This window comes from Eriocheir sinensis, chromosome 37 (assembly GCF_024679095.1).
Source record: "Eriocheir sinensis breed Jianghai 21 chromosome 37, ASM2467909v1, whole genome shotgun sequence".
In the NCBI taxonomy this organism is placed as follows: Eukaryota; Metazoa; Arthropoda; class Malacostraca; order Decapoda; family Varunidae; genus Eriocheir; species Eriocheir sinensis.
This window is the reverse complement of record NC_066545.1, coordinates 5002597-5146775: the sequence shown is the minus strand read 5'-3', so window position 1 is coordinate 5146775 and position 144179 is coordinate 5002597. Positions and strand designations below refer to the sequence as shown.

Sequence of the window (144179 nt, the reverse complement as noted above, 5' to 3'; positions counted from 1 at the left end):
GGGAAGAGAAGGCAAAGAAAGAGCGGAATGGAAGAAAAGGAAAGGAATGAAAGGGAGAGAGGGGGAGATAAGAAAAGATCGGAAGGAGAGAAAAAGGGAAGAAGAAGGGTATGGTAAGTAGGAAACGAAGAAAGAGAAAATGGAAATAGGAAAACGGATGAAAGAAGTGAGACTGAAGGAAAGGGAAAAAAACAATGAGGAAAAGAGGAGGGAGGAAGGAGTGTGAAATGAAGGGAAGGAAAAGAACGGAAACGGAGGGAAATGAAGGAAAGGGTGAGAGCAAGGGAAGGCAAGGAAAAGGAATGGAAGGGGAGGAAAATGACGAAAATGGGTATGAAATGGAAGGAATGGAAGGATATGAAAACGGAAGGGAGAACGTGGGAGAACGGGCGTGCTTTAGGAGAGAAGGGAAGGAAAAGGAGTGGAAGGCGAGTAAACGGAAGGAGGTGTTTAGAAGTGGAAGGGAAGGTAAACAATGATTGAAAGTGGAGGAGAGGAAGGAAGGGGTGTGACAGGGAGAGAACAAAACGTCAAAAATGCGGAAAGGAAGGAAACTGAATGAAAAATGAGTGTTTGCGGGAAATGGGAAGGATATGAGGGAGTGCTGGGAAAGGAGAGGTGATGAAAAGGTTAGGGAATGAGCGAGAAGGGGAATGTTGATGAGAAAGAGGTTGGAGAAACGTTAGTTCGATAAAGGGGAGGGGGAAAAGAGGAGGGAGATGTTAGGAGGGGGAGAGGAAAATGGGAGATGGAAGGAGGAGGGGAAAAAAAAGGTATGGTAAGGGGAGTGTTGAGGGGGACGAGTTGGTGGAGAGATGACGTGTATGAAAAAGGGAGAGGGAGGTAAGGAAAGGAAGGAAAGGGTAGTAAGAGAGAAAAGGGAGACAAAAGGGGTATAAGGGGGAGAAAGGGACGGTAAGGGCACTGTTTATGGGGGTGGAAGAGGAAGGTAAGAGAAAGTAGATGAGGAAGAAAAGGAAGGTAAAGGCAGGGTCAGGGGGTGAAAGGGTAAGATAAGGGCAAATTTTAGGAGTGGAAGGTGAAAGAAAAATTAAGTATGAAAGGGTGGAAAGGTGGAAGTAAAGGAAGTAAGGGGTGGAAGGAAAGATTAGAGGAAGCAGTAAGGGAGGAAGGAAAGTGGTTTAAGGGAGGGAAAAGATAGGTAAGGGCAGTATTAAGGTGTAAAAAAGGTAAAAAAAATAGCTAAGGGAGGAGGAGAAGGTAAAAAGTGTTAAAGGGAGACAGGAATATAAAGATGTGAAAATGAAAAAGGGGAAGTGGAAAGGAAGGGAAGAATTATTTTTTTCTATCTTGGAAAGGGAAGTGAAAGTGAACGAAGGGGAGGAAAAGGACCGTAAAGGGAGGGGAAAAGGAAAGGAAAGGATGTAGAGGGGGAGAGGAAAGGGAGAATATATCAAGGACGGAAGGGGAGTAGAGGGAATGTTAATGGGGTGAGTGAAGAGAAGCGGCGAAGGGGTGAAGGGGAAACTAAGGGGAGAAAAGGGAATGTTAATGGGGTGAGTGAAGAGAAGCAGCGAAGGAGTGAAGGGGAAACTAAGGGGAGAAAAAGGGAATGTTAATGGGGTGAGTGAAGAGAAGGGGTGAAGGGGTGAAGGGGAAACTAATGGGAGAAAAGGGAATGTTAATGGGGTGAGTGAAGAGCAGGGGCGAAGGGGTGAAGGGGAAACTAAGGGAAGAAAAGGGAATGTTAATGGGGTGAGTGAAGAGAAGGGGTGAAGGGGAAACTAAGGGGAGAAAAGGGAATGTTAATGGGGTGAGTGAAGAGAAGGGGTGAAGGGGTGAAGGGGAAACTAAGGGAAGAAAAGGGAATGTTAATGGGGTGAGTGAAGAGCAGGGGCGAAGGGGTGAAGGGGAAACTAAGGGGAGAAAAGGGAATGTTAATGGGGTGAGTGAAGAGCAGGGGCGAAGGGGTGAAGGGGAAACTAAGGGAAGAAAAGGGAATGTTAATGGGGTGAGTGAAGAGAAGGGGTGAAGGGGTGAAGGGGAAACTAAGGGGAGAAAAGGGAATGTTAAGGGGGTGAGTGAAGGAAGGGGTGAAGGGGTGAAGGGGAGAGAAAGTACAGTAAATAAAAGGAAGAAGCTCCATGACGTATTATTTCACAGGCTCGTACAAGAAAAAATAACTCGAAACAACACTCTCCTCCTCCTCCTCCTCCTCCTCCTTTTCCCCGCGCCCCGCCCCTTCCATTTTTTCCAACCATTTTTTTCTCTCTCTCGGCATGATTCAGAAAGGCGCTTACATTTAAAATCTCGATCACTTTTTTCTTTCCTTTTTTTAATCCGGGTTTGAAGAAAAAACGGAGCGCATCCTTTGTTATTATTTCTCACGATGGAGGGAGGAGGAGGAGGAGGAGGAGGAGGAGAGAGGAGGAGAGAGGAGGGAGAAATGTAACCTTATTTGCTTGTTTGTTTTTCCACTTGTTTATTGGCGTGTAAAGTGTGTGTGTGTGTGTGTGTGTGTGTGTGTGTGTGTGTGTGTGTGTGTGTGTGTGTGTGTGTGTGTGTGTGTGTTGGGGGGAGGAGGGAGAGAAAATAAGGGGTAGGAGGTGGGAGAGTATGTAAATAGATGAAAAAATACACAAGAAGATAAATATGGCAAAGGAAAATAGGAAGAAGAGGTGTGAGAGACGAAATTGTTGTTGTTGTTGTTGGTGGTGGTGGTAGTGGTGGTGATGGTGGAACGCACAAAGAGTAAGCACATTATACACACACAAACACAAGCATGATACAGGCATTGGTTGGGGAGTAAGTCAGCACATCACCTTGCACTTCTTTTCACTCATTTCATTTCATCCATTCTTTCATATCCTCATCTCCTTCCTTTCCATTTTCTTTTTTTGTTTTTTTTTTCTCGCCCCGTCCCTGTCTTCCTTTCCCTTCTCTACTTCCTTCTTTCTTGTTTCTCTCTCACCTCCCAGTTCCCTTTGCTTACCTCCTTCCTTATCTTTCCTTCTCTCCCTTTCCCTCCACCCGACATTCCTTCCCCCACTTTCTACTTCATTACATTCTTCTTTCTACTCCTTCCTCTCCTCCACACCACGGTTTGATGTGTTTGCAGGTACCACACACACACACACACACACACACACACACACACACACACACACACACACACACAGATTCATCATTACAAGCATGACAAGCCATACAGAAAACAATGACGATGCTTGCTAGTGACTTAATGGCGAATGACGTCACGAGAGAGAGAGAGAGAGAGAGAGAGAGAGAGAGAGAGAGAGAGAGAGAGAGAGAGAGAGAGAGAGAGAGATGGGGGGACAGGTTAATTAAACAGTTCTCACCTGGATCAATAGTTTATTCTCTATACTATCCATGCTACCATCAGAGCTCCCCTAATTGTCTCTTGATGCACTAACTAGTAACTATATAACAACTTCTCTGGCTAGTTAAGTCTCGCGAAGAATCACTGATGCCAAGTCAATTCAAATTTCTTGCCAATCAGCATTTCCACGCTACAATGCTTATCCAAAAACTAAGAAATCCATTAATGTCATGAAACTAAATATCTGTAAGGCTGCGTATCAGTGACAGACATCAATTTTCAGTACCAAGCAAGATTTTCAAAAGCCAAGAAAGGCCATTGCTGTAAGTGAAAAGCTACAGTTGGCAACCCTTTACTTAACCCTAGACGGCGGGTGAACTCTATATAGACGGTCCAAAATTCAGTCAGTTTGCAGAAATATACCAACACTTCCAGACTGCGGTAGAATCCATACATAGACGATAGTTAAAACACCTCCTGTGTGGCGTAACTATATTTATGCTACGGTCCTAAGGTTGGCAGTGACTATATACAGATGATTCACTTTGGGAGAGCTACTCTTCAAACACGGCCGCCTTCTAAGGGTTAAGGAGTGCTCCCCCCCCCCCCCTCTCTCCCTCAGCAACCATCCACACCCACCCACACCTCGAAGGGTTCTGCAAATGAAAAATCACGTTCGTCAAGCACCAGCCCGGCACACCAACATTCCTTTTCTTAAGCGACCTGCACTTCCAGAATGATGATAAACATGTATAACCATCACACACACACACACACACACACACACACACACACACACACACACACACACACACACACACACTCCAAATTATAACAATGCACTGATTCCGTTGAAGGAGGAGCGACAAAACTTGGTAAGAAGCTTATTCAATCAAAACTAATGGAGCCATGAATTTCTTTTTTTCCTCCTCTCATTTGAATGTTCTTGTGCTTCTTGTTATTACTGTTGTTGCTAATCTTGTAAAAAAGTTGGTCGGTGTTGTAATTGTTCTTGCTTTTACTGTAATTGCTTATGTTGTCTTTTGTTTGTAGTTGTTTTTCGTTTTTGTTGTTGTTGTCCTTAATGCTGCGTCTGTGATGTTCAACAGTTTCGACGCGAAGAAATGACAGCTGGAGCGGCTTATGTGTTTATGGGAGTACAAGAGACGTGCGTGTGGCCACTGCAAGTGTTTAAAATGAAGCGGAAAATACAACCACGTAAGCAACAACAAGGTATACTTATTGCCACCCTCTGTATCAACACCATTATCATCATCACCATCACTATCCACACCTTGCATTATCAATGATGTCACCTGTCTCAGCATCCTCAGCATCACATAGAGCATGTCTCACCGCCCCCAACCTCTCCGTCTGGCTCCTCGCATAATGTATTAATTGTATTCAATATAAATGAAAAAAAAAAGCCAAATAGTTGCCAATTATATACTGTGACAATTTTGATTCTTGTAACTTTTTTTCCATCCACTCCAAAGTGCTTCAAATATTATATAGAGCACTTTACATTGACACTTCTTGTAATTTTATAAATAAATAATTTCCAGCAATTTCGAATATTGTTTTACCCTCCCTCTCAGACAAAGCACTATTACTTTTCAAAACATCACAAATTTAAGAAAAAAAATGTTAAAGTGATTAATGCAACAAAATATATTCCCTCCAGAGGCGCGTTCACGCCCGACTTGTTTTCCATGCAGTGTATTGCTTTCCAATTTTATCACATTCACTTTCCTCCATGAACGCTACAATCAACGCCCCCGTCAAGCCAACACGCTGTCAAGTTAAATTCTCCGAGAGCTCGCACATTTTTCTTTCCTCATTAGTTTATTTTCCGACGGGCACAGACAGCGTAGAGTAACACACACACACACACACACACACACACACACACACACACACACACACACACAGAGTAGGGGAGTAGGTGGCAGAATAAAACCTCTGCCACAGCCCGCTGGCCCAACACCGACAGAAGCGTGGAGGGCCAGGGGTCACCTGAGCCTCCAGAACCCCATCCGCGGCCCAGCTACAAAAGATTTTCTACTCAAGCTCATTCATTCCTATGCAGTTTCTAATTGAAGAGTTACCAGTATCTTCAGTCTTTCAACACTTTCACTGCTAAGCTCTGAAAGTGTTTATTCTACAGTATTTCCTCCTTCCTACTCTGAACCTAAAGCAAACACCTAACTTTCGGTAATTCCAGTTTGTAGGAACAATTTGCTGCAGCCTTTTCTTTATTTAGCCTTTGGTGTATGCTCCATTACGTTATCATACCGACCAATAAACGCGCACGCACGCACGTAAACACACACACACACACACACACACACACACACACACACACACACACTCCGTGGCGCAGCTGGTAGAGTGCTGCGGGGCCTGGCTTCACGGTCTGACAGGGCGGCGGTTCGAGCCCGCTCAGACCGGATTCTTTCCGTTGACTAGGAGTGGTTACTGTCCCCCCTTGAGCAAGGGGGATGGAGTGTATGGTGTGTAAGGTCCTGGCAGTACCCAGAGATCGACGATAAAGAGCACTTGCTCATGTCGGGAAGGTAACTGTTGGCGATTACGAGTCCAACACGTGATCAGGCCGTGGTGAATTACACACACACACACACACACACACACACACACACACACACACACACACACACACACACACACACACACACACACACACACACACACACACACAGGTACAATAATTAATCATTATTAACAAAATTATGTGGCAGCAAACAAAGCAACAAATTCACAATGTTTTGACAAAATTCGAACATGAAAGTATTTTTATATTTACATTAGCTTCATGGCGATTATAATCGCTTATTTATTTAAACACCTTTCAATGATCATAAAAACACAATTAACTTTGTGTGTATATATTTAAGCCTTATTTTAGAAGCGTGTGCTTGTGCGGGTTTATGCATATGTATGTATTCATGTACTATCTTGTATGTATGCGCGTGTATGTTCGTAATGTACAAAAATGTTAGCGTTATTATTATATTAGCAAGAGACACGGCTATTTATAATAATAATAATAGTTTTATTTCGCCCATCGGCATATATAAAGAACAGGACAAGTAAACGAACGAGAACAAAAATCGAGATATATATACACTTAAATAGATGACAACTTTATAATTATATATGCGTGTGCACGGCACACTTATGCACAGTCTACCCGTACAGAAGGCCCAGCCACTCCCGCCGCATAGATCTACATACATAGGCCGAGCTTTGTCTGACGGAGGTGATGGAGTTCCCAGATTGTTCCACTCTACTCCATATACTGTACATCGCGTGGCGACGCAGCACAGCCAGACAGTTCATCACGTGCCCGGTGAAGGCCAGGGATGAGCTAGTCCATCTAGGAAGCCCCAGAAGCCGCTTGAGGATGTCGTTATGACAGACCCTAAGACGGTTCATTGAGGCAGCCTTAAACCGCGACCACAGTGAGTTGCAGTAGAGAGAGTAGCAGTGGCTCCTGAATAACTCCAACTTCACCTCCGTGCTGCAGAAGGAGAATTTTCTAAGCAGCGTGTTGCCGATGACTGTGAGCTTGGTGGTCTGCTTCTTGATGTCATCATCATCGGTCCGTTCCCTGTTGATGACATGGCCCAGGATATGTGAATCTATCCACAAATGTAAGTGCACTCTCATTTAGCCACTTTGATATCTGGAGTGTAATGGCGGCACTACCATGCACTCTGTCTTGGTGGTGTTGTAGACAATATCGTGCATGGCAGCATACGCCTGACACACTCCAATAAGGTCCTGCAGAGCTTTCACTGTGGGCGCCATCAGTACCATGTCATCAGCATACCTCAGTGAGTTGATGCCCCTATCATATAAGTGGCAGCCTGTGCCTATGTCACGCAGAGCGACAGTGAGATCATCTGTGTAGACGTTGTACAGGTAGGGAGACAGGATCCCTCCCTGGCGAATACCATTGGCTGTCTTAAATGGCAGCGAAGTGGAAGCCCCCATTTTACATCAAATTCCTGGGTAGTGTACCAGTACATTAGGAGCTTGACAATGTACCCAGGAATTCCCCTTAACAAGCAGTTTATTAAACAGTTCCCAGTAGTTCACTCAGTCAAAGGCCTTGCTTTAGTAGCAAAGCGTAGTAGTGATAGAAGCAATAGCAGAACGCTGGGGTTCCTGAGGAGGAATTTACATAACTGCACACCTGACATTAAACACATAGCTTATGACACACTTGTGAGACCAACACTGGAATACTGCTCCACGGTGTGGGATCCTTACACACACAGAAACATTGATAGGTTAGAACAAATCAACACCAAGGCGGCTAGGTTCATTACAAACAATTACACTCGAACGCCTGGCATCACAACACGGATCAAACAACAGATAAACATGAAACCTCTTCACATACGCAGACAAGCACACAGACTTACACTTATGTACAAGATCACAAACACTCATATTGACATTGACCCACAAACATACCTACACAACGCAAACAGTCAACGTACTCGTAACACACACATCCATAAATACCAAACATATCACACTAACACTGACGCATACAAGCACTCATACTTTCCACGCACCATACGTGACTGGAACAACCTCCCTCATCAGATTTTAGACTGCAATACAATAGACTCATTCAGAAAACAAATACACAATCACTTGTCACCACAACACACCAACACTTAACAATTACACTTCATTCACTTCCCTCCCCTGCACACCCGGCTCCCCCATCCCCCCAACAGCCAACAAACATGCGTGTTATGCACCTGTACGGGTGCCTTGCGCATCATATATCCAGATCCAGATCCAGTGCCAATAATAGTAGTAGAAATAGTAAAAATAGTAGAAGTGGGTCCTCTGGACCCACCGAAAAGGTGATGCTTCTGGCATTTTGCTTCAGCTCGGTGAGACGACCTGAGGATGTACTTTTCCGATTTCCCGTGGAATGACTACTGCTTCCAGGAGACAGACCCCTCTGTGTGTGCCCAGCGCATCACAGACGTGATTGTCTCTGGAATGGAGGCACACATTCCACGTACTTTCTCTACTCCTCATGCTGAAAAGCCTTGGTTTAATCATGCTTGTTCTCGTGCAGTCAAAGATAGAGAGCCAGCTCGCAAAAGGTACCAGAGCCTTCGAACTCCCGCTAACCATGACCTCTACATTTCCGCCCGGAATCGTGCCAAATCTATTCTTCGACTTACCAAAACCTCTTTCATCCACAGCAAATGTCAAAACCTTGCTTTTTCTAATTCTTCTTGGGACTTCTGGCACCTAGCCAAAAATATCTCCTCCAATTTCACTTCTTCATCTTTCCCTCCTCTCCTTAACCCTGACGGCAGCACCGCCGTCTCATCTGTCTCTAAGGCTGAACTCTTCGCTCAAACTTTCTGTAACAACTCCACTCTGGACGACTCTGGGCATATTCCTCTGACTCCTTTATGCCTGTTATTAAGATTCTTCCGAATGATGTTTTCTATTTTTTTTTTTATATCAAAGGATGCGCCCCAAGGGCAACAAGAAGAGTACAAAAAAAAGCTCGCTACTCGCCGCTTCCACAAAAGTAAAAAGTAAAGAGTAGCAAAAAGCGAGGTCAATTTCCGGTGGAGAGGTGTCTTGATACACTCTTCTTGAAAAAGGTCAAGTCATTGGCATGAGGAAATACAGACGAAGGAAGACTGTTCCAGAGTTTACCAGTGAAGGGGATGAAAGAATGGAGATGCTGGTTAACTCTTGCATAAGGGGTTTGGAGAGTATAGGGATGAGCATGAGTAGAAAGTCGTGTGCAGCGGGGCCGTGGGAGGGGGGGGAGGCATGGAGTTAGCAAGTTCAGAAGAGCAGCCAGCATGAAAATATCGATAGAAGATAGAAAGAGAAGCAACATGGCAGCGGAATTTAAGAGGTAGAAGGCTGTCAGTAAGAGGAGGAGAGCTGATGAGACGAAGAGCCTTGCCCTCTCCGGCCTCAACTTTCAGAAGGCTTATGGACCTGATGGAGTGCCTCCTATTGTCCTTAAAAACTGTGCCTCCGTGCTGACACCCTGCCTGGTCAAACTCTTTCGCCTCTGCCTGTCAACATCTACCTTTCCTTCCTGCTGGAAGTATGCCTTCATACACCCTGTGCCCAAGAAGGGTGACCGCTCCAACCCCTAAAACTACCACCCTATAGCCTTACTTTCCTGCCTATCTAAAGCTTTTGAATCAATCCTTAACCGGAAGATTCAAAAGTACCTTTCAACTTCTGACCTTCTCTCTGATCGCCAGTATGGGTTCCGCAAGTGGCGTTCTACTGGCGATCTTCTTGCTCTCTTAAACTAATTCTTGGTCATCCTCTCTTAGCCGTTTCGGTGAAACTTTCTCAGTTGCGCTAGACATATCGAAAGCTTTCGATAGAGTCTGGCACAAGTCTTTGCTTTCTAAACTGCCCCCTTTCGGATTATATCCTTCTCTCTGTTCCTTTATATCCAGTTCTTTCCGGCCGTTCTATCTCTGCAGTGGTAGACGGTCACTGTTCTTCCACTAAACCTATCAACAGTGGTGTTCCACAGGGCTCTGTCCTATCACCCACTCTCTTCCTGTTATTCATCAATGATCTTCTTTCCATAACAAACTGTCCTATCCACTCATACGCTGACGACTCCACTCTGCATTATTCAACTTCTTTCAATAGAAGACCCTCTCAACAGGAATTACATGACTCTAGACTGGAGGCTGCAGAACGCTTAACCTCAGATCTCGCTGTCATTTCTGACTGGGGTAAAAGGAACCTTGTGTCCTTCAGTGCCTTAAAAACTCAATTTATCCACCTATCAACTCGACACAATCTTCCAAATATCTATCCCTTATTCTTTGACAACACTCAGCTGTCACCTTCTTCAACACTAAATATCCTCGGTCTATCCTTAACTCAAAATCTTAACTAGAAACTTCACATCTCCTCTCTCACTAAATCAGCTTCCTCGAGGTTGGGCGTTCTGTATCGTCTCCGCCAGTTCTTCTCCCCAGCACAGTTGGTATCCATATACAGGGGCATTGTCCGCCCTCTTTTGGAGTATGCATCTCACGTGTGGGGGGCTTCACTCACACAGCTCTTCTGGACAGAGTGGAGTCTAAGGCGCTTCGTCTCATCAGCTCTCCTCCTCTTACTGATAGTCTTCTACCTTTTAAATTCTATCTTCTTTCGGTATTTTCATGCTGACTGTTCTTCTGAACTTGCTAACTGCATGCCTCCCCCCCTCCCGCGGCCTCGCCACACAAGACTTTCTACTCAAGCTCATCCCTATATTGTCCAAACCACTTATGCAAGAGTTAACCAGCATCTTCACTCTTTCATCCCTTACGCTGGTAAATTCTGGAACAATCTTCCTTCATCTGTATTTCCTCCTGCCTACGGCTTGAACTCTTTCAAGAGGAGGGTATCAGGACCTCTTTCGGCCATTCCTCTCCGATCTTTTTAGGGGCAGTAAGTAGCGGACTTTTTTTTCATTATAGTTTTCTTTTTTAAGCCCTTGATCTGTCTTCTTTGCTGTAAAAAAAAAGTAATAACAGTAGTAGAAATAACAGTAGTAGTAGTAGTAGTAGTAGTAGTAGTAGTAGTAGTAGTAGTAGTAGTAGTAGTAGCCAGAAAAGAAGAATTAACAACTGCACACATACATTTAGTGCGACTGAAGGCAGGCGGCGTCCTTTTTACTCTTCTGGGGCAGCTTGACGGATGCCTGGAAACTGGTCCTTCAGCGGCCAGGAGGAGGAGCAAGGTTGACGGTGCCCTGGCGAAAGTAATACCACTTAGCTTTAACAGCACTTTGCGATCGTTATTGTTTTCTGTTTGGGTGTTTGTCTATCCATGTACACTCTCTCTCTCTCTCTCTCTCTCTCTCTCTCTCTCTCTCTCTCTCTCTCTCTCTCTCTCTCTCTCACACACACACACACACACACACACACACATGTGATCGTTGTTGTTTTTTGTTTGGGTGTTTGTCTATTCATGAACTCTCTCTTTCTCTCTCTCTCTCTCTCTCTCACACACACACACACACACACACACACACACACACACACACACATACACATTAGAATATACCAGTTCACATTGGAAATCAACAATTAAATCGCGCGATCATGACGATGATACAATTCTTGCGTTGATGTTACTCGAACTAACAATCGTGATAATAATGACGATGAAAATTAGTTATATTATTATTATTATTATTATTATTATTATTATTATTATTATTATTATTATTATTATGCCACTGTTGCAGCTAATAATAGTGATAATAATGATAATGCTAATAATAATAATAATAATAATAATAATAATAATAATAATAATAATAATAATATATAATGATAATACAACTAATCATTACCATTATCACACAACAATCATGCCAACAATACTCTCCTCCACCAGTCGCGGCCAATTGAAACTTGCTTTAATCGGCCAGTGCTATTAAAAACCGTTTTAATATCACCACGCAACACCCGACTCGCCGGTCTATTTCGCAAACACCAGAAATAAATTATTAATCATCACCACCCCTGCGCTGCGCGCACACACACACACACACACACACACACACACACACACACACACCAGGTAAGTGACACACCTGTCGACTTCTTTCCAAATCTATCTAGCTATCTACTTATGAATATATACAATTAAAATTCGATGTATCAACCCAACGGGTCTCATTTTATACCTACTACCCACACATAAGACACCAGGTAGTAAATATCACCTCAATACACACTTGCTCCAGCCAGGCCTGGTATAACCAAGGGACGACCTAACCAATCCTAGTCCATCCTAGTCTGACCTAAAATGGCATTATCAAATTTCATGATCTGATTTAATCTATTTTAATATGACACGCCTCCGCCGTGAAGTGGTCAGCGTGCCTAGCTATGAATCTGCGGGCCTGCGTTCGAATCCCGGCCCGGACAGTCGGCGCGCACACCACCCAGTTGTTCATCCTCCCTTTCGGGACTGTCGATAATTGAGTACCTGGGGAAAACTGGGGAAGGTAAACTGTGGCAACCCGCCCACTGTGTCCCGGGGTAATGGGGTTCTTACCCACCACAGACTCAAGGGTCAATATGACGGAGATGAGCACCGAGGCCACGCGCAGCTACAGAGTATTCTTCCAACTATAACTACCTAATATAATCTAGCCTAACCTTATGTATTTTGACCTAAACTGACCTACTAATAAGTAACGTTTACATTTATTCACCTTTCAATATAGGTAAACGAAGTGAACGCATGAAACAATTACACAGACACACCCGCCTTGAGAACACGCGAGTGAAGAGGCAAATTGACAGACACATTCACTCGACAGCAAGTGGGAAAAAATATACAACAGATGACCGTATTGCAATTATCCTTACAAAGTAAATTATGGAGAGAGAGAGAGAGAGAGAGAGAGAGAGAGAGAGAGAGAGAGAGAGAGAGAGAGAGAGAGAGAGAGAGAGAATACAATAACCAGTAGTTCACATTTAACTGCACTACGCTCTTTCTTCCTCTCCCTCTCACTACCACCCTCCTCCTCTCTCTCTCTCTCTCTCTCTCTCTCTCTCTCTCTCTCTCAAACTTGAATCCCCAACATATAAACATAATCATCAGAATAAGATAATCAAAAGGAGAGAGAGAGAGAGAGAGAGAGAGAGAGAGAGAGAGAGAGAGAGAGAGAACAACAGTATATGGTAAAGATTCGTTTTATAGATGTATACCTCCCATTTGGCATTACTCTCCCTCTCTTTCTCTCTTAAACCATAACCACCAATATATAAATCTAAAAGAACATCAGAATATAAGATAACAGGAACACCATCAGTCACCCTCCTCCACCACCACCATCACCACTCCTTTAAATCCCTTTTCTTCCCTTTAAACTCCCCCACTTACTTCCCAGAGCTGTAAACTGACCCTGGCTATTCTCCCTAAGCCCAACCTTCATCTGATACCCCACTACTTACCGAAAGAGGCCGCTGGAGGGGAATAATCGGTAAAATTCACAGAAACACACACTCACCACAGCACTCAAAACAAGAACTTAACCGCGTGCTGCTTGCTTCCTCTTAGTGTTCCCAGAGATGCGATAAAGCTTTTCAAAATACGATAATCAGATCAGCTTTAGGAACGTAGATATATGATTCCAGGTCCCCCAAAAACATCAGTAATTCATGGTTTTGTTAATATGTATAAGTGGATGTCGTTTTTTTGTGTGGTTGTGAAAGGTTTGGGGAATATATCGGGAAATGCAATGTGCTGAGTACGACAATTATTTGGTACCGTGACTCCTCCTCGGCCTGAGTGAGCTATTCCTGCATCTATAAGGCCGATTCTATTTTGCTCCTTTATTTTTTGCATATTCTTCACCGTCCCGGGCACTGAAACGAGAGGAAAATCAATCTATTCAGAAGATATAAATAGAAATGGTCGAGCGTAGATAAATGAAGCTTTGTTAAGAGATATTCATTGTTCTCATAAGCCTATAAGTGAGCTAATTCTGCCTATATAAAGCGTCGATTCTATTGCATCCATTTCTGCAACTTATACAACTTCCCAAAGCCTGAAAAGTGAGAGAAAATTGATCTATCCGGAAATATACATAAGACTGACCCTGTGTAGATAAATAATGCTTGTTAATTAAAGGACATAAATAGTGCTCACAGTGGCCATGACGAAGCTAATTCTGCCTATGGAGCGCCGAATCTATTTTATCACATTTTACACTCACTAAAACACTCAAATAAAGAAAAGTTACATAAAAATAACGCTGCGTGGATGAATGGAGCTTGGTTGAATGAGGATGAACATGCAAATAGCGCTCTGGGAGAAAGAAACAAACGCGAGCCTCCCCGCCAGCATACATACGATACCGGCTAAGTTAAGAGAGCCTATATTATGTCATCTGCGAGTTCGTTGTGGTCATTTATTCCCGAAGATAATGGCCAATAATGTCCCTATTCACCCGTATTATTCAATTCTGGCTGTACGACGCAAAAAGGAGGCGAGGATGAGGCTAGCGGGGTGTCTCGTACGCCGTGAGGGATTCATGTACTCTTGGCCTCCTCACCTTCCTCTTGCGTTCTCCCGCGTTACTTGATTCGTTTGTGATCTGTCTGCATATTATTTAGGGTGGGCGAGGCGACGCGCCCCGCTGCGTGTGCCACCATTGATTGATTGAGTGATTGATACATAGCTGTTTACCATACTGTGATATTAGTCTTCCCTTTTCCTAAGTTTTCCGTGTTGTATTAGGCTATTGAACGTTGATACGAGTGTCTTGTTGATGTATTGGGCTTGGTATTGGCATCTTAGAGATTAGTGCTAGAATGGGTACAATGGAATGGTCAGTGCTAGAATGGGTACAACTTTATGCTATGTCTAGGGAGGCGGTGGCTGAGTGGTTAGCGTGCGGGCGTCGCGTCTGGGAGGACGCGTTAAAAAAACTGCTAGAATGGATGCCTGCTTCCCCCATTGCCAAGACTTATGTAAACTTTCTTATTTTTTCCTTCTTGTGTTCAAGGCCTCCTCGTGTTTGCTTGCCGCTTAGTTCTTGTATTATTTGATGAACACTTTTTTTTTAAAGTTACGTTTAAGGTTATAAAATGGGTAATATTTCTAGTTGGCCAGTAAAAAATAATTATGACGTCTAAAAACTAATAATGACAATGAAACGTCAAATAAGAAATACAAGACAATAAATGGAATGAAATCGCAACGACTTTCTTGTCACTAATGTGTCAATGTATTTTGTCTATGAATTCTTCAACATTTTTTCTTTCTTTTCTGTTTCCAGTTTCCTTCACACACACATACACACACACACACCGCTCCGGTAGCTCAATACACCGCTCCGGTAGCTCAGTCGGTTAGAGAGCCGCGCTGCAAGGCTTCACGGCCAAACAGGCGGCGGTTCGAGCCCCGCTCAGGCTGGATTCTTTCCGCTGACTATGAGTGGTTACTGTCCTCCCTTGAGCAAGGGGGATGGGGTGTGTTAGGTCCTGGCAGTACCCAGAGGTCGACAATAATGAGCACTTGCTCACGTCGTGAGTCGTCGTGAGTCCAACTCGCGATCAGGCCGTGGTGAGTTACCCCCCCCCCCCTACACACACACACACACACACACACACCGCTCCGGTGGCTCAGTGGTTGAGCTCTGCGCTGCCAGGCTTCACGGTCTGGCAGGCGACGATTCGAGCCTTGCTCAGGCTCGGGATTTATCCACTGACAGACCTGTACCTGTCCCCCCTTGAGCAAGGGGGATGGGGTGTGTGGTGCGTGGAGGTCCCGGCAGTACCCAGAGATCGACTATAATGAGCTTGCTCGGGCCGGGAGGGTACTTGCTGGCGATGACGAGTCCAGCTCGTGATCAGTGGGTGAATTACATCGTGGGTGAATTAAAACATACACACAAACACTTGTATTTAGCTCCCCCTTTCATGTTTTTTTATTTTTATTCTCCCATTTATATTATTACTATTGTCACTTACCAATGCATATATATATTTTTTCACTAATAATGAATTCTTCTACGTTTTTTCATTCATTTTTGTATTCCATTTCCTTCCTTCCTACGCAACACACACTCACCTGTATTTCACTTCCCTTCACATATGTTTTCTTTTACCAATTATTTTTGACCCCACTTTTCATTTCCTCTCTCCTGCTCTTTTCCTCCCGCCTCGCAAGCGCCGATCTCAAACAAACAAACGAACACACAAACAAACGAGCAGAAACACAAATGAAAAACAAAAAGCGAGAAGTATACGCAACAGGCGGAATTGAGAGAGACAGAGAGGAGAGAAAAAGGAGAGAAAACATATTCAGAAAAGAGAGAACAAGGAGAGTAGGGCATAAATAACAGAAGTCGCTTAAGCATGAAAAAATAAACTATGAGATATGTATAAAGAAGTGTGACAAACAGACAGACAGACAGACAGAAAGACGGACAGACGAAGTATTTTGAAACGGAAACACGAAGAGAAGAGGAAGAAGTCGAGAGAGAGAGAGAGAGAGAGAGAGAGAGAGAGAGAGAGAGAATGCGCATGTGTGGGAACGTGCGCCATCCACCTCGTGTCTAATTCTATTGTCAAAGGAAGAATAATCTCTATCTCTCTCTCTCTCTGTCTGTCTGTCTGTCTGTCTGTCTGTCTGTCTGTCTCTCTCTCTCTCTCTCTCTCTCTCTCTCTCTCTCTCTCTCTCTCTCACACACACACACACACACACACACACACTTCCTGACAGGTGCTCACGTGGCCTGTGTTTGTGTGTGTGTGTGTGTGTGTGTGTGTGTGTGTGTGCATGCAGGGTAGGCCTTTGTGTGTACGTAAGGGTGACTTTGTGTAAGAGATCATCCTTCCATCTCCCTACCTCACGTTGAAGAAGGGGGGGCTGGGGGTGTAGGGCGCTTTACCCCCTCCCCTCCCCTCCTCCTCCCCTCCCCCCTCCAGGTAAAGGTATAGGGAGCAGGTGAAGGAAAGGGAAGGATAGAAGAGACGTAGGAAGGTGAGGGAGGGAGGGAGGAAGGGAGGTAGAAAAAAAAGAGCAAGGGAGGAAAGGAAGCAACGAGGGAGGAAAAGAGCGAAGGAGGAAGAGGGAAAAAAAACAAGGGAGGGATGAGGCGAAGGAGGAAGGGAGGAAAAAAACAAGGGAGGATGCAGGGAGGGAGAAATGGAGGGAAGGAGGTAAGGAGGGAAAAAAACAAGGGAGAGATGCAGTGAGGGAGGGAAGGAAGGAGGGAAGGAAGTTCAGAGGGATAGAAAAAGTATAAAAAATAAACATGAAGCAAAAAAAATGTGAGGTAGTATTCTCTCTCTCTCTCTCTCTCTCTCTCTCTCTCTCTCTCTCTCTCTCTCTCTCTCTCTCTCTCTCTCTCTCTCTCTCTCTCTCATAAATCATGATCTTGTTTTCCTTAGTGATTTATAGACGCATTGTTGTTGTTGTTGTTGTTGTTGTTGTTGTTGTTGTTGTTGTTGTTGTTGTTGTTGCCGCAGGAAATTCTACTTAGAATCTTTTTTTCTTTCCTGAACTTTTTTTTCTATTTCTTTGTCTTTCTCTCTCTCTCTCTCTCTCTCTCTCTCTCTCTCTCTCTCTCTCTCTCTCTCTCTCTCTCTCTCTCTCTCTCTCTCTCTCTCTCTCTCTCTCTCTCTCTCTCTCTTCGTTGTTTTCTTCATATTCCTGCACGTTCATTTTCCTATCATCGTCACCTTCTCTCTCTTCTAACTTTTCCTTCCCTGTTTCTCTCTCCTCCTCCTCCTCCTCCTCTTCCTCCTCCTCCTCCGTCATCCTTTCCTCATCAAACACATCAAGGGGAGGAGAACAGGGTTATCGAGTTGACCTTAATTCGTACTTACTGTTTTCTTCTCTTTCCTCTTCCTCTTCCTCCTCCTCCTACATCTCCTCCTCCTCTTCCTCCTCCTTATCGGACACACGAGTAAGATTTAGAATACGTAAAAAACATTGTGATTTAAATGGTCCTTTTTACCGCTCCTTTTTTTATCCATTGCTTTATCTTTTTTTTTTTTATTCCTTCTCCTGTTCCCCCTTTACCTCCCTCCTCCTCTTCCTCCTCCTCCTCCTCCTTCTCATCCTCCTTCTTCTTCTTGTCACTCGTATGGCGCTTCGTCCTTGAGAGACCCTTGGACCTCTGACGTTCTTATACCTCCACCTCCTCCTCCTCCTCCTCCTCCTCCTTACCTCGCTCCTCCACCTTTCTTTCTTTAAGGAGGCTCCACGTGCTCCTCAAACCCCTTTCCTGTGTCTTCCCTTGACTTACGTCTTCCATAAATTTATCTACCACTCGCGAAACACCAAATAGGGACGCCCACAAAGCTCGATACTGATGCCATGTATCTAATAACACAAACACACATCCTACTCACGACGCATATAAGAACACAAGAACATAAGAACATAGGGAGACTGCAAGAGGCCAAGTGGCTACCAACTTCTCCTCAAACTTCATTCATATTACTCTCATAACACCGAAAGGGACGCCCACAAACCTCGATGCAGGAGCCATGGACAAAATAGACGTAATCACACACATATATATACACACACACACACACGGCGATGCTCCAAGAATTCCTAACACACCTCAAACAGTCATTATATCTGAGCTGCGTCAATGACAAAAGAGTATAGAGTGTCGTTGGTTATTCCCGCTGACGCCTCATCTAACAAAGCAAGGGAGGGAGACGTCATGCATTCCCGCCCTTTTTGCATGTTAGATGAAGTTGGGTGCATATGCTGTAACTGCGCACGGCCTCGGTGCTAATCTCCGCCGCCTTGGCCCTAACTCTTTTTAGGAGCAGTGAATATATAGCGGGCTTTTTTTCACATTTGTTTCCTTTTTTTATGCCCTTGAACTGACTCCTCTGCTTGGGACCCCTTCAAGAACTATCGCTACTTCCAGGATGATTTGCGGAAGAATGTCTGTTCACTTGTTTTGGATGCTGGTATACAAGATTTGTCTTAAATACTAACCATCCCTGCGCTTGAAAAGAAGAACCTGGCAACCAATAAAGAGACATTATTTTACTGCCATTGTCTGGTTTGCTCCTTAAATTTGTTCTCCATCACGTACCGAAGCAACGATATGTGGACTTTTTTTCTACACTTTCTTTTTGTTACCCTTGAGCTGCTTCATTAACTGTAAAAAATAAATAAATAAATAAATAAATAATAATAATAATAATAATAATAATAATAATAATAATAATAATAATAATAATAATAATAATAATAATAATAATAATAATAATAATAATAATAATAATAATAATAATAATAATAATAATAATAATAATAATAATAATAATAATAATAAATAAATAAATAAATAAATAAAAACAAATAAAAACAGCAACCAGGGAAGCGACAAAAAAAATATAGCCTTCACTCCCGTCCTTTTCCTGTCGGCCCTGGTCACAAATTGTCGCTGTCTGCAGACGATTTGTGGGAAAATGTCTGTTATCTATTGCTGTTTCTTTTATTTAGTCAATCTGAATAATGTTATCAATCTCTCCCCTGCCCCTTAAAAATTAAACATTCCCAAGACACTTCCGTAACTCAATATATGACTTCTTTCGTCTCCTTTTTTTGTTGTTGTTGTTTTATCGTGGGAGTAATATCTTCAGTTTTTTTCTCTACACTAATTTTTTTCCCTTTTTTTCTTTCAAACCCGTAATCCACAAACCCTTCTCTCCTTTTTCTTTATTTTTTTCATATTCCTCCTCAATTTTCTCTCCACGTGATTTATTTCTCCCTCATTTCCTTTAACTCCCCTCTGATTCCCTCCACCTCGTCTCTTCCCCTCCCTCTCTTCCTTCCTCCTGCTATTCTTCCCACACTTCTCCTTAGTTTTCCTTCCATTTTTTATACTCCATGACTCCTTCCCTCCTCTTCGTCCTTAATTCTCTTTACCCCATCTATTCTTCTCTTATTTCCCTTCCACCCTCAGTTTCTCTATCATTTTCTCCATTCCATCTGTTTCTCTCTCTTTCTATTGTTTCCATTCACACTTTATATTTCTCCCTGATTCTCTCTACCCCTTTTTATTTTTTTTCCACCTTCAGCTTTTCTCGCACTGCCTCTGTCCAAATTATACATCCCTCATTCTCTTTTTCTTATACTCCTCCGTGGTGCATTGGTAAGCGTGCCTAGCTACGAATCCACGTGCGAGGGTTTGAATACCAGCCCGGGAAGTCGGCGTGCAGCTCACCCTGCTGTTCGTCCTTCCTCTCGCGCTGATCGATAAATGGACACCTGGGGAAACCTGGGGAACGTAATCTGCGGTAACCCGGATGAGGCACCGGCCCTGTGTCCCGAGAGTATGGGTTCTTATCCACCATAGGCTCAAGGGTCAATGCCGCGGAGATGAGCACCGAGGCCGCGCGCAGCTACAGCGTATGTTTTTCTTTCTTTCCCTTTACCTTTTTCTCCTCCTCTCTTTCTCTCCCTGATCTCTCCACTCCGTTCATTCCTCCCATGCTCCCTCCACCTAGCCCTCCACCGTCTATTCCACCGTGATCCCTGCGTGTCTCGCCCTCATCCGACAGGTAGACAGGTAAGGTTACTCGAAGGTGGCGGGGCGCGGAGACGACAAACCAGGTGAGCTGTGACAGGTGACTGGGTTAGGAGGGACTGGCGGTGGGTGTGAGGGGAGGGGAGGGAAAGGGAGGGGAGGGATGGAAGTGAGGAGTTGAGGATTTAAGGGAAAAGGAATAGGATAAGAAAGTGAGGAAGGAGGAGAAGAAGAGGAGAGAGGGACAGAAGGTAGGGAAGGATAGGGGATAAGGAAGTAAGGAAGGAGAAAAAAAATTGAGGAGTAGGAGGAGAGGAGACTAGAAGAAAGGAAAAGACAGAGGATATGGAAGTTAGGAAGGAGGAGGAGGAGGAGGAGGAGGAGAAGAGGAGAGGGAGGAGCCAGAAGGAAGGAAAAGTTTAGGATACGGAAGTAAAGAAGAAGGAGACGAAGAAAAGAAGAAGAGGGAGGAGGAGGAGGAGGAGGAAAGAATGGGCAGGGGAAATGTGAAAAATAGAGCAGGAAAGAATAAAAAAGGGAAAAGAGGGAAAGAGTTCATAAAGGGGTGGATAGAAGGGGAAGAGAAAGAGGAAGGGAGAGGAAAGATTGAAAGAAAGATGACGGGGGAAGAAAGGAAGAAAGGGAAGGATTTATCAGACGGAAAGATGGAGAGAGAGAGAGAGAGAGAGAGAGAGAGAGAGAGAGAGAGAGAGAGAGAGAGAGAGAGAGAGAGAGAGAGAGAGAGAGAGAGAGAGAGAGAGAGAGAGAGAGAGAGAGAGAGAGAGAGAGAGAGAGAGAGAGAGAGAGAGAGAGAGAGAGAGAGAGACACAGACAGACAGAGAGAGAGAGAGAGAGAGAGAGAGAGAGAGAGAGAGAGAGAGAGAGAGAGAGAGAGAGAGAGAGAGAGAGAGAGAGAGAGAGAGAGAGAGAGAGAGAGAGAGAGAGAGAGAGAGAGAGAGAGAGAGAGAGAGAGAGAGAGAAGAGGAACGAAGGAAAAAAGGAGTGAAGGAAGAAGAGTGGAAGGAAGAATAGGAGAAAGATAAGAATGGGATGGAGAAAGAAGGGAGGAAGGAAGGAAATGGATAGACGAAAAGGAGGAAAAGAGGGCAGAAGGGAGGGAAAGTTAGGACAATAAGTGAATGGAAAGAGAAATAGAGTTAAAAGGGAAAAGGATGGAGGAAGGGAAAGAGGAATCATGAGAGAGGGAAGAGGAAGAAGATAGGAGAGGAAAGGAGGAAGGGGAAGGAGGGAGAGAAAAGTCGGAAGAAAGGAGAAGGAGAGAAAAAAGAAGGATGAATACGAAAAAAAATAGGAAGAAAGGAAAGTCAAAGAGAGAGAAAGAGAGAAAAGGAAGAAGGGAATGAAGTAGGAAGAGAAGGGAGAGAAGAAGGAGGGGAGGAAGGAAGAGAAAAGAGGGAGGAAAAGGAAGGGAGGGAAGGAATAAGGAGCGAAGAGGAAGGAAAGAAGGGAGGGATGTCATAGCCTTGGCACACACACACACACACACACACACACACACACACAAGAACACACGCACAGATCAGGACAAATTTCAAGTTCCAGCTATTGTTTTGTGTTTGTGTGTGTGTGTGTGTGTGTGTGTGTGTGTGTGTGTGTGGCGGTAGCGGCGGTGGCGGGCCCGGACAGTGTTACATCAGGCCAAAGTGACACATTAATGGGGAAGAGGTGACGCGACGAGGGGCCGAAGAGTTACCTGAAGCGGGTCACCTTCTTCTGTCGTCATGGCGGTGGTGCGTTGTGATTGTTGGGGAAAGACATAGGAAAGGTAAATGTGGGATGCTGAGTGTGTGTGTGTGTGTGTGTGTGTGTGTGTGTGTGTGCTGTCGAGTGAGGTGTAATAATGGATGGGATGGGCGGAGTTATGCTAAACACACACACACACACACACACACACACACAGCATTATTACACGTGACAATAATAAACAAATTAAATTAGTGAAAAAGCATATATACAAAAGTCAGCCTAACCACAATATAAATAATTACTCATAATCACACATAAAACACCACACACACACACACACACACACACACACACACACACACACACACACACACGCAGACAACCGTATTCAAAGCAATATTAAATAGTAAAATTAATGTTGATTCATAACGATATAATGATTACCTACTGACAATAACTCACGCACTCACTCACTCACCCACACTCACTCACGCACGCACACACGCAATCACTAGCCGATACTTTTTTTTATGCTGGCGGTCAGTTAGTTAGGATGTTGTTGTTGTTTTTCGTTTTCGTTGATGCAATTGCTTTTGTTTTCATGTAATATCAAAATATGTTCCCGATACACGCTAGTCCTTGAACAGCCTACCGAGAGAGAGAGAGAGAGAGAGAGAGAGAGAGAGAGAGAGAGACTGTCATAAAATGTTAGACGCACAAAGAGAAACACTCGTAGGTTGAATCACAAGAATATTGAAACAAGGTATTATTCTCTCTCTCTCTCTCTCGGGAACACACACACACACACACACACACACACACACACACTACACAAACTCCACGTCGTGAAAATTCCTATTCATTTTTCAATTTCTTTGTATCCATTTTAGATTTGTTGGTGTTGGTTTTAATTTTTGTTGTATTAATTATTCATTCTTCTTTATAGAAAGTTATTACACTTTATTCAGTTTTATTCGCCTTCAATTCACTCTAAATTCATATATTTCTTTGGTCGTTATTCATTTTTACTCAATCCATTTATTTATATTCAATTTAATCTTGTTCACTTTCGCATCATTTATAGTTACTTACAATTTATTTTTACACGTTTTTATATTATTTTTACTATATATTCCTTCAATTACATTTTGCAAGAATAACAATTTACTTCTGCTTGAAATTAACATTCTCTCTTTCCTAGCTATCATTATTATTATTGCTATTATTATTATTGTTACTATTGTATGTAGTAGTAGTAATAGTATAACTTGTGCAGATGTTAGTGATGGAGGTGATGATGCTGGGGATAATGATGGTGACGCTGGTGGTGGTGATGGTGGTGGTGGTGGTGATGATGGTGATGACAATGGAGCTGGTGCTGGAGATGATAGTGGTGATAGTTGTGGTGATAGTAATGACGGTGGTGCTGATGGAGGTGGTGATGGTGATGGTGAGGTAGTGGTGATGATATTGATGATGACAGTGGTGATGATGGTGACGACAGTGGTGGTGGTGGTGGTGAGGTTGTGGTGATGATATTGATGATGACAGTGGTGATGATGGTGACGACGGTGGTGGTGGTGGTGGTGAGGTTGTGGTGATGATATTGATGATGACAGTGGTGATGATGGTGACGACTGTGGTGATGGTGGTGGTGAGGTAGTGGTGATGATATTGATGATGACAGTGGTGATAATGGTGACGATAGTGGTGATGGTGGTGGTGAGGTAGTGGTGATGATATTGATGATGACAGTGGTGATGATGGTGACGACGGTGGTGGTGGTGGTGGTGGTGAGGTAGTGGTGGAGGTTAAGCCGAAGTTACACGTGCCAAGGCCAGGTTAAAGCAGAGGAGGAGTAGGAGAAGAGGAGGAGGAGGAGGAGGAGGAGGAGGAGGAGGAGGAGGAGGAGTGTCTCATCTTCATCTCCTGCGGCGTCTTGATCTGTTAATCTGAACGCCTTTCTGTCTGTCTGTCTCTATATGTATGTATGTATGTATGTATGTATGTATGTAGGTATGTATGTATGTATGTTTATATGTATTTATTTTACGCATGTATGTATGTATGTATGTATGTATGTATGTAGGTATGTATGTATGTAAGTTTATATGTTTTACGCATGTATGTATGTATGTATGTATGTATGTATATTTTTTACAGTAATAGAAGCTGCTCTACGGCAAAAAAAAAAAAGAAAAAAACGCCTCTGTTAAATAGAATATAGATAAGTGGCCAAAAGAGAGGTCAATTTCGGGTGGAATGTATGTACGTATGTATGTATGTATGTATGTCAACACGTATTGCAAATGCAGAATATATTATCTCCAAACTATTTTAAGACTTGTGCTGCTATTTTCCGTCTCCTGGTCTGTCTGTCAGTGCGTCTGTGTGATATATGGACGCACTAACACAGACACGAACGAACAGACAGACAGACAGACAGACAGACTAACGGATCAAGACGCCAGAGGAAATGAAGATGAGACGGACTCCTCCTCCTCCTCCTCTTCCTCTTCGTCCTCCTCCTCCTCCTCCTACATCTCCTCTTCCTCTTCCTTCTCCTCATCTTCCTCCTCCTTCTACAATACACGTTATAATCTTAATCAATCCATTTATGTGTCTTCCTCCATTTGTTATTTTTTTTTAATTCTCCTCGTATATTAATCTATCTAACCTTTCTTCCTCCTCCTCTTCCTCTTCGTCATCCTCCTCCTCCTCCTCCTCCTACATCTCCTCTTCCTCTTCCTTCTCCTCATCTTCCTCCTCCTTCTACAATACACGTTATAATCTTAATCAGTCCATTTTTGTGTCCTCTTCCATTCCTGCTATTTTTTTTTAAGTCCCCTCGTATATTAATCTATCTAACCTTCTTCACAATTGCTATTTTCTCTCGCCGCGGGGGTTTCGCTTCTATCTGTCTGCCCTTATCTTGTCATCTTATCTGTTATCTCTTCACGTGGCTGTGCGGTATGTCTGCGTCTGCCGCTCCGTCTGCCCGCTGTCTGCCTTCCTGTCTGACTCCCTATCTATAGTGTCTCAGCTGTCCAGTTATTTTTGTCTGATTGCTTTTTTGTTTGTTTGTGCGTTTGTCTGTCTGTCTGCGCGTCAATATGTCTCTTTGTCTGTGTGATTGTCTGCTTCTTTGGTTTTCTGTCTTAATGATTGTTTTCCTCATCCACAAATGTTTTTTTTTTTTGTCAGTATATCAAGTTCTCTACCTGTAAATATGTCTAGCTGTCTACCTGAATTTATGTATGTTTTGTCTGTTAGTATGTCTAGCTGTCTACCTATAAGTATATCTGTATGTCTTCCAATAACTCTAGCTGTCTACCTATAAGTAAGTATGCCTGTATGTCTTCCAATAACTCTAGCTGTCTACCTATAAGTATATCTGTATGTCTTCCAAAAAGTCAAGCTGTATGTATATAAGTATGTCTGTTTTGTCAGCCTTTATGTTCACTAAGTCTTATATCTAGCTTTGCATGTCCGTCATTATGTCTGTATTTATCTACCTCTATCTTTCTATATATCTACCTACCTATTTGCCAACTTATCTCTCTATCTAACTGTCTATCTTTCTGTCTTTTGTTCTACCTGTGTATATATGGCAACATTTTTTTTTTTTCCTTTTTCATGCTTCTATTGTCATGTAACTACCTGCATGTCTGTCTGTATGCATGTAAGGTTGCTTGTCTGCCTGTCTGTTTGTTTGTCTGTCTGTCTGTCCTTCTTTGACGCAGTAAGGCAAGATATTCGTTTCCTTGCATCACCTTCTCCTCCTTCACCTTTTCATCCTCCTTCTTCTTCTTCTTCTCCTTTTCTACCTGCCGGAGGTGAAGGGATATAAAAGGGGAGAGGGAGGGAGCACCGGGGCGAGAAGTGAGGGAAAGAGGGCGAGAGAAACACCTTGAGCGGAGAGAAGAGAAAAGAGCCCCAGGTGAGAGAGAGAGAGAGAGAGAGAGAGAGAGAGAGAGAGAGAGAGAGAGAGAGAGAGAGAGAGAGAGAGAGAGAGAGAGAGAGATTCATTAGTATAGCTTACCGGTATTAATTTTCTTAGAACGTGAATATGTGCGAAGGAAAAGAACAGAAAGGTAAATAGAATATATAAATAAAAGAAAAAAAAAGGAAAATAGCAAGACGAAAAAGAATGAAAAGACGAGGAAACGAAAAAATAAAAGAGGGAATGGAAATAAAGGGAGGAAAGGATGAAAAGAAAGGAAATATAAACAGAAGAAATAAATTAAAGAAAAACAAAAATAGCAAGACAAAAGAAGAAAGAAAAACAAGGAAACGAAAAAAAGAGGGAGTGGGAATAAAGTGAAGAAAGGAAGAAAAGAACGGAAATGTACATACAACAAATAAATAAATGAAGAAAAAAAACAAAAATAGCAAGCCAAGAGAATGAAAACACGAAGAAACGTAAAAAAAATGGGTATCAAGGGAGGGAAGGAGGGATCGAGGGTGAGGGGAAGGGAAGTAGAGAGGGAAAGAGGGAAGAAAAAGTGAAGAAAAATGGCTATTGGAAGGACCGCTGGGTATTTGGAAAACGTTGAAAAAGCGACCTGTTATGGGAACGAAAGGCTTAGCGAAACAAAACGGTTCTTCGGTAACAAAAACGAAAGGAAAAAAATATATATAGGAAAAGAAACGGAAAAAATGCATCCCCCTATAGTCATGAATTCCGTTTTTTTATAAATATTAAAAAAAAAACTGTATATATTTTTTGCGATTGTTAGTTACTGATCCGCAGCAAACAGTCATATCCATCTTAACACACACACACACACACACACACACTAATTGTTTGTCGTAGAGTGGATGAGAAACAGGTAACATACAAGTATTAAACGAGGTATGGAAGTAAACGCAAAAACAGAGACTGGTAAAAACTGCAAAAAAAGTTAATCCTCTTCGTCGAAATATTTCCAGCGTTAAGTGGAGGGGAATGTTAACACACAGGAATGAAGAAGTGATGATTGTATTTGTTTGTTCGATGACTTGACGATGAGTGACGATGATGATGATGATGATGATGATGGTATGTGTGTGTGTGTGTGTGTGTGTGTGTGTGTGTGTGTGTGTGTGTGTGTGTGTGTTATGTAAATTGTTAGCTATTATTTAATGTTACTTTGATTTGGTATATTTAGCAGGTGCTTGTATGCATTTACCACGTGTATAAGCATGTATATACTCATTTATGTATGTATGCATGTATGTGTGAATGTACATGTATATATGAATGTATGTATTTATGTATGTTCTTAAGTAACTGCGTATATTCAAAACAGACAATACTTTATAACGATCACCACCTCCACCACCGTCACCACAGCCACCACCACCACCACCACCACCCCCAGCAGTGACTCAGACCAGACTCCAGCCTCGTCTAGCCTGGCACCCGCAGGTCACCTCCGCCAATCAAGGTCAGGTAAGTTCCCCCTCATACCTGTCTCTCCCTCCCCCCCCCTCTTCCTCACCCCTTAGTTGTCATCATTGATTTGTTTCACCTGAAGCGTCGAGGTGATGACGGTGGTGGTGCCGGTGGTGTTCTCTCTCTCTCTCTCTCTCTCTCTCTCTCTCTCTCTCTCTCTATCTATCTATCTATCTATCTAACTCTGTTCACGATGAAACTCGAGAAGATGAACGTGCGTGGATATAGACAGACAGAGAGAGAGAGAGAGAGAGAGAGAGAGAGAGAGAGAGAGAGAGAGAGAGAGAGAGAGAGAGAGAGAGAGAGAGAGAGAGAGAGAGAGACAGACAGACAGACAGACACAGAGAGAGAGAGAGAGAGAGAGAGAGAGAGAGAGAGAGAGAGAGAGAGAGAGAGAGAGAGAGAGAGAGAGAGAGAGAGAGAGAGAGAGCACAAACATCTGGGAATACATAAATATACAGTAGCAGCTCAAACCACTGCCTCCTGCTCTTTTTTATTTATTTTTTGCGTCAAGTTGAGAGCCCATCTTTTTTACCACTCCACACCCTGCCATCCAGACAACAAGGGAAGGAGGGAGGGAGGGAAGGGCGAGAGGGAGGGAGGGAGGGAAGGAAGGGCGAAAGGGAGAGAAGAGGGGTAAAGGGTAATAACTTACGTTCCGCTGAAGAAGAAAAGGTCAGAGGAGGTCAGTGTGTGTGTGTGTGTGTGTGTGTGTGTGTGTGTGTGTGTGTGTGTGTGTGTGTGTGTGTGTGTGTGTGTGTGAAGGGCGATAAATAGATTAAACAATAAGAGCAAGGACAAAGATATAAGACAAAGAAAATGCAAAAAAAGAAAGAGTAAAAAGAGATGGAGGAGGAGGAGGCTTGGATGAGGACAATAAAGACGAGAATGAGAAGGACGAAGACGATGACGACAAAAAAAGAAAAAAAAAGAAATCATGAAAACATTAAAGAGCAGGCAACAGAAAACATAGTCTTTTAAGTGACCTGTGGGACACTGTACAAAGGTGTGGGGGCTCGAGTTCACTCTGGAAGCAACAAAGCACCGGACAATGTGATTTTTGAAGGATGTAATCGGTTTAACATTAAGTACTTCTGAGGCAGATTGTTTGGCTAGCGAATGACTGAGTTTGAGAAAAAATCTGCCGATATCAGTATACTGCCTCGCCTCGCATGAAGTGCTTGACCGGTATGGCTAATTTTCGAGTTAATCTTAAGTGTCAAAAGCTTTGAGTGATCGATGGTTGCTCAGATACTTTGAGACGTGTAACAAATCGCCTAGCACTTGTCTCTTTTCCAAAGTAGAGAGGTTGTCACTTCAGTCGATCTTTGTAATTCTATGGTTGTACCCTCAAAGACGGAATGATTATTACAACGCGTCGCTGTACTCTCTCGAATAATTAAATGTCCTTATAATTAGAGGACCAGAACTGCAGTGTATTCTACGTGACGTCTTACCAACAAGTTATACAAAGAAAACGTTGCTCCCTGCGTCTTATACTCGTAGCTCCTTTCTATGAACCCAACCATGGTATTAGATTTTTTCAGGCAAACATACCGTGCATTGTGCGTCTCAAACCCCTACAGACCGTGACCCCAAGATCCGATTCCACATGTACGACGTAAAGGGGCTTTCCACTCACGTTGTATGTGTGCTTTCTATTTCTGGCCCAAAATGCATGACTTTACACGTGTCAAGACTGAAGGGCATTTGCCACTTTTCACACCATCGAACAATCATGTCCATCTTCTTTTGAATGATTTCGCAGATGGAGGAGGAGTAGTCGGAGGAGGAGGAGGAGGAAGAACAAGAGGGGGAGGGAGGGTGGAGGGGAGGAGAGAATATAATACACACCCGATAAGAAAGCTGAGCGCAAATAGACACGATAAAAATACTCGGAGGGACAACACCTGCGGCCCTCACGGTGCCTCCTTACCTGCCCACCTGCACCTCATTACCAGCCCGCCAGGTGGTGCCCCAGGTGGTTATTGCAAGGGAGGAGGAGGAGGAGGAGGAGGAGGAGGAGGAGGAGGAGGAGGAGGTAGAGATTAATTTAAGCAATCTCACTCCTGATAACCATAATATGAAAAGATAAACAATATAAGAAATAATAATAATAATAATAATAATAATAATAATAATAATAATAATAATAATAATAATAATAATAATAATAATAATAATAATAATAATAATAATAATAATAATAATAATAATAATAATAATAATAATATGTTACACGCTTTCAATGACTTGGAATCCCTTAATGAGCAAACATAAAATAAAATGACCAATCCCACTCAATAAACACTAAATAAATACTAAACCCAAAATCAAACACGCACCTACGCTACATTACAAATAAATAAACATTGTAAACTTAGTGATGGATGGAAGGCGCGGGTGTCCGTTGCGGTGGTGGTGGTGGTGGCGGCGGTGGTGGTGGTGGTATAGGTAATATCAGCCAGGTGAGTGTGTGAGTGACTACCTGTATAGGCAAATTACTGAGCACACAACATTGCATCACTTCTATATTTCATTCCCTTAGAGCGCCGCATACATGTAAAACTAGACACTATGTAGAATTTCGCTGAATAACTGTGCTTGTGTGTGTGTGTGTGTGTGTGTGTGTGTGTGTGTGTGTGTGTGTACCGGCCGACACCTTGATCACCTGCTGCAGCCTCCCTTTGCATACCTGAATCAATTAACAATATTCATTCCGTCACCAACCTTTGTATCTTCAAATCATTTTGATTCACTCGGTCAGTTTCCAGTTTCACCTGCAGGCAAGTGGCTCTGTTACAAAATGAAAAAAGGACAGAATCTAATATACTATCGACTCTCTCTCTCTCTCTCTCTCTCTCTCTCTCTCTCTCTCTCTCTCTCTCTCTCTCTCTCTCTCTCTCTCTCTCTCTCTGTAAACGTGTGTGTGTGTGTGTGTGTGTGTGTGTGTGTGTGTGTGTGTGTGTGTGTGTGTGTGCGGGCGCGCGCGGGAGGGAGTAAGCATGAAGGTGAAGAACCCTCTGGACGTGGACGGGGCGGGAAGGCCGCAAAAAGTGTCCCCTGAAGGCTTTTTCTTGGACTTTTTTTCTCCTTTCCTTTTTTTATGCTTTACTTCGTTTCTCTCTTGGCGTACGAATGCAATAAAGGTCCTTCCCATCCTCATCCTCCTCCTCCTCCTCCTATTCTCCTCCTCCTCCTCCTCCTCCTTTCCTTCCTCTCCTTGCGCCTTCTCCTCCAGGTGGCAAGGCCTGTCATAGGTGTGGCCGCGGAGGGCAATACGGACGGTGTCCTCCAGTGTCTCCTCCTCCTCCTCCTCCTTCACTTTTCCCGTTTTTTCTATATTTTGTTTCCAGCGCGGAGAACCGCCTAGAGTTCACACAGTCTTCTGTGTCACCTCTTGCTGTTTTAAGTTAATAATAATAATAATAATAATAATAATAATAATAATAATAATAATAATAATAAGAAGAAGAAGAAGAAGAGGAATCTTATTAATATTATTATTATTGATTATACCCCAGCCAGGGCTCGAGTCGCAGCAGCGGCGTATGCAGTCACCTCCGCTACACGGATAATCAACCTGTCTTTCTTTGGCCCATTGTTATTACTATTATTATTATTATTATTATTATTATTATTATTATTATTATTATTATTATTATTATCATTACTATTATTATTACTACTAATAATAGTAACACTGTTATATTTGAATTATTATACGAGAGCAACATAGGCTGAGGTTTAATCATTGATTATTAAGGTACCACTGCAGTTAAAAAGGATTCACTTTCAACTTAAGTGTTAAAATTGTCTGAAGCGCAGATTTCAAGAATGAAGGAGCCCCAGGCACGAACAGCCCTCGGGAAAAACACTTTCACAACTGGGTTGTACGACGTCTCACTGGTTGTAGCGATAACAACTGTTGTGCTACGGAATATCAAATATCTAAAATTCTAGATGCAAATATATTTGGAATGCTCCCATGAAGAAGATGAAATGCATTAAAATGAATTTTGTATAACATGCAAAGAGCACTGACAGCATGACGATGCCCTAGATGACATATCACATTTCCACCGACTAGAAAATGAGCTGTCCGTAAAACTCAATCGATCAGTGCCAAGTGACATCCAGCAGCAGTTGACCAGACTGGCAGCAAGACGCAGGGACAGGAGGCATGAAACATCGGTAACAACTGACAGAGATGGAGGAGTCTGCAAAACCTTTCAATGGCATACTAATTAGTCGAAACTCCTAAGCGGCAGATGATACATTTAATGCAAAATAGTCTAGAAATAGCTTCCCATGAACAGATATTAGGGATAATCATGCTGTAAATCTTCATTGGATTTAATACATGTCCTACTTTTGGCACCAACTAGAAACTGCAGAGGCAGACTGATGCAAACTAAGAAAAGGAGTAATGGACAAGATTAACATTATAAGTACGCCAAAACAAGTTATTTGTGTATGTAATGAACTGCGAAGGAGAAAATCTGAGGTACGACAGAATAATTAAGTACTAAACATTTAGGGTAAACTACCTTCTACATGGACACGATGAGAATTCCTCAAGAGTTAGATCATGACGGAAAAAGCACGCCTAGGCTGCGAAGTTTAAGCAGGAGACAAACATTGATGACACTGAAAGGCCCACTGGGCTGCCCGACTGCGCCTGAGGGAATAGTCGCGTCCGCACCGCGCGCAAGGAAAGGGTTAATACTCCCCACTCCTCGCCATCAACGTTATGATTTAAAGGAACGTGCTCTGCAGAACCCTTCCCACTCTTCGCCTGATAATTAACGCGATATTAGGAACAATTACCAAGCGTCAGCAGCAACGCCCCCCCCCCACCCCCCCACCGACTTGGTCGGCTAGATTTCGATCGCCGATAGAGTCGGTCTGTCGGCACCCCGTTACGGGCAGCCTTTGGCAAAGGCCCGCGCTCCCCCGTGCAGGGAGAGAGCAACCTTTTCCCTCTTAACGGGCCGTCTTCGGACAAGGGCCCGTTTCCCCTAGTGATACTAGGGGATAAATCTTTGAAGAAGAAGAAGGTTCCCTCCATGACATGATCTACGGCAAGACGAATGAAATTCGGCCATTTCAAAACACTAATATAATTTTTAAAAATCACATCCGGATCCCAAACAGGCACCACAAGTTGCTCAATATAGGATCAAGGCGCCGCGCCACGCCGTGATGCTCTCGTTTTTTCAACATTAGCGTGCGTCATCCTACACCAGCACAACAGACGGATTACTTCACAATATTGTCGTCCCTCAAATGACCGCCAGCAGAGGTCGCGGCCACTCCTCTCTGCGGGCGCCGCGGAGGGGCATGGTTGGCTGACTGGAGGCTGAGCGCGCGCTGTTGTGCCACAGTAGGCAGCCTCCGTCACGGAACGCGTATCTCGCCCACAAAAAACGCGGGGAGAGGGGCGAGGATGACGGGCTGGGCTGCTCATTCCAGGCCGCAGCAGCCGACCTTGCACGACGCCACACACGGCACGGGAGGAGTGCTTGACCGAGGAGGCAGCGACGCGTGGCGGAGGGACGGCGCGGAGGCTTAACTCGGATGCACGCAGCGATAAGGGACGTAAAGGGAAGACCTTGCATGGTGCCAGCTAAATGGGGCTCGCAGAGATTATAAATTTCTCCCTTCCCCTCCCACCTGCACGCGTGAAGGATGACCTACGCAAGGAGGGAAGAGACGCAGACTGGGAGACGCCGCCGACCAAGGACAGCTATGTATTTGCCGCAGGACAACTGGCGGGTCTTCGCCGACGCCTTCTCACTCGTCGCAAAGGAAGTATCGCTGTAAGACAAGGTGTTAGCGCGCTTTTGCAACTGAGGAAGACATCAATTAACAAAAAAGAATTGAAGACCACACTTGTAGTTATACAACTTTATAATAAAGAAAGTTCATAGATATCCACTTCGGGTCAAAAAAAAAATTACAGGGATGTCGACGCAGCGAGACTCGTTAGATGGATGCCAAAACGACTTTTTTTTCAGATCATGTCTAATTAACTTTGATTAAATGGGACTCCGCTTCCGAGTCACACCTAAGCGTACATTGGAAAGAAAACACAAAATCACGCAACATTTTCAAGAATAACTAGTGCATATCAGTGTGGGTGTTCATCTATTTCAAAACAAACAAGAAAAAATGTAACCGTTGTGATAAGTCTTTTTTACAGATCCTCACTCACACACGTTTTTCCTTTTTTTCCCTTTTTCTTGTCATCCCTTTCTTCACAGCACAGTTCAGCCACACTTTACCCTACGTTTCACCACAGCCTCCTCTTTTTTTATCTTGCCTTTCCCAGCACATGTTATGGTCCATTGAATAATAGTCTTTTGAAAGTTTTATAAAAACAATTTATGATATTTCCCCCAGAGTAGCTTCCTCTTGGTGATTGGGTCCTCTCTCTCTCTCTCTCTCTCGGTAATTTAGGGTCTTCAATTATCTTCTTTCCATCTTTCAGTCTTTATATTTTTCCCTTTGGTTTGATTTTTCCATTTATGAATCCATAAAACAATCTAGGTTCTTCCTTGCACTTTTCAGCAATATCCATTTCATATCCTTTCTCTTCTCTCCTTATTTTCATGTATTCATTTCTTGCTATCTTAAAATCTTCTTTATTCCTTTGATTGTCATTGCTTTTCAGTCTCTTCCACGCTTTGTCTCTTTTTTTCCTTTGCAACTGCACATCTTGCATTAAACCAATCCTTCTTTCCTCTTTCTTTCATGACTCCTGTTTCATACGCCTGCATAAAAATATACTTTTCCTGCACCTCGCTTGTTCTCTTCAACTTTTCCCAGCCTAGCTCTTCATAATATTCCTTAAGATTTTCTATGTCCTCCTTCCTATAGTTTCTCCTGTTTCTTTTATATGATTCGTCCTCCTCAGTGGCTACCTCCTCTGTTTCCAGCTCTATTATCATATGATCACTTTTTCCCAGGGAACACACATATCTTAATTCATTTAACAAGTGCATTCTCTTCGTCAGCACCAGGTTCAGTCTCGCTGGTTCGTCATCACTCCTATATCTTGTGTTCTCCGTCACCCACTGCATCATCAAGTTTTCCATAGTCAATCTTAGAAATCTTCCCCCATGCCGTCTCACTACGTCCACTTTCGAATGTTTCCCAATTTACCTCCTTGCAGTTGAAGTCTCCAACTAACAAGACTCTTTTGTTTACTTTGAATAACATACTCAAACTCTGAATGCTATCTTCAATCATCGTCTCATATTCTTCTCTTTTCCATGAGTTTGTTCTTGATGGTACATAGGTTGCTATTATCGTCATCATTTCTGTTTTTGTTCTCCAGATTAACACTCACTATTTCCGCCTTTCCTTCTCCATATACTACTGATTTCACTAATAACTCCTTCCTCGTCAGTATCACCACTCCTCCACCTACTTTACCCTTCCTATCCTTCCTCCATACATTGTAATTATTATTAAACACTATTTGCATGACCTCTTTTAGCTTTGTTTCCGTTAAACACACAATCTTGAGCTCTTTTTCCTTTAAGTAGTCTTGTAGTTCCAGTTTTCTAGATATTATCCCATCTACATTGGTATACATCACACTTAAACTCTTATTTGTTTCAATCTTGTCTAGTTTCTGTTCTCTTTCGGCTTTTCCCTTATATACCATTTCTTTATCCTGTTTCCCATAACTCTCCAAAATAAAAAATATTTTCTTCCTCCCCTGGTCTTGCGCTATTCTTCTCCTTTACCTCTACTTGTAATTCACTCCATTTTTTTCCTTTCTTCATTTCCATTTTTCTTTATATATATTTCCTTGCATCCATCTATTTCCCTTAGCTTAGTTGTTCTGTACAATATTTCCTGTTAACATAGCTGGGCGTTATCGCAATAAGTTATCGCGATACTTTATCGCTGATAACAAAATCGGGTTATCGGCCATCCGCTACTTATTTAAATGTATATCGGTATCTTCGTTACTTTTGTAACCAAACTAGCCATAATCGCTACTTTTTTCCGCCTCAGAAAAAAAAACCCCGTTGTCTCCTCCCTACTGCGCATGCGTGGCCCGGGCGCCCGGTGTTGTATGAAAAAACTTCGGGGTATGAAATATCTTCGGTGAAGAGATTTCATACTTAGATCATCAACATTAAAACACTAGGTTATTTTTTTATGTTAGACTCAAAAATCAATATATCAAAGAGAAAAATCATTTAACTTTGCCCCAAAAATGATTATTCACTGCCTCAAATTTGATATTCCATATTCGTTTGTGAGCATGCCATGGTATTGAAGGCACCCGGTGTAGTGATATTTGGTGTCCCATCGTCAAAAGCTGGCGCTTGTGTTAACAAACACTGGTATCTCGTGAACAGCGCATGTTCAGACCAGTAAGCGTAGCCCTGTACAGTCTCACAAAGCTTTTTAACACATTAAGAGTTGCTGGAAGGTTGAATCAGACATACAGTAACACCATCCTCGCCGTTTCTAGAACGACACTCTGTACATATAAATACAACTCGTACAGAGTGTCGTTCTAGAAACGGCGGGGATGGTGGTAGTGGTACTGTATGTCTGATTCAGCCTTCCAGCAACTCTTAATTACGGTTAAAATGCTTTGTGAGACTGTACAAGTCTACGCTTGCTGGTCTGAGCATGCGCAGTTCACGTGAGACCAGTGTTTGTAAAAAAAGCCAAAATAAACACAAAGCCAAATAACACCGGTTCAGGCGTTTCTAGTATTACCGTCCATATGTAGGCTACGTGTCAACGTGTGGTTTTCAGGTTTTGTAAGTTTTCTAAAATACATATAATGAAAATTTGAATTCATCTATGTTTTTTTTTTATTTGAAATATCAATATAGTATCGTTTTCGCCTATCGGACTTATCGCTAGCTAGTATCGGAATTGTGGATTTATATCGGGTATCGGTTATCGCCTATATTTGTGTCTCCAGTTAACGAATATCGGTTATCGACGATAAGGTTTTCCATTATCAGTTATCGGGAATAAGGTTTTCTGTTATCGGTTATCGGTTATCGTGCCCAGCTATGCCTGCTAATTGCTGTGATTTTAGTTTTATTTTAACTGGTCTCGTTTCACCTTCTATGTAGGGTCCCAACCTAACGATTTCTTCCACCTCCTCCTCCAGGTTTTGTATTTCTTCATCATTCAAGTTCTTAAGTAAGTCCTTTACTGATTTTAGTTCTTCCTTTTCCCGTTTCCTTTTTTTTTGGTGTGTGTTTGTGTGTGTGTGTGTGTGTGTGTGTGTGTTTAACCCGTCTTGTGAGAACAAAATAATTCTCCTAATTACTAGACAAGAATAACTAGCATACACACTTTGTAATATTCATATCCAGTGACATGCCAAGTAATGGCCGGCGGACTCTTTTGATTTTGCGGCGCCCTTGTCATTAAGCCGCGAATTTTGGAAAATCAACCGCTTTGGTGCGAATCGCCATAACTCCCTTATTTCTGGGGCTACAGAAATGTTTTTTGGTACCAATCGACGGCAAAATGAGAGGGCTATATTTTTTTAAAAAAGCGACCGGGCACAAAAACCGACTCGAAAGGGTAAAAAATCGAATAAATTCGTAAAAAACGATTCTGAAAAAAAATATTTTTGAGTTCCCAACCTTGAAACCCACTCATTTTTCGAGAATTTCAAAAAACTTATTTAACAATAATTTAGCCCTACCAATGTGCTTTCCAATATGATGCATAACATTTCTCTACTCAAAGTAGTTTCGTCGCTAGAGCTCGAAACGTAAACCCTTTTGAGAGCGATTTTGACGAACTCCAGACACTTTGCCGTTTTTGTCTAGTGTGGCATTGCTATTGCCTCTAGAAGGCTGTAATTTGGCATGTAGCCCTTCTTGAAAATGTAGTTTGACCAATTCGAAGGATGTTTTGATAGCTTGATTCCAAGTTTGTCGTCGAGCCGTCACATAATATCCTGTTTTTTGGCCCTTATGCCGCGATTAGGACACGTCCTAGTTTTTTGCTTATAACTTTTTTATTTATCTAGTGCTTTCCAATTGCTTTCTGATTATTAATCTGTATTAATAGAGCTTTCATTTGCCACCAAGCACGCCTTCCTAGCTTCAGAAGTTTTTTGCTCGAGCTTGACCAGAAGTCGCGATGAAAATTCGCCGAATCAGACTCATTTTTCGCGCCGCGACGAAAAACCTTCCTGACGCGACAAAAATTCATATATCTGCATAAAAATTCATATATGAACACTTCAATAAGTTGACTATCTAGTATTAAAATCATTTTAAGATATCTATATAAAAAGTTACTATTTTAATATAATCATTTCACTATATAAATCAACCAATATTAAGCGCCTTATTATACGTTATTTTTTTATTTAGTATTCAATCCTATTTCTTCCCATTTCTGAATAATACATTTAATTTGCTTTATTTTGATACCCCCCCCCCCCCCAAAAAAAAAAAAAAAAAAAATATATATATATATATATATATATATATATATATATATATATATATATATATATATATATATATATATATATATATATATATATATATATATATTTTTTTTTTTACGTCATTGCCTGTTGCGCCGGTAGGCATCTTCCTGGTGGGGCCTGATGGTCGGCCCAAGGCTTCTTCCAGGTGGGGCCTGATGGTCGGCCCAGCCCGTTCTGGCGCGGGCGAGTGTTTATAGTGGCGCCATCTTGCATTGGCTCATGCTGCCTCCCGGAACTCGTTCTTGATTCGCTTGGACGGCTTCCTCTAGAGTCCGGGTTGATGGGTGGTCTTCAGGACAGCATGTGGGTAGTTTTAAGCCACTCGGCGGTGACTGAAAAATCCGAGTGGTAGCGTGAGGATTCGAACCCGCGTCGTCCATCACGCAGTGAATGTGGGCCCAGTACGCTACCAGTTCGGCCACCGCCTACCCTTAAATTATATATATATAGCTCTATATATATATATATATATATATATATATATATATATATATATATATATATATATATATATATATATATATATATATATATATATATATATATATATATATATATATATATATATATATATATATATATTTGGTATCAAAATAAAGCAAATTAAATGTATTATTCAGAAATGGGAGGAAATAGGGTTGAATACTAAGTAAAAAAAAATAACATGTATAATAAGGCGCTTAATATAGGTTGATTTATATAGTGAGATGATTATATTAAAATAGTAACTTTTTTATATAGATATCTTAAAATGATTTTAATACAAAATAGTCAACATATTGAAGAGTTCATACATGAATTTTTATGCAGAAATATTAGTTTTTGTGGCGTCAGGAAAGTTTTTCGTCGCGGCGCGAAAAATGAGTCAGATTCGGCGAATTTTCATCGCGACTTCTGGTCAAGCTCGAGCAAAAAACTACTGAAAGCTCTATTAATACAGATTAATAATCAGAAAAAAAATTGGAAAGCACTCGATAAGTAAAAAAGTTATAAGCAAAAAACTAGGACGTGTCCAAATCGCGGCAAAAGAGCTGAAAAGCAGGCTACGTATTTTGTGACGGCTCGATGACAAACTTGGAATCAAGCTATCAAAAAATCCTTCGAGTAGGTCAAACATAGCCAAGAGGGGGCTACATGCCAAATTACAGCCTTCTAGAGGCAATAGCAAGGCCACACTAGAAAAAACGGCAGAGTGTCTGGAGTTCGTCAAAATTGCTCTCAAAAGGGTTTGTTTCGAGCTCTAGCGACGAAACTACTGGGGGTAGGGAAATGTTATGCATCATATTGGAAAGCACATTGGTAGGGCTAAATTATTGTTAAATAAGTTTTTTGAAATTATCAAAAAATGTGTTGGTGTCAAGGTTGGGAACTCAAAAAGTTTTTTTTCAGAGTCGCTTTTTGCAAATTTATTCGATTTTTTACCCTCTCGAGTCGGTTTTTGAGCCCAGTCGCTGATTAAAAATACAGCCCTTTCACTTAGCCGTCAATTGATACCATAAACATTTCTGTAGCCCAAGAAATAACAGAGTTATGGCGATTCGCATCAAAGCGGTTGATTTTCCAAAATTCGCAGCTTAATGACAGGGCTGGGGCATGTGTCCGGTCCATTGTGTAGGGTTCACTGCCATATCCCATTAACTGGAAGAGCATCAGGCCAACCTTCTTCAACTCACTGACTGACCACAACCTGAGCAACTGATCATTAACAGCTCACCTGTAAAAGAAAGAAAACTAAACCTTACAAGAGGCACAGGAGGTAAATCATGTGCGAGAAGAGTACAAACAAGATTTTTATTATTTGAGAACTTCTGAAATAACATCACTGAACAATGACACACACACACACACACACACACACACACAAATGCAAACCCTTGACCTTTGAATCATCACATTTACACAAAGCTGACCCTCACACAGGCAACCTTCAGTAATACAAAGAAGTACAAAATATAATCATGAATGACCACTCGATTTCACACGAGGAAAAAAAAATCAGGACATATACAGACAAGAGCTAATGTTGCTTTTGATTCATTGGGGTTTAAAGGACTAACAAGTGTACTGCATATATAACTAATTTCTCACACTTTACCAAATATATACTTTTCTTTTAATCAGATTTCATCACATGTAACAATGCCAACACACTATGCCCCCTCTACCACTCAGCAAACAATCCATAAACATTAACACTAAAAATAGTAAATGCCCTAAAAAATGACAAGATTGGGAGAGATTATATAATACTACAATGGTAAGTCCCTGAATGAAAATAACCACCACCACCAGTCAATATTTTCTTGTGTAAGCAGACCAAGCTTGCCTCCTCCTCCTGTCAGGACTTAGCACCTCAGGACTGATTGATACACTGCTGGGCTGGACCATGGCCACAGGAGGAGGAGGAGGAGGAGAAAAAAAAGGAGGAAGATTTGGAGGAGGAGGTTATTGTGGTGGTGGAGTAAAAGGAAGGGGAGGAGAAAAAAGAGGAAGAGCAGGAGGAGGAGGAGGAGGAGGAGGAGGAGGGGTGAGATCCTGAAGGTGGTTATTCCTTCAGAGGGTTATAATAAGATTTGAAGCAGGTCTAACTGCCCCGTGCACAGCGTGACCTCCAAAACCATTCATGTAAGCATTTGTTGTGTGTGTATACATTGTCTGGACTGAACTGCAAGTCAACACAAAAATATGTTTAATACAATTACAGTTTTTTTGACAATTAAATGCAATGCAGTGAACCTCACTGTTTTTTTGAGAGCCTTACATTATTTTTAAACATTTGAAAATGCATTTATGTTGTAGCTTTTTTTAAGTATTCTAATAAAGGATGATCATCACAGAACAAAAGAAATGAAAAAAATATTGTCTTAAAATTATATATATATAAATATATATTGATATCTATATATATATATATATATATAGATATATATATCTATATATATATATATATATATATATATATATATATATATATATATATATATATATATATATATATATATATATATATATATATATATATATATATATATAGGTAGGTAGGTAGGTAGGTAGTCAAAATTTCTAGCAGTAACTTCATGTGAATTCACAGTGCCTTACAATACAAATTAAGTTTCCAGCATACTCCCACAAGAGGATTAGCAAGTGGTGATCATTGTTGTCTTACTTAACGTTGCTGTAAAGTAGCAAAAAGACCAAACTACAATGCACTGGAAAGACTTAGGTACATATAGAGGTAATGAAAGAGTGAAAGCAAAATACACAACCTTGTCTTGGAACAAATGCATGGTCACACTGAACAAGATCAGTAAAATAAAATAAAAAAATGGTTGAAAAATTCAATCAACACAGTATACCTACTAAAAAAATTAATCAGCTCGTTGACATGATTATTCTCCTAGTATTTCATCACTAAAAGCTCACTTTTTCATATGTAGTCATGGTAGCTTACAAATGAGAACACTGTGATGCTAATCTTAGCTCTGTGACAGACTGAGAGAAGCTTTAACCCCCATGGCGTCGGAACATTTCCCACCCGTGACCCCCCCCCAGCGTCGGCACTTTTCAAAAAAAAATTTTCTCCCATTATGTCAGAAATGCTGAAAAAACAAAGGTTTAAGTCATGAAAAGTGTCAAAAATGACATCAGTCACCGGTGTGTAGTGTCAATTGTGTCGCAGTATATATGTACGACGCCGACGCTGTGAGGGTTAATGTGGATAATGCAGGTTCTAATAGCAAATACTATTTAAGTGTTGACTGAGTTGTACCTCGTGATTACTATCCACAGGTCTGCCAAGCAGCACCACAAAGAGTATCCTCCTTTCAAGACACAAGATATGCTCTGTTTTCTTTGAAAGCTGCAGTTTGTGCTTTAAATTTTGTGAACCTGAGAACATGACAGAAAACTAACCAGTGTCTAGTGCACTACCTTGCTACTCTACTCTCATAGTTCCTGAAGGAGGGATTGTCATACTGTACATAAGTCAAACCTTGTGAAGGTATAACTACAAGAAACTATGAAATAAATGAATTCTATAACCTAACACTAAAAGCTGTGACAACATGAGAGATGCTGTAAGTAGTAATAAGAGTCTACATAACCACACTAATATACTTTTGTATCAACCAGCTGTTAACAACTACCTCAGACAAAACATGCGATGATGAGAGAAGTGACTGATATGAGTCACAAGCCATTCGTTGCTTGAGAGCAATGACTAACGAGAATAAATCACAGGAGTGCCAAGAGGAATGAAAGGTGAGGTTGTCAGGGCCTTCTCCTACTCACATGTCATCACAGAAGACTGACTGCCCTTTGCACGATAATGGCTGCCAAGAGACTAATGGCATAATGTTTTACTACAGGCCAAAATTTATCATTAACTATACTTAAACACTCACCTTACAACAGCTCTAAAATGTTCCAGATGAGAATTTTTCAGGGCTTTAGCACTGGGGTACAAGGCACAGTAACAGAACTACTGTAGTACTCAACATTCTGAATAATACAATATATTCACTAGCCTGTCCTGTGTTTAGCAACAGATGATGACAACAAGAACTCCTGTAAAAGATTAAGTACTCCTAGAGATGGCACTATATACATAGTAACTGGCATGATTTTTTTTTCTTTACACAGAAATAAACGCTCTCACTTATTGCTGAGCTTGAGGTGATCTGCCTCTCTCTTCATTTATGTAGGTGGTTCTTAACCCCAAGATCATATTGATTCACTTCATTATTTTCTACCAATCAAATTAAACCAACACACACGCTTAGTGTTTTCTTTGTAAAGATGGAACAACTTCTTCACAGCTACAAAAACAAAAGCACGCACACACCCACACACATGAAGCCACCCTTCAACTGCTAGCTCATACTTGTTCACAAAAGCAAGGGACAGGATTTTATATATTTGACTTAATTCTATAAGATACACTTAATATCTTATATTTAATAAAATAATATCAATATCAATATTATCCATCTTATCTAAGATTTTGAGTTCAGCCAAAGCCAAAGTATGAAATAGGATAACAATTATTTCCCCCTAAAGCATTCCAAAATCTCAAAATACTGTGCAACTAGATGTAAAATTAATTATATCAAATTCTACATAAGTCTAAAGGATATATAGTAAATGTTCATAAGGCAAAAGCTTTAAAAGCTGTCTCTTAGATAGAAATAAAACATGTGATATCCATAAACAAAGCTAAACAAGGGGTCTTTGAGCCTGGCAGGACGCAAGAAGGAACAGCTGCTGGGACACTGGAAGGCAGGGGAGTGCCACTCTTTTCCAGGAGGATACACACACACACACACACACACACACACACACATACAGCAGTGTTCTACCACCACTGCCCTGAGTAATGCCTTATGACAGTGGCAAATTTTGGAATCAGTGCTGAGATATCCAATATTGTGTAAATTAATATAAATAATAACCTAGAAAAAAAGTGTAAATTACTAAACCAGCAGCACACCATCCAGATTTGATCCATTACATTAACATGGCTGGATATTTTGCATAAAGATTACTGACAATAATATACGTGGATGGAAATGGTGTGTTTTCATGATTCTACATGATAATTTGCATATAGGGAACATCTGTAGCTAACAATGTAATAACATTATGCTTATTAAAAATTGGTTATGATTTACATAAACCAAAACAGAAAATTAATACTGCAGACTCAGCCATGATGAATCAAGGAAACTCTGTGAGCTAGATTCATAGGCAGAAAGTTCTACTAAAAACTTCATAACACAAGAGTTTAGAGACTTGATATCTGAAAAAGTCTGACAAATAACAACAAACTTCATACACCCATTTACATGTACTACGCTACAAGACCCAGACTCGAATAAGGAAGTTGGGTACAATTGCACCTTAAGAGTATCTCTTATTGTATGAAAAATATTCAAGGGGATCATCTGCCACTAGTCAATGATGATTTTTTTAATGATAGTAAAAACCAGGTTCCTGCACCTTCCCTCAACCACAGTGAAAATTTTCAGCAACTACTGCTAAAATGAATCAAATAATAAGCCTTTTGATGAGCCTAGCTACCAGCATTTTATCTACGCTCAGCACCATACTTTGCATCACTATACACTATATAGTGTCCATGAACTTTTTATTTTTTTATAAAACTTAGAAATATACTCCCATATGATATTCACTTGTGTCTAGAGACTACTTGACAACTCTGGTGAGGCAATTATAAGTATTCAGGCTCTATGGAAGCCAATCATCATGAAGTTATTTAAAGTCCAGGAGGAAGAAACACTTATAGCAAAACTGAAACACAGAAGGAAGAGGAAGAGGAACATTCCTACAGTGAGCCGTGTAAGCTGACGGGTTTTCAAATGCTAAACACCCGGCAACAATGAAGTCTCCTGATACCTTCACCAGCAAGCAGCTAAAACACAATTTACAGGTTCTAAAATCTTATTCTTCAATCAAACAAAAAATAAACTCAAAGAATCTGTCTTGATGGTTCCATTGAGAACTGCATAAAGTTCTTTGCATCTGAGATTACTTTTCATTATTAGTACTACTACAAACACTCCAAATTATGTTAATAAATTGTCTTCATATAAAATAAACCACTCAGTGATTTGACAACTACTGCATGATATCTAATCTTCGTATAGCGCTTAAGACAACACTGCAGTTATAGCCATGTTACTGTCTGAGCAACAAAACTTCAAGGTAGTACATGAATGTGCTTGGTGACCCTTCCCACGGGGTGATCTGTCTTTCCATAACTTTAATAACTTGTTCCTTCGTGTGTATCTTGACCCTAACCCTCACCTTGCCTTTGCAGGATATGGAGTTTGCAATGGCAATTATAATGATAATGACAGTGATAACGATTGGTATAAGAATGACAAGTAGCATACCCTTAAAGGACAAATCACTAGCAACTTCAAACATACAAAGAGCAATTTGTAACATAGTAAACTATATCAAAGGACCTTCAACATACACAAAAATAATGTTCTATTTAACAATAGTTCAATTTCCATAACAAAACTATTGCTTTGTACAGATCAACAGAGAATCAATGTGCACGAGAAGCTCCTACCTGCCAGTCACCTGAGTCAGCAGGTAAACACATACCCTCAACATGAAACTGGCACCTCACTCTGCAGTAGTCCATCAGTACTCTAGAAATAACCATGGGCACAAATCTTGGGATCTTACTATAATTTGTAAGCAACACAAGTACATGTTATCCACTTGATATCACTGACTATTCATGTGCTGCTCCAAGTTCACATCCATTGCTTTTTCCTTTTATCTCCTATTGACATTTGGAATGCTTCCTACTTATTCCCATTTTTATTTTCTAAAAGGAGTAAAACCATATCCATACTGCAATGATTTGGAATTGCTTGGAAGTAAAAGCTCTGTACAATGGCCCCACAATCAACAAGGTGTGGCATGCAGACAAGGACATGCAGTGCTATTTATTAGAAAACTATTAGTTTTACCAATAGGTTCCACAACATTTCTGGTGTATGCTAATATACAGATCAAAACAGTAAGACCTCTTTATGTGTGAGAGATCCTATTTAGTAACCTGAATATGAAAATGCAGGGCCCTTACTTGTAGTGCAAGAAGTTAATATGAGGTGAACCTCAAATGGATGAGAATGGATGAGAATCCTCTTAAATTCTTAATTGCAATCTGATGACGTCACACCATGACTCAGGCTACCCCAATGGCTAGGGTTGGGTGCGAGATGGAAATGGGGTTGAGGACACCTCAGATGCACCACCAAATAATAAATATCGCTGAGGCAGCAGCAGTGCACCAGTGTCACCCAAGATCTTTCTTTTCAAGAAAAAAGGTTTATTGGATGAATTAATCAAACAATACCACTTGGACATTGTCAACTTTTGATTTCTCATGTTCTCACATGCCTTAGTCTTGTACTTGGAGGCCTCAGCTTAATAATTCTCTTTGTTCTTTTTAATGTGCGTCTTACTCCGTCCTCTTTCTTTGAACATAGTCTTATGTCTATTTTTTTTTTTAAATATGGGCCCAGTTGTATTCCTTAATTTATTTAGAGTACATATACCATAAAAATTCTTCAAAAAGTACTTTTTCCTTAACCTTAAAATATGCACAAAATGTATTTAAATTTCTATATAAAAAGCACCTTTTTACACACCTGCTGATTCTCACTTCTGACAATCAAAATGGAACAGTTCAACACAAACATACAAACATACATAATTATATATACATATACTAATTAAGATCCAGGGTATGAGTCCCAGGCAAAGTGGAGATGGAGTGGCAGTCTCCTTATACCTGTTCCTCTGTTGACCAAACACTGAATGGACACCAGGTATCACTCAGGGACTGTGTCCCACCCTCCCAGGAGGCTGGTCTGGTACTGCCAAAGATGAGTAACCCAAGGGTGAAACCCCAAGGCCTTCAAAACCAGGACACAAGTCATGAGCCTGCAGCTCAGTACAAGAAGATATAGGTGAGTGAATTATACACACACACACACACACACACACACACACACACACACACACACACACAAACAGAGGTGAAACAATTGCAGTGTTCAGGACAATAATGGGAGTAGACAACACTGACAGAGAAGATCTCTTTGTATGAGATGGAGTAGCAATATGAGGGCATGGAAGAAACTGATGATGGCAAAGGTACAAGGTGCTTGAAGGATATTAAGAAATATGTTTTCCATATGTGTAGATGCACTGAACTGGGAAATGGCCTGGACAGGAAGATCATTCAGTCAATAACCTTAAATAATTTAAAACTAAGTTTGACCAATTAGATATGAAAATGAGACCCCACGAGCATAGCTTGTTTCCTGTATATCACCAGGTAAATGGCAACTAAGATGGTACCGGAACTTAGGGATCGGACTTACGAGGAGAGACTCAATAGCATGGGGTTCACAACCCTGGAGAGAAAAAGAGAAAGAGGAGACCTGATAGCGGTGTACAGGGTGGCGAGTGGGGTGGAGAATCTGGACAGAGAGGACCTGTGTGTGTGGAGCGAGAGAGAAACAAGAGGACATGGAAAGAAGTTGAGGGCGACCACATGTAGGCGAGATGTGAAAAAGTTTAGCTTCCCAAACAGAAGCATTGAGCTGTGGAATGGACTGGAGGAGGAGGTGGTTTGTGCAAGAAACATTCATGATTTTAAGGAAAAGTTGGATAAGAGCGGATATGGAGACGGGACAGCGCAAGCGTAGCTCTTTTCCTGTATATCACAACTAAGTAAATACACACACACACACACACACACACACACACACAGTTTTGATAGCTTCACGCCAAAATCAGCAATGGAACCGGTACAGTGGAAAAGAATAAACAAAGTGGAGCAGGACTGTGATAAAATAGTGATAGAAATGAGGAAGATGAGAGCAGAGTTTGGGGAAGTGATTCAGGCACTGACCAAAGTAAAAAAAATAAGAGAGATGATGAGGCAAGGAGAAGAGACGAAGAGACAAAGAAAATGGTAGAGAACTTGAGAGAAGAAATAATTAAATTGACTAAGGAACAGTTGGAAAGCCAAAAAAAATAGGACAAATGAAGATGGAAAAATTTTAAAAAGACCATGATACAAATTTTGTAAATGGAAAGAGAGATTAGTGTGATAGGGATAAACAAAGACATGGAAAAGATGGAAAAAAATATAAAAAGAGAAGTAGCAAAGAAGATAGGAAATGATCAGCAGAGTGTGGATGTAAAGGTAGAGGAAAAGATTAAGGATGTGGTCAATGATGAATTGAAGGAGTGGAGAAGTGAAAAAGACAAGGAAAAAACGAGCTTTAGGGAAATTCTAGAACAGCAACAGGAAGAGGCAAGACATAGAAAAAGAAGTTGTGAATGTACTAAAAAAGAGAGAAACAATGGTGAGAGACATGGCAGAAAAGAAAGTGTGTTATAGTGTTTGGTGTTAAAAAAAAAAAAAAAAAAAAAAAAAAAAAAAAACAGTGAAGGCTCAGAGAGAGAGTTACAAGAAAAGTAAGGTGAAAAGTATATTGGGAAATATGAATACTGAAGGGGAGGAAAAGATAGAGGAAGAAGTAGATGAAATAACTAGATTGGGAAGATATGAGGAAGGAAAAAACTGACCACTAAAGATAAAGCTAAGGTCCCAAATAGCAATAGAAACTATACTAAACAAATCATGGACACTAAACAACTCTGAAGAATATAAGCAAATATAATATGTGAGAAGAAATATGTCAGAGGATGAAAGAATGAAAGCTAAGGAAATGATAAATGAAGTGAAAAAGAGAAATGATGAAAGATCAGAATAAGATTTTTTTTTTGAGAATGAAAAACGAAAAACTGAAAAAGTGGTGGATAGGAGGTGAAGGGAGGAAGTAAGGGGTGCTGATAGAAAGAGGGGAAAAATGAAGAAGGGAAAAGGGAAGAAAGGTTTAAAGATTGCGTACACAAACACAGATGGTCTTATATCAAACAAAATTAAACTAACTGATTATTTAAGGGAGAGCAATCGAGATATTATATGTATAGTTGAAACAAAGCTTGTAAAAGCACTGGAACTTAGAACTTGTACTGGAGGGAAAGAGTAAGTACAATGTTTGGAAAAAAGATAGGAAAGAAGAAAAGGGAGGATAATGACAAAACAAAACTTGAAGGTGACTGAAGAGAGATATGGAAATGAGAGTGCAGAGGTGATGGCTGTGCAGGTACTGGTAAAAGGTGGAGAGAAGAATAACATAATAAAAGCCTATGTCCCCACTAAAACCAAAAGTTGGAATGAAGTAAGATATAATGCTATGCTGGAAAATACAATACGGGCACTGACAGATGAAATAAAAGATAATAAAAAGGTAATATTAACAGAAGACTTCAATTGCAGTGTGAAATGGGAAGATTTTGTAATGGAGGGTGGTGAAACTACTTGGGGAAGTAAACTGTTGAAGCTGGTAACAGATAACCTGATGACACAGTGGGCGCAAGGAGAAACAAGGTTGAGAGGGGATGACGAACCATCAAGATTTAACCTAATTTTCACAAAAAATGGAGTTGGATGAAGGAGTCAGTCATGAGTGCCCCTCAGGAAAGAGTGACCATGAACTATTGGAGATGAAAACTTTGGAAGGATGTGAATATCAAGATGAGGCTTATAAGGAAAAAAGGAAAAACTACACTAAGGCAGATTACGTTGGACTCAAGACTTTCTTCGGTGGAGTAGACTGGACTGATATGAAGAGGAGTACTAATATTCAAGAGAAATATGACACTTTTATGAATATTTACAACTGAGGAATAGAGATATATGTTCCATTCTACAAAGTAAAAACTAAAGGAGAGAAAACATCGTTTGGATGGAGGTGTGAGACAGCAAGAAGAAATAAAAATAATGCATGAACGAATTTAAAGAAAACACCTAATAAGAACAAGAGGGACAAATATAAAAAAGCAAGAATGATTAGTTGAAAATAAGGAGGAGGAAGTTAAATTTGAAAGAAGAATAGTTTTTAAATGTAATGAAGAACCAAAAACATTTTATAAATTCATAAACAGGAAGTTAAAAAGAAATGAAGGAGTGGAAAGGCTAAAGGAAAAAAATGTGATCTACGAAAAGGACAAAGAAATTGCAGAAATATTAAATAAAAAAATTTATAAAGTGTTTACAGAAGAAACTGACTTTGACTGGGGTCTGGAAAATTGCAATGAAGGGAAACTGAATCATGTAAAGGTTGATAAAGGAGAACTGATACAGTTGATGAAAACCTTAGATGAAAGGAAAGCTATGGGACCAGATGGAACCTTGGGACAAGTGCTAATAGTGTAGAAATGAATTATTGGAGCCACTTTATGACATAATAAAATGTTCTATAAATACAGGAAAAGTGCCCTTAGAATGGAAGACAGCAAGCATTGTACCAATTTATAAAAGTGGAGATAAAACTGAACCACTAAATTATAGACCAGTTTCTTTGACAAGTGTAATGTGCAAGATTTGTGAAAGTATAATAAAAAAAACAATGGGTTGAACATATAGAAAAGGAAAACATGATAAATGAAGGACAGTTTGGATTTAGAAAAGGAAAATAGTGTGTCACTAAGTTACTATGTTTCTACTCAAGAGCAATAAACGTGGTGCATGAGAGAAAAGGATGGGCTGATTGTGTATGTCTCGATTTGAAAAAAGCTTTTGACAAGGTTCTGCACAAAAGGTAAATCTGGAAACTACAGCAGTGGGGAGGAATGGGTGGAAAGATTATCGAGTGGATGAAGGATTACTTAACGGGAGGAGAAATGAGAACAGTGATTAGAGAGGAGAAATCAAATTGGAGGAGAGTAGAGAGTGGAGTTTCTCAAGGCTCAGTTGTGGCACCAATAATGTTCATAATGTATATATAAATGATATGCCAAAGAGTATAAAAAGTTATATGAGCCTTTTGCAGATGATGCAAAGTTAACCCGTACAGTACCGGCCAATTTAAATATTTTTGGCTTGCCCAGTACCGGCCTTTTTTTTTTTTTTTTTTTTTTTTGAGGGGGGGCTTAAAAATGTTCCATGTGATGGGAAAAGTGGAGAAAAAAAAAAAAACATGTCATAGACCTACTTTTCGCAGAATTCCATGAAATGTTACCACGGTGTGGCTGGAAACGGCCCCAATACGTGATCAATGGTTTATGGAGGATTTGACAAGTGATAGAGGCCAGGTAGCCCACTTTTGTTGAACACAGGTGTAGAATACTCCAGAGAGCACCATTTCATGGTGTATAAGAGTGGGATTTTCAGAATTTTCAGGACAGTACAATCTCGCATTATAAAGGTGGCTCAATATAGCCTACATCCTCATCTGGCACATAATCCTTGTCCAAACCAGAGTCTGAGAGTGCTCCCACGTCTTCTTCAGATGAGGAAACCTCAAACTCATTGTCTATCGCCATATGGCAAAAGGAATTGGCCGCCGAGACATTGTTTACACTTGGTCTTGATCTTGATCTTAATGTCACAGGTGGCTTGTGATTCCTCCCCAGCTTGGGTAGTGTTGCCAATGCTACAAACGCACTCGCATAGTGTTGCCATTGTCTGCAGCAGTCTCTGTAGCAAAAATAAACCCACTACATTGACTGCAACAGTGTTTAGCAAGCCCGATGTGTATAAGCGTCGCTAGTATGTATTTCCTCCAATCATAGGCGCTGATGCGTATATGCGTCGTTAGTACTGTACGGGTTAATAAGAAAAGTGAGAACAGAGTAGGATTGTGAGGAGCTGCAAAAAGACATACAGGATGGGAGAAGAAAACTTAAAGGTGGTACATGAAGAAAAAGATTTGGGAATAACAATGCAACATATAAGGGTATCATTCCATTTTATGGACAAAGAAATGAAGAAAATAATAACAACATTGATAAGACCAAAGCTTGAATATGCTGTAGTTGTGTGGTCGCCTCACAAAATGAAGGATATCAGAAAGCTGGAAAGGATACAGAGAATTGCAACTAAAATAGTCCCAGAACTCTCGAATATGACGTATGAAGACAGATTGAAGGAGATGGACTTGATGACACTGGTACAAAGAAGAGAGGAGATCTGATCACGCTGTATAAGTTGGTAAATAAGTTCGATAAGGTGGATAGAGACAATCTCTTCTTAACTGCGAGAACGCAGGGGTTGAGAGGACATAGGAAGAAACCTGATAAAGTTACCTGTTTGAGTGACTTAAAAAAGTATAGTTTTCCACACAGAAGTGCTAACACATGGAACAGCTTGCGGGAAGAGGTGGTGGAGCTGAACAGTGTTCAACAAATGAAGGAAAGGCTGGATGAATGTAGATATGGAGACGGGACTATTAGAGCTTAGCTCAGACCCGGTAGACTACAAATAGGTAAATACACACACACACACACACACACACAAACATTTAGTTCCTCCAGCTTTTAAACATCAGAACAAGTTACAGTCATCCACAACTTATACAGTTTGTGGTGCACACATCACTTTAATTCAGGGGTTTTGATAGTTCCAGTTCCAAAGCGATGAAAAAAAGAGGTGGCTGCCTTCATTGCATTAACTTCTTGAAAGTTACATTGCCAAGTGGCCTAAGACTACCCACATGCTGCCCTGAAGACCACCTATCATCCCGGACTCTAGATTATCTCTCCAAAGAGAGGCTCAAAGATGAACTCCGGGGGGCAGCATGAACCAAAAAACAAGATGGCATCACTATAAACACTTACCTGTGCCAGATTGGGCTGAGCCAACTATCAGGCCCCACCAGGGAAAATGCCTAACAGTGCAATAGGCCGTGACGTAAAAAAAAAGAAAAAGAAAAAAAAGATGGTGGTGTTACAGCCATAAAATCAGAGACAAACCATATACAAAGGCAGAGCCTCATTCCCCATCACCACCTTTATAAAGACACAGCTGACCAACAGGTCTTGTTCCCTCAAAATTGAGCACAGAAGACAACTAAAAGGATTACTATAACCATAATCTATAATATTCAAAATAATGCATCAATGCAATTTCCACCATTAACAAAGTAAAGGTGAAGGAAATACTATTTAGTTAGCCTTGCAAAAGAATCTGCTCTGAAGTACACTAAACTATTTCTTCTTAGGAAACTCTTCCTCTTTGAGTTGTAAAGCTTTCAATAGCTTCAACAGACAAGATTCCAGATACAGGCAGTACCGCCCTCAGCCACCAAGAGAGCTTTCAAGATGGGTTCATTAGTCAATGCTAACTCTCCTGGTTTTGCTTTAATGCCAATTAATGTCAACCTCAAGTTGATATGAAGTCAAGCAAAATGAAACCAACTAATATGTTAGTGATTCATACCTATCACTGGTAGATATCTGTTGTAATTACTAATTATTTTTCTAATCCTCTTTAAGGAAGATTTCAGCAGTAAGCAATTTCATCTTCTGATTAGTTTTGGGTAGGCAACTGTATTTAATGCCTATCATAGATGTATCGTGCTGATGAAAAATCTTTATGAGCAACTTTTGCATATTTTCACATATATTGGGCAGTGTGATTAATTAACTGGATTAGTTAAAAAGTCATTTCATCAACTACTGTGTAGCCAAAATGAGTCTGTGCCAAAGGGCAACAGAGAAATTGACCAACCTCCAAACAACAAGTGCAGTGGTGTCAGACTTTCAGCAAATGTTCCTATGAAACATCAAGCTGTGCTAGCTGCTGCAACAACAACAGTAGACACCAAAAAAAGCAGGAAGACCTGTTTTTTTTGTGCCTTTCCAGTTATTCTTTACTTTACTTCATCACTATCTCTTTAACTGGACTACCATTATATTGCAAACAAGCTACTAGCCTCAGCAGAGATAGATTACTACTCATTATGTTAAGGTGAAGTACTGTTAGTTTTGAAATTATTCTTACCTAATCAAATGGCGTTGGGTTATTATTTTCATGGCGATCAATTATGGTCAGTTAGGTTGCACTAGTGGCATTTTTTAGCTTAACTATTAGTTTTTTAACCATTCGCACCTTTATATTAAAGTTAAGTGACATGTATTTTCATCCCTTAACTATGATATAAAGGAGTAAATAGTATTCTAATTTTTGGCACGAAGTAAACAATTGTCATAATCATTCTGATGGTGCCAGTCAGCACAGGTAATGTGCATGCATCCTGAGGGTGGCTGCTGAGGGCAAAGCAACCCTGCTGCTGCGGAGGGACATGTAAGAGCCCTTAAAGGCGATCAAGTGAAATGATGTGGAATGGGGTTTACTGAGCCAGCACATAATTTCCATTCAGATTCTTATTCATATTATATCTATAAATACCATCACCAATTATACTTTTGATCTAGTGCTGGAAACTTTTTACACTGCGTAAGTGGCAACCTCTCTAGCTGCTGACCAGTCAAATATGGCTTACAAGAAACTTCATAACACCAACAAAAATATATGTTAGCTTTCTTCATCTGAGCTGCTATGTAACAATTATTATGATTAAAATTTAAGGCAACCATTGTCAATCTCCACGACTTCATTTGCATACAAGAGCTGAAAACTAGCTGTGACAAGTGGAACAACTAAACCAACCAACCAATAAGACACTGGCTATCTGGTGGGACATCAAAAATCTATCCATTGCTCTCTCTAACATACATGTGTTTCCTGATGACAATAGAGTAGCCTAATTTTTCTTCACTTCTAAATCTAATAAGTTGCTAAAGTGACGGAGAACCTTTACATCTTGCTATCATGATGATTTGTCTTTCATTCCGATCAATTCACAACAAACTGAGAGCTAGTGTGAGGAACTACAGGAGGAAAAATAAAAATAGGAAATGAATCAAGTACAGTGTTCAAAAACAAATCTATGACTACTAAATTCACAGCTGTAATTCACTCTTCCTCATCACCCCCATCATCACACTCTTCACCACCCTCCTCCTCTTCCTCTTTCTCTTCATGCCCTTCATCCTCCTCCTTTTCATCACTACTATCCTTCTCCTCCTTTTCATCACTACTATCCTTCTCCTCCTTTTCATCACTACTCTCCTTCTCCTCCTCCTTTTCCTCACTACTCTCCTTCTCCTCCTTTTCATCACTACTCTCCTTCTCCTCCTCCTTTTCCTCACTACTCTCCTTCTCCTCCTTCTCCTCCTTGCCATGCTCCTCCTCCTTTTTTTCACTACTCTCCTTCTCCTTGTCATGCTCCTCCTTTTCCTCCTCACCACCACCACAGTGATCACCTGTTCTCTCCTCACGGTGGTGCTCCTCATCGCTGCTGCTGCTGCTGCTGCTGCTGCTGCTGCTGCTGCTTGAGGAGTGCTTGCGGTGGTTCTGGTGGTGGATTATGAGAGGATCCGACTCTGCTGGAATAGATGGTCTCTGTTAGTTACTTAGTATCTAGGCTCAAAACCCGACATATAAGGCCTCCATTACCTCCTTCAAGAGTTAAGAAGCACAAGAACAAGTAGAACATACATAATAATAGGTAACGATGAAGACCTGGATGATAACAGCAATAAAGAACAGGAACTAATGCTAAAAGAGTCAAGAATAAATCAAACGCTAAAAATAAAATGGTTAAGGTAAATTGAAAAAAAAAGGGTGGACAGTAATTCTGAGAAGGGAGAAAGAGTTGGATGTAGTGGTAGAGGGATTAGGCTGGCAAGATCTGCAAGGCAAGAGTGAGGGTGGAGGGAGGAATGAGAGGGCTACTGCTCTGTGCAGGTTGATTTGAACAGCTGTGCTATACAAGCACCACCTGAAGTGAGGTTATTTCATCTCCCTAGAAGTTTAACATTCACTTGATTAAAGTGACGCATTACGAAATAAATACCTAATTTCATCCTGTAAACAAATTCTTCATAAACAATGTCTCTTATCATTTTACTTCTTGAGTTCCAATGTCAAGTCTGTTCATAAAATCTGAGTACAGATATTTAATTACATTTAAATTAGATGAAATTTTGCCTGAAGAAAATTACTGTCATCAAATGACAAGCTTTCTTGATTACTTTAAAGTTAAAAATATATGCAATGGCTATCAAACCCAAAATATAATATGTCTATATGCATAAAGAAAACTGTTTAAATATACATAAATAAAACACTGATCATTGATGTACAATCATGACAAACCCATTTTCTACGCAGGGAGATAAATACCCTAAATATCCTTGAAGAAACACGATATAAATTTTAAATAAAATTTCACCCAGCTAAAATGTTTACACTACAGATTCAAACACCAAACAAGTACTAGACCCTGGTGCATAAATAAATAAAACTGAACTCTCCTGAGAGGAAAAAAATTATACAGAGGAATGTATTCCTATCAAGGACAAACAAATCCCAACCTACATAAAATGATAAAAGAAAGATAACAGGAATGGGAAAGTTCACTTCTGATGAACATAGCAATATCATGCAAAACAACCTGCCTCTTTCCTTTAGGAGAAATACGTGCAATCAGTGTATCCTGCCAGTCTTAACGTTTGCTTCAGAAACTCGGTGCCTCACAAAGATTTACAGAAAACGCTAAGAAATATGCGAAGAGGAATGGGGACAGAAATACTGGGTATAACTTAAAAGAATGGAGGTGAGCATAATGGATTAGGGAACAGATGAATTTGAAAATCTTCTCAGGACAATAAAAAATAAGGAATGGATGTGAGCAGATCATATGCATGTAAGTGAAAACAGATAAACAACTGAAGTAAGAGTGTCAACCCAGAAATTGAAGAAGTCAGGGCAGGTAGAGTCAGGTGAAGAGATGAAAATTGAGCATCTGCCAGAGCAGGCTGGAGTATACAAATATCAGAGGAGGAGAACACTGGGAAAGGGCCACTAATGACTGATGATGGTCATGATAATGGTGATGAACCTGCTCCTCTGTTTATTTATCTTTTCCCTGTTTCCTCCTCTTAAATTTAATTATACAATTTCCATGAAGATCAGTCAACAGCCACAATGAATGTTCTGACGACTTTGTATGCATCTTCCTCAGCAAGAATTCCAAGAGAGAGAGGAGCACATGGAAGGATATATGGAGAGATGGAGCTCTAACATATTTACAAACGGAGGGATAATTAGATAACTTTAAATCTGTTATTTTCAGCCAAGAACCCACAGCACCTACCTTGTCTGGCTTACTAGAGGAACCAGCTGCCACACAGAGGGGCAATGAAGGACCAGTCCCTACCCCTCCCAACTTGAACTTAGTGGGAAGACACGCAGACTACATAACAAACAGGTGAAAGAATAAAATGCACAGAGCCCCATTTAGCAGTACCCTTCCCCATGACATGTGGATCATCTCTTTGTATCCTCTGCTCAGCCACACCATCTAAGCAGCTCAGTAGTCAGCCAAGGTAAGCTTTTTTTTCTTCATTTTTAGGTGCTGCCAGTAGCACTGGCAGGGTTTCTTGAGGGGCCTCTTGGACAGTCCTAGCCCATTAATGGCACAGGCAAATTTAATTTATAGTGACTGCCATGATATATGACTCTTTGCTTGGCCCATGCTGCCCCCTAGTGCTCCACTTGAACGATGTCACTGAAGTTAGGGTTGATTGAAGATCCAGACAGCATGTGGGTAATCTTTCACAACTCGACGATAACTTGAAAAATCAGTGTTTTGGTGGGACTCATGGCCGTAGTGTTAGTCTTCCCTGTTCCCGTTCCCTTCCCTTCCCTTTCCCGTGGCCATAAACCGCAGTGTTAATTGTCCCCATGCAGTTGGGGTTGCTTTACGCTACCCTGTGAGGGACCAGATGGGGTCGGGAAAGTGTTGACTTGTCGGGGTAGAAAGCAGGACATTTTCAGATTTCCCTTTGTATATTTCATGAATAAATAGTGTTCTATGTTATTATAGGACATATATTGAAAAGTATCAGAATATTTTAATGACTGATAATATATCGCAAACTTTGCTAAAGTTAATATATTTTTTTTTAGTTTGTAAAGACTCTGGTGTTTCCATTTGATTGTAAACGTACAATTATTCCTGAAGATTCATATATAATTGTCCCCAAGAATGGCAAAAGATGGCAGATTGATGACTAAATATGACATTATTATGGGAATACTTAACATATACCATAAAACATAGCATTTCTTGGCGACCACCTTGATTTAAGACAAAAATGCCATAAATGACACGACCTGGCAACCTCTATGTGGCTGTCCTGGTGTGTGTGACCAGTCATGAATACCAACCTGTCTCATAGATTAACTTACCTGCGTTACTTGTTATTTACCTGTAAATCAACAACGCTATTGTTTTGTTTTATGATATACTATAATGTATATGAATACAATGGTGTGTGGAAAATGCATTATTTATTTCATTTTCTGTAATTATTGGTTTGAAATTGCTGGCAACATTATTATGCCATAGCACTAAAATTACTTGATGAATGAAAATTGTATTAAATTTTCTTCTGATAATCTTTAGTAACTCACTATTTCCCAAACTTTAGCAGGCTGGGTGCTGGACCATTGGGCTGCAAACCTGTGCAAATATAACCCATCCTGCCAGTGGCAATGACACAAAAGGTGTGCACTGTGTGACGTGCTACCACCACCACCACCACCATCACCAACCATCTTTACCACCACCACCTCTAACATCATCACCATGACTGCTACAACCACCACCACCATCACCAACCATCTTTACCACCACCACCTTTAACATCATCACCATGACTGCTACAACCACCACCACCATCACCAACCATCTTTACCACCACCACCTTTAACATCATCACCATGACTGCTACAACCACCACCACCATCACCAACCATCTTTACCACCACCACCTCTAACATCATCACTACCACCACTTCAATACCCAAAAAACATAGTTGCTAGCTCAGCAATTCACTGCTAGCAATACCAAAGCATATCAATAATTTATATGTTGATAATATCACATAAAATTTGATCTTATGTAAAGGCCAGGACCCCCGGGCCTGGTGTCATAAGGTGGGTGAGGCTACACACCCCCTGACGTATGCCCCCATTGACTGATTAATTATGTAAAGGTGACAGACAGACTGAAGAGGAGTAAGTGTACCAGAGCCTTCGCACTCCTGCTAACCATGATCTTTACATTTCTGCCCAGAATCGTGCCAAATCTATTCTTCAACTTACCAAAAGCTTTCATCCATAGTAAATGTCAAAACCTTGCTTTTTCTAATTCTTCCGGAGACTTCTGGCACCTAGCCAAAAATATCTCCTCCAATTTTACTCTTCATCTTTCCCTCCTCTCCTTAACCCTGACGGCAGCTCCGCCGTCTCATCTATCTCTAAGGCTGAACTCTTTTCTCAAACTTTTTGTAAAAACTCCACTCTGGATGATTCTGGGCATATTCCTCCCACTCATCCCCCCCTCTGACTCCTTTATGCCTGTTATTAAGATTCTTAAGAATGATGTTTTCTATGCCCTCTCTGGCCTCAACTCTCAGAAGGCTTATGGACCTGATGGAGTGTCTCCTATTGTCCATAAAAACTGTGCTTTCGTGCTGTCACCTTGCCTGGTCAAACTCTTTCGCCTCTGCCTATCAATATCTACCTTTCCTTCCTGCTGGAAGTATGCCTTCATACAGCCTTTGCCTAAGAAGGGTGACCATTCCAATCCCTCAAACTACTACCCTATAGCTTTACTTTCCTGCCTATCTAAAGCTTTTGAATCAATCCTTAACCAGAAAATTCAAAAGCACCTTTCCAATTCTGACCTTCTATCTGATCGCCAGTATGGGTTCCGCAAGGGGCGTTCTACTGGCGATCTTCTTGCTCTCTTAGCCGTTTTGGTGAAACTTTCTCAGTTGCGCAAAACATATCAAAAGCTTTCAAGAGAGTCTGGCACAACTCTTTGCATTCTAAACTGCCCTCTTTCAGATTCTATCCTTCTCTCTGTTCCTTTATCTCCAGTTTCCCTTCCGGCCATTCTATCTCTGATGTGGTAGACGGTCACTGTTCTTCCCCTAAACCTATCAACAGTGGTGTTCCAAAGGGTTCTGTCCTATCACCTACTCTCTTCTGTTATTCATCAATGATCTTTCCATAACAAACTGTCCTATCCACTGATACGCTGTCGACTCCACTCTGCATTATTCAACTTCTTTCAACAGAAGACCCTCTCAACAGGAATTACAAGACTCCAGACTGGAGGCTGCAGAACGCTTAACCTTGCTATCATTTCCGAATGGGGTAAAAGAAACCTTGTGTCCTTCAATGCCTTAAAAACCCAATTTTTCCACCTATCAAGTTGACACAATCTTCCAAACACCTATCCCCTATTCTTCAACAACACTCAGCTGTCACTTTCTTCAACACTAAACATCCTCAGTCTATCCTTAACTCAAAATCTTAACTGGAAACTTCACATATCTTCTCTCACTAAATCAGCTTCCTCGAGGTTGGGCGTTCTGTATCGTCTCTGCCAGTTCTTCTCCCCCGCACAGTTGCTATCCATATACAGGGGCCTTGTCCACCCTCCTATAGAGTATGCATTTCACATGTGGGGGGGGCTCCACTCACACAGCTCTCTTGGACAGAGTGGAGTCCAAGGCTCTTTGTCTCATCAGCTCTCCTCCTCTTACTGATAGTCTTCAACCTCTTAAATTCCGCCGCCATGTTGCCTCTCTTTCAGTCTTCTATCGATATTTTCATGCTGAATGCTCTTTTGAACTTGCTAACTGCATGCCTCCCCCCCTCCCGCGGCCTCACCGCACACGACTTTCTACTCAAGGTCATCCCTTTACTGTCCAAATCCTTTACGCATGAGTTAACCTTTCATCCCTCACACAGGTAAACTCTGGAACAATCTTCCTTCATCTGTATTTCTTCCTGCCTACGACTTGAACTCTTTCAAGAGGAGGGTATCAGGACACCTCTCCTCTTGAAACTGACCTGTCTTTTGGCCACTCCTCTGAACGCTTCTTATAGAAGCAGCGAGTAGCAGGCTTTTTTTTTCATTATTGTTTCCTTTCTTTTTGCCCTTGAGCCGTTTCCTCTGCTGTAAAAAAAAAAAAATAATAATAATAAATAATAATAACAATAACAATAATAATAATAATAATAATAATAATAATAATAATAATAATAATAATAATAATAATAATAATAATAATAATAATAATAAATCTGTACTTTTCAGTGACATAGTTGACCAATTCTCATGACTTGGTGGCATTCCCACTTTGAGACAAAGGTGTTCTTTAGACCCATCACAGGCTGCAGGCTCAATCAATGTGGGTGCATTAAAGGAGCCTGCAGCATGGTCAGGCCCCCCTAGCAGAACAGGGTCGCAATCACAGCATAAGCTCCAACCTCAACCTCCATTTCTTATTTTGTATTTGGTGGTTAACTTTTTTTACAGGGTTGTGGGCTCTACCCCAACCAACCCAGATCAGAGGTTGGTGTGACTGCTGGCAGTGGGCTGGAACACAGAACCCGAGAGGATAACTCCTGAAGCCACCAGAATAAAAAGCATAATGCCCATGAATTACTATCAGCTAAGCAGTGAGTGATATACTAGAGAGGCTCTGCCACATACTCTGTTTCTTAACAAAAAGGGGAAGATCTCACACTTTCTATGCACATTAAGATGTCTTGTGCTACTATCTTATAAGCACTATTTGACAAGCTCTTTTAATTCTGTATTATTTTTCCCCAATATGCATATATGTAGAGGGTACTGGGCTTGTGATTACTGTGATAACGACTTATGATTTTACTGTTAGATTACAAAGAAAAAGCAGCAGTAACTCAGGTAGCCCTATTCCTCATTCACACAAGGCATATACTGACCTTTTGTCCTTGCACACATTCTCTTTGAACACAAAGGTGCAAAGTTAGTGCACTACTATGACACATGCAACTATAAATAAGTGTTGTAGGTAGTCCTCCCAGCATTGCAGAACAAAGCTATGCAGAAAACTTTAAAACTCAATGAATTACCTAATCACTACGTTGCAGACATGTCATGCTGGACCAGTACTGCTGTGTCTTCAGTAGGAGAGAGTGGACCATTGTAAAAATGAGACAAATCATGGGCAGAAAAATCATTAACAAATATATAATATTGATAATGATAATACTAATAATGATAATGATAATGATAATAATAATAATAATAATAATAATAATAATAATAATAATAATAATAATAATATAATAAATGATAAAATTATCAGGTTGAGAATCCTTTATCTGAAATTCCAAAATCTGAAAACCTCCAAGATCCGTTTTTTTTATTTTTTTTTATAATGCTGACATCAGCGTTTATTTATTTATTTATTTATTTTTTGCCACGTCATGGGTGGGTACATGGGCTATATGGAGGCTGTCAGGGTCAAGCGTGTACGTCCCTCTGAGGAGGGACCACAGACCCTTGCCAGGTGACGGCTCATAAAAGGGAGGGAAGGATGCCGATAGACCGATTATTGGCCGACGTCAGCCTAGCCGATCAAGTCGGTCTTTCTTTGTACAGGTCGAAGACGTGAGCATGGGTTCCCTTTGTTTGCCACAAGATGAGAGTGCTTAAGGCTATTCACACTATAGGTACGGTCACGCTCAAGTCATAGTCCGCTCTCACTCAGCTCACGGTCCTGTCACATATTACTACATGCACTTCAATGAAAGCATGCACTTCAATGAAAGCATGCACTTCAATGAAAGTATGCACTTCAATGAAAGCATGCACTTCAATGAAAGTATGCACTTCAATGAAAGCATGCACTTCAATGAAAGCATGCACACTGGCGCTCACAGTCCGCTCTCACTCCGGTCACAATCCCTTCAAAACAAATCTTGACCGGAGTAAGAGCGGACCATGAGTACAGTGAACCACCAGTGGCAACAGTCCCGTCTCACTTCGAGCAGTTTATCTTCAATTTTCAACAGTATTTTCTCAAATGTCCCAATGCTCATTCTGAAGTACTCGCGGAATTTACTTTCATGATCAACCAATCCAGGAAACAGTGAATGGAATTCCCCTTCACTCATCCCGTCTTCCAGGATCGGATGAACCCACTCTCTCTTCCTTTTCCGACTTAGTTTTTCTGTTTCTTTTTCTTGCTCGTCCAGTGCAATGGCGACTATTGCCAACTCCTCATCTGAAAATTCCCACATCTTCACTCAACAATGGTGTGATCTCTACTGATGACGGGAGAAAGGATGACACGGGCCCGCAACCGCAGCGTGACCATCGCTACAGTGTGAATACACCAGGACCGTGAGCGGAGCAAGAGCGGACCATGACTTGAGCGTGACCGTACCTATAGCATGAATCGGACCTAAAGCGGAAAACAATGGGGATTAGAGTCTCAGTTAGGATTGCCAACTTAAGCTAAAAAAAAATAAGGAAGGCAACATCCCATTCTCCAATAAAGAATGAATCCATATTTTAAGGAACGGGTGGCAGCCCAGAAATTTCTCTAGCCTGCCATGACTGACAGCCGCTGCCCACTGTTGGTGAAGGCAAGAGGAAGGGGGGAGGGACGTTACGACGCGTATTTTGCACATATTTCAGGACGACCCTCAACAAAGTTTTATGGACTGGTTTTGTGGTTCACAAAATAATGCGCTCACTACAGTTTTAAAATATTGAATTTTATCTGCTTTGGTTAGTTTAAATTCACACAGCACATAGTGTGGGGCAGCGGAAATACTTAACGCAGCGCAGGACAGTCCACTATACGCGGGTCTGTGTTGCGAGAAATACCTCCTTGCAAAAATAAGTCGCTCTGCTGTTCAATACGCATGCACACTGGGGGAATACACAGCAGGAAAAACACTAATTTGCCTAGTTTTGTTCTAGTTTCTCCACTTGTGATATTTGTGAACGGTGAGCAAAATATAGAAACAGTAAGCAAGTTGAACCTTTCTGTGAGCTATTTTGAAGCCGTGGCGGCGGGCAGCTGCAGTTGCACAACAGGCAATTGAAAAGTCAATCATTTAGTGATCTCCGGAGAATACTATCTCCATAATAAACAGCATCATATTTTGCCCAGAAATAAGCAGTCATGATACATCTCGAAATTAGTAGGCTACCTTCTCGTGAATAATCCCCTATTTAAGTTTTCATATTATTTAGATTCAAATAAAAGTATTCTGGAATCCGAAAAATCCGAAATCCGCAACATTTTTGGTCCCAGGAATTTCAGATAAGGGATTTTCAACATGTAATAATAATAATGATAATAATAATAATAATAATAATAATAATAATAATAATAATATCATAGGATCTTTAAAGCACAAGAATCTGGTGATGCACAAATACTTGGCACAAGCTCTTATTTGAAAGGGATACAATAATATTGTGATTATAAAATTACTAAAAAGTTAACATACAAAATAAGAAATATTCTAAGAGTATTTTTATATTTACTGGGGATTTACAAGACCAATCTTGCTCCCTTCAAGCATTATTTTGTTTTCCACAGCCACCAGTCAGTACTTCATGGCCAATTTAGTGTCATTGCATTCCTCTTCATGAAAAATCTTGCTTTAAGTCCAGATTTCTTATACTTTCCTCGAGTGTCTGGCCCTTTCAGTGGTGTGTGGCACCCAACATTGAAAAGTAACTTTTCATGGGCAAGAAATTAAGAGTGACATTTGATATTGTTTTTATCCAATGAGGTCTATGTGATGAACACTTATGAAAGGGGATGACAAAAATGTGATATGTTTTATACAAATATACCCAGTAAATTATGCTTCAAGAATATTTCATAGCTATATCTATCTACTATAAAATCTAGCCTAAAAAAAAATACAAATTTATATATGAGGCCCCTAATGACATAGTGTACCAAGCGCCACCGATAAGGAAATCGAGTTAAGTGTAGCACTGTGTAGCCTAAACCCTCTTCCATCTGGAGAGCAACCACGAGGTACAAAATGCTAACTGCATTTGGGTCAAAACTCCCCTTTAGTAACATGATATAGTCGTCCGCTTCACCTCGGTGTTTCAGTGCACCTTCATGCTGGTAACAGAGTATACCAAGGGCCACCCAGCCACATGCTGTCTGAGTGTTTCCAGATAATAACAGTATTTCTTTTTTATCACAGTCTTGCACAGTCTTCTTTATGGCATTAATGATTTTAACGTTATTCTAGCTTCATGTAATATTTCAGCATGTGATTGTATGAGAGTAAATTAGGGAAAACATACAAAAAATGGGAAATGCAAACAATGGCAACTCTAGTCCGAGCGTTCCCTCCACCCCGCGTATGACTTCCCTGAGTGCTGTGCTCTTTAAAACATAGACTGGGTTTTAACACTGCTGTTTTCACTGCTGCACAAGGGGTTTTCTTTATCTTCTCGGCAATATGAGTGACTCTAGCAATGAACAAAAAGCTGCTGGTCCTACTCATAGCAGCAAAAAAGTGAGGAGGCCAGAGATGTGAGCACAAAACATTAGTAAAAAGCTCAGGAACACAGGCAAGGCGTATGTGAGCAGAGCTACGAAGCCTCAAGTTGCGGCACGTGCTGTTGGTGAGCCGTGTCATGATGGCTGTTTTATGAAAGTAACTAGGCCAGTGATTAATTTATTGTTCAAAGAATTTTGGGACACTGGAGATTTTGATTTGCAGAACTCTTACATTCAGAATCTTGTGCATAAGGCTGAAGTAAAATGCAGACGAAAGCCAAGAGACCCCGCTTTCCCTGGCCCCTTATGGAGTTACAGCTTGCAGTATACTATGGTGCACCAGAATACTGTGTATCAGGTGTGTCGGCATGGCTTTTGGTCATTTTTTGGATTGAGTAGGCGAAGAGTGGACAATGCCCTGAAAAAAGCAAGTGAGGCCTCTACACCAACTACTGACCTGCATGGTAAACATCCACAGTCACGGGCAATAACAGATCATCGGAAGGAACTTGTTCATGAACACATTATGTCACTGCTGACTGTCTCCAGTCATTATACTGGGGCAAAATCTCCACACAGGCATTACCTTGCATCTGACCTTAGTATAGAACATCTGTACAGCATATACCTAGTGTGGATTGAAAAGGAACACCCAGCAGACTGTAACAAAAGGGTGAAGGCAAGCTATTACCGTAAAGTGTTTACGGAAGAATTCAACCTTTCTTTCAAGCCCCCCATGACTGACACATGTAGTACATGTGATCAGCTGAAAGCATCAGCTGAGGGAGTACAGGAAGTGGGGAATGATGATCTGAAGAAGGAACTGAAGGAGAAGCTACAGCAACACACCACAAGAGCTGCAGCATGGCAGCAGGCAATGAAGGATTATGCAAGAAACAGTGATGATAATACGCGTTCCATTTGCATCGATTTACAGCAGACTTTGCATGTCCCAAGATTATCAACGAATGTGACTTACTATAAACGCAAAATGTGGGCATACATTTTGTGTATCCACAACCTGAAAACAAGAAAGTCAAAATTTTTTGTGTGGGATGAGGTGACGGGTGGCAGGGGTTCTGTGGAAATTGCATCATGCGTACTAAAACAGCTTGACAGTGAGTATGACGCTAATGACTTTGGACGCCTTATCGTGTTTAGTGACAACTGCGGAGGACAGAATAAGAATATTAATGTTATGTTAAACTATCTGAAGGAGCTACACAGTCATAGGCTGCAGGACATTGTACACATTTTCTTGATGCCGCGCCAGCTACATGGCCTGCGACCGTGCATTTGGCCACATTGAGAAGGCAATTCGAGTGCATGGGGATGTGCATGATGTTGATGATTACTGTGCAATTATTCAAGGTGCAGTGTATGATCACTATGAGGTAGTGAAAATGAAAAGGGAGAACTCTGTTCATTTTAATAAACAGAGAAAGTATGTGGTGCAGCGTAAGCCTCGTGACCCTTCTGTGAGATTCAAGGATGCCAGGAAATTTGCATTTCAGTTAAATTAAAGAAAAGGTTACTTTCTTAGTATGGATTACAGTGACAGTGCACTACTACATCCAGTGAGGTTGATGCCTGGGAAGAGTGCCTATGCCCCCTCAGAGTTTAATCTTAGTAGTGTTGATCTAGAACTAAAGTACCATCATCCCATTGCCTTGCAGAGGAGCAAGATTAACAATCTGAAATCATTGTGCACCTTTATGACAGAAACACAAGTGTTCTTTTTTGTGTGGAATTATCAGTGAACAAAAGGAGCTACAAGGAACACAAGGACAAGAGAGACTTGGAGAAGATGAAGAAATAGAACTTGACAACGATCTTCTTGACAATGATTTTTCATGCAGTAACTGTTAATGATTACAATGCAGGTTTTGTTTTATCCACTCTGATGCAAATCCTACCTTTGTTCTCCAATGATTTATAATATTACAGCTTTACAAACATACATCCCGTTCTTCTTGAAGCTTTGCGTTGTTTCCAAAGGAAGGCTTTTATTATGATGGTTTTTGTTTTCTTTTAAATGTAAGACATACATCGATTTTGATTTCCAGATTGTTACATTAATATCTTGGGTTGGTTTTATCAAAATAAATGTTTACTGAGAATACAGTCTCTCTCTCAATATCTATGCTGGAGGAAAATGCAGCTATTGTTATACCTTCCAAAACACACATATTTTTTTCAAAGCAAATTTAGTATGACATGAAAGAAGGAATGTTAAGCTAAACATTAAAAAAATGCATAAAAAAATATTCAATGGAAAGTAAGTTATAGCATTTTGAAAGCAGCACAACTTTAACTGTGTTTTTCTCCATTTTCTATATATAGCGTTTGGTACACTATGTTATTAAGTGCCTCATATATAAAGTACTCCTAGATGAAAAGACAATCTTGCCAGATTTGCAACTCTATGTATATTATTTAACTATCATTGTAATAATTGCATCAATGAAAATAGACAACTCATAATGTAATGCAAGTTCAAAGAAAGTTATTTTTAATCAAAATGCTGTTAAACAAAGCCTTTTCTATTATCAACTCTGAGAAAAGTAATGCAACTCAGTACTTAGCATTAGTAAATAAAAGAATGCACATTTAGTCAATCGATCACATCATGCTTCAAAAGGAACAGATGAACCTCATTTTCCTTGTTGTCAACATAAAGGAGGTTAGTCTTTACTTAGTTTCCTGCATAACAGTCATGGGAATAATAAAATGGAATACAAAAACTAGTTCTCTGAATTGGTAAAGTGAGGTTCTTCTGTACATGCAAGTTATGCTCATCTCGTACCAAATCTAAATTCAGGACGAAGACAGCTGAATGGAGTTTAACAATCATGCACCATCAGATGGGCTCAAATATGAGATGGTTATCTGATGACAATGACCATAACCAAGGAACTGCAGTGACCTTCACTTTGGCAGTCACTAACAGACTCATGATAACAACCATATCTTTAGCTAGTCTGAAGTAGGCAGTCAGACACCTGACGCAAAGAACATGAGCCATTCCCATTGAGATATATGCCAGGAGTGATGGAACGCTGCAAGCCTTTCAAACTGATAACAGATGGAGAACCTAAGTAATGAGTGGCTATCCATGAACTGTAGAAGTCAGGGCAGACAGAGGCCCATGTAGAGGGATAAAATTAGAGCATTTCCTGGAGCAGGATGGAGCACACTTAACATTATAAAGAGCATTGAGAACCCGGTCATAAGGAGTGTGAAAGTGGAACAGTCAAGCTAAGATTTGTAGTGGCTTCACACCCAGGCCTATAGATTCAGAGTTAGGCATGTGAACCACTATGCTAAAGGGATACTTGCAACTTTTCTTTTGAACAAAAATCCTTTCTATTGGCATCTTTCACTGCAAGCAAGTTCATCAAACAAGCAGTTGCAATCCATGGATTCTCAAATGCTCATCAAGGATCTCTCAGTTTTATCTAAGATTGTCTTCGATCACCTCCACTTTGTAATTATGAACGACATTGAGTGCATAACATTCTAATAAAAAATAAGCCACTTGCAGAAGAAGGTAGCTGCAGATAATTGGTTATGATCTCATAAAGCCAAGATACTTAATAATGCATACACTGAGGAACATAAGACTATGGTAACATTCATCCAATTTGGCATTAGAAAGGTGAGTAAAATTTTGACCTATAAATATGATCTGATGGCACTGCTGTCTTTAGTCCTTTGCAATCATTAAAGCTTTATAGCAAATAATAATGACACACACACACACACTGCCAACCTACCCACCTGATCCATTGCAGTATTCTGGGCTGGGGGCTCCAAGTAGGCCTGGGGCATTTTCCATACCTGCAGCTGCAACAGATTGAGAAAAATGAGCCTTCCAACTCTGATACCAAGCACTTTATATATCTGCCCAGAACCAAGCTAAATCTGTTCTTCAATTCACTAAAAATTCTTACATTAACAGAAGATTTCAAAATATTCAGAAATGTAATTCCTTCTGAGACCTTTGGTATCTATCCAAAAGTATCCACAACCATTTTACTTCCCAATCCAAAGTGAAATCTTCAGAAAAAGTCTGTGGAAAGAGTTCTACATCAGAGCTAGGTTTGACAGTTGTAGTGCAATCAGGATTGAGGGGAGCGTCCGCCATGTCTTTAATTATTAGCGTATGGTCCTGATTATATTCATGTGCAATGTATGCTTATGGTGAAGTAATATATTCTTACTTTCAGATCTTTAAGTCGATACATAATAGCAGGAAAAAATAAAATGAAATTTTTTAACAAAACTCAACTTAAAATTTCTCTCTCATCTAATGACCTACGCTGCTGAAAAAATACCAAAGAAACTTAAAACAAAATCCAAAAGATTCATCATGGAAATTTTTTCAATTTTGCTTTTGTTAAATGATGAGAATTTTTTTCAATTTTGTTGATGTATCTAACGATATTAATTTTTTCTGACAATTGTCCCTTAATTGAAAAGAAAACTCATGATGAAAAGCTTGCACTTCAGCTTCTCTTTCTAAAGATGTATTGTTTATTAAAATCGGCCAAATAGCGGCGAAGTTATTGCAGAAAAACTTAAACTAATCCCGTTTTCTAAAAAGGAGTGTTAAAGTCCGCGGATTTATAGAGTTCGCCCTATAAACCTAGATGCCTTCCCAGTTGGTATTCTTTACTGAATTCCATTTTTTTCTTTGTTTTGAAGGACTTTGTGTGTCTGATGGCGTCCTTTTCTTGGAAATCCTGGTCACCAGCCGACGTGCGAAACTTATCTGTGGCTCCTCCGGGGTGACTGATGTATGTGTCAGCTCTGTTGCCTCCAAGACCTTCACAGATGCTAGTTTGCCTCAAGATGCCATACAAATATTCTTTTAGGTTATTTTATATGCTGAAACGATGTATGCACATGTGTATAAATATAGCTTTTTTTCTTTTTTTTTTTTTTACGTGCCAGCCCATAGTGCCAGTAGAAGAGCCCCAGCCCGTTATGGTGCAAGCAAGTGTTTTATAGTGACGTAAGTGACGAGCAAAAGAGGGCAGGGAGGAATTCGGCCATAACTGTCATTTTTGCATATTTCTGCATAATATTTTGCCACAAGCTAGCCGAGGCGTGTACGAAGACATGTGAATTTTTAGAATTTTATCGATATTTTTGAAAAATCCACAGCGAACGCTCTCCTTAAGAAGAGGTGAGAAAGATACAGAGTAAAACTGTTGAAGATATTTTTGGCTTAATGCTAGAAGTCTCTGGGAGAGTTAAGTTAGAGTTAGCAAGGTTTTGATATTTTCTATTGATCCAAGTTTTTGGTGAGTTAAAGGAAAGATCAGACTTGACTATGGGCAGAAACAGGAAAGATTGAGGCTTGATCATCTCATTTACTATGCAAATAGTGATATTAATTAGCATTTTATATATTTTATTCAGTCACTCAGCCTTCTGAGTCATACCTGGAGGTCTTCTGGAGCCCAAAAGGGCGTAGGAGACGTAGAATGGAGCAAAGCCGTGTTCCTGATCCTCGTCATCACTGTCATGCTCGCTGAACTTGGTCATCCCAAACATGCATGGGTTATACTCAGGCAGGGCTGCAAGAGAAGGCAGTAAAGATACTAGCCTGTGCCCTAACTTTGAAAGATTAATTCAAGGCAATATCTGATATAAATGGATGGAATATAGTTGGAACATCAAATCTCTACCTTACGGTAAATAAAAAGTTGAGTGAGAATAGGAGTGTACAGATTAGATTGCAGATGGGAGCATCATCTCTTAACTTCATATCATCACCAAAACTAGCACCACCACTCACGCATGCCAGGGTACTGCTGGATGCCTGGGAAGGTTGGTGGAGCAGAGGGGGCCGGGGAACCTGGGTAAGGTGGAGGCATAAAGGCAGAGTTTTGTGGTGGTGAGTTGGGTACCACTCCACCAGCTGCAAACCCTACAGCAGGTGGGGCATTGGGGTTGTAGGCAGGCAGTTCAGGGTACCCTGGTGGAGGTGGATACCCTGGGGCACCAGGAGCAGGATACCCTGGGGCACCAGGAGCAGGATACTCTGGGGCACCAGGAGCAGGATACCCTGGGGCACCAGGAGCAGGATACCCTGGGGCACCAGGAGCAGGATACTCTGGGGCACCAGGAGCAGGATACCCTGGGGCACCAGCAGCAGGATAGCCAGGGGCACCAGGACTGGGATAGGCGGGGGGAGGCACAGCAGGCGCAAAGGAGGAGAAGTATTGCTGGAGAGGTATTGAGCCGATGATGACAGGCACAGCAAAGTCCAGGTCAGTGTGGCAGCCTGACGGCTCCATCTCAAACTGCAAAAAATGTCAGTTTCAAGGCCACACTCCATAGCATAGCTGGGCGTTATCGCGATAAGTTATCGCGATACTTTATCGCTGATAACAAAATCGGGTTATCGGCCATCCGCTACTTATTTAAATATATATCGGTATCTTCATTACTTTTGTAACCAAACTGGCGATAATCGCTACTTTTTTCCGACTCAGAAAAAAAAACGTTGTCCCCTCCCTACACATGGCCCGGGCGCCCGGTGTTGTATGAAAAAACTTCAGGGCATGAAATATCTTCGGTGAAGAGATTTCATGCTTTGATCATCACCATTAAAACACTAGGTTATTTTTTGTTTATGTAAGACTCAAAAATTAATATATCAAAAAGAAAAATCATTTAACTTTGCCCCCCAAAATTATTATTCACTGCCTCAAATTTGATATTCCATATTCGTTTGTGAGCACGCCATGATATTGAAGGCACCCAGTGTTGTGTTATTTGGTGTCCCATCGTCAAATGTTGGCGCTTTTGTTTACAAATACTGGTCTCTCGTGAACTACGCATGTTCAGACCAGTAAGTGTAGCCCTGTAGAGTCTCACAAAGCTTTTTAACACATTAAGACAAACAGTACCACCATCCTCGCCGTTTCTAAAACAGCACTCTGTACATATAAATACAACTCGCACAGAGTGTCGTTCTAGAAACAGCGGGGATGGTGGAAGTGGTACTGTATGTCTGATTCAGCCTTCCAGCAACTCTTAATTACGGTTAAAAAGCTTTGTGAGATTGTATAGGTCTACACTTGCTGGTCTGAGCATGCACAGTTCACGAGAGACCAGTGTTTGTAAACAAAAGCGCCAACATTTGACGGTGGGGACGCCAAATAACACAACACGGTTCAGGCGTTTCTAGTATTACCGTCCATAGGTACGTGTCAACTTGTGGTTTTCAGGTTTTGTAAGTTTTCTAAAATACAAGTAATGAAAATTTGAATTCATCTACGTTTTTTTATTGGAAATAATATAGTATCATTTTCGCCTATCGGACTTATCGCTATCGGAATTATGGATTAATATCGAGTATCGGTTATCGCCTATATTTGTGTTTCCAGTTAACGAATATCGGTTATCGCCGATAAGGTTTTCCATTATCAGTTATCGGTTATCAGGAATAAGGTTTTCTGTTATCGTGCCCAGCTATGCTCCATAGTACCAGAAAAACAACAATTTGACAATGAAAGGAACAAAGTAGATAAGCTCAACAGTATATAAAAAATAACCCTTGCTTTCTTTAGAAACTCTTCTAATTTTCTTTTGAGTACTGTTTCATAAACTTTTTTCCCTTTAGTATATTTTCCAATATATCATCTTATAATGCAATAATGCTGATGAAATATACATGCAAGGAAAAAAGAAGCAGCCCATTACTCACAAGTACACTAGAAAGGGAGGAGGAAAACCCTCATTTAACATAAAATTTAGCCACACATACAAAGAGACTATCAAAAAAAAGGACAGAAAAGCAGGCATCACCACCAACCTGAAATTCATAATCTATGTCAATGATGCGGCAGTACTCAAGGTTGGACGGTGGCAGAGGTGGAATGGTCATCTCTACGGCAGACCAGATGTCTTCTTTGCCTGGCTCGATGACGCCACGCTTTATCTCCGCTACCTTGCGCCTTTCCTTCTTGGTGCGTCCCTCTGCATAGTATGTGGTGATCTGGAATGGGACGACAAGGATGGAGTGTGGGAGGAGTTGGTGACAGATGGGAAACAGATGGGAGGATGAGTGGTGCAGCAGCGGTAGAGGAAAGGTGTTTGGGATATTATAAATCATTTGGTGGAAGAAATAATTAGTAAAGGCCTACACATGCAAGGGAAATGCAATGCCAAAAAATATATTTGCAAATCAACAACCAAGTCCTAGGCCTATCTTAGTCTATTCTTACAAGAATTTAAATCCATGAATACAGGTATGCACCAACTGTCTACATGTAAAGGTAAAGGTAAAGTTGGGGGCATACGCTGTAGCAGCGCGTGGCATCGATGCTCATCTCCGTAACATTGGCCCTTGAGCCTGTGGTGGGAGTGAGCCCATTATCCCGGGACACAGGGCCAGTGTGACATCCGGATGAACACAGTTTACCTTCCCCAGGTTTCCCCAGGTACCCATTTATCGACCAGCCCGAGAGGGAGGATGAACAGCTGGGTGAACTGCATGCCGACTGCCCGGGCCAGGATTCAAACCCGGGCCCGCGGAGTAGAGGCCAGGCATGCTGACCACTAGACCACGGAGGCGTGGTCTACATGTAGCTATATATATTTCCCTGGTGATCAAGTTCATCCCTTTCTAACCATGTTGTTGACTTAATATTCACATGATCTTGGGTTGTTGGTCATAACTTGATGAGATATGATCTGCTCTGCCAGAAGCCCACAGCTTCTCTCACATAAATCCAATAACATGCATGATGAAAACAGATGAACAAAATATTTCATACACTATAAGATTGTTACAATGTCTACAAAACATAGCATGATTAAAACAACAAAATAAAACTCAGACATGACCTGAGTTGAAGTAGGGTGCAGAGACATGGACATTAGGGTTTTGATAGCCTGTTGAGGTTCATGAGATGTCATGCCATGGCCCTCACAGAGTCCTTTTCACACATGCTTAAAATTTCGGTATTGAATATACTACATTTGGATAAATATTACTTGCAGAAATATATTTATTAAACAGCAGCTTAAATTATCAAGAGATTCAATTTGTTACTCTTACATGATCAATAATCAGTCCATTACATGAACCAGAGGAACAACTGGTGAAAACATATATATCACAAAGACAAAGGAAAGGATGGAGGGGAGGAGAGGTGATGATAGTGATCTGAGGCAGGAGAACAAAAGGAAGTGAAGGTGAAGGAGATGAGGAGGATAAAGATTAAGGGCCGCTTTCACAGTCACTTTGTTTGTTTTGATCGTTACCAATGGCAGCAATTGCCGCTTAATATTTCACATGAAACTGGACAATGGGGCAGTGGTGGCTGCAGACGAAGCGAGAGATGTTGAGAGTGTGAGTTAAGGTGCGGGGCTAGGCTAACCCCGCAGCCGCCACTACCCGATCGGCCAGTTTCACATGGAAATACTGTAGCTGCGACCACCACCATTGGTAACGATCAAAACAAACAAAATGACTGTGAAAGCAGCCCTAAATGACAGAATGCATAAACTAATGTTACAACAATGAAAGCCATCCTTGTCACACTCAATCAATCTTATCAATTCCACCTTCCCCAAGAAACCAAACTAATATGCCCCAACACAAACACAAACCCCATGTATCTAGTTAATCTCAGTCATGGCATGGTTGATTTCTCTCTGTCTTTCCTTATGAAGCCCATCCCATCCCTCACAACACCTAGTATATACACCTTCCATACCTGCTCAATTGTGACCTTGGTGTGGTTGATCTCATTTCTAGTCGTGTTAATGCACTCGGCATTGATGATCATCTTCTCACCAGGCACAAAGCCAGAGCGGTCAATGCGCAGGGCAACTGTCATGGGTCCACTGCGACACCACAAACAACAAGCATATTTTTCCTCGGTGAAGCTGATTGGCATCTGTGGGAGGGTTGACGAGTGAATGATGTATTAGAGGAAGTTGTTGCTATTGTCAGCTGTTGTGTTGTGTAATAGTGCTGGTACTTTGATGTTAGAGGAAGGACGATTTTAATCTTAATTTTGGAAAGCCTCATTATCACACAAAAACATAACTGCCATTACTTAAACTAAACATTATGGAGGATGTAGCATATCACCAGTAAATGTACAGTATTTCATAGTAATTAAATGGGAAAATGAACTGAAAGATATAGACAAAATTAATTAGTATTCAAGTCTCAAAGATTTATAATACAGGAGTGGAAGAGTACACAAGAAGTTCCCTTCGTTGATCACTAAAGTAGACCACAAAAACATAACGAAAAATGCTTTAAGGAAAACCAAAACAACATAGCTCATAAGAATATTACATAATAGTGTTTAATAAGGCTTTAACAGAGCTGCACGATCTATTTCAGAGAAAGACTATTCATTTCTGTGTAAATTATGATGTTTTTTCTAGTCAGCATAGTTTATTTTTGTCTTGGTTCAAGAGACACCCAATATGTTTGGTAGTGACTACAGCCATCCTGACCCCCAGATCTATTTATAAACTAAAAACAAAGGCTCTAATTTCAACATGAGTATGTTTAGGTAAACTCTGAGCCTTTAGCTCCAGCATAATGAGCCAGACTCAGTCCTGCAAAAGAGATGAGATAAGAACACCCACACACCGGGGCCTGGGGGTTGGTGTTGAGGTCCAGGAGGGTGTTGATGGAGTAGGGGCGGGTGCAAGTCTTGTCAGTCTTCCATGGAATGTCCATCTTGGCCTTGCACTGGTGCCGCACCTTTCCCACGTGTGACTCAAAGGATGAAGGGATTCCGTTTGGCACCAGGAAGTTGAAGCGAAAGACATGCTGGCCCGGGGGAAGCTCGTACGAGTCTGAGCCTGCAGGTTAAAGGTGCACGTCACACTTTGCTGCGCAGGATTATAAAAGTTAAGATGAATAATGTAGTACTAAGTTTCCATGTTTTTTTTAAGATGGACAGAGTTTGTCAAACACTGATAAGTAATTGTTCTATGGGACTCTGGCACAGTATATCATCAACTTCTAATGATCTACTTTGCATCCTCCAAACTGAGACTGTTAAAATAAGCACTTGAGATCTATCATGTCATGATAGGCAGTTTCTCACATACAGTGGACATGCAAAGAAAATTTTTAATCAGCTAATTACTCTGTGGAAAAGAATTATAATACAGAAATAGGAGTGCAATCAAAATCAGGTCCAGTTTAATGATTTATGCAAAGGTTATTAAAAAAAAAAATAGTGCAGAGGCATGTTTGAGTAACAATCTTAATAGAAAAAAAAATACAAACTCCAAAGAACAGAAAATTTAGTGTTAAAAATCAGGAAAGTTGATGCAACACTTCAAATCTTCAGGATGCAACAAGTGTGTTGAGTGTGCATGGCCAGCATGAAGCAAAGATGCCACCACCCTGGGTAGCAACACAGCATTAAAAGCTGAAGCAACCAGTAAAACTAGAATGATCTAATGTATGGGATAAATCACAGATCTTGTACACTAAAATGGTAACTATTGATTGATAGCCCAAGAAGTTTTAAGGTTTCTTGACCAATCCTTGAAAGCTGTTAAAAAAATCTTGCAAAGCATTATTGAAAAAATTCATTTGAAAAAATGGATGACCTGTTCTGATACTCCCCTTTGAAAAACACAATAACAGAGGACAGAAGAAAATGGAAGACATCACACCATTCCAGATTTTCTGAGTGGAGAGCACACGAAAGAACAGAAACGTTGCCACTGGTTGCTCCATCCTAACCACCCGCCATCCAGCCATCAAGACAGCCAGTCCTTTGGTAACCCACCATTGCCCCACACCCAGTAGTTCATTTCGTAGTACTTCTCCTGGCTGGTGTAGTGGCGGGTCTCGGTTTTGCGGTCATCTCCCGTGCCAGTGGTCGTCCTTTCAGTCCAGTGAACCTTTGCATAGCCTTTGAACTCCACCTCAATGCCTGGGGAGGAGAACAAGGAAGCATACGCACATTAGGGTTGAGTGGTATACATGAGGCAAATAAGAAGATAGAACAGCAATGGGCAGGCTACAGAGGATAGAGAGGATCATGTTACAAAAAGTGCTGTTAAGAGATGAAAAGGTACACCTGCAAAACCACTAAGTTGCTATTTTATTGCTACAATCTGCTCTTTGTGACTCTCTGCTTCAGAAGTTAAATGAACATTGAGAAAATGGCTAACTTACTTTAAATTATCATCAATATGAAGTTCTTATCATAATTACAAAAGAAGTCCTAAACACAAATCTGAAAAATATATCCAAAATAATACCCATATACGTATACTGAAATTCTAAAATACTGTTTACACTGCCAACTGAGTACTGGTTAGCTGTACTGCAACACAAGTCAAAACCTGCTGATACTAAAATGACCATCAGTGCCCAAATTATACCAGGACTGGACAGTCAACTGTATCATCAGTGCCCAAATTATACCAGGACTGGACAGTCAACTGTATCTCACAGTATCAACATGTAGACCACAACACTCACCTCTGCACTTCTTCGGCTTATCACATATTGCCTGGACATAGCCGGTGATGGTCTGGCCGGTAAAGTAGACTGCTGACGGGTTGTCGAACACCACAGCAATTGAAGTCGGCATCCTGAGTCCTGTTAGAACAAGTGCTCAGTGAACCAGTAGCAAATGTTGCCTCTATCTATCAATAGCTCTGATGGCCTGTACCCCTCAAGATCTTCCCTTCAGGCAATGGCCATGGTAGAAGTCTTCAGTTCTGCCTCTTTACACAAACTTTTTTAGCAACATTCACACCCCCTCCTACCTCTCTACATGTATGTATTCCTGGGTCGTATCAGTCTGCCTTTTTGTGTTCTCCCTGCCACCTATTTAACCTTCATTATACAGTCAACACAAAATTGTTATTCTGTATTCTTATAAAATATCCAAACTACATTCTATACCTTCTGCTCTCCCATGCAGAGTATATTACTTTTAGTACATTATTTTGTGTTTGGGTACTTTTACTGAAATAATATTTTCCCAGTGTAGGTTTTACTAAACTGTCATAGTCTAGAACTTTTCAGTTTTGGGAATGCAAGAATGCTGACTACATGCTTTGAGGTCATGAAAGCCTGTCCTTCCTCAGTAAAAGACTACATTAGCAGCAGGAGGTGACAACAAGACTGTGGCTATGATATAATATTAACTAAAGTCCTGAGATAGTTTATATTACTTTCAAAACACATGAAATTCATTTTTGTCAGTAAGGGAACCCAGACTGCAAGAATAACAGTCCTTCCTCGGCCAGGACCTGAGCCCATGCGCCAGGAGACCAAGAAGAACCAGAGGCTTCCCTTTCCCTTTTAGATCAATTTTTGTGTTCTTTGAATTTCATTCCTTATATAATTTTCTTTAGGTAACATAAAACATCCTTTCCAGGATGATCTTCAGACATCTTCCCACCACAGGAGCTACAGAGTACCACCATAATTAGAATATTCTACTTCAATGAAAACATGAAAAATTTATCCAGCCATACAGGGAAGGGAAGAAATAAACTTTTCTCTGCTGGAGATCAAACCTGAGACCAGAGACCAGGGAGATGCCACACTACCAGCCTACCATCAGCTATAGTGGTAACTCACTAACCAAGTGAGCTTTTGGTGGCTTTCCACATGTGCATGGTCCATTACAGTTATTGCAGATATATATATATATATATATATATATATATATATATATATATATATATATATATATATATATATATATATATATATATATATATATATATATATATATATATATATATATATATATATATATATATATATATATATATATATATATATATATATATATATATATATATATATATATATATATATATATATATATATATATATATATATATATATATATATATATATATATATATATATATATATATATATATATATATATATATAGTAAAGAGTCAAAGTGACATCACATACCCCTCTTGCTCAATGTACCATTTACTTGTAAACAGGCACCATCCACTGTATAAAAACAGCATAATGGAGGATAGCACAAATCTTTACAAGTGTTGCCTACATTCAAGTATAAACAAGTACATTGTATTTAATCAAAAGTTATATACTGTATATAGATTCTAGTGAACTCTGTGGTGATACTATTGGGTAAATACGTACATTGAGTATTATGATATTGTAGTTTAATATTATTATGTCTCATTAACTCTTAAATGCAAACAATATTTTTTGTGATGCATCTGCAAACAATGGGTGAATTTAACCCAATATTAAGAAAATGATGAAAAAATGTTACTTTCACTATTTATCAAATCCAAAATCAAAGTATGAAAATACAACTCTCACTTCATTTACAAGCAAAATATAAACACCGTACAAAGATAATAAGTTATTTTTATTTTGTTTTGAAAGAACAAAAATTAACATTATTTTATCAATGATTAAACCTTAAATTCCCTAACACAATAAATATTGGCTCGAAGGGCAATAGCTACAATAGCGATTGTTGTTGGTCCTTGGAGACTCACGCTGGTTGCCTCACTACCCTTACGATGAATTTCGCCTAATATTTGCAACTGTCACCTTCTCCTCGACTGAGTGTAAACATTGGGTGAAATTGACAGCAATCATAAATAAAATATGGGAGAAAGAAAATGCCCACTTCCTCTCACGGCAAGAGGCTATGGGGAACTGAAAATACGTGGAAGGGCAGCTGCGTACCCTTCCTTATCACTTGTCAACAGAGGGGAGACAAAAAGCTGTGGTGAATTTCACCCAATGTATGCATTCCAGGGTTAACGTGAATACGTACACAAAAACTACTAACTTTCATGCTTTACGAATCTTTGACAGGAACTTTTTTTATCACAAAGTACTTGTACTTAAGTACAATGGCATGTACTTGGACTTAAGTACATAGCAAAGTGACAGTACTTGTACTTGGACCCAACCCTGACTGATAGAGTGCCTAATACATGGTGGTGAGGTTGTATTTGGCATGTGCAAGAGGAGGATGGAATGTGATGGTGTGAGAGGCACACAGCACTGCAAGGGAATCCTTTACAAGCTCATGAGGAAAAGCACCAAGCAGCTAGTTGGCTGCTGGAGACACCGCTGGCTTTTGGTGCAACCTGCGACCCACAACTCCTGACTCATACATGCTCCATTTACATGTATATTAGGTTATGTGAGAGGAAGATATTGCCAACTTGTGGGCCAATGCTAAAAGGGGGGAGAGTGCTCTTTGGGGTGAGATTAGTGAGGTGATGTTGGACGGGTTTCAGTGTGGACCACAGCAAGATGAGATTCATCCTGCAATAGCTCCCTAGCAGTGAAATACTGGGGGGGTGTACTCTCTTTTGGCATCTTCAAGTCATCACCTTTCAGCCTGATCTCTTGGCTCTGCCTCTTTAACCCGGTAACAGCAACGGGCCAAATTTGTGGCTTTACTGTGTAGCAGCATCGGGCCAAATTTGTGCCATGATATAACCCCCCCAAAATAGATGATACATCATCTGATCACAAATGCTTTGATATATATTATGAAATGGTTTGTGTGAGGGGTGATTTTTTCTCATTTTTCTCACTTGGAGGGACCATTAAGAAACATGATCCCCGCTGCTACCGGGTTAACAGCCTGTATCTGTCACCAGTACATATCCTGTTTGGTCTTGGCAGTGGTACTCGTGCCTTTACTAAAGAGCAAGGTAAAGATCAGTGATAATGTTAGAAACTATAGGCCCATTGCCATAGTACCTGCCACGGTAAATCTTAGGAATAGCGGCTCCTAGCGGGTGCGCCTTTAGGGCACGGTGTGGTGGTAATTACAACATTTCTAGCACGTACGACGAGGTTTTGACAAGCGGACAGGCGTGTTTATGTCACAAGGGGTGTATTTTTTCCGCGCGGGCTCTTCCCTTTCTTCACCCCGGAGCTTGCAGTCTCATCGCCCATCGACTTGAAAGAAATCGTGAGGCCAGCGTGGAAAAATACACCCCTTGGGACATAAACACGCCTGTCCACTTGTCAAAACCCCGTTGTACGTGCTAGAAATGTTGTAATTACCACCATATCGAGCTTACACTTACTTACACTTAAGGGTTATGGGTTATTTTGTAGGCCTGGCCTAATAGTATAAACCCATGTCTTTAAGGTACTTGTCGAGTCTGGACTTAAACACATTCACCGAGCTTGCCTGTATGACGTGCTGTGGCAACTTGTTCCATTGGTTAACCACCCTCTGACTGAAAAAATTTTGGCGTAGCAGTAGTTTGGATCTTGATTTGAACAGCTTCATGGCATTTCCCCGAAGGTGTGTAGATGCTGCAGGCGTGAAGAACTGTGCACTTTCGATTGATTCCTTCCCTGTCAGTACCTTGTAGGTTTCTATGAGGTCTCCACCTCTCCAGAGACTGGATATCCAGTACAACTAGTCTTTCTTCATACGTCAGATGTTGCAGTCCTTTCACCAGTTTTGTATGAATTCTTTCAAGGTGGGTTATGTCTTTACGATAGTAAGGTGCCCAGGCTTGTACACAGTATTCAAGATCATAACACTTATACAGAATTTGAAAGCCGTCTTTTTCAATGCATACAAAGCTTCTTTTAAGAGAACGTAACACATTATTTGCCCTTTTTGCTGCTTTCAAACACTGCTTACTGGGTTTCAAGTCTCTACTGATCTGTACACCTAAATCCTTTTCCACCTCCACCTTTTCCAAACCATGTCTTGCACCACCAACACTCATGAAATAATCATGCTGGACATTATTACTTCCCATATGTAGAGTCTTACACTTTTCAGTATTAAAGTCTAGAAGCCACTTAGTTGACCAGTCTTGTAAAGTGTCCATGTCAGTTTGTAAATCCTTAACATCTTGATCTGTTCTAAGTACATTCCAAACTTTAGTGTCGTCTGCAAACATCTTGACTTGACATTTCACTTCGCTAGGTATGTCATTCACAAATATTAAGAATAATGTTGGGCCCAACACTGAGCCCTGAGGCACTCCACTATCAACTTTGCACCAGTCTGAATATTCACCATGGACTCCCACTCTCATTTCCCTACCCATCAGAAAGTCTTCAATCCACCGTATCAGCAAACCCTTTATCCCATATGCTTCCATTTTGTAGAGCAGACGCTTATGAGGTACTGTGTCAAATGCCTTTTTAACATCTAAATACACTGCATCAATATCATGTCCCATATCCAAAGCTTCAGTCCAATTTTCCAGTGTTTCTAACAAATTTGTTAAACAACTCCTGCCTTGTCTAAACCCATGTTGTTGTGCACTCAATAAGTTTTCAGACATCAAATGCTTCATGATAACATCCCTAACAATCCCTTCCATGATCTTAGCCACAATACTTGTTAAGGCTACAGGCCTGTAGTTGCCAGGGCTCACTCTAGACCCTTTCTTAAAAATTGGTACCAACCTCTTCCACTCATCTGGCAGCTTACTGTCGTATAAAGATTTGTTGAAAAGCATACACAGTGGCTTAGCTAGACCTGCAGCACATCCCTTCAACAATTTTGGATGAAACTTATCAGGACCAGGTGACTTGTCTTCCTTCAGTTTCTCAAGTCTGCTCTTCACATCCACCTCAGTAATGTTTACAGTATCAATTTTGGGGCCATCATACTGAAGGTCAAAATCTGGCAATGTGTTGTTTGCTTCTTTTACAAAAACGGACTTGAAAAATTTACAAAGAACCTCTGCTGCCTCCTTATCTGATGCCGTCATTGATCCACCTCCCTTATCAATTTGAGAAACTCCAACTTTAATCTTCTGTTTGTTTCTTACATATCCATAGAACTTTTTAGGGTTATCCTTAAATGACATGATCAGTTTCTTCTCATAGTCTAACTTAGCCTTTCTACACAAGTCTGTTGTTCTATTTCTCATATCAGTGTATTTTTCCCAATCAATAAGTCGTCTCGTTCTTTTATATACTCTGAACAGTTTATTTTTGTGTCTGCTAGCACGTTTTACCTCTTGTGTCACCCATCCGGGCATCTTCCTCTTCCTCGACCTCTTAACTAGTGGAATCCAAGTCTCGCATAATGTCCACACACATCTTGTAAACTTCCTCCACATTTCATTTATATCACAATCACCAAACAAGGTATCCCAGTTTATGCAGATTAGCCTCTCATTTAACTCCTTGTATTTCCCTTTCCAAAAATTTAGATCATCTCGGCTGTCTGTCCTTTCAGTAAAGTCTTCCACGTCAAGCCGATATGGTCACTTCTACCAAGGGGAGCCATTATATCCAATTCCTCAATGGAGTTCTCATCATCCGTAAATATCAGAGCTCTAAACACGCACCCGCTAGGAGCTGCTATTCCTAAGATTTACCAATGTTACACTGCCAAGAAGACTTTGTATGCACGGAACAATCAGTTCAGTTATAAGAAGGGGCACAGCACTGAGATGTGTGTGTGGTCATTGAAGCATATAATTTTGTACTGGATTTCAAGTTCATCTGTCTACCATTGCTTCCTGGATGCCAGCAAGGCCTATGACAGGGTGAACTACAAGAAATTGTTTAATAAACTTTTTGTTTGAATGTACTGATAGTTCCCAGAAATTCATTGCAAAAAATCATCAACTTTTTGTGTATTGCTTCCCTTTTTAGTCTTTCTCTGCCTAACTGTCACAATAGTACTACTCATAAGTAATAATTCTTACTTCCGTACTTGCCTAATTTATGTTACATATACACTTTTATTCAGGTAACAATATGTTCAGTTCTATATTCATACTTTGGTACTTTTTGCAGTCTAAGGGTTTATTCTATCATACAGAATACATATAACTCTCTTGTATACTAAAATATATATAATCATAAAATATAGTTATATCATATAAAACCTTACACTTAACCAGCTACAGTATGAAACAAAATTATGCCTCCTACATACATTTACCTTCTCAATACAGTTCTCTTAATATAAAATAAAAACACCATCTCCTTCAAATTGACAACACTGTCCCCATTAATGATTATCTTCCAATGACAATAGCTAATAAATGTACCAAACTAACCCTACTCAGGAGGAAATGGCAGCTTACCTTCGTGTTTCAAAAAGTAGTAAGGAAATGACTCCCCCGGCAATGCCTATTCATACATCAAGGTCGCTGCCAACACCCTCTTACATAACAGGGCTGGGCGGCCTGCCGCACCATGCTTCAGGCAGTGGCCTCCCTCACCTAATCTTTACATAACCATTGAGTAATTACAAATGACAGGAGTAACTCACTTCCTGCACGTGTCTGAGTGGCTCCAAGAGCAAGCAGTTGTGGTAAGTCTTGCCGGCTGCCGCACAACACACCCACACACACACTGAAATACTGCCCACACAGTCACACACACACACACACACCACGCCCCCTAATGAACGTATACACCACTGCCAAGGACACGATTCTTATGGTTGCCTGCTAATGTATTCTTTTTCTGTTGGTATAATTCAGTTGCCTGCTAATGTACTCTTTTAGTCTTGGAATAATTCAATAAGTCCAGAAAAGAACAAATACACTCTTACTCTTTCCTGCCTGCCTCGCCATGCCCTTGTAGAGTCAAAACATTAATAGAGAAAAGCTTTTAGTGTAATGAAACGGAACTAGCGGAAACGATGTGTGTGTGTGTGTGTGTGTGTGTGCAGGGCGACACATGCGAGGGGGAGGTGAGGAGCAGGCGGAGAAGAAAGCAAGACAAAAGAGATGAAATAAAAGGATGTGAGTGACAGAAAATAAGAGTAACAGGCCCGATAAGAGTGACATCAGCGGGCAGACCACCACCACCAGCCGCTTCCCGCCCCTCATGCCCTCCTTCCCGCCGAGCCCCGCACTAACACTTATCCCACACTGCCCGGCTCCCTGGTCACTCCATAGGCCGCGGGGAGGCTGCAGGGGACCGCCACGCTGCTCACACCACAGGGAAGGAAGACCAACAGCTGTGTGTCCTCCGTCTCTTCCTCCTCCAGGGTCCTCCACCTCACTGCAGCTTACCAAATTATCGTACTCAAAACCATATCCTCATCCTTGCTCAAAACATCGTATTTTTTGGTTTCTGACCCATAACTATAGCAAAGACACCAATGATTTATGGTTTTAACGATAATTTTAATTGGATATTGTTATTTGTGCGGTCACGACAGTTTTGGGCCTGAAACTGATAATAACTGCAATGTTTTGAGTATGATAATATCTGGCGGGGTGAGGGCACAGCTTTAGGCCAGAATTGTTTATTATTGATGTTTTTTGCAATAGTTATGGATAAGAAAAAGGAAAATACAATGTGCCAAGTGCGACAATCTGTTAACGCTCGGCGCCGTCGACTCAGAGGGAATAATTCTCGTATCTTATCTGATTCGCCCACTTTCAACGTTTACACAGTCCACTTTATGCGTTCAGCTAACTCGTGTTATTTTATCGATCTGCTCTTTTTCCACAGAGAGAGAGAGAGAGAGAGAGAGAGAGAGAGAGAGAGAGAGAGAGAGAGAGAGAGAGAGAGAGAGAGAGAGAGAGAGAGAGAGAGAGAGAGAGAGAGTATTAAAGAAATTTAGAACATAAGAACAACAAGAACGTAAGAGGTCTGCAAGAGGCCGGTTAGCCTGTACAAGGCAGCTCCTCTAAGCATAATCTCACCTTACCTCACTATCCATAAATTTATCCAACCTCTTCTTGAATGTGTAGGCACTCAATATGACTGCCAAGCCTGTTCCATTCATCCACCACTCAAGTGGTAAACCATTCTTGCCTATGTCTGTTGAATCTGAATTTATTTAACTTAAAACCGTTGCTACGTGTCCTAACTGGCTCTTTTACAACCAAAACTCTATTAATATCTCCTTTATTAAAGCCCTTCATCCATTTATAAACTTCCATCAAGTCTCCTCGTAGCCTTCGCCATTTTACAGAATGTAAATTTATATGCCTTAGTCCATCTTCATAAGGTAAGTTTCTCATCCCTTGAATCATTTGTGTTATCCTCCTCGGTACAGATTCTAACATCTTGATATCCATTCAGTAGAAGGTTGCCCAAATCTGAACTGCATAATCGAAATGAGATCTAACTATAAGTGCTAATTAAAGGCCCAGTCACACTGGCTGTGCGATCTACTGACGACCTCCAGCGACCTGCAGGTCGCGGGAGGTCTCACATGGTCGTGCGTGCGACCGTCATGTGTCTCCGTCCGCCGTGCGACCGAAAAGGTCGGTTTTAGGTGCTGTTCTAAAACCTCAAGCCAACCTTTCAGGTCGCTGCCGGTCGTAAAAAAGGTTGCCGTCCGGTGGCCGAATGGACTGCGTCTGGACGGCAAGCGGACTGCCACCGGTGGCCGACAGCTGACCATCAACTGTTGAACGGCGACCGGATGGCGAGCGGACGCCGTCTGGTTGCCGTCAGATAGTAGGAGGTCGCTGATGTTCGCCGTCCACTTTTCATCTGTCATTGGCCGTGGTCGACGTCCGGCCTTCCACCACACGGCGAGTTGTGCGGCGACCTGTGGTAGATCAAACCACCCTTGCCCGGAAATGAGGTACGTACATTCTTGAGCAGTGACGTCCCACGCCCCTCAACCCGTCCAAGCTCCGTCCCGACTCAACCTGCTCCACAGGTCAAGCACACGGGACAAATGTATATGGGTCACCTCTGCCTAACCAAAATAAATTATTGCAGAACATGATGTGCACAGCAGTAACAATGAGTCTGTAGAGCTAATGGCTTTTATCCATTTCAAAAAGAATTGTTAATTTCATCTTCTGCTCTGCCCAGGGTGATGGGAATGCTTTAGAACGAATATAATGTAACATACATATTACCAATAGGTTAAACCAAGATTGTTTGGAGCACTTTTTGCATGTCTGCGGCAGTTCCTACAGTCTGTTCAGAGCATGAAGGCGGTTCAAGATGTGGCAGATTCCTGAATTCCCATGGGTGCGGCTCTGCCAGTTCAACCGCCAATTATCAGATTAGCACCGTCTCCCTACCTACCCACCCACAACCCACCTGTTTATCTCTCTCTCTCCCTCTCGACCCGGGGGAGGGACCTAAGGGGACACGCCGACCACCACCACCACCACCAAAACGTGGCATCATGGGAAAAAAATCTCTGCCACATGTCATAGAATTTATACAAATCGTTGTTATAATCCTAAACATCGACACGCATTTTACTATGTAGCTTCCTTTACTATAAACAGAATATATAAAATATCACTTTCAAATAGCACATGGATGGGAAATAAGAGAGAGAGAGAGAGAGATGCATGTACGAAGGTTGATTTGGCAGCATTGCTAGAGGTAAACGACGATACCAGCTCCACCCTGAACCGCCTTCATGCTCTGAACAGACGATAGTCCAACTGGCGGCTCTGTTGGGAGCGAAAAAATGCGGGCGGCAGTGTAGGCCGAGAGTCGGAAGTCAGCGGACTTTGTAAAGTTGCTCCTCTTCTCGATTCCCACACACCTAACACAACGGAGACACGTTTACCAAAACCTTAAAGGACATGATCAAAGAGTTGTACTGCACGCTGATATGAGTGAAATGAGCGTGGGATGGAAGGAAATAAGGAATTTGGTGGCCGACATTTAGTGTGCATGCATCCTGTGGGCTCAATACGAGAGATGCGAGTATACCACGCGCGGCGGGATTTTTTGCCCGTTTACTTAACCTTAAAGATTATTATGGCCTAATTATTATTATGGTTATATGGTATATATGATAATGATATATGATTGTGATTATGTATTTGATTATTTCACGTGCTGACAGTGAATATTTGTTATAAAAAAAAAAAACCCGAATCCTTTGCCCTTTTTTTTCTCTTTTTTTTTTTGGTGACCTTTTCGATGTAAAAAAGAAAAAAAAAGAAAAGGGAAACTGATGCCCAAATTGGTTTGTAACCTTTTTAATGTTATAAATTTCAAAACGGGGACCTATGCTCCATGTTTTGTTTTTTGGGGGGGTCTGAAAATTAATAAAATTGAATAATATATAATTGATATACAGGAATATAATACGATATAAGTAGATAAATAAATACAAACAAAAAATAAAATGGGTAACAACAAATAAGTAAATAAGACCAAATAAAATTAAAAGAACTCAGAAATCTAATAAAGTGGTTTCTGACGTTTAATTACAGGCACTCAAGACATTTAATAAAAGTGATTCAGTCATTAAATTACGGGTAAATTTAGACGAACTCAGACATTTAAAGGAACTCCTGACATATAATTATAGGGATTCAGGCATTTAATAAAAGAAGCTCAGTAATTTCATTAAAGGTACCAAGGCAGAAGTCTCCAGGCCCACCAGGAGCTCCCTTGCTTCACATATCTCCCTACCGAAGTGGGGGCAGAGGGCATCAATCACAACTTCCGCTGAGAGGCAGGACACACCGTCCACCACATGCCCCACTACGTCCCCATGTCAGAAGGGAGATATCCACCTGTTCACGTAGATACGTTACCTGCCGTCACGCTTTTGTCTATCAGACACAGGGAACTACATGGCTCCACTCCACCAGCAGACCCCACCAAGTGCCCAGTAATGGATGTCCATCTTTCCAAGTGGATGTGAGACGCCTGACACGTCTATTGCTAATTTTTTTCTATACATGTTATAATAAATGATAAAAAAACAAGGACTTTTATCATGTGCCTGCACAACAGCCTATATAATTATAGTAGTTCACTATGCATTTAGTATAGTTTATGAGGAAAATTTACTTCTCTGACAAACAATTCCTATAAATGTTATAGAAAAGTATTTACAATCAGCGAAAATTTTATAGTAATGAAAATTATTGAAGAAAAATATTTTACCAAAACGGGCAAAATAGCCCAGACGGGATGTCTAGGGTTGTTGACGATTACCCGCAAATCGGGCCACTATAGCCCGTGCGGTCTACTTCATTGTTGCAGCTTTGCAATGGATGGGGGCATTAAACCGAAAAATGTTCACGAGTAAAAATGTTTAAGAAACATTTTAATAATGTTTAAGAAACATTTAAAAAATGTTTAAGAAACATGCTAAAAGGGTTTTCTGATATTTTCAGTATTTTTATGAATTATGAACAGCAAATGACACACTGATTAGGGTAAGGCGGATATATTTTTTATATATTTTAGGGGACAAAATATATCAGAACATTTTGCTCTTGGGAAATATTTGTGATGGGGCGTAGTCATATCTCTTACAAAACTACAAAAAGCTGGAGTATTCCCACGTTACTTAATCACAATCTATCAAATTTCCTACCCAACACACAGTATCCAGCATATTTCCTACGCAAACAAGAAGCACCCAGCTTATCTCCTAATGTGGCCTCCGGCGTAACTCCTACTAATAAATTATGCTGTCACGTGGAGTGTACAAAAGTAAAGTGCAAACGAATGCGATTTTTTTGCAGAGGAAACACAACTGCATTATAAAAGCAGGAGTACAAACGCTGGAGAATATTAAGAGAGACTTTTTCTCTTAACAACATGCGTTTATGAAATGAAACTGTAAAACAAGTCAAAAGTCGATTTCGTGAGCACACGGATTTCAAAGGAACTCTTTAAATGAATACCTCAAGCCTGTCATGAATGACATTACAACAAGAGGGAGATTTTACAGGGTAATAATATGCTGCTGCCAAAATAGTAGCTATACAATCTGTACAGGAGGCAGCGTGTCGGCAGGGCAGAAGAACCACTGTCCTGCCCAGGATGACCGCAGTGGAGCAAAGGGTCCCAAAACGCCATCGCTCCGTAGCTGGGGGAAAAGTTAATGTAGTCCTTCCTTGCCTTTCTTTCTTTCGTGTCAAACACGACTCGACGCGAGTTCGCTACCTTTCTTGGTGTAGGAAATGTGGCTGGAACCGTGTAGAAATTGTGACTGAATAGATTTTTGTGTGTACGAGATAGGCTGTAACTCAGTACGAAATGTGTCACTATTCTAAAAACTGATAAAGTTGTAGTTGTAGGACGTGTAGGAAGTGTGGCGCACCCCCTCTGTGATATCCGAGTTCGCTATAAAAAAAGGAGAGTGCAACCAGAGCCATAGAATTGGAGTGTTGGCCAACTTCATCACAGGCGCCATATTGTTACCAAAAGATTCGTGCGAAATTCAAGTTGATGCTGATACATTTTTTTTTTTTTTTGTGCTTCAGGTACTTCTTGGAGACCCTGACGATACCAACAGCACACACACACACAAAAAAAAAAAAAAAAAAAAAATCAGCATCAATCTGAATTGCGCGCGAATCTTTTGGTAACAACATGGCGCCTGTGATCAAGTTGGTCAAACTCTCCCGTTCTGTGGCTCTGAGATTAACTACAGACCCTCCACTCTCCCTCTTCGAAGTGGCGAGAATGGAAGTCTCTTCATGTCAAGCGACGTAAGTAATTTCTTCCAAAATGTCCGTCACCTTCACTCAGCGTCCACGAGGCGCCGTGCACCGCTCAGGGGAACAGTCCAGCCTCCATCATGTCATCGAACATTGATAAAAATCTCTGGCGAATCAATGGGTCTTTTACCTGTGCCTCCAGCGACTTGGTCTGTGAGTCCTGCAACATTTCATCGACGCCGTCGTCAGTACATGCATTAATGTCCAGCGCATTCTCGGGTTCCACGATCACCAAGGGTATAAAAACCATGGCGAAGATCGCCCCAGCCCCGCTCATGTCTCTAAACTCTTGAAGAAGCTGCGCCTGCGTGAAGGGAGGCTCAAGATCACCCTGCTTCAGGACCTTGACAAGAGTGTCGTAGTAGGTGGATAGGAAGGCGTCCAGGTTGGGCTGCCTGACCTCCCCTGTGGTGCTGGTGTACAAGAGGAAGTTGAGGTCGAAAGCCGGGGAGGAGTGGTTGCTGAGTTGATGGTCGAGCAGCATGACCTCCACGGGGCGGCCGCCCTCATCGTACCTGCGAGGGAGACGGAAAAGCCGGAGAATCAGTGGCAGTGACAACGTATCCTTTGTCCCTTAGACTCGTCAAAACGTACCAGCTAATATAGAATTTTCTTTTATGGTAAACAGTATATGTCTATCTTTCCATCATCATTATATATATATATATATATATATATTATATATATATATATATATATATATTATATATATATATATATATATATATATATATATATATATAATATATATATATATATATATATATAAGGATAGTATACACGAGAAGGTAGCCACCTTTGGCGAAGTTAATACTTACAACATGGATTCTTTTTACTCCCTGAATGCAGTGTAGTAACAAGTGACTTCTGGGAAATAGAAGGGGGTCGAGGGGGGCGAAGCACCATATATGAAATATTTTGTGTTCATACAACACACTGCCGTATTGCTTTCTGTCGCAAATGGAAGGGGGGTCGAGGAGGGCGAAGCCCACCCGTTAGGTAGATACGTAAAGTTAGGTTTGGATAGTTTAAATTTATTCGGCACGCACGCAGTGTGGGGCGGCGGAAATATGCAGAGCAGCAGGACGGGACATGGCGGCAGCGGTCCACTAGGCGGGCCGGTGTGGCGAGAAATACCTCCTCGCAGAAATAAATTGCTCTGCTGTTCAATACGCATGCATTAATTTGCCTAGTTTTGTTCCAGTTTGTCCACTCGTGATCTTTGTGAGCGGTGAGTGAAATATAGACACAGTAAGCAAGGTGAATCTCTCTGCGAGTTATTTTGCGGCTGCGGTGGCGGGTGCACAACAGACATTGAAAGCCAATCATTTAGTGATTTCCGGAAAAAAAAAACTATCTCCATAATAGACAGCATCATATTATGTCCAGAAATAAGCAGCCAGCATCTTGAAATTAGTAGTTTAACCTCTCGTGAATAATCCCCATATATATATATATATATATATATATATATATATATATATATATATATATATATATATATATATATATATATATATATATATATATATATATATATATATATATATATATATATATATATATATATATATATATATATATATATATATATATATATATATATATATATATATATATATATATATATATATATATATATATATATATATATATATATATTTTTTACATTGTGCCTATTGTGCTGGTAGGCTTCTTCCCAGTGGATCCTGATGGTCGGTCCAAGGCTTCTTTCCGGTAGGTCCTGATGGTCCCAGCCTGTTCTGGCGCAGGCGAGTGTTTATAGTGGCGCCATCTTGCATTGGCTCATGCTGCCTCCCAGAGCTCATCTTTGGTCCTAGAATCTAGAGTCCGGTTGAGAGGTGGTCTTCTGGACAGCATGTGGGTAGTTTTAAGCCACTCGGCGGCGGCTGAAAATTCCAGCTTGGTGGCACCGGGCGGGGATTGAACTCGCGTCCTCCTGAACACGAGGCCGTTACTTTGACGACTCAGCCACCGCCTGATATATATATATATATATATATATATATATATATATATATATATATATATATATATATATATATATATATATATATATATATATATATATATATATATATATATATATATATATATATATATATATATATATATATATATATATATATATATACACGAGAAGGTAGCCACCTTTGCCGAAGTTAATACTTACAACATGGATTCTTTTTACTCCCTGAATGCAGTGTAGTAACAAGTGACTTCTGGGAAATAGAAGGGGGTCGAGGGGGGCGAAGCACCATATATGAAATATTTTGTGTTCATACAACACACTGCCGTATTGCTTTCTGTCCAAAGGGGTCGAGGAAAGCCCACCGTTAGGTAGATACGTAAAGTTAGGTTTGGATAGTTTAAATTTATTCGGCACGCACGCAGTGTGGGGCGGCGGAAATATGCAGAGCAGCAGGACGGGACATGGCGGCAGCGGTCCACTAGGCATGGCGGTGTGGCGAGAAATACCTCCTCGCAGAAATAAATTGCTCTGCTGTTCAATACGCATGCATTAATTTGCCTAGTTTTGTTCCAGTTTGTCCACTCGTGATCTTTGTGAGCGGTGAGTGAAATATAGACACAGTAGGTGAATCTCTCTGCGAGTTATTTTGCTGCGGTGGCGGGTGCACAACAGACATTGAAAGCCAATCATTTAGTGATTTCCGACAAAAAAAAAACGATCTCCATAATAGACAGCAACATATTATGTCCAGAAATAACCAGCCAGCATCTTGAAATTAGTAGGTTAACCTCTCGAGAAAACTCCCCAAATATATATATATATATATATATATATATATATATATATATATATATATATATATATATATATATATATATATATATATATATATATATAGAGAGAGAGAGAGAGAGAGAGAGAGAGAGAGAGAGAGAGAGAGAGAGAGAGAGAGAGAGAGAGAGAGAGAGAGAGAGAGAGAGAGAGAGAGAGAGTGTAGAAGCCTCTTCGTCTCATAAGCTCTCCTCCTTCTACTGATAGTCTTCTACCTCTTAAATTCCGCCGCGATGTTGCCTCTCTTTCTATATTCTATTGATATTTCCACGCTGACTGCTCTTCTGAACTTGCTAACTGCATACCTCCCCCCTCCCGCGGCCCCGCTGCACACGACTTTTTATTCATGCTCATCCCTATACTGTCCAAACCCCTCATGCAAGAGTTAACCAGCATCTTCACTCTTTCATCCCTCACGCTGGTAAACTCTGGAACAGTCTTCCTTCATCTATATTTCCTCCTGCCTACGACTTGAACTCTTTCAAAAGGAGGGTATCAGGACACCACTCCTCCCGAAATTGACCTTTCTTTCGGCCACCTCTTTTGATTCTTTTTTGGAAGCAGCGAGCAGCGGGCTTTTTTTTATTATTATTTGTTTTCTTTTTTTGTGTGCCCTTGAGCTGTCTCCTTTGTTGTAAAAAAAGAAGAAAAAAAAAAATATATATATATATATATATATATATATATATATATATATATATATATATATATATATATATATATATATATATATATATATATATATATATATATATATATATATATATATATATATATATATATATATATATATATATATATATATATATATATATATATATATATATATATATATATATATATATATATATATATATATATATATATATATATATATATATATATATATATATATATATATATATATATATATATATATATATATATATATATTGATACTCACGTGAGGATAATTTAAACAGTGTTACTCCTTCATGTGTGTGTGTGTGTGTGTGTGTGTGTGTGTGTGTGTGTGTGTGTGTGTGTGTGTGTGTGTGTGTGTGTGTGTCTGCAAAACTGTAATTTTTGTCAGATGGAATCACGCCCCCCCTTTATCCAGCTCACGCCCCCCAGTTTTGGAACCACTGCTCTAGAGGAACAAAAGCGAAAGGTGGAGAAGACATTGCAAAACGCCTCAGGCTCTGTTAGCCAGTGAATCTGCCGCTCTGAAGTTCTACAACTACTTGTTAGGATAAACTCTATTAAAGAGGCCTCCTCACCTGAACAACGTGTTGTTGCTCCAGACGTCTCCGTGACACACCACCTTGAACCTGCCCCTCTTCGTCTGCTCATCAATGACATCTATCAAGGAAGGAATGACGCTATCAATCCATTTTATTGCTCTTTCGTAGCCCCCAACTTTGAGGAGTAACTCTCTGCAGTACTTCAGGTTACCCTTGAACAATGTCAGGGCTAGGGAATTGTTCTTTAATATGTATGGCCAGCACCTCTGCAGGAATGGGTACCTAAAGGCAAGGTCCTCTCCGGGGGCCTTGGCCTGCATGAGGAAAGAGGCGGAGTGGAACTTGGCTAACTCCTCCAGGACAAGCCGGACGTGGGCCTCGTCCAGGCCCTGTCTTCTGTCAGCCATCTTGAATCCCTGTACTCGAAGATCTTCCAGAAATATGATCTCTTTATATTTTTCCAAATCTACGTGAAAACATTTTGGGACTTTGAGTTCGTTAAATCCAATGTCACTCAAGATGGAGTTCATGTCAGTGACGATATCGAGGTAAAAGCTTGATTCATTGTGAAAGAATATTGTGTCATATTCTTTCGAGGACTCAGAGTTCCTGCATGGGTTGAGCTTCACTATGTAGCTCACCTCCTGGCTCTGACCGTCCAACTCGTACGTGACCTCGACGCTGCTCACAGCAGAAACGTAGTTGTCCCCCTTCTTGCTGAAGTCCACGACCTTCCAGGCTGTGAGGCGCACGGCGACCCCTTTGTCGGCAGCGAGGGCCGCCCGCACATGGGCCTCCTTCAAGAGACTGGATGCCATCGCCTCCTCTTCCTCTGTGGGTGAGTTGACGTCATCCTCCTGTTTTGTCACTGCTGAGGAAGATAAAAAGCGATAAATAAAGGCTCGTTCACATGTGTCCTCGACCACACGCTGGCACTATGTTATGCAATAAACCAAGCCGTAGCACAGCTCTTTGGCACATATGTGTAGCAATGGTTTTTGTGGAGCTCCGGGGAGCAGAATGAGCCAAGCAAGAATGGCGTTTAATAATATGCCAGCCCGCGCCACTTGTGGGCTGGGGAACCGTGTGGACGAGGTTCATGCTGATGGAGTGGACCCCAGATGAGCACAGAGGCGAATACAAGACAGAGGAGGCCTGGCCATGGAAGTGACGCCGAGATGATACTCCTGTTTGTCTTCTGTCCTTCACTCCACATGTTACGGGAGGAGTAAAGTAAGCAAGGATTTTTAGAATATTGTGGGAATGTTGTACTCTTGGCTTTTTAATGAATGAACAAATCAATATATATATATATATATATATATATATATATATATATATATATATATATATATATATATATATATATATATATATATATATATATATATATATATATATATATATATATATATATATATATATATATATATATATATATATATATATATATATATATATATATATATATATATATATATATATATATATATATATATATATATATATATATATATATATATATATATATATATATATAACACACACACACACACACACACACACACACAGATAAACTAAAATAAAGACAAACATGCAGAGAGTCAGTGTGCCAGGCTCTCAGCCTTCCTACATGCCCGTCTGGCGGCCACTAGCTGTGGTGCACGTAAGGCCGACTGCACCTACCATCTTTCGGCATGGTGAGGGAGAGCCACACTGACCGTGCTGGTGACGGTGCTGCTTGCCGGAGGGTCTGAGGGAGACTGGCAGCGCGGCGCTGCTACGGCAAGGCATTTTCTCATCGCCTCCGCCCCCCGAGCGACACACCTCCAGCCTCAAGGACTCGCTCTGGCCACTCACGGTGCCGCGGCAATAATTTTTTTTCATCCTCGTTATCATAGTGCCGCTTTGTTCAATCTTTTTTTTTCCTCTGGCTCCCTCTACTTCACTAATTTCTTTTACCCTTTGATTTTACTCCTCGCCCTGCTCCCCTGCCCCCTCCCGCTCGCCTGTCCCTTCTCGATGGTTGTGTAACTGAACTACACCTGTGTATTCATGCTCGGGGCAGCCACTCTTGTCCTCCTGGCCTGAGACTAGCAGTTTACAGAATTACATAAGTATGTAGTTCATTAAAGACAATGAAGCGTAAGTACGTGTCCTAGGCTAAAAATCGTACCATTTGCGCTTCATCCTCTCACCTGAAGTGAAGAAGCGTCATTGTTGCTTCGTGTCCCCGCGTGGCACCATCTTTCAACTCGACGCCCATCACTTCCTCATCAGGGGGCGGAACAGGTGGCCGGGGAGGGGGCGGCAACCATGATGCGAGTGAGACAGACCGGCTGGCCGACTATGGCTGCCCAAGGGGAGGTGCTTCAAGCGCTGCCCCGCGTACACGCCTGCAAGGAACAAGGACCGCTGAAGGGGCTCCGTCGTGGCCTACAGAAGGATGGGAATGTTGAGAGGAGATTTGATTGAAGTATATAAATGGATGCAAGGCTTTAATAAGGGGATGTTATTGGGGTTTTGTTTATAAAAGAACCGGGTCGAACACGTAGCAATGTGTTTAAGTTGGATAAATTCATAGTCAACAAAGAGATAGGCAAGAATTGATTTACCAATAGAGTCGTGGATGAGGGGAACAGGTTTGGCAGTGATGTTGTGAGTGCCAACACTATAGAGTCATTCAAGAAACGATTGGATAAATTCAAGGATAGTGAAATTAGGTGGGGTTAGGCTTACAGACGCTGCCTTGTATAGGCCAACCGACCACTTGCAGAAACCTTTCGTTATGTTCTTATGGTCTTATAATATTGTACGTCCCATGAATGCCATATCTTTAAATTCCTCCATGCTCTCTCTCTCTCTCTCTCTCTCTCTCTCTCTCTCTCTCTCTCTCTCTCTCCATTCACTCATTAAAGCTTTCCATTCACTTAAAACAAATAAAAGTCCCGGACCCGATAAAGTATATCCTATACTGCTTACAGAAACAAAGAGCGAAATACTCTCCTCCCTCACAACCGTATTCAATATGTCCTTGCGACAAGGCATCGTCCCTTCGGATTGGAAAAAGGCTAACGTGATACCGATTTTTAAGAAAGGAGACAAAAAAATACCAGGTAGCTACCGACCCATTAGTCTAACCTCAATTGTAGGTAAGCTACTTAAGAGCATAATTAGAGACAAAATGGTGAGTTACCTCGAAAGCCACTCATTAATTGGGGATTCACAACATGGCTTCCGTAACAAAAGATCCTGCCTATCAAACCTATTGACCTTTTACAACGACCTCTTCTCAGTTTATGACGTAACCAAATCATTGGACGTAGTCTATTTTGATTTCCAGAAAGCGTTTAATAAAGTCACACATCATAAATTACTTTATAAGTTAAAGCAAATAGGTATTGACGGTCAAGTAAACCAATGGATCGCGAATTGGTTGAGCAACAGACAACAAAGAGTGGTGATTGACGGATTTAACTCAGAGTGGGCGCCGGTCACTAGTGGCGTCCCTCAGGGCTCGGTTCTTGGCCCAGTGCTCTTCATTATTTACATCAACGACGTGGATGTTGGACTCAATAATCGCATTAGTAAATTTGCAGACGACACAAAGATTGGTAACTCGATTCTCACTGACGAAGACAGGCAAACCCTCCAAGAGGATTTGCACAAAATTTCAGCTTGGTCGGATAGATGGGAGATGCCCTTTAACGTAGGCAAGTGCCAGGTCCTTCAAGTTGGAACAAAAAATAAGAATTTCGAATATGAAATGCGCGGCGTTAAACTCACAAGCGTTCAATGCGTTAAGGACCTGGGGGTCAAAATCGCGTCAAACCTCAAATTCTCACATCAATGCATCGATGCAGCAAATAAAGCGAACAGAATGTTGGGCTTCATTAAAAGAAACTTTTTATTCAAGAATAAAGATGTAATACTTCCGCTCTACAATAGTTTAGTCAGACCCCACTTGGAATATGCGGTACAGTTTTGGTCTCCTCACCATGCAAAGGACATTGCTAAATTAGAAGGTGTTCAGCGTCGGGCAACAAAAATGATCCCTTCCTTGCGCAACAAATCCTACGAAGAAAGGCTTTCCACCCTTAACATGTTCTCTCTTGAGAAACGTCGCCTCCGAGGAAAACTGATCGAATGTTTTAAAATACTTAATGGTTTCACGAATGTAGACAGAACAAAATTGTTTATGATCGATGACAATTTGCGAACGAGGAACAATGGCATAAAACTCAAATGTAGACAAGTAAATTCAGACTGCACCAAATTTTTCTTCACCAACGTTGTAGTGCGAGAATGGAATAAGCTCCCACCGTCAGTGGTCCAGTGTAACACGATTGACTCCTTTAAAAACAAGTTCGACCGTCACTTCCTTCAACTTAATATTAACTAAAGTAGAAAAGCAACGTTTTGGAGCCGGCGGTGGCTGAATCGACAGAGTAACACCACCGCGTTCAGGAGGACGCGAGTTCAATCCCCGCCCGGTGCCAAGCTGATTTTTTCAGCCGCCGCCGTGGCTTAAAACTACCCACATGCTGTCCAGAATCTGATTAGTGTAGATTCACTTAGGTTTAAGGACAGACCACCTAGTCTAGACCATGGAGTCTGTTAGGTCTGATTTTTTATGTAAATCTCTCTCTCTCTCTCTCTCTCTCTCTCTCTCTCTCTCTCTCTCTCTCTCTCTCTCTCTCTCTCTCTCTCTCTCTCTCTCTCACACACACACACACACACACACACACACACACACACACACACACACACACACACACACACACACACACACACACACACACACACACACACACACACACATACACGCACACACACACAGTAGTAGTAGTAGTTTATTGACAAAAATACATATTACAAATGCAAAAGAAAAATAAATACGTATCTATTTTTGTCCAGATTGAATACATATCAAAAAAATACGTAGAAGGCACAACGTTATTATTGTAATCAGAAATTCTATTCATATATCTTAACTACCTCATGTACATAATTGCACAATTCTGAAACAAATTTATTTTCATTAAGAAGCTCTATAATACTATCAAATTTAAGCATTGGGTATCTATCACGACAAGGTTCCGATAATAAATATTCGATTAGTACATGCTTTTCAGTCTGCACACTTGTATTGTTACACTGACAAACACGTTCCTCACGCGGCGTGCGGCTCCACCTCCCAACCTCCACGCGAAGGTTGTGAGACATCACCCGCAGCCTTGTGAATGACTCTCGCTTAAAGTCTGGTATGAACACCTTCGTGACGTAGACTGGATGCACTGTCATATTCGGGTTCATGTCTGTGACGTATGTGTTCAGTTTGGATGCACTCGCTGCTTTCATCCGAACGTAATCAGCAACTTTCTCCACTGGGTTCGTATTTTCGTCCTCCATAGATAACCTTTCAAGGAAGCGAAAACCTGGAGTGTTTGCTTCTCTACACAGCTGATACACTAAATGGAAAGGTTCGCTCATATCGACTCGTTCCCGCTTTGTTTTAATGAATTTTCCTCTTTTTTTCTCAATAATACTTTGCAATGGAGGAATACCTGCTTCGACCATACACAAGTTCATGCTAGTGTTCTTACGCACACCTAATAAACATTTCACTAGCTTGTTGTACTGCTTTTCTATTCCTTTTGTTTTGTTTGTCAGCCATGTTTCTGCGCTGTATAACAACGAAGCCATCACACACACACACACACACACACACACACACACATCTTTTCCTCTCACCTACATTCGTCTTTCCATTTCTTCTCACCTCTGCTCCTTCAAGTAAGTCACTCCTCTGCACCATTCAGTTGTTTCGCGTCACCAATTTCTTTATGCCACCGTATTAATGCATTGAGAGTCGCCTGCGTTCCCTAATTTTTATCATTTTGTCCCTTTAAACAGGTCTCCCAGGGTACTGACATCCTTGAGAGTATCCTTCGCGCCCGCAGTTATGCATTCAGTGCCCGTCACGTTCGTTAATGAAAACACACAAGTCCCCAAAACCCGCGAAAGAATCTTGACAAGTTTCACAAAGAGGAGGAAGGAGTAGGAGAAAAAAAATGGGTCCTCAAAGCGTTAAAATTAATCAGAATAATTTCCGCCCCACCGAGATGCTAACCAGACCTGAGGCGACCCGAGTGAGGGGGGTGAAGGGGGCGAGAGAGAGAGAGAGAGAGAGAGAGAGAGAGAGAGAGAGAGAGAGAGAGAGAGGGGGGGGGGGACAGAAAAAAAAAAAAGATAAACAGATAATTCCTTTCCTATTGTCACTTGTTCACGCCCCTTTTAAGTCATCTCTTACGCGGATGTTATATTATATTTTATTTTATTTTATTTTGTTACAATTTCCTTCATAAATCAGTTGTGGATGGAGGTTTTCTCTGTTTCCTCTTCTCCCTTTCACATTATGAGATAGTATCCTTGCTCTCTCTCTCTCTCTCTCTCTCTCTCTCTCTCTCTCTCTCTCTCTCTCTCTCTCTCTCTCTCTCTCTCTCTCTCTCTCAAGTGTTGCCAGCCAAACTTTGCTAACTCAAGAACACTCCAATCCTCTCCTCCTTTGTATTTCTTTTTAATTTTGTTCCGTGTGCTTTGCCCTGAATTATTATTTTTATTATTATCATTATTATTTTTATTGCTATTTAGTGGTTGTAGTAGTAGTTGTAGTAGTAGTAGTAGTAGTAGTAAAAACAGCAGTAGTGTTCTGGATTCATCTCTCTCTCTCTCTCTCTCTCTCTGTATAAACACTCGTCTCGTTTCTCATTTTTCAACATCTAGTATTTTTATTTAATGTTCTTGAGTCTTTGGTAATCTTCTCTCTCTCTCTCTCTCTCTCTCTCTCTCTCTCTCTCTCTCTCTCTGTATAAACACTCGTCTCTTTTCTCATTTTTCAACATCTAGTATTTTTATTTAATGTTCTTGAGTCTTTGGTAATCTTCTCTCTCTCTCTCTCTCTCTCTCTCTCTCTCTCTCTCTCTCTCTCTCTCTCTCTCTCTCTCTCTCTGCAAATATGGAAGTGAAAAAATTGAAAGAGAGGAGGGATGAGATGGAAAACGAAGGTAAGATAAGGAGGAGGAAGAAAGGAAGGAAGGAAGGAAGGAAGGAAGGAAGGAGAGAAAGCAGAAGAAAATGAGAAGGGAAGGAAAGAAAGAAGGAAGGAAGGAAGAAAGGAAGAGACGGAGAAGAAGAAGGAGAAGAAGTAGAAGAAGAGGTAGGAGAAGGAGAAAGAGGAAACGAGAACAGCAAAGAAAGAGAAGAGAGAGAAAATGAAAGTGACTGTAAACATTAATGACGAGGAGGAAAGATAAGGAAGAAAAGGAAGACGACGAAAACGACATGTAAGAAAAAAAGACAAAGAGGAGGAGGGAGAGGAAGATAGGGACAATAAGAGAGAATGGAAGACACTGGAAGGGGCGAGGAAGGTTGATAAGGGCAAGTGAGATAGGAGGAGGAGGAGGAGGAGGAGGAGGAGGTATTGACGTGAGGCTCCGAACTAAAGTATTCTTGCACACCTTGCTTGCGGCGTTTTAATTAACCTTTATGAACATGAGGAGGAGGAGGAGGATGAAGAGGAGGAGGAGGAGGAGGAGGAGGAGGAGTTAGGAAGAGGAGGAAGAATTGTTACCAGCTACACAGTGTATCTCTTCCTTTACCCTTCTCTTTATACTCTCTCTCTCTCTCTCTCTCTCTCTCTCTCTCTCTCTCTCTCTCTCTCTCTCTCTCTCTCTCTCTCTCTCTCTCTCTCTCTCTATCCTCTTTCCATCACTGACTTCCATCAATTCTCACACCTCAGTTCCCTCTCAGTCCAACCTCCTCCTCCTCCTCCTCTGAGTGCATCGTGTGGCAATGAAGAGTATTTTCCTTGGATTGCCTGAAATTCCTCTCTTCTCCTTCCTTTTCCCACGTTATATCTTTTTTTTTTAAGAGTACGAAGCTTCATGTTTCGCTTCCTTTGTTCCTGGATTCAGATTGCAGAGTAGTTTATTTATTTACTTATTTATTTATTTTTATTATTATTATTATTATTGTTATTATTATTTTTATTATTATTATTATCATTATTATTATTATTATTATTATTATTATTATTATTATTATTATTATTATTATTATTATTATTACTATTATTATTGCTATTGTTATTATTGTTCGCGGACTAGTTAAGGAAGCATTTAGGATTGGCTTAAATATATTCTTCAATCCGTTTTGCTGATTTAGGAAAGAATTTGAATATGGATGTTTATGTATTTATCTATCCATCTATCTGTTTATCTATCTATAAGTAGTCTGTCTACACCTACCCACCCTTTTTTGTAGTAAATTCCACCCGTACTTCCAAATATTTAAAAATTGTGAGTCTTTCTATTATTTTTTTTCGGCTGTCCTATCACCAAAACAAAATATATACACTGCAGATCAGGGAGTTAATACGGAAAGCTAACACGTAATTGACTGCTCTTTCGGCCACCTCTTCGGATTTTTCTTACAGGAGCAGCGAGTAGCGGGCTTTTTTTTATTGCTGTTTAATTTTTTTTGTGCCCTTGGGGTGTCTCCTTTGCTATAAAACACACACACACACACACTCACACACACACACACAGGAACGCCCCCATTTTTATATCATTCTCTCTCTCTCTCTCTCTCTCTCTCTCTCTCTCTCTCTCTCTCTCTCTCTCTCTCTCTCTCTCTCTCTCTTCTTTGATCCGGCAACATATTTCCCGCACTAGCCGCTATGCTCCTCCGTTCCCCGCTGGCTTATTCCACCTCCACGACCTGAAAAGCGAGGAAACGTGTGTTCTTTTTGCCCTCCCTCCTTCTTCCCACATTGCCTGAGCTGTATTTGAGGGTAAGAAGCTAGATAGCACGAGGAGAAGGAGGAGGAAGAGTAGTAGTAGTAGTAGTAGTAGGAGGAGGAGGAGGAGGAGGAGGAGACGGAGGACGAAGGATATAGGTTTGCCTGTATGTATGTAGGATGATGATGAGGAGGAGGAGAAGAGGTGGAGGAGGAGGAGGGATGATAAGAACATAAGAACATAAGAACGTAAGGAGTCTGCAAGAGGCCGGTTGGCCTATACAAGGCAGTTCCTGTACACTCAACCCCACCTTACCTCACCATCCATGGCTTTATCTAACCTCTTCTTGAATGTATCTATGGTATTGGCACCCACAACATGGCTCCCAAGCCTGTTCCATTCATCTACCACTCTATTGGTGAACCAATTCTTACCTATGTCTTTGTTGAATCTGTATTTGTCTAACTTAAAACCATTGCTACGCGTCCTACCTGGCTCTTTTACTATCAAAATCTTATTGACATCCCCTTTATTAAAGCCCTTCATCCACTTATAGACTTCGATCAAGTCTCCTCGCAACCTTCGCCTTTCTAGAGACTGTATATTTAAATGCTTCAACCTGTCTTCATAAGGCAAGTTTCTCACCCCCTGAATCATCTTTGTCATCCTCCTCCGTACAGATTCTAACATCTTGATATCCATTCTATAGTAGGGGGACCAGAACTGAACTGCATAATCGAGATGAGGTCTAACTAGTGCTAAGTAAAGTTTGAGGATAACTTCAGCGCTCCTATTGCTTACGCTCCTTGAGATGAAACCCAGTACTCTGTTTGCCCGATTTTTAGCCTGAATTTATTGAGCCTTAGGACGGAGGTCAGCGCTCACTAGGACTCTTAAGTCTCTCTCACGCCCAGACCTGCTTAGAGGAGTGTCATTTAAGGAGTAATTGTGTGAGGGATAATTCCTACCTGCACTCAGAATGCTACACTTCCCGACACTGAATTCCATCTGCCACTTCCCCGCCCAATCATATAGTCTGTCAAGCTCATCCTGGAGAACGGTAGCGTCCCTGTCTGATTGGATTACTCTACCGATCTTGGTATCATCTGCGAACTTACTGACATCACTACTAATTCCTGTGTCCAAGTCATTGATGTAAATAACAAAAAGCAGAGGACCCAGCACCGACCCTTGTGGGACGCCACTCGTAACACTGCCCCATTCAGATTTTTTACAATTGATTTGCACTCTCTGCTTTCTGTTTGTCTGTCTTTCTGTATGCGTGTGTATATGTATGTATGTATGTATGTAAGTATTGTGTTCCTTGGGGTATGGAAGGTGCCTCGGAGCAAGTAAAGAAAAGTGTGTTTACATTTGCTTTCTCTTCTCCCTCTGAATGAATAAAAGGTTGGAGAGAGAGAGAGAGAGAGAGAGAGAGAGAGAGAGAGAGAGAGAGAGAGAGAGAGAGAGAGAGAGAGAGAGAGAGAGAGAGAGAGAGAGAGAGAGAGAGAGAGAGAGAGAGAGAGAGAGAGAGAGAGAGAGAAAAAAACTCACCCTGTTGCTTTTTTCAGTTCCGAGGCACGAGCAAATACGCAAGACATTCGCTTCGGGAGGAAAAAAAAAGTGGCGAGGTGGAAATTAGAGAAAGGAATGGCAAAGCAACGAGGAAAAATAAATACCAAAAAAAAACAAGAAATAATTAAGAAAAAAAGATAATAAATAAGAAAATAGATATATATATAAATGAAGAAAGAAAGAAAGAAAGAAATCATAATCAAGAGAAAAGAATGGGAAAGGAATGAGAAAACAAATACGAGATAAGAAACAAAAAACAGAAAAATAAAGAAAGGAAACAAATAAAAAATAAAGATGCTAATGATAAATAAATAGGAAATAAGGAATATAAAAAAAATAAGAGAAAAGGGTGACAAAGCAACGAGAAAAAGAGAAATGAGAAATAACAAAAAAAAGGAAATTAAAAAGAAAAAAAAAGAAAAGAAATAAAAAGAATAAATAAAACAATGACAAATAAATAAGAAGAAATAAAAGAAAGGAGGGAAAACAAACAGAAAAGAGAAATGAGAAATAAGAAAAAAATAAAAAGAAGTAAAGAAAGAAAGAAAGGAAGAAAGAAGGAAAGAAAGAAGGGAAAAAATGAGAAATAAGAAAAAAAATAAAAAGTAAAGAAAGAAAGAAAGGAAGAAAGAAGGAAAGAAAGAAGGAAAAAATGAAAAATAAGAAAAAAATAAAAAGAAGTAAAGAAAGAAAGAAAGAAAGAAAGAAAGAAGGAAAGAAAGAAGGGAAAAAATGAGAAATAAGAAAAAATAAAAAAGAAAGAAAGAAGAAAGAAAGAAAGAAGAAAGAAGAGGAAAGAAGAGGAGCGCAACGAGAGGAAAAACAACAACGATGAAACTGTAAAAAAAGGGACGTACAGTTTAAGCCTCGAGCCTGTGCTGAGCGACGGAGCTTAAAATTGCAACATTAATACGATTTAAGCCGCTCATTAAGTTCCCCTAATCGAGTTTCAGAGGTCAAAGAAAAACAACAACAACAACAGCAACAACAACAACAAAACATCAACAACAACAACAACAACAACAACAACAACAACAAAACATCATCATCAACAACAACAACAACAACAACAACAACATCAACAACATCAACAACAACAACAGCAACAGCATCACCAACATCATCATCATTATCAACAACCACAAGCACAACAACAACAGCAACAAGAGCAACAGCAACAACAAAAACAACAGCATCAACAACAACTGCAACAACAACAACACATCAACAACAACAACAACAACACCAACATAGTAATTATTTTCATTCTTATTTTATTTTATTTCTTTATATATCAACAACAACAACAGCAACAACAACAACAACAACAACAAAGCACTACAAGAACACCAACACAGTAATTATTTTCATTCTTGTTTTTATTCTTTCCTTTAATTCTTTCCATGTTTTCTATTATTTTTTTTCTTTATTTCAATTTCTTTCAATGTGACGTTCATGAGTTTGACAGTCTATTTGTTTCGTGCATAGTTTTTATTCTTTTTTTTTTCCTTTGGTTTTCTCTCTCTATTTCTTTATTCTTTTTTCTCCACAGTATTTTTTTTCCTTCCTTTTATTTATTCTCTGGTTCGATTGTTTTTTTTTTAATGCGTTTTCCATTTAATTTAATTTTACTCTTCCTCACAGTTGTGTTATTCCCCTCTCTAGTTTTTTCATCAATATTTGTTTTTCTTTATTATTTCCCTGCAGCACACACACACACACACACACACACACACGATAACGAACGAACAGAGGTGAATGTGTTAAGTGCAGAGTCACGCTTAAGACTCCTCTGTTCGTTTTTCTTATCGTGTGTGTGTGTGTGTGTGTGTGTGTATGTGTTGCAGGGATAACAAAGGAAGGTGACGGGGAGCGAGTAGACAGAGAGAGAGGAGTCGTTATTTCATTCAAAGGACCATAGGTTTTTTTTGTTTTTTTTTCATAATATAATTTAGGCTGCGACGTTCATGGACAATAGCGGCGCCATCATTTAGTTAAGTCTGTCAGCCAGCCTTGACCATATTATATTTGCTGCAGAAATACGTGACTCGGATTAGTATTTACGAGGCATGCTATCTTATTTTATTTTTTTACGTTAAAGTCAGATCGTTTAATAAAAGGCGAGTGACGGGATTACGAATAAAGAAGAATATGATACGGAAAATGACCCCACAGAAAAAAATAAATGATACCCCTAGGAACCACAAAGGAGGCAAGGAATATGAGGAGCCAACTATAAACAAATAAAGGACATGCTTTTTTTTTAAAGTTAAAGTCAGATGCGTTTCAAAGGGCGAGTGACAGGAATAGGGGTGGCGGCACACGTGAAGACAGGCGAAAAGTTATCCCCCACACACAAACGATCACCAGAGACAGCACAAAGAAGGCGATAGAGATACGGAACGAACTGCAAATAACTAAAGGAAACACGTCATAATATAGTAGAGAGCGATGTATAAATGGTCAACGGTTTCACGGAGCGCTGTACTTCATTTCAACAGAACGAACAATGAGTGAGAATGTACCCACTATACGCTCCCAAACCCTATCTCTGTATTCCCCATTCTAATCATCTCGTGACCAGGGACAATGAAACACATGATGGTGCGTGCGGGCGTATCGTATCATAAATAATATGTATTTATTTATCTAATCGAGAGTCGCCGTTCAACCCGTGCGCAGATCGTTTTAGAAGCTTGCGTACGTATACTGAAAGAAGGGAATACAAATGATGATGCAATACAGAGAGTTCAAGTAGAAAACAATGTATCTATAAACGGAATGAGGTTTGATAGAGCGACAAGCCATACTAGAAAATAAATAATAGGTGAAAAAGGTACAAATCGAGACTGGGAGGAAAGATAACATATAAATGACGTTTTAATACAGGGAAAAAATAGAACAATGGATATGTAAACGGAATGAGGTTTGAAAGAGCGAAAACTTACACCAGAATATAAATAATAGACGAAAAGGTAAACATAAAGATGGAGAGAAAAGATAAAATACAAAGGATGTTCTTATAGAGAGAGAGAAAAAAAATGTATATATAAACGGACTGAGGTTTGATAGAGCGAAAACTTACACTAGAATATAAATAATAGGCGAAAAGGTAAACATAAAAATGGAGAGAAAAAATAAAATACAAAGGATGTTCTAATAGAGAGAAAGATATAAAAAAATGTATATATAAACGGACTGAGGTTTGATAGAGCGAAGAAACACACTAGAAAATATATGGCAGGTGAAAGGATACATAAAATAGATTGGAAGGAATATAACGAGTTCCCTAGCACCACAAACACCTCCTGTAAATCGGATAATGAATTCCTGTGGCAAATTAGACGCGGATTAATTAGCAAGTCGCCAAGTTCTCGAGCGGCGGCGGTCTTAGGGTTGAGGCTAATCATCAGAGTCTGGTAGAATTTCAATATAATCCGCGGCACGTAAGTCGGCAATCACTTAAAGGGGAGGGAAGTGGATATCTAGGCGAATGAACTTAACCCCTTGAATGCGGATTTCCTACAGTTAGACCTCACCAAGCTACTGGAATGGAGCAAAAAGTGGCTGTTACAACTCAACGAAGAAAAATGCAAAGTCCTGCACTATGGGAGGGGATATCCAGCACACCAATACCGCATGGGAAACACTCTACTATCCACCACAGAGGCAGAGAAAGACCTGGGAGTATAATGTTACCAGGCTACCAGGGAAGGCCAAATCCGTGCCAATCGCAGCGGACGGGTTAAGAGCGTTTTAGAAGCCTTTTATTTTTGTAGCAATGGAAGCAGTTCTAAGGCAGCAAAGACAGGAACCAACATAAACGCCCGCTAAGCACTGTTCCAGCAAGAAGACGTTAGCATGAGAGGCCGGAAGAGAGGTCAAATACGGATGAACAGATGTCTTGATACTCCCCTTTTGAAAGACTCCAAAAGGGTTGGTATTATAAGACATTTTCGCTTCTCACATCAACTATTTCTAAAAGTCAAAGACGGGATGAATCGGGTTCCAATGAGTGTTTTTTTAAGGTTCACGGTACAGAGGAAGGGTCAAACTACCACCAGGGTCATAAAACTACCACTGGAAATGCCCACAACTTATACGAAAGCCTTGTGAAATATGTGTACTTGGGAGACGAAATGTTTTAAAATACGACCCTGGATCCATATTCTTAAACGTATCAGGCTCCCACTATAGGACTATTTCCCAAGGTCACAGAGGCAGATTGACCGGGTTTTCATGGGTGTTTTTTTCCGTTCATGGTGCAGGAGTCGAGTAAAACTATCACCAGGATCACAAAACACTCCATGAAAATCCCAGCAGCTTGTACGAGAGGTTTTTGAAACAGGCGAACTGAGGTGTCGATACGTTTGAAAATACGGGCTCAAGTCGTAGGCAGGAGGATATACAGGTGGAGGAAAGCTTTTTTTTTTTCTTTTACAGCAGAGGAGACAGTTCAAGGGCGTAAAAAAAAGAAAACAATAATGAAAAAAGGCCCGCTGTTACAGAGTTTACTAATAATATTGCGTAATCCTGTCAAGAGTATACTTATAATTCCGAGCTTTGGGGAAATAAATGACCACTATATTTGCAATGCGTTATGAGTGTGTCAACCTCAGTAAACCGGAAGAGAAAACCAAAACAGCATCGATTTACTCATTAACACTTGATTGGTTTTATTAAGAGCCTTTCAGAATGTTAAAAGCTTTGAGATTTGAAAATGTGTTACTCTTTTTCTACGCTGGTGGTTATGGTGGTGGTGGTGATGGTGGTGGTGGAGAACTCTGATGGTGGCGGTTGTGGTAGCGAAGGTGATGGTGTTGGTGGTAAGGGTGATGATTGTGATCATGGTGGCACTGTTGATCTGATGACTGATATGGTAGTGGTTATCATGGTAATGGTGATGAAGGTGGTGGTGAGGCTGATAGTGATGATGAGGATGGTGGTGGTGGTGGTGGTGGTACTGTTGATGTGATGACTGATATGGTAGTGGTCATCACGGTAATGGTGATGAAGGTGGTGGTGAGGCTGATAGTGATGATAAGGATGGTGGTGGTGGTGGTGGTGGTGGTAATAGCGATGGTGAGGGATGTGATGGTAGTGGTTGATGGTGTTAGTGGTGGTAATGGTGGTGATTTTGATGTGACAAATAATATGGTAGTAGTAATAATAGTAATGTTGATGATATGATAATTAATAACAGCAGTAATGATGGTGGTGATGGTGGTGGTGGTGGTGATGGTGAGGTTGGTGATGCAGTGACTGATGTATTAATGGTGGTGGCCGTGGCGGTGAAATAACAGTGGCTTTGGGTAGTGAGGAAGCTGGCAGTGACAACGTGTGGGTAGTGGTGGTGGTGGTGGTGGTGACGTTAATGAATCTGGGTAGTGAGGAAGATGGTAGTGACAAAGTGTGGGTGGTGGTAGTGGTGATAAAGATGGTGGTGGTGGTGGTGGTGGTGGTGGTTGTGGTGGCGGTGTTATCTATAAGGCATCAAATAAGCATGGAGGGGGGACGAAACAAAAGAGGATCAACACATTATGATTGTAGACTGTAGTACGTGATTGCGAGTAAGTTAAATTAGGTGAATAGGAGAGAGCAGAAGGGGAGTGTATTGCGAGACAGCTGGGTGAGTAAACAGGGGAGTGTAGAAGGCGTGTGTATTGCAAGATGAATAAGTAAATAGGGGCGTGGTAGGCAAGCGTATTGTGAGTAAGCTGAGTACGTGAATAACAATGTAGTAGGCGAGTGTATAGTAAGTTGAGTAGGTGCATGTAGATAATAATAATAATAATAATAATAATAATAATAATAATAATAATAATAATAATAATAATAATAATAATAATAGTAATGAAAATAATAATAATAACTGTCTGAATTTCCTCGTTAAATAGATGAGTATGTCTGTTTATTCATTATCTTTTTCTTTGAAGGGAGTGAGAGGAGGAGGAGCAGGGAGGTCCGGAGGGGGAGAAGGGGAGGGGGCAGCGGGGATGAGGGCGGGGTAAGTGGGGAGGGGGGGGGAAGCGAGGAGGAGGGGGGGAGGCGCTGGATAAGGGGGTGAAATGGAGAATTTACGTTAGTGCCGACTCCAGTATTTATTTTCCTGTCTGTTTATCTCGAATCTTTGTTTTTTTATTTGATTACCCATTTATTCGAGTGTCCGGCTTCGTGTGCGTGTGTGTGTGTGTGTGTGTGTGTGTGTGTTTACGTACACTTGCCATTTATCTGGATGTGTATTTTGTTTGTCCCTTGATCTGTGTGTCTGTATTTCCTTCCATCTTGTTTTTACGATGTCTGTCTGTCTATCTATCTATCTATCTATCTGTCTATCTATCTACCTACCTTTACCCACCTTTACTTATTTATTTATTTATCTATCTACATTACAGCTTGTCTATGATCAGACTTCGTTTATTTTGCCTCTACTTTCCCAATCCACCAATGATATTTATATTTTCTAATCCAACATACGCTGTTTACGTTAGCATTTTCAGTAACTCTCGCTTTTACGGACCTCGATATAACGAATTTCGGCTTTCACGAACTTTTTTTGCCTTTCAGGTATGTGCGGGGATTTACCGAGCAAGTTCGGTAATGGCGGGGTTATGTTCGGTGGTGGGCTGGCCGAGCATGTACGGGCACGCCGGTCAGCGTAACATAGTGTCCAATGTATAATTATTGTTTTAATGTCCCTGTATGGGTGTAGTATTTGTGATGACTGCACGTAGGTAAGTATACAAACTTTCATGTAATATAACGAATAAACTTTGTTACACACGGATATGGTCGGAAACAGCGGATTTTCAGCTCATATCAGCTCATTTACCAAAAGTTTGGATCCCTCGGATATATATCTGCCTCCCCATCTATATATCTATTCATCTATCTTTGTACCTATCTATGTCTCTATGTAACTGTCTGGATCTTTCTTTCTTTATATGGTCGAATAATCTGGTTCTACTTCCTCATAACTAAATCACCGTCACTGGCTTACACCTCCCCGTGGACGGCCTGCAGCTGATCCGGCCTCATTTATTGACCGACTCTTTGCCTTCATCACGTGGGGCTGAGCCATAATCGGTTTACCGGTGCACGCCGCTCACCAGACAGACGGACAGGTAGATAGACAGGCAGATAGACAGACTGACACACCCACACAAAGAAGCACACCCAATGGCAAAAACACACAAAAAATCCTTCCATCCAAGCAACAAAAATACAGTAACACAATTTTCCTGCCAGAAGTATCGTTCCAGTATTGTTCGAGTTGCTCTTTCAGTATAGAGGAAGAATGTATACACCAAACTATCGTACACTATTAACTCTCTCACTCTTACTCTTCCTTAACTCTCTTTGCTCCCACCTTCTATCCTTCATTATCTTCTTTTTATACTCTCTTCTGTTCATCTTTACACACTTTCCTCCATTCATTTACATTTCCCATTCTTCATTTCTCTTCACACTCTCCTGCATCTTAAAGAACAACAGCGCACTTTTAATATGAAAGAATGAAGAAAATATATTACCCTCCCCAATATAATATAAAGGAAACAATGCACTCATTACTTAATCACCGTCTTGCCAACCATATAGTGAAAAAATAATGATCACGAAAAGGAAATATATTACGCTCGTCCTCCGTCACAACAGCCATTTCCAGCGTATGTTTTTACTTCCATTTTCACCTCATATTTATCCTTTATCGTCTATCATGTACTACTAGTTAAAAAAATAGTGATCACGAAAGGAAAATATAATACGCTCGTCCTCCATCACAACAACAGCCATTTCCAGCGCATGTTTTCCTCTTCCTATTCATTCCTTATTGATTCTTTCTTCTATCGTAAACTAGTTAAAAAAATAATAATCACGAAAGGGAAATATATTGCGCTCGTCCTCCGTCACAACAGACATTTCCAGCGCCGTGTCCATGGGTCGCTCGCCTCATTAGCGTGTCTTTCTTTATTCGCTGGAGAAATCTCGAGTTCGAAATCTAATCAGCATTCTTACGTTCGCCATCCCGAGGTATATATTCCCGCTCCCCATCCGCCCGGAATTGTGCATCTTACAGCACGGCAAGGACCAGGAAGGAGGATAATTATTTGGGACGTGTAAGGCTGAATACGCTGGGTTTTTGCAAGGACTCGGTCTTTGGGGAAACAAGGACAAGCGGAAGTTTGTGTTCGCGCGGAAGTTTGGCTGCGAGCGATGTGGTGAGAAAATGAGTCTTCGTGAAGGTGCTCCCTGCGGTATACTTCATTCTGCTTCGCTTTTTTGGGGCGTCTAAAGTTGCTAATGTAGTGGAGGTTGGTGTGCTGCATCCCTGACCGAGTTAATAAATACCATCTTTTAAATACATCTGGTGGGGTATGGTTGATTCTTTTCCATTTTCAGACATTTTAAGAGTGCTAGAACGCCTTGGTAAAGTGGTGGTCGTCGGGATAGCGGTAGATGGTGCTGTTGTATGCATGACCAAGTATAGCCTTCGTATATGCAGTCTCTTGATTACAGCTCACTCGTTTTCACTATTCGGGCATTCTAAGGGAACATAACCCCTTGGTATTGAGGTGTTTAAGGTGGTAGATGGCGCTGCTGTAGGTATGGCAAAGTATAGCCTTCGTATATGCAGTCTCTTGATTACAGCTCACTCGTTTTCACTATTCGGGCATTCTAAGGGAACATAACCCCTTGGTATTGAGGTGTTTAAGGTGGTAGATGGCGCTGCTGTAGGTATGGCAAAGTATAGCCTTCGTATATGCAGTCTCTTGATTACAGCTCACTCGTTTTCACTGTTCGGTCATTTGAAGGCAAGATATCGGTGGTGGTTGCGATGTTTGGTGCTGCTGTATCAATGACTCACTTTAGTAACCTGAAGGAAGGAGGCAGTGGATGTTACAGAGATAAGATTAGGTTGGTAGTGTGACTGATGACTGTGATGGTGTTTTGGAGAACTATAGTGATCCCTGGAAGTTGGTGAAGTATAGATAGGCGAGTGAAGGACAGATAGACATGAGTGAAACATGGCCCATTCATGCACCCAACTCCTCACACACACGCACATCCCCCCAGCAGCTGTTTATCTCCCCATCTTTAGCGTGGGAAAAGAATAATATGGTGGTGGTGGTGGCTTACGTCGTGTACAAGTCAGCCAGTCAGTCATTCAGTTAGCCTTGTATCTTTCGGGATTAATTTACATCAACATATTAAAAAAGATTAGGAAGGGAAGAATATCGGTGCTGTCAGTCCGTACGTCCGTCCTTCCACCCGCCAGTCAGTCAGTCAGTCAGTCGTGTGTCTTTCGGGATTAATTTACATCAACAAATTCAAAAGGGTTAAGGACGAAAGAATAGTGCCATTAAGAGACGATGTGCATTGTGGCAAACCCGTATTTTCATGGGTAAAGATAATGGTACGTCAGGTTTATCTTATCGTGGTAGTACCGCAGTGATTTCCTCGTTTTGTGGCTACTCGTGGTGTGGCGAAGACAAAGGAGTTATGGGATTTATGGACTCCCTTCCAAGTGTCAGCAGCGAAAACGTTTGATGACCTACAGTAGCATAATCCAATGCTCTTCAGGATTTCTTGAAAAAAACAACAACAACAACTAGGGCCTTTATTCTTAGACGCTTTCGGCTCTCACAACAATAATTTTCTTTATCTTTTATTTATTTATTTAATCTTTATGTTATCGCCTATGGCGCCAGTAGACTTTTTTGGTGTGGTCTGATGGTCGGCCCCAGCCCGTTATGGCACAGGCAAGTGCTTAAAGTGGCGTCATCTTGCTTGGCGCATACTGCCCCCTAGAGCTCATCTTTGAGCCTCTCTTTAGCGAGAGAATCTAGAGTCCGGGTTTTTAGGAGGTCTTCAGGAAAGAATGTGGGAAGTTTTAGGACACTCGGCGGTGACTGAAAAATCCCAGCTGTGGCAGCGGACAGGTCTCAAAACCCCCGTCCTCCTGGACGCAGCGTCGGCACACTAACCACTCAGCCACTGCCTCCCCAATATTTCCAAAGGCCTCAAAGGAGATTAATCGTGCTCCAAAGCTCTTTCAGATTTCTTTTGCCAAGGATGATACTCTCAGACGCATTCGGCTCACACAACAAATATTTCAAAAGTCCAAAGAGGACATTAGTCAGGTTCTCACGAGTGTTTTCCAAATTCATGGTGCAGAAGCCTTGGCAAACTATCACTAGGCTCATAAAACTGCCCAAGGGAATACTCACAACTTCTATGAAAGCTTTATCCAATGTGGGTGTGCAATCCCACAAATGTTTAAGGATATGGGCAAGTTTTATAACAATATCTGAAGTTTTTATCGTACTGTAGCCTAATAGTAAGTCAACGTGTACGTGTATAACTGCATCATCACACGCTAATCCCTTATAGATGACAGAAAAGTGATCTAATCCAAAGTTTCCAAGCCTACTGCTATTTACACTCCCTTGCACCTTACAGCCTCGTACAGATACATCATCTTCTCTCTCTCGGCATTAATCTTCTGACGATACCTTCTTATCACGCAGAGAGAGAGAGAGAGAGAGAGAGAGAGAGAGAGAGAGAGAGAGAGAGAGAGAGAGAGAGAGAGAGAGAGAGAGAGAGAGAGAGAGAGAGAGAGAGAGAGAGAGAGAGAGAGAGAGAGAGAGAGAGAGAGAGAGAGAGAGAGAGAGAGAGAGAGAGAGAGAGAGAGAGAGAGAGAGAGAGAGAGAGAGAGAGAGAGAGAGAGAGAGAGAGAGAGAGAGAGAGAGAGAGAGAGAGAGAGAGAGAGAGAGAGCAAGTTTCTCCTGCACCCAGGCTTTTATCAGGTAAAGGTTGGCTTCACGCGGTGACTTATCTTCTTATCTTGCCAGGCGTACACCTTGTAATATTAAATGTGCTGCACTGGATCACTGCACTGCCACTATGACACTACACATCGTACATTACACTCTCAGGTCACTATACAGTCCGTCACGTCACGGTGGAGGGGAGCAGCTATGAGGGGGTCAGGGAGGCCGGACTCGTCACAATGATGAGAGAGAGAGAGAGAGAGAGAGAGAGAGAGAGAGAGAGAGAGAGAGAGAGAGAGAGAGAGAGAGAGAGAGAGAGAGAGAGAGAGAGAGAGAGAGAGAGAGAGAGAGAGAGAGAGAGAGAGAGAGAGAGAGAGAGAGAGAGAGAGAGAGAGAGAGAGAGAGAGAGAGAGAGAGAGAGAGAAAATCAGAATCAGAATCATTTTATTCCATAAAAATGGCTTTTCTATACATTACAAGCATTACTGGTTAACATACAATTTAAAGTAAGACTTAAGCTAAAAGTTTTCTAAGCTATATAAATCAATATCAGAATAGTGTGAGCGTGGTCTCGATAGAATTCTAGTTGACATTTATATCATTATCAAGCAAGTAGTGTTTTAGTCTTTTTCTGAACACTTGTATGGTAGTTGATAGTGTTACATGGTGTGGGAGAGCGTTCCATAGCCTGGGGCCTTGTACAAGGAGCGAACGTGTCACGCATGGTGTGTGGGTGTGGGGGACATGTAGGTTGTCCCGCTGTCTTGTTGTGTACCTGCTCCGTGTCACCTCAGTTGTGGTAGGCAGCTGCAGGAACCACTCTGGATACAGTTTACATTTTATCTTATATACAGTAACAGCAACATCAAAAATTATCTTCTTGTTCATTTTAAGCCAGTGCAATTGTGTTATGAAGGGGGTGGCGTGGTCCCGCCTCCTCGCTCCCCCAATACATATCTTTGCTGCAAAGTTCTGTAGTTTTTGTACTCGCTTAATTAGTGTGCTATTTGTAGTGCCGTAAACTGGTAGGCAATAATTAATGATACTTAGAGCAAGTGATTCAATAGCTATTTTACGTGTTACATTGTCAAATTTATCTTTAATTCTGTTTATGAACATTAGAGTACCAATGACTTTCTTGTGGGTTTCGTTAATATGTATGTTAAACGTCAAGTGGGAGTCCATGTAAACGCCAAGGTTTTTGATGTGTTTGCTGGGAGTGATGGGAGTGTTGTCAAAAAGGAGAGTGGAGTTTTGGGGAATTTGTTTGATAACTGACCTGGTCCCAATAAAGATACACTGGGTTTTGTTAGTGTTCAGTAACAGGCCGTTTTTGTTAAAGTATTCCCTGGCCAGTGAGAAGGTCGTTTGTGCCGCCGTGATGAGGTCAGGCAGTGCATCAATAGTACCAGTGTTCACGAGCTGCGTGTCGTCTGCGTACTGGACTATCTCGCATCCATGTATTGCTTCAGCAAGGTCGTTGACAAAAATGATGAAGAGAATTGGTCCTAATATTGAGCCTTGAGGAACTCCGTATTTTATCGGTGCAGTCGCAGACGTGGTGTTATTCACTTTAACTTTTTGACTTCTGTCATTTAAATAGTCATGGAACCAAAAAGAGTCTATGTTAACCTTGAGTAGTTTATTTATGAGGATTTCGTGTTTTACGCTATCGAAGGCTTTTGATAGGTCGCACCATGTTATAAGGGATAATTTCTTCTCATCCATATTTCTGTATAGTTTATTTGTAACTGTAGTTAGGGCGGTCTCAGTTGAAAGTTTAGGTCTAAAGCCGTGTTGATTGTTAGAGAGAAGTTTCTTGGACTCTAGGAAGGTAGTCATCTGTTGGGCTACAATTTTCTCTAATATTTTTGAGAGAATAGGTAACAGTGATATTGGGCGATAATTGTTTACGTCGTCCCTGTCTCCGTTTTTATAGATAGGTATGACGGTCGCGTGTTTCCACATGGTAGGGAATTTTCCTGTAACAATCGACGTGTTGATGATAGTAGTGATGGATGTGATCGTAACTGGTAGTGAATCTTTGATGTACTGAAGTGCAATCCCATCTGGACCGGCGGAGTTAGTGTTCTTTAGGTGTTTAATAGTTAATATGACTGTGTTCATATCTACGGGGCTGGGCCTGAAAAGATGACGGTGATTTATATCTTGTTGGGGGATAATACAGTTTTGATTTGTGATGCTGAGATTGTTTTGCGTTTTTAGGAAGGTGCGTTCCCCCACGTTAACAAACAGGTCATTGAATTTATTCGCCACTTCATTTTCATTACTGAAGTTGTTGCTATTAGTTTCTTTATTGTTGGGTGTGAGGTCTTTTATTATTCTCCAGGTGGCCGCTGAATTGCCTCGACAGTCGTAGATTTTTTGTCGGTAGTAGGATTGTTCAGCATTTCGCAGCAGTGACTTTACTCTATTACGATGGTGTTTATATTGTTCTAGTAATTCAGCATCATTTCGATTTTGCTTTAGGCGCGCTTGGAGGGTGTTGCGTGTTGACATTGCTGAGCGAATTTCGTCGTTAATCCAGGGGACAAAAGGCTTGTTGATTTCTTTTGTGACAAAAGGAGCGCATTGTTCCAAGCAATTTGATAGTACAGACGTGAGGGTGTTTACCTGTATGTCTACGTTGTCCGTGGAGGGAATTTCATTTAGGGTGGGAGCAGCGCCTAGTAAGGCATCACAGAGCAGGTCTTTACTGTAAGCCCCAAGATGACGAAACGTTCTCATTTCTGGCTTGCGCTTAGGTTTGATGATGTTAAACGTTGCCGTTATAAGGTCATGGTCGGCTATTGTGTTAGGTATTACGTCTTTGTGTATAATTGTGTCCTGTTTGTTAGTAATAATGACGTCTAGAAGTGTGGCTGACTGAGGGGTGACACGGGTAGGTCTGTCAATAATCTGGTGTAATCTATTTATGCTTATTATGGTACTTAATTTATTTCCGTAGGATAGCAAATCATCATTTAGATCACCGAGCATATAAAAACATTTGTTTTTCAGGCACATGTTTCTCAGGGTCTCGTGTATATAGTCAAAGGTTTCCTGAGGAGCTTTGGGGTGTCGGTAGACGCAACCAATTATTACTGAGGGTAGTTTTCTGCACTGTACACTGATCCAGAGGTCCTCAATACCATTAGGCCTAGCAAGGTCACACGTTATCACTTTGCTGGTGAGATTGTCTCGAACATATACACCAGCTCCTCCCCCGTGGCCCTTGTCACAACGGAACATATGATATCCAGAGATATGGACGTGGCTGTCAGGGGTGTGCGGGAGAAGCCACGTTTCACTGACACAAAGAATATCAACGCTTCTTTCTCTGACTAATAGTTTCACCTCATCTATGTTAGCTAGTAGTGAGCGGGCATTTATGTGAACCATTGTTAAGCAGTCCTTAATTAGTAGTGACTCGGCGGCCGTTTCTTCCTCGCCATGTTCCTATGCACTGTAGACATTACACAGTCTGTTCTTATGGCCGTATCTGTGGCAGGAAGTACATCGGATTTTGTGGTCGTATCTGCAAATGGATTGTCTGTGATTTAACTCACCACAATTGTAGCAGCCTTTACGCATGTAAGCACTATCACTGTCCGTTGATTGGTATGATCCTCGAAGGGGGCGGCCATCATCGTAGTAGGGGGGACGGGGGCGTTCTCTGCTTCCTGCATTCATGTCATGCTGGGTCCCGGGGTGTGAGGTGGGGTGGTCAGCCTGCCCCTCCCATTGGTTCCTTATGGGGACAGAGTAATGGGTGTGGTGAGTGGGATAGGACCTTAGGGGCTGTCCGTGTCCCCGAGGGTTCCTTCTGGCCCCAGGGTGGTCAGGTGCCGGGCTGCGACCTGATCTGCGGCGTTTCCTAGCCACCACTTGCCACCCGTCGCTGTCCTGGTTGTGATGGGGGGGGTGAGGATGGCGGGAGGCTGGTGCTGAGCTTCGTCGCTCGCTTGTGTTAAAAGCGATTTGATTCTTTTTCAAGTTTTCCCAGTCTATGCACGTTCTGAGAGAAGCATTATGCTTTCCAATAGCGGTGAGCAGCCTGGTGGCCCCAAGCCTGTTAATCAGTGTGCCCTGGTACTCGCCTGGTAAATCATAGCATGCCTCGTCTACTTCACCTGTCCCTAATCTGAGCGCAGGTTCAGGGTTGATTATAGAGATGCTATTTATTTCACTCCATTTACTGATTTGTGCATTTAAATCACTAATTTTCTCTTGCATTGATTCACTGTACACACTGGGCACGAGCTGGCACACGTAGATAGCCATGTTTTCATTTTTGTTTTTCAACTCACATATTAGTGCACTGAGATTGTTGATTATGGTTTCTGTGTCCGCCGTGTCGTCCAGCAGGTCGAAGAGGCCGCCATAAATGACACAAGATGCAGGAACCCAAGCAAGTTTCTCCTGCACCCGGGCTTTTATCAGGTCAAGGTTGGCTTCATGCAGAGTTCTTATCTTCTTATCTTGCCAGGCGTACACCTTGTAATATTAAATGTGCTGCACTGGATCACTGCACTGCCACTATGACACTACACATCGTACATTACACTCTCAGGTCACTATACAGTCCGTCACGTCACGATGGAGGGGAGCAGCTATGAGGGGGTCAGGGAGGCCGGACTCGTCACAATGATGAGAGAGAGAGAGAGAGAGAGAGAGAGAGAGAGAGAGAGAGAGAGAGAGAGAGAGAGAGAGAGAGAGAGAGAGAGAGAGAGAGAGAGAGAGAGAGAGAGAGAGAGAGAGAGAGAGAGAGAGAGAGAGAGAGAGAGAGAGAGAGAGAGAGAGAGAGAGAGAGAGAGAGAGAGAGAGAGAGAGAGAGAGAGAGAGAGAGAGAGAGAGAGAGAGAGAGAGAGAGAGAGAGAGAGAGAGAGAGAGAGAGAGAGAGAGAGAGAGAGAGAGAGAGAGAGAGAGAGAGAGAGAGAGAGAGAGAGAGTGTGTCGGGTGCAGCGACTGTTACAGGAGAACAACCCCCAGCCGCCCCCTCAGGATATTATACATCTAGACACTCTGGAGCACCGCCGGGACGTCGATGCGCTGGTGGTGTTCCACAAGGCCCAGGTACAAGGAGTACCACACCTGGCGAGACTGAGGCTCCCCCCGCGAGAGGCTGTGAGAGATACGAGAACGGTACTCTCCAGCCACGAGCAGATCGGGGTGCCGAGGTCACGCGCCAGCCAGCACCAACGGACCTTCACCTCCAGGGTGTCCCACCTGTGGAACACATTCACTGCAGCAGGGCCAACAGTGAGGGATATTTCCACCCAGGAGGTAAAAGTGGCTGCTCACAGGTGGCGAAGAACATGCCCCACACCACTAGTGATGCTAAATACACAGTGAACAAGTGTAAAGGGCTTTTGAAATAATGCACAAGAAAAAAGTGATATTTTAAGCCCTGAAAAGTGCACAGTGAAACATATGCCACTCGAACGATCGCATGAAGTGTCGTCGGCAAAATACAAATATGTTGTGTACTTTAGACTCGTCAGTTTATAAAGAGAGAGAGAGAGAGAGAGAGAGAGAGAGAGAGAGAGAGAGAGAGAGAGAGAGAGAGAGAGAGAGAGAGAGAGAGAGAGAGAGAGAGAGAGAGAGAGAGAGAGAGAGAGAGAGAGAGAGAGAGAGAGAGAGAGAGAGAGAGAGAGGAGAGAGAGAAGAGAGAGAAGAGAGAGAGAGAGAGAGAGAGAGAGAGAGAGAGAGAGAGAGAGAGAGAGAGAGAGAGAGAGAGAGAGAGAGAGAGAGAGAGAGAGAGAGAGAGAGAGAAGGGGGGGAGGGGGTATCTGCAGAGGGAGTCAGCAGTATTCGAGGTTAGCCAGCAGTTAGCAGCAGCAGGCGGTGGTTAGGATTAGGTGTGTTCTCTTACAGCCTCCCTTAGTTCGCCTACCCTGCCCTCCTTCCTCTTGCTCCTTCCTCCCTTTCCTTCCCTTACCTCAATACACAAAAGAATGGAAGGGAAGGGAAGGGGCGAGGCGTTATTGGAAAAGGCTTGCGCGAGTATCGAAATGACCTTGTAGAATAAATATGTAAAGGTCGGAGCGGATGGGAAAAATATAAAACATCAGCTTCTTCCTCCTCTTTCCAAGTATACGCGTTTCATTTAGGGGTGTTGGAGCGTATTTCTGTCTGTCTGTCTGTCTGTGTGTTTCTCTCTCACATGTTCTTTTTCGTTTGTTTTTGTTATTTTTGTTCTGTTGTTGTTGTTGAGGCCTTTATTACACATGCATTGATTTCGTTTTTGTTTTATTTTCGTTTTCTCTTTTGTATGGAATCGAGGTGGCTGGTATTGCCGCTGTGTTTCTGTTTTCTGTATTTTTGTGTTTGCTTGTTTCCTGCCCCCATACGATTTAGTGCAGCGCGCCGCGGGGTTCATACAGGTGCGTTAATAAAGATCGAGGCCAGGCGATGCAGAACACGGCAATTATAACGGCAATGGACGAGTCTCTTTTCGGCTGCCCCGCCAAATATCAGATGGGAAATTCTTACAATCGTACGACTAGGCTGCGACCACCACCACCACTACTACAGTTGTTTTTAACACTACCAATACTAGTGCTTGTACTGGTACTCCTTCTTCTCCTCCTCCTCCTCCTACTACTACTACTACTACTATGTACTATTACTACTACTGCTGCTACTACTACTGTTACCACTACTACTACTGTTACTACTACTACTACTACTACTACTATTACTACTACAACTACAAAAACAACTATTAACATTTTTACTACTACTACTACTACTACTACTACTACTACTACTACTACTACTACTACTACATTTTTTTTTACAGAAAGGGAAGTAGCTTAGGGGTAAAAACAAATGAAAACAGAAAAGCCCGCTAAGCACTGCTCCTGCAAAGAAGTAGAGAAAAGTGGGCAAAAAGAGGGTCAATTTCGGGAGGAGAGGTGTCTTGATACTCCTCTCCTGAAAGACGTCATCATATAGACTGAGGATGGCTGTTCCAAAGCTTATCAGTGAAAGGGATGAAAGAATGAAGATGCTTGTTAACTCTTGCATAAGGGATTTGGACAGTATAGAGAAGAGCTAGAGTAGAAAGACGTGTGCAGCAGGACTACTTCTACTACTACCACTACTACTACTACTACTACCACTGGCACTATAAATACCAACACCATCCACACCACAACAGAGAAAATCAGTGTTCATCAGTATGGCATTACAGCCACACTGAAAACAAACAATATAAACAAAAAAATAATGAACACAACATCGCTCCTCCTCATCCTGCGAGTATTGAGCAAATTACGACTCGTGTTTCTGAATATATATACAAAAAAAAAAAGAGAACACAGTGAAATTAACTCATCAGGTCGTTAATTAAATAAACGAGTTGAATCACAAGGGAAAAACGAAGGTAAATGGACCGAGAGAGAGAGAGAGAGAGAGAGAGAGAGAGAGAGAGAGAGAGAGAGAGAGAGAGAGAGAGAGAGAGAGAGAGAGAGAGAGAGAGAGAGAGAGAGAGAGAGAGAGAGAGAGAGAGAGAGAGAGAGAGAGAGAGAGAGAGAGAGAGAGAGAGAGAGAGAGAGAGAGAGAGAGAGAGAGAGAGAGAGAGAGAGAGAGAGAGAGAGAGAGAGAGAGAGAGAGAGAGAGAGAGAGAGAGAGAGAGAGAGAGAGAGAGAGAGAGAGAGAGAGAGAGAGAGAGAGAGAGAGAGAGAGAGAGAGAGAGAGAGAGAGAGAGAGAGAGCACCAGAAAGCTGTTAGTAGGGCGTGGACTGGCGTGGAGTGTGGGTGCGCATCTTCTTGCTCCGTACGTCCTCACACGCGAACTCTCTCCCTCTCCCTCTCCCTCTCTCTCTCTCTCTCTCTCTCTCTCGGTCGCTAGCTCTCTCTCTTCTCACCAACACACCCAACAATACCTGCCATCGTAAATAGACCAAACGGGGACAAATTCGGTGTTTTATTTCGCAAACGGATCGTAGTTGTTGGTGTTGTTGGTAGCGGTGTTGGTGGTGTTGGTGGTAGTGGTAGTGGTGGTAGCCGTGGTGGTGATGGTGGTACTTTTATTTTATTCTTTCTCCTCTCTTTCATGTATTTTATTTTCCTTTTCAGTTAGTTGAGAAAAAGTTTGAGAAAGACTAGAAAAATGGGTTAAAAGTCGTAGAGGTAATAGTGATAGTAGTAGTAGCAGTAGTAGTAGTAGTAGTAGTAGTAGTGATAGCAGCAGTAGTAGTAGTAGTAGTAGTAGTAGTAGTAGTAGCAGCAGCAGCAGTAGTAACATAGATAATATTAGAAAACACACAGACAAACTCCATGACCTAATTCTTCAAGTGACAATGAACTCCGAGCTGTGATTCTTTTGTTTGTTTTAACTTACTTACTCTTCCTGTTTATTTCTATTCTGCACTTATTTTATCACCCTCTCTCTCTCTCTCTCTCTTCCTGTGCCGTATGTTCAGGGAGGGATGACAGCGCTCAGGGGGGACTTATGTAACACGCTGAGTCGTCGCCAGTCTCACAAAATATCCCGCGCGCAAAATATCTCGCATTCCGCCGACAAAATATCAACACCTTCCGAAACGCGAGCCGGAGAAACATTTATTTTGCTCGCGCGAAGAGAGAAAAAGAAGCGTGAGAGGGAGGCAGAAAAAGGAGAGGAGAAAAAGTAGTTGTTTGAGGGGAAAGAAAGAAAATAACGCGAAAAGGAAACGGAGAAGGAAAAAAATATGGAAGTAGTTGTTTTGAGGCGGAAAGAAAGAAGACGCGTGAAGGAAATAAAGAAAGGATAAATGAAAAAGCAGTTATTTAAGAGGAGAGGAAAACACCGCGAGAGGAGGACAGAAAAGAGGGAAAAAATAGTAGCAACATTTATTTTCCTCGCGCGACGGACAATAAAGAGGAAAGAAAAGCGGGAAGGACAAAAACAGGAAAAACTAGAAGACTACTTGCTTGAGAGAGGGAAGAGAGGAAAAGAAACGCGAAAGGGACAGAAAGAAGGAAAAATAAAGTAGTAGAAACGTTTATTTTACTCGCGGGAAACACGATAAAAAGAAAAGTAAACGGTGGAAGGACAGAAAAAGGAGACATAGCACTTTGTTGGTTGAAAGAGGAAGAGAAAAAAACGCGAGCATAAGACAGAAAAAAGGAAAAATAAAAAATAGTAGAAACAATTATTTTACTCGCGGGAAAGACGATAAAAAGAAAACTAAACGGTGGGAGGACAGAAAAAGGAGACATAGCACTTTGTTGATTGAAAGAGAAAGAGAAAAAAAAAAAAAACGTGAGAATAAGACAGAAAACAAGGAAATATACAAGTAGTAGAAACATTTAATTTACTCGCGCGATGGACGATAAAAAGAAAACTGAACGGTGGGAGGACAGAAAAAGGATACATAGCTCTTAGTTGATTGAAAGAGAAAGAGAAAAGAAAGGCGATAATAAGACAGAAAAAAGGAAAAAAAAATAGTAGAAACAATTAATTTACTCGCGCGAAAGACAACAATAAAAAAAACGTGAAGGACAGAAAAAAGATATAAATAAAATAGTCGTTGCTTGAGGGGAGAGAAGAGAGGAAAAGAAACGCGAGGAGGGAGACAGGAAAAAAGAATATATATATATATATATATATATATATATATATATATATATATATATATATATATATATATATATATATATATATATATATATATATATATATATATATATATATATATATATATAATTAGTTTTTTGAGAGCGGGAGAAAGAGAAGGAAATGGAAGAGGTAGACATAAAAGGGAAAAGGGGAAAATAGTTGCTTGAAAAGGGAAGAAAGAGAGAGAAACACGAAAGGGAAATAGGAAAGGGAAAATATAAAAGTAATTGCTGGAAAGGGAAAGAAAGAAAACGGAGAGGGATACAAAAATAGAAATAAAAAAGCCTTCACATTAAGCAAAAATGAAAAACAGCACAAGTCTGGATGCGTAAAAATGAGTCGAGTATAAAGTTCGGTAAAAAAAAAAAATAATAATAATTGAGTGACTGAAGAAAAAATCATGCAACAGGAATACTAATAATAACATCTGTGAGAGGAAAATGAAAAAGGTCGAAGAAAAAAAAAAACGCTGTGGCTTGACCTAAAAGTAATGGTTGAAAGGGAGAAAAATACCAAATTAAATCACCTAAACGTTTGATGAATAAGAAATAATAATAACTTGAGGGCAAGAGTGTGGAAGAAACGCTAAAAAGGCTCTTGAAAAACGGTTAGATTATATTATTAAGTTAGACGGCGAGAAAACGAAGGAAGGACAGGGAGAGGGAGAGAAAGGGACGACAAAGATGGAAATAGGGAGAAATGGGAAGAGGTGAAGGAGGAGGAGGAGGAGGAGAAGGAGGAGAGGGATTAGGAGGGTGAAAAAGAGAATGAAGAGGAACAATTGAAGGAAAAGGAGGAGGAAGATATATATGAAGAGAGAAAGAGCAAAGGAAAAGGAAAAAACAGATAGGAAGGAGGAGGAAATTAAAGGAAAAGGAGAAGCTTGAAGGAAAGGAAAGTAAATTGGCAATGTAAAAGGAGATGAAAAAAGGAAGAATTAAAAGGAGATGGGGAGAAAGAGAAGCAAGAAGTAGGTGATGCAGGAGAGAAAATTAGTCATGCAAAGAGGAGAAGGAATAAAATAAGTAGGAGGAGGAAAGGGATGAAAAGGACTATAGGGAAAGAGAAGGATACACTAAAAAAAAAATATCCGTCGAAAAAATAATGGAACGAAAGTGAAAAGTATTTAAAACTAAAGGAAGAAAACGGAGAAGAGCTCTTGATGGAGGAAATGAGGAGGACAAGGAGGAGAAAGAGAAGAAGGAGGAGGAGGAGAAGGAGGGAGGAGGGAGAGGAGGCGAAGGAGGCGGAGGAGGAGGAGGCGAATGAGGAGGAGGAGGAGGAGGAAGAGGAAGGAAAATACGAAAAGGGGATAGAAGTGCGAAGAGGAAAATACCAGAATAGAATATCAGAATAGTGAAAGAAATAAAAATACGAAAAATAAAGAAAACAACAAATAATCAGGAAAAGAGAAGGAAGATCAGAGTAGCAAACAAGGAATTTACAGGAAAACAGTCAAACGGTGAGCTAAGTGAAACAAAGAAAATAAAAAAAGAACAGTAAACGAAAGAAAGAAAACGTAGAAAAAAGAAAAAAGGGGGACTCGAAAAAATACAATAAAACGAACACTGAACTATATAAAAAAAAACAATCCCATAAACACAAACCACAAAAACAAACCCACAAAAGAAAGAAAAAGAAAGAAAGGAAGAAGGAAGGCGGCAAAGAAACAACCGTACACATGTTATGATTTCAGAGTGACCACAGCAAACACTAGTGAGGGGGGTAATGAAACCTGGAGTGACGAGACCCAGGACTTTCACCACCGCCACCACCATCACGACCCTCTGAGTGGCCGCCGATCCTCCTGCGTCACTCCTCAGCTGATTCCGTGACTGAGCAGGTGAGCGAGGGAGGGAGGGAGCGAGAGATACATAGTTAGACTGAGAGGAGGTACATAGAGATATATAGGGAGACAGATGGATAGAGAAATAAGACAGAGATATATAAGTAAATCAATGGAGAGAGGAATTCAAAGATACGTAGATGGAAAGAGAGATAGCACTATAAAAAGATGGAGAGATGCATGGATAAGTAGATAGACAGAAAAAGGAAAACATGATAGAAAGATAGATAAACAGATGGACAGAGATGCATAGATAGGTAGGTAGAAAGAGGAGATGGAAGTAAAGATAGACAGTGATTAATAAAGAGATTGAGATTGAAAAATAGATGCAGATAGATTGATATATAATCAGACAGATATATATATATATATATATATATATATATATATATAGAGAGAGAGAGAGAGAGAGAGAGAGAGAGAGAGAGAGAGAGAGAGAGAGAGAGAGAGAGAGAGAGAGAGAGAGAGAGAGAGAGAGAGAGAGAGAGAGAGAGAGAGAGAGAGAGAGAGAGAGAGAGAGAGAGAGAGAGAGAGAGAGAGAGAGAGAGAGAGAGAGAGAGAGAGAGAGAGAGAGAGATTTAGATAGCAACCCGTTTTGTCATTTTGTCTTCATTTTTTTTCTCTCTCTCTCACCCTGACTTTGCTATCCTCTTTCACTTTCCATTTTTTTCGAGGCCGAGGCAGAGGAAGATTTTTTTTTGTTTTTTTTTTGTTATTATTTCTGCCCTTCCACGTGTATGACAACTTCAATCTCACTCTTCTCTCTCTCTCTCTCTCTCTCGACGGTTTCCTCCAGCAAGCGTTTTCCATTTGTTTTCTTCCTGACAATTGCTGAATGAGAAACGGAGAGTTGGATTCAAAAAAAGAGAATAAGATATATACAGAGAGAGAGAGAGAGAGAGAGAGAGAGAGAGAGAGAGAGAGAGAGAGAGAGAGAGAGAGAGAGAGAGAGAGAGAGAGAGAGAGAGAGAGAGAGAGAGAGAGAGAGAGAGAGAAGGAAAAATATATATTCCCGATAAATAAAGTCTGGATGTCTTAGATTGAAGCAAAATTTGGACGACATGGAGGAAAGGAAGAGAGAGAAGGAGGGAGGGAGGGAGGGAAGGGAAGGGAAGGGAGAGCAGGAGGGAGAGGGAGGAAGGAAGGAAGGTAAGAACGGAGGAGAGGGAGGGAGAGTGAGGAAGAGAGGTGGAAGTCAGATATTTAGTATAAAAAATGGTAAAAAGATGTATGAAATCGAAAAAAATGGTGATGGTTCTTCGACTTTCTCTGCGTTTTAAGCCGACATATATATAAAAAAATTCTCGAGTCGTTAGGAAAAGCAGTAGTAGAAGTGGTATTATTACATACATATTAGTAGTAGTAGTAGTAGTAGTAGAAATAATATGGGTTCTAAGAGCAACAACAAACTCAGCAACAACACCAAATATAATAGTAATGATAGTGATGATGATGATGATGATAATAATAATAATAATAATAATAATAATAATAATAATAATAATAATAATAATAATAATAATAATAATAATAATAATAATAATAATAATAATAATAATAATAATAATAATAATAATAATAATAATAATAACATCAATAAACCGTAACAGCCTCCAGTAAATCCAATCTCCACTCATTTCTTCCTTTTTTTTACTTCCCTTGCATCATTTTTTCCAGGTTGTTACGGCGGCAGAAAGACTGAAAAAAAAAAGACAGAGAAAAGGAGAGGAGAAAAAGAAGAAATAGATAGAAGAAGGAGAAGGAGGAAGAGCAGAAACAGAGTAAAGAGGAAGAGGAGGAAAAGCAGAAACAGAGGAAAGAGGAAGAGGAGGAAAAGCAAAAACAGAGGAAAGAGATAAGAAGAGGAAAAGCAGATAGAGAAAAGAGAGAAGAGGAGGAAAATGGGAAACTGACAAAAGAGGAAGAAGAGGAAAAACAGTAATAGAGAAAGGAGGGAGAGGAGGAAAAGAAGAAATAGATAAAAGAGGGAGAGAAGGAGGAAAAGCAGAAACAGAAATGAGGGAGAAGGAAAAGGAGAAAGAGCGAAGACAGAGAGAGAGGCGAAGAACAGTAGAAACAGAGAGAGAGAGAGAGAGAGAGAGAGAGAGAGAGAGAGAGAGAGAGAGAGAGAGAGAGAGAGAGAGAGAGAGAGAGAGAGAGAGAGAGAGAGAGAGAGAGAGAGAGAGAGAGAGAGAGAGAGAGAGAGAGAGAGAGAGAGAGAGAGAGAGAGAGAGAGAGAGAGAGAGAAAACGAAAAGCAAAGGATGAATTGTGAGAGCCTGAAATAATTGAGTAAGAAAGGGAAAGGGGAGAAGGGACACGAAAATAAATTAAATAAACTTGAAAAAGGAAAATGTATGTTAGCAAAAATGAAGAATAGGTCTGGTAGGTGAAAAATAAGGTGAGCTGGGGGTGTATCGTACTATCAGTTAAAAAAACAATCATTATAAACTTTTCTGTCTATATTAGGGAAGGTTTTATAATCACCCTACGGACACTGTATAACCTAAAATCACCCTACGTACATACATGATAGTTAAATAAAAGTGGATACAACAGAAAAGAAGATATTAGGTAAGAAAAAAAACAAGATAATAGACGATATGGGAGGAAAGCCTTAACCCATCAGCTTCTCATTTTCATTTTTTTCTTGTTTTAGGATTTTCACTTTCACGAAAAAAAGAAAAGAAAGAAAAAAGAAAACAAAAGAAAGGAAAAACTGAGTAAGGTGAAAAAAGGCAAACGATAAACAAAAAACAAACAAAAAAAAACAGGCACATGGAGCAAAAATAAGGTAGAAGACAATAGAAAAGAACAACAGTGTGAATAAAACAAAAAATACAAGAATGGAAATAAATGACAACGGAAAAAAATAACGTAAGAGAAAAAAATGACACGAGGGACGGAAAAGAATGAAGAAAAACTGGCAAGAAATACGATATGAATGAAATAATACGTCGAAAAAGGAAAATAAAGAGGAAAAATAAAAAGCACAGATAAAATACAAGGAATGAAAAGAAGTAAGTAAGACAAGAAGTAAGTGTCATCAATAAAAAAAATCAAATAAAACTAACCAACAAAAAATAACAAATAAAAAGAACCAAAAAATAATAAGGATAAGAAGAAAAAAAATAAGGAGAAAATATGGATAAGAAAAATATGAAAAAAAAGAAAAGAAGGAATAAGAAAGTCTTGAAAAAAACAAGCAAAAAAACAAGAAACTGAGAATCAAAACAAAACAAAAAAAAAACTCCCCAAAAATAAAGAAGATAAATTGTGCGCATACTGAAAAGTAAAACAGAAAAAAAAGAAAAAAAAATAAGAAAGTATCATGAAGAAAAAAACAAAAAAGAAAAGAAAAGAAACCGAAAAGCAATATAAAACAAAAAAGAACCCCCCCCCCAAAAAAAAAAAAATAAAGAAGAAAAATTGTGCGCACAGTAAGAAAACTGCCGTGAAGAAAGATAACACAAATACGATAGAAAATGAGAGCTCAGAGGAAGGAAAAGGAAGGAAAACAAACGAACTGAAGGGAAACAAAAGTAGAGGAAAGAGCGGGAAATAAAGTAACTCATCGCCAGAAATTGTCAGGCGAGCCATTTTTTTTCCGATTTTTTTTTTTTTCGTTCTCTTGTTAAAGGCGGAAGGAAAGATAAAAAATAAGACTACCAAAGCTTCCAAAAGGCTGTTTATCATCATTCGAGAGAGAGAGAGAGAGAGAGAGAGAGAGAGAGAGAGAGAGAGAGAGAGAGAGAGAGAGAGAGAGAGAGAGAGAGAGAGAGAGAGAGAGAGAGAGAGAGAGAGAGAGAGAGAGAGAGAGAGAGAGAGAGAGAGAGAGAGAGAGAGAGAATGTGTGTGTGTGTGTGTGTGTGTGTGTGTGTGTGTGTGTGTGTGTGTGTGTGTGTGCGTGTGTGTGCGTGTGTGTGTGTGTGTGTGTGTGAAAGCCAAACAGCAACTGAAGACAAACAAGACACATTTAAACAACTAGAAACAAAAAAGGACAATTAAGGAAAAAAACACGAGAGAGAGAGAGAGAGAGAGAGAGAGAGAGAGAGAGAGAGAGAGAGAGAGAGAGAGAGAGAGAGAGAGAGAGAGAGAGAGAGAGAGAGAGAGAGAGAGAGAGAGAGAGAGAGAGAGAGAGAGAGAGAGAGAGAGAGAGAGAGAGAGAGATAGAGAGAGATAGAGAGAGATGTACGTGGGAGAGAGAGGTGCAGAATTCAGAGGAAGGAGGGGGCGATAGTGTGGGCGGGCGGGAGGATGAAAGGACGGGCGGGCGGGCTTGGGCGGGTTGGTTGCTGCGTCGGTCTCGTTTTAAATCCACGAAATTACGGTCGGAAAAAAATACACAAAGTCATGGGCGAGAGAATTTTTTGACGGATGATTTTGACAGATCTCTCTCTCTCTCTCTCGTTCTCATTCTTCTTTTCTCTTTTTTTCGTATTCGTCTTTCCTTTTTTGATTGGGTGTTTTTTCAGTTCTCTCTTTTTTCCTTTTCCATTTTTTTTTTTTTTTGGTTTTGAATTCTGGTCTCGTCTTTCGGGGGTCACATTTCCATTTCCTTTTGAGTTACTATCTCTTTCTCTTTCTCTCATTTCCATATTCCGTGTACGGAGTTTCCTCCCTTTTCTCTTCTCTCCTGCCTTCCTCCTCCTCCTCCTCCTTTCTCTCCTCTTCTTCCTTCTACTCGATCTCATATTTCCCTTCCTCAAAAAACTCTTCCTCCGCCCCTCCCTCCTTCCCTCCCTTCCTTCCGCCCTCCTTTATACCTCCAGTCTCTCTCTCTCACACCAATCTCCTTCTCTTCTTCACCTTCCTTCCTTTCTTCTTTCCTCTTTCCTTCGACCACAAGATTCAATATCGGACCCGAATTTTACAGATGGCGATAAGGTAGGTTATAGATGATGATAATGATGGTGGTGATGGTGGTAGTGATGATTGTGATGGTGGTGGTGGTGGTGGTGTAATTAGGATGATGCTGATAAGGTACTGTGGTAGAAATAATGATAGTGTAGTAGTAGTAGTAGTAGTAGTAGTAGTAGTAGTAGTAGCAGTAGTATCAGAATCAGAATCAGAAACTTTATTTCCATTTATACAATGGTTATTCTTTACTGGCTTAAAACTATTGAACACGGTATATGGAGTACGATAAAATTTACAGATAATCCTTAAAATATAACTAGAATATAGTTGCTGCTAAAAATAAAGTGTGGACTAATATCTAGGACATCATGCAGAACATTATATGATGAAATGTAATAAGAGTAATCAGTATGATTAGTTTCCTGTGCTATCTTGCGAGAGGTGTTTCTTCAGATTGACCTTAAAGGTATGCAAACTGTGGCAATTCTTTACTTTTGTGGGGAGGTTATTCCATAGTTTTGGCCCTCTGACTGTGATAGATCGGGACCCAATGTCAGTGTGTGTTTTTGGTACATAGAGGAGATTTTGTTGTCTTGTGTTTGTGTCAACTATTTGTCCTACTTGTGGAAAGGAGAATAGCCATTCAGGAAAATGCTTCTTCAGTGCTTTGAATACTATGATGCACTGTTCAAAAATGCACTTCTGCTTAATATTTGGCCATTGTAGTTCCTTTAAGAGTGGGCTAACATGGTCAAACTTGGCTCCTCCAGTAACCACTTTTGCAGCAAAATTCTGTAGCTTCTGAACCCTATTCAGCTGTGTGATATTTGTGGTGCCCCAAACAGTTATCCCATAGTTAAGGTGACTTAAAGCAAGTGTCTGAACCACTATTAGCCTGGCTTCTCTTCTGAGCAAGTCTTGAAAACGATTGATGTACATAAGCATGCCAGATACTTTTTTACTAATTTCTGTCACGTGCATATCAAACAACATGTTACTGTCGAAATGTAGCCCCAAGTTTTTGACATTTTGGCAAGGTTTAACTAAGGCGCCCCCTACTTTGATTGTGATGTTATCCGGTATTCGTGATAGCATAGCTCTTGTGCCTAGAAATATACATTGAGTCTTTTTGGAGTTCAGTAAGAGACCGTTCCTGTTAAAGTAGTTTTTAATTTTTCCTAACGTCTGTTCTGTACTAAGAATTAATTCAGGTAGATTTTCAGTATTTCCAGTATGAATGAATTGTGTGTCGTCAGCATATTGTATATTAAAAGTCTTTAATTTCTTGTGACAGGTCATTTACGTAAACGTTAAATAGCAAAGGGCCGAGAATAGATCCTTGTGGGACTCCAAAAGGTACTTCTAGTGTAGAGGACAAATTTCCCCCAACTCGCACAGACTGAGTCCTGTTACACAAATAATCTTTAAACCAAAATATATCGATTCCTAATTTGTTACATTTTCTAAGTAGAATGTTATGGCTGACACTGTCGAGAGCTTTAGATAGGTCGCAAAGAGTTAAAAGACATATTCATCTTTTGTCCATGGTGTCATAAATCTTTTTAGAAACTTGTAAGAGTGCCGTCTCAGTAGATAAGTTCGGTCTGAAGCCATGTTGAGTACTGCTAAAGAGGGAATTCTGTTCCATAAATTGGACCAAATGAGTTGCGACTATCTTTTCTAATATTTTCGATACAACTGGGAGCAAGGAAACTGGCCCGTAGTTACCTACTTCTTCTGGATCTCCTTTCTTAAATATTGGTGTGACAATAGCATGTTTTCAGGCATTAGGGAAGATACCTGTTGTTATAGATGTATTTATGATACATGTGATGTATGGTAGAATTGCTGGCAGAGCGTCTTTGATGAATCTCAGGGAAATATTGTCAGATCCATATGAATTGGATTCCTTGAGGGGCTTTATAGTGAGAATGACTGTGTCAGTATCGGTGGGCTGGGGTCGAAAGGTGTTACGACTGTTACTGTTTTCAGGGTGTGAGTTATCGTGATTGTTTATTAGACTGTTTTGAGATTCCTCGAAAGGTTTTTTTCCAACATTAGCAAAGAAATTATTGAAGTCTTCGACGTTGCATTCCTGATATACTTTATTAGCTCGTTTCTTTGTATTAGGAACTATTTCTCTCAAGATTTTCCACACAGCTGTTACCTCTGGACGTGTTAAGTCTATCTTTATAATAGTCCTTCCTGGCAGTACCCATCATAGTTTTGACTTTTTTCTTTAGGACTCTATATTCTTGTTGTAGGCTTATGTTATATCTATCGTGTTTTAGAGCTTTCTGTTTGGTGTTCCTTTCTTTCATGACGTGGTGAATTTCTTCTGTTAACCATGGAACGGGAGGTCTTCTTAACTCTTTGGTTACCATCGGGGCACAAAGGTCAAGACATGAGCAGAAAATGTTAGTAAATAAACTTGTCTGTACGTTAACATCATCAGTATTAAAGATTTGTCTTAAGCTGATCGTCTCTTTGTAAAGTGCATCACAAAATACGGTTGGGGAGTAATTTCCTAGACTTCGTTTTGTTACAACAGTTGGTTGGTAGCACTTAGGCTTACGTACATTTGTAGTGACAGAAATTAGGTCATGGTCTGCAATGGAGCATGGATGGACATCAGAGGTTATAACTGTATCTGGCCTGTTAGTGACAATAACATCAAGGAGCGTTGCAGTGTTAGCCGTAACACACACACACACACACCGTATTAAAGAATAATAAAATGAGATAGTTTCAAGAGACTGAGCTCACAGTGATGGTTGATAAGATTACACACACACACACACACACACACACACACACATAAAGCATTCTCTCTCTCTCAACACTGAAGGCAAATTACTAATCCACAACACACACAAATACATACATACATACATACATAAGCATATTACCAGGGAAGTAACTGAATAAACAATAATGATAAGTAATAGATGAAGGAGAAATGCAACGTACTAGGGAGCAGACTAAATGAATAGACCAATGTATGTACCAGGGAACATACTAAATGAATAGACTAAATGAATGAATAAGGAATAAAGTTAATTCCTAAAGCAAATAGACGGGAACAACCTGAACAGTAAAAGGAACTAACAGAATAAACGAAGAAAGAACACACAGATAAATGGGAGGTGATAAAAGAAGGCAGATGGATAATACCGATAGAGGAGGAGGAGAAAGAGGAGGAAGAGGAAGAAGAAGAAGAGGAAGAGGAGGAGGAAAAGAGGAAGAGGAAGAGGAGGAGGAGAAGGAGGAACAGACTTTAAGTAGCACCCAGTTATAGCGTTTATGGCGTTGATAGTTACGTTCGGCTCTCCGCACACTCATGACACAGAGGATCCAACACTACACAAACAGAAAGAAAGGATTTAAGTTGTTTGATCGTCTTGTTCTTGAGCAAAAAAAACAGGAATTAAAGAGCAAGTGATTGAGATGATTGATATTGCGTTAGTTAAGTAAAGGGATGGCTGGGAGGCGAGGAGGAGGAGTATTGCATTCGTATGGAAGAAATATTACCCGAGAAGGCCGGAGAAGAGGGTGAAGAAAACAGCGCCTGATTTTTCAAACGTCGATGGAGTGGAGGGAAGGAAAATAACATGAAAGGAAGCGAGTCTCGAGAAAGGAAATAAAAGGAAGACTGAGGGAAAACAAAAGGGAGAAGGGGAGGAGGGAGAGGAGGGGTGGCTGATTTGTCTTTTTTGCCTCGTTTTCCAAGGCGTGATTAGTTGATTTTGTAATTCTTTGTATCACATTTTTTACGGGTGAGTTTACAATATGTTGACCTAACTCTGGGGAAATCCAACCCTTCTAACAAAATCCATCCCGAAAATGGAAGTAAAGAGCCAAATGAGCCTGCTGTTTAGGTTCTCTGTCAAATATTACTTACACGTTTAAAGAATCACGTGAGGGGGAAGTGGATCTCCCTTTTTTCCTTCCTCCTCTCCTTCCTTCCTCCTCCTTCCTCCTTCCTCCTCCTTCCTTCCTCCTCCTCCCTCCTCCTCCTTCCTCCTTCCTCTCCTCCTCCTTCCTTCCTCCTTCCTCCCCTCCCTCCTTCCTCCCCTTTCCTGCACGAGCGACCTCAAGAAACTGCACTCGAGGGCATCGGAGCCAATCTGATCGCGTGGATAAGAGATTGGCTCAACGATAGAAAACAACGAGTACTACTCAACGGACAGCCTGATTGGCTACCAGTCACTAGTGGAGTGCCTCAAGGGTCAGTGCTGGGACCCGTCCTCTTAATCATATATATCAATGATACCTAGAATCAGGACTGAAATCCACAATATCGAAATTTGCAGATGACACCAAGGTGGGTGGAGATGCCCTCACAAAGACCGACTGCGAAATCATTCAGAAAGACCTCAATCACAATAACGAATGGTCGGAAAATGGCAAATGTCTTTTAATGTTGACAAATGCAAAGTCATGCACATTGGGTCCCAAAATAGTAACCACATACATCATGAATGGGAGACCTCTGCAAGCGATGCAGGAGGAAAGGATCTTGAGTCACTATCAGCAGTGACCTGAAACACGCGAATCACTGTAAAAAAGCATACAACAAGGCCAACATTATGCTCGGGTTCATAGCGAGGAACTTCGAGTGTAAAACACCAGACGTGATGCTATCCTTGTATAATTCCATGGTAAGACCGCACCTCGAGTATGCAGTGCAGTTCTGGTCTCCCAATTGCAGAAAGGACATTGCTTTACTGGAAAGGATTCAACGACGCGCCACAAAGATGATTCCAACCTTCAGGGCTCAACCGTACGAGGAACGACTCAAGCGACTCAATCTCTTTACATTGGAGAAAAGACGCCTACGAGGGGATATGATTCAAGTCTTCAAGTATCTAAAAAAGTTCAATAACGTCGATTACTCCAAATTCTTTGAACTGCAAACCAACTCAAGAACTAGAAATAACGGTTTACCCATTCAGTCGAGTCGATGTAACACAGACATTGGAAGGAGTTTCTTTTCAAACCGAGTCATCCGCCACTGGAACAATCTTCCCTCAGAAGTAGTAAATGCGAATACCATCAACTCCTTCAAATATAGAATCGACCGTCATTTCGCTGCGTCAGGAGTAAACTGAATAACGAGGGGCTTCCATCTGCTCCTCAATATCGAGGTGCTTTCATCTGCTCACCAAGCCCCAAGTGGCGGTCGAGCAGATTAAATCACCCAAGCGGGCGACCTCGTAATGAGCCAATAGGCTTTCTGTTGCCTGCATTTCCATGTTTCCATGTTTCCATGTTTCCCCCTCCCTCCCTCACCTTTCCCTTTTCCCTTCCTCCCTCCTTCCCCTCGTGCAGCCGCGGCATATAAGTTCTCGGTCCGTATTGTTAATCGTACCGACCCATCAGTTCGCTTGTTTGAACACTCTCGTAGAAGTTGCTGGGATTCTCACGGACTGTTTTGTAATTCTAGTGGTAGTTTTACACAATTTCTGCACCTTGAAAGGGAAAAGTCACAAATGAAGACCAGGTTAGTCTTTTCTGTGGCCTTGTGGAATAGTAATAGTAAAAGAGAGAGAGAGAGAGAGAGAGAGAGAGAGAGAGAGAGAGAGAGAGAGATAGAGAGAGATAGAGAGAGAGAGAGAGAGAGAGAGAGAGAGAGAGAGAGAGAGAGAGAGAGAGAGAGAGAGAGAGAGAGAGAGAGAGAGAGAGAGAGAGAGAGAGAGAGAGAGAGAGAGAGAGAGAGAGAGAGAGAGAGAGAGAGAGAGAGAGAGAGAGAGAGAGAGAGAGAGAGAGAGAGAGAGAGAGAGAGAGAGAGAGAGAGAGAGAGAGAGAGAGAGAGAGAGAGAGAGAGAGAGGGGTGCAATAGGAAAGACGAATAGAAGAAAGTTTAAGTAACAAAAGAAGAGTTAAACGAGAGGGAGGGGAAAGCGAAGGGTAAAGAACGAAAAGAATACGGATCTCAACCATTTCCCTCACCGAGTAGCTTACGACTTGCCTCACCGTCGACCGGGTCTCTGTTAATCCGACACTGAACATTGAATGGTAATCTATCAAGACTATTTAAATACAAAACACCATGTTACTACAATAAATATTATCGAATGGCTGAAGTTAAGCACTAAAACAATATGATCAAAGCCAAATAATACTATACCGGAGATTAACTATAGTAATGTTGAGAATATTTTCGCCAGCCTTTTAAGAGTACAATGGAAACAATTGAGAACCGCCGCGGCTGCACAAGGGAGGAAGGGAGGGAGGGAAAAGGGAGAGGCGAGGGAGGGAGGGGAAGGAAAAGGGGCGATGCCAGGGAGGAAGGGAGTGAAAGAGGAAGGGAAGGGGGGGAGAAAGGGAGGGAAGAAAGTTATGAGTGGTTGAGTGTTAAGCGAGTGGAGAGAGAGAGAGAGAGAGAGAGAGAGAGAGAGAGAGAGAGAGAGAGAGAGAGAGAGAGAGAGAGAGAGAGAGAGAGAGAGAGAGAGAGAGAGAGAGAGAGAGAGAGAGAGAGAGAGAGAGAGAGAGAGAGAGAGAGAGAGAGAGAGTGTATAAGGGTGTTTGTATTTTCCTATCAGTTTATGCATGTGTGGTTCCCCTCTGTGTGTGTGTGTGTGTGTGTGTGTGTGTGTGTGATGGCTTGCAAACACGAATGAATTGTTAACATTTTAATTACATGCACCCATCCATAATTCCTCTCTCAAGGTTAAATCTGGCAACAGGTGGGAAGGAAGGAAGGAAGGAAGGAAGGAAGGAAGAAGAAAAAAAAGGACACAGAGTAGGAAATGAGGACGGAATAAAGAAAATAGAGAGGGAATCAATGAAGGAAAAAGAAAGAAAACTAGTAAGATAGGACGGAAGTAAAAGTTATGAGATAGAGAGAAGGAAAATAGGGAAAAAAAGAGATAAAAGCAGGAGGAGGAGGAGGAGGAGGAGGAGGAGGAGGAGGGATGGAGTGGAGGGAAGGAAAATATCATGAGAAGAAGCGAGTCTCAGGAAAGAAAATAAAAGGAAGACTGATGGAAAACAAAAGGGAGGAGGGGAGGAGGGAGAGGAGGGGGGAATGAGGGAAGAAGAAGGAAAATGATAAAAGAGAGTGAGAGAGAGAGAGGGAGGGAGGAAGGAGAGATGTTGGATACCGAAAGGGAAAAAAAGGGGGGAAACAGGAATGAAGTAAAACTGATAAAGATAAGAAAACTGAGAAAGAGAGAAAGAAGAAATAATGAAGGAAGAAAAGAAGGAGAAATGGATGGATAAGAGGTTTCGGAAGATGGAAGGGACAGGAGTAAAAAAAGAAAAAGAGGGTGCGGGGAAAGAAAGGAATAAAGGAAAACACAAGGAAGATGAGAGAAAATAACGAAGAGAGAGAGAGAGAGAGAGAGAGAGAGAGAGAGAGAGAGAGAGAGAGAGAGAGAGAGAGAGAGAGAGAGAGAGAGAGAGAGAGAGAGAGAGAGAGAGAGAGAGAGAGAGAGAGAGAGAGAGAGAGAGAGAGAGAGAGAGAGAGAGAGAGAGAGAGAAAGGCGTAAAGAAGACCAAACAGAAAAAGAAGAATGAGAGGAGGAACCGAAGATAAGGAGAAAGAGAAGGCGAAAGGGGAAGAAAATAAACAAAACAAAGAAAAATTAACAAGAAGTGATGAGGTGCATGTAACAAACGAAAGAATAGAGACAAAGGAAGGAGATGAAGAGAAGGAGGAGGAGGAGGAAGAGGGAATAAAGGAAGGAGAAGGAAGAGGTTGGAAGGACAAAGGAAAAGAAAAATGTGGTAAAAAGAAAAATGATAACAAAGTAGAGAGAAAATACGAGAGCAAAAGAAAGTCCACAAAGATAAAGAGAAAGAGAGAGAGAGAGAGAGAGAGAGAGAGAGAGAGAGAGAGAGAGAGAGAGAGAGAGAGAGAGAGAGAGAGAGAGAGAGAGAGAGAGAGAGAGAGAGAGAGAGAGAGAGAGAGAAAGAGATGCAATTGAAAAGAAAAGAAAGTGAAGTAATAAAAGAAGAGTAACGAGAGGAAAGCGAAGGGCAAAGAACGAAAAGAAAAGAAATAAAAAAGTATTGAGGGAAAGTAAAAGAAGAATAGTGAAGCGAATAAAATAAGGAATAGGAAAACAAAACATATACAAGAGATAAATAGATAGTAATAGGCAGACAAATAGATAGATTGATGGATAGATAGATAGAAAGGTTGAGCTAGATAGCTGGATAGATAGAGATAGATAGATAGATAGAGAGAGAGAGAGAGAGAGAGAGAGAGAGAGAGAGAGAGAGAGAGAGAGAGAGAGAGAGAGAGAGAGAGAGAGAGAGAGAGAGAGAGAGGTAGTTAGGGTAAAAAAACAGTAGCTGAGTGAAAACAAGGGAAAGAAAGCCGCGGATAAAGGAAAAGAAATAAAGAACGAAAGAGGCGACGAAAAAAAAAAACATTGATAACAGAAACAAATAAATATTGATATGAAAGAAAATTAACGAGACGATAAAATATAAGCGAAAAAAAAACTGGGGAGGTCAAAGCAACATACAAGGCAAAAAATAAGGAAAATAACAAGGTAAGGTAAAGCAATACTAATTAACGATAAAAGAAAATGTAAACTTGAACAGAAAAAAATATAAATAATAACGACAAATATTTCAGTAGAACACCAGAAAATAAAGAGAAACAAATATGGAAAAAAATGGAGATATATAAATGAAAATAAATAAATAAAATGTTTGAATGAATATAAGACACAATCTTCATCACAACGATATAATGAAAAGCAAACAATATGTAAGAGAAAGGAAGAAAAAAGAAGAAAAAAGAAAGAGAAGATAAAGAAGAGAAGAGGAAAATAAACTATAATTAAGAACAAAAAAGTTAAAAGAGGAAAAATACAGTTAAGAGAAAAAGAAGAAAAAGAAAAAGAGGAAAATACATTCATAAAAAAAGAAAAAGAAGAAAAAGAAGAGGAAAAAACACTCAAAAGAAAAAGAATAAAAAGAAAAAGAATAAGAAAAAGAAAAAATACACTCAAGAGAAAAAAAGAAAAAAGAAAATGAAAAAAGAAAAAAAAGAAAGAAGAAAAAGAAGAGGAAAAATACACACAAAAGAAAAGAACAAAAAGAAAAGGAACAGAGGAAAAAAATACACTCAAGAAGTAAAGAACAAAAAGAAAATGAAGAAAAAAAGCGTAAAAGAATACACTAAAAAAGAAAAGAACAAAAACGAAAAAAACAAAAAAAAGAAGAGCAAAAACTACACCGAAGAGAAAAAAGACAAAAAGAAAAGAAGAGGAAATGAGAAAAAAAATACGTTCAAAAGTAAAGAACAAAAAGAAAAAAAGAAAAAAAGGAGGAAAAAATACACTACAAAAGAAAAGAAAAAAAGATAAAAGAAAAAAAAGAGCAAAACATATGCTAAAAAATAAGAGAAAAAATAGAAGAAAAAGGAGGAAAAAATACACTCAAAAGAAAAGAACAAAAAGGAAAAGAAGAAAAAAAGAAGAAAAAAAAAAACATCTCCCTGTACAAATACGGCTTAACAATGGGATGAAACAGACAGGCTGCCAAATTACACGGAACGGGCGCTCTAAAAAAGGAAAAAAAAAAGAAAGGAAAAAAAAACTCTTATATGTGAGGCAACGAAAATATAGGCAGCCCAGCACACACGCGGGGGGTGGGGGGTGGGAGAGGGGGGGGGGGGGCAAGAGGGACCAAATTATCCTTCGTATTTCCATTAAATTTTGGTGGCAGCAGAAAAAAAAAATGTGTGTTTACTTTAATTATCCGACCGTGTACTGCTGGCGCTATTATTATTATTATTATTATTATTATTATTATTATTATTATTATTATTATTATTATTATTATTATTATTAGTAGTAGTAGTAGTAGTAGTAGTAGTAGTAGTAGAAGTATTGTTATTATTGTTATTATTATTACTTTTGTTATTGTTATGTGCTAATCCATAGTCGAGAGATAATGTATTTCAGTTATGCTGGTTTTGTATGAATAATTATCATAACACACACACACACACACACACACACACACACACACACACACACACACACACACACACAACTTATCAAATCCCACAATAGCAAACCCGAAAGGCTCGTTAAGGAGTCCGATTCTAATGAGGAGACAAGCAAGAAGGGAATATGGTGCGAGAACACACACACAAAAATATAAAAAAAAAAAACTTGCACAACCGGAATGACTCAAAGAAAATAAAACAGAGCGAGCACACACAAATAAGCACAAATTTGATATGAAAAGGCAAAAAACACGTAAAATCAAAATAAATGAAAGCCAAAAAAATTAGAACTACAAACAACACATCACAGGAACAATAGAAAATAGAGAAAAACCAAAAAATAAAAAAAGGAGGATAAATAAATTAAAAGAAATGAAATAATAAAACGAATAAATAAAAATGAAATAAAGAAAATTCCAAAAAGATTACACAAAAAACGGAACGAATATCAAAACAAACAAAACTGCAACACACGCACAAAAAAAAAAACACGCTCCAAACAGATGAGTCAAGGGAAAAGAAAAAAAACAAAAAAAAACTAAAAGGGGAATAAGAAGAACAAGACAGCGTGGTAATTGCAACGATCCATCTCTTCACACACGCACACACACACACACACACACACACACACACACACACACACACACACACACACACACACACACACACACACACACACACACACACACACACACACACACACACTGCCACTTCCCCTCCCCTCCCCCCTCATACACACACATCCCAGACACACATAAAAGCTATTCCCCGATCCTTTCCTTCACTTTGCTCTCTATACACGAAAAAAAAAAAGGAGCATCGCGTCGTGTTAGTGCCAAAACAATAAAGTTAGTAGTCGGCGAAAAAAAGAAAAAAGAAAAAAGGGTAATGTTATGACAGAAAAGGAACCAGTGATGAATAGTGTATCGTCTATGTCAGTATTCTCAGACTCTTCCAACGCATATACGTCAACAAATTCCAAAGACTGAAAAGAAGATTAATCGCCTTCTAATGAGTGTTTATTTTACGTCCTTGAGGGAGAAGCTTTGTCAAATTAACACCAAGGTCATACAACTACCCATAGAAATGCCCGCAACAATTCCCGAAGACCGGAGAGATCAATCGCCTTCTCATGAGTGTTATTTTACGTCCACGGTACACCAGCTTTGTCAAACTACCAACCGGGTCAAACAATTACCCATAGAAATGCCCACAACAATTTCCGAAGACCAAAAGGGAGTTTAATCGCCTTCTCATGAGTGTTTGTTTTACGTTCACGATATGGAAGCTTTGTTAAATTACTACCAGCATCATGCAACTACCCCATGGAGATGCCTACAACTCCTAGGAAAGCCTTGTCAAATGAGAGTGCTTGGGTGCCGAAATGTTTTAGAATATGGCGTATGTGAACAGTGAGGGTGTGTATTTTTTCTTTTTTTTTCTTACTTATTATTTGCTTCTCATTTTATCGTTGTTTACTCTCGCATGGATGATTTTCTTGTATCTATTTTTATGCTCCCAACTTCACCTTCACCTTCATTTTATCATTATATATACATGTTTTCTCATCTATATACATTTCTTTTTATATGCCCGATAGAAAACAACAATACCAGCATCGCCCAGTGACTCGTCCGTGTTCACAAAGGCTTCTGGGACCAAGTACAACTATTCGAGGGGGCTCTGGTGCAAGTTGATGGGACTTTCACGGCTGTTTCATGAGCCTCGTGGTAATTTCCCGAGGCCTCTGCGCCATGAGCGGGAGACACAGCCCGTATGAACTTGATTAATCCTCGATGTGGCGCCGGAAGCCATTCGTAGTGAGAACCCAAAGCGAAAATAAGACAAAAAAAAAAAGAGGAAACTACACTCAAGAGAAAAAGAACAAAAACAAAAAGAAAAAGAAGAGGAAAAAATACACCTAAAAACAAATGAACACAGAAAAAGAAGAAGGAAAAAGGAGAGGATGCGGGCCGCTGTTTTCGTGCATGATGGGCGTGGCATTAAGGGGCTCTCACACATTCCCGGTCCCGGTCGCGACCGTCCCCGATGACTCCCGATAAGCCGGTCGCCGGTCGACCGGCTGTAAGATCGGGGATTGTCGGCGGCAGACCGCCGGTCGACCGCCGGTCGACCCTGAGGACCGTAGACGCAGCCGACCACCGCCGGTCAACTTTAAAATTTTCAAAGATATCGGCGATGCGCCCGGTCGACCGGCGGTGTGGAAAAATGTCGCCGGTCGACCGGCGGTCAGCCGCCGACACCCACGGCAGACCGGCGGCAGACCGCCGGTAGACCGGTGGTAGACCGCGAGTGAACACCTGTGTCTGACCTGGGGATTAGCGAGGGAGGAAGGAGGAAAACGAAGAGGAACAGGTAGGAGCG

General features: G+C 40.8%; 3 protein-coding genes and 1 long non-coding RNA gene across 21 annotated transcripts in view; 1 reads left to right on the top strand and 3 right to left on the bottom strand.

The window, feature by feature from the left end:
• Positions 1–13479, bottom strand: part of LOC127008123 (uncharacterized) — a 133160-nt gene extending 119681 nt beyond the window's left edge. Inside the window, exons 1-2 of the long non-coding RNA XR_007760817.1 lie at positions 13321–13479; positions 10987–11099 (exon numbers count right to left, since the gene is read on the bottom strand). This is a non-coding gene — a long non-coding RNA (uncharacterized LOC127008123). The remainder of the gene's footprint in view (positions 1–10986; positions 11100–13320) is intronic.
• A 26110-nt stretch (positions 13480–39589) lies between these two features.
• Positions 39590–85284, bottom strand: LOC127008120 (arrestin domain-containing protein 3-like). Of its 17 annotated transcripts, XR_007760815.1 has the most exons (12): positions 84170–84730; positions 77401–77520; positions 76700–76846; positions 75541–75755; positions 74645–74827; positions 72736–72918; positions 70711–71218; positions 70355–70489; positions 68685–68750; positions 61486–61533; positions 60436–60541; positions 54738–54883 (listed from the first exon to the last, which is right to left on the bottom strand). XR_007760815.1 is itself a non-coding variant. In XM_050879733.1 (11 exons), the coding sequence occupies exons 2-11, from the start codon at positions 77510–77512 to the stop codon at positions 39694–39696; spliced, it is 1722 nt and encodes a 573-aa protein (XP_050735690.1). In that variant the 5' UTR covers positions 77513–77520; positions 84170–84733; the 3' UTR covers positions 39590–39693. The 17 variants fall into 17 exon arrangements, 13 of the variants coding, with proteins under 13 accessions (XP_050735690.1, XP_050735687.1, XP_050735686.1 ...); XM_050879733.1 differs by lacking the exons at positions 60436–60541; positions 61486–61533 and adding an exon at positions 39590–39743 and having other exon boundaries at positions 54764–54886; positions 84170–84733; XR_007760812.1 differs by lacking the exon at positions 61486–61533.
• A 2562-nt stretch (positions 85285–87846) lies between these two features.
• On the bottom strand, positions 87847–96125 carry LOC127008115 (uncharacterized). Its single transcript, XM_050879721.1, has 3 exons — positions 96045–96125; positions 94395–95229; positions 87847–90826 (listed from the first exon to the last, which is right to left on the bottom strand). The coding sequence occupies exons 1-3, from the start codon at positions 96055–96057 to the stop codon at positions 90367–90369; spliced, it is 1308 nt and encodes a 435-aa protein (XP_050735678.1). The 5' UTR covers positions 96058–96125; the 3' UTR covers positions 87847–90366.
• A 29074-nt stretch (positions 96126–125199) lies between these two features.
• The window catches only part of LOC127008116 (ribosome-binding protein 1-like), a 60304-nt gene continuing 41324 nt past the window's right edge, over positions 125200–144179 (top strand). For both annotated transcript variants that reach the window (XM_050879724.1, XM_050879723.1), the window contains exon 1: positions 125200–126959. The gene's annotated coding sequence lies outside the window, so the exon portion shown is untranslated. The remainder of the gene's footprint in view (positions 126960–144179) is intronic.

What these genes read in the sequence shown, in the direction of transcription:
- LOC127008120 (XM_050879730.1), bottom strand. Translation starts at nt 77,512, where the DNA reads ATGCCGACTTCAATTGCTGTGGTGTTCGACAACCCGTCAGCAGTCTAC. An exon ending in ACATAGATTATGAATTTCAG is followed by an intron (nt 71,219 to 72,735) that starts GTTGGTGGTGAT and finishes CATTTTTTGCAG; the next exon opens with TTTGAGATGGAGCCGTCAGG. An exon ending in AGAATACTGCAATGGATCAG is followed by an intron (nt 54,887 to 68,684) that starts GTGGGTAGGTTG and finishes CATCTATTCCAG; the next exon opens with CAGAGTCGGATCCTCTCATA.
- LOC127008115 (XM_050879721.1), bottom strand. An exon ending in AGCAACAACACGTTGTTCAG is followed by an intron (nt 90,827 to 94,394) that starts GTGAGGAGGCCT and finishes TCTCCCTCGCAG; the next exon opens with GTACGATGAGGGCGGCCGCC.